General features: G+C 46.3%; 1 protein-coding gene across 1 annotated transcript; it reads left to right on the top strand.

Annotated features, from left to right (window-relative positions):
- The first annotated feature begins 7,116 nt into the window (after positions 1 to 7,116).
- Scn11a (sodium voltage-gated channel alpha subunit 11) lies at positions 7,117 to 79,419 on the top strand. Its single transcript, XM_059267179.1, has 26 exons — positions 7,117 to 7,383; positions 11,732 to 11,850; positions 14,638 to 14,733; positions 16,922 to 17,050; positions 19,455 to 19,549; positions 21,186 to 21,359; positions 22,283 to 22,349; positions 24,942 to 25,083; positions 26,043 to 26,240; positions 27,098 to 27,271; positions 36,790 to 36,919; positions 38,373 to 38,611; positions 40,286 to 40,477; positions 44,591 to 44,947; positions 48,166 to 48,567; positions 50,148 to 50,255; positions 51,289 to 51,406; positions 52,345 to 52,499; positions 56,381 to 56,554; positions 62,231 to 62,332; positions 62,737 to 63,006; positions 64,314 to 64,367; positions 67,277 to 67,418; positions 73,407 to 73,507; positions 74,794 to 75,064; positions 78,158 to 79,419. Exons 1-26 carry the CDS (start codon positions 7,117 to 7,119, stop codon positions 79,183 to 79,185), a joined length of 5,304 nt encoding a protein of 1,767 aa, XP_059123162.1. The 3' UTR covers positions 79,186 to 79,419.
- The last annotated feature ends 42,549 nt before the right edge of the window (positions 79,420 to 121,968 follow it).

The following is a 121,968-nucleotide window of genomic DNA, read 5'->3' as shown; positions in this document are numbered from 1 at the left end:
TAGACTCAGGTGGCTCACATAGGCCCAGGTGGCCCACATAGACTCAGGTGGCCCACATAGACTCAGGTGGTCCACATAGGCTCAGGTGGCTCACATAGACTCAGGTGGTCCACATAGGCTCAGGTGGCTCACGTAGACTCAGGTGGCCCACGTAGACTCAGGTGGTCCACATAGACTCAGGTGGTCCACATAGACTCAGGTGGCTCACGTAGACTCAGGTGGTCCACATTGGCTCAGGTCGTCCACGTAGACTCAGGTGGCCCACATAGACTCAGGTGGTCCACATAGGCTCAGGTGGTCCACATAGGCTCAGGTGGCTCATGTAGACTCAGGTGGTCCACATTGGCTCAGGTGGCTCACGTAGACTCAGGTGGTCCACGTTGGCTCAGGTGGTCCACATAGGCTCAGGTCGTCCACGTAGACTCAGGTGGCTCACATAGACTCAGGTGGTCCACGTTGGCTCAGGTGGTCCACATAGGCTCAGGTGGCTCATGTAGACTCAGGTGGCCCACATAGACTCAGGTGGTCCACATTGGCTCAGGTGGTCCACATAGACTCAGGTGGTCCACATAGACTCAGGTGGTCCACATTGGCTCAGGTGGCTCACGTAGACTCAGGTGGCTCACGTAGATTCAGGTGGCTCACGTAGATTCAGGTGGCTCACGTAGACTCAGGTGGCTCACATGGACTCAGGTGGTCCACATAGGCTCAGGTGGTCCACATTGGCTCAGGTGGTCCACATTGGCTCAAGTGGTCCACATTGGCTCAAGTGGTCCACATTGGCTCAGGTGGTCCACATAGGCTCAGGTGGCCCACATTGGCTCAGGTGGTCCACATTGGCTCAGGTGGCCCATAGGTGAAGGCCAAGGCAAAGCAGAGAATAGCTTTTCAGAGAGAATTTTCTGTCTTCTCTCACACTCTTGGATGAGGCTGAAGAGAAAAACCAACCTGTTTCTTTATTAATGATGCTTTCTGCAGAGTTAGATTAAGCACTGATTAAAGGCAAGATGTAAGTACCCTCTCAGTCACTTCTCTGGTTACAGGACTTCCTTCTCGACTCTAAAATCACTTTGGCTCTCTTCCCGTTCGCTGCCCTCCCTTTGCTCCACCCAGCTTCCCAGCTGCCTCTCCCAGAGCTCTAGCCTACTGCCAAGAGCAAGAATCTCTGGAGCCACACTGCCCTGAGCCTCCTTACAGAAAGACAGGTAAGCCGTGGGCCGGGGCTACTCTCACCCTCTGTCTTTTTCAAGGGGCTCGTCATTAGAGATCTTATTTGTTTATGTCAAGCTGGAGATGGAGTCCTTTTGTAACCATATCCCCTGAAATCAGAGGTGGAGACCAGGTAGGAGATGCATGGTCGGGTGACAGAACCCATCAGGAACGGTTCTCTTCTTCTCTCCTGTTACTCTGGAAGACGGTGACAGAAGAGGCTGGTTGCCCTGCTCTGGTGGGTGCTCATCACCCTGGGGACTTGATGTCAGCAACTGGGGTTTTCTAGACAAGGTATGCATAAATCTTGTCTCAAATTTAATAGACTCTGGTACAAACATCCCAAATATTTTCTGGCTCCCCTATGGACTGACTCTTAATCAGAAATTGTCAAGTGGTATCTTTGTTGAAGAGCTAATCTTTGTGATTGGCTTTCTACAGGGGTCATTGTGTGAGCATCTGCTCACGTTCACTTGCTTCCTGGTGTTCTTATGGAATCTATTAATGGGGAAATGTCACCCTTTTGGTCGTAATCCACATTAATAAACATAGCTTAGGGGTCACCAAAGCTAAGAACTTGGTTGGCCCCATCACCCAACACGGACAAGGAAGCACCGTGGAACATATTCACTGTTAGCCTACTGCCTTGGTGCATGGGTGAGTGTGACAAATAGGTGAACAGGAAGGTCCTGGGAGGCATGTCACACACAGCCCTTCTAGAGGCTGTGTGGCTTTCTCCTCCTGATCACCTCCTCTTGCCCTTCTCGGGGATGAACACCTAAGTGGAATTGCAGGACAGCCGAGTGCTTGAGACCTACAAGTGGCTGGTGGGGCTTGAGGTTCTCCAGAACTTGCTTACAGGACCATAGGTAAGGCTTTTGATTTCTCTAAACCCGATGCCTTTTGCTGTCAAATTGCCGTGTTGTGATGCTGCCTATCTTGTAGATTTTCAGAAATAATCCACAGATAACTTAATCTACAGCTTTTATTAATTCATGCATGTCAGTGTGACCTTTGATATTCTGGTTATATGGACAGGATCCCCTCCGAAATGTTCTTGGTGGGCAGTTGTAAACCTTTCACAATTTCTTCGTCGTTTCTCCTACTGGTTGGGGTAAAGTGTGAGGGTCTGACTGCACAGTTATCTGGAGAGAAAATGAAAGCCATCCATTAATTGGGAGCCTTTCTCTCAGATGGCAGGAAGGACATTTATCTCATGGGGATTGTTTTGAGAATGAGATGAGAATGGTGCACCTTACACACCCACAGTTTTACCTGGAACAGAATAAGCACTGTTAAATGGTAGCTATGGCTGTTAAAGTGTTGGTAATATGGGGCTCAGAGAGAAGATGACCATGTACAATTATGTGCAAGTGACAATGACAGCCATGTAAATATTAGCATGAAAAGGAGACTGAAGAGAAATATGCCAACACATTAACCCTGCATGTGCTTGATGGCTGTAGCTTGTGGGAGATCATTTCCTTTTTGTGTTTTCTAATGTTATTGAATGAATGACTTTACTAGCTACAGCAGGAAACAGATGGCATATTCAAATTGGGCATTTGGAGAATGCTTTATTACAGGGACTTTATAAAAAGGTGCAGGCAGATCTCAGTCACAGAAATGGGCAACGGTGTAGTTCTTCACCTAGTGCGGGCAGGGTGGTGGTGGCTGTAACACCTCGTATCGGAAGCGGTAAAGGAAGGCAGGCAGGACTGGCCAGAGAAACATACAGATGATGACCTTCCAGTGTGGCTGATGGCCAGCACCAGGAAGAAGTGAGGAGGATGTTCCTGACCCTCCTCTGCTGGTCACTGTCTAGACATAACCAGAGGATAAGGACCTCAACCATGAGCTAAGTGTGGGTCACCTCAGGGCACTGAGCAGGCCGCAGAGGATGAAGGATGATCTGGTGGTGCACCAAAGGTGGCCCGCAGAGTGGGTCATGTGACTTTGATAAACTTTATGAATGGAGCCCAAAGGCCTTGTGCAGGCCCCAGTGCCTTTGTGCTGCGACTCCTGCTCTTTAGAACACCGTCCTCTCTCCTCCTAGCCAAGTAATCTTAGCTCTTCAGAGCCCACCTTCATCCCTGGGTGCAGCTTCAGTGTTACCGATGTTTGCTCCTGGCCGTTGATGTTTGAACGCCCAGGTCCTTCATTTATCAAAGCTTAAGTAGCAGCTACTGAATTGTCTGTTAGTAAGACGAGGATGGAGTTGCCTGGCAGTTACTTCTCCACCTTCTCTGGCCCTTGTTGTTTTTGTCACTTTTATCTTGCTGCTTATTTATTAATGTTTTTGTTAGTGTGTGTTGACTGCACAGAGCAGTGGGTGTCACTGTATTTTCATATGTGCACACAATACCCTGTGATCCTATTCATGTCTCTCTTACTCTCCACTCATTCCTTTCCTCTTCCTCAGTAGTCTTCCTGTTATGACTTTGTCCTTCTGCCCAGATCTCACATATGAGAGAAATAATGTCGTATTTGTCTGAGTCTGACTTATCTCAGTGAACATGGTAATCTCTAGTTCAATCTGTCTTACTGCAGACGACATATTTTCATTCTTATTTATTGTTGAACAACACACATACATTTCATTTAAAGATAATGCTTATTCATTGCTGAGCTTTGAAGTAGAGTCCAAATGTGGATATTGTGAATGATGACCCAGCAACTGTGGATGTTCAGATAGCTCTGTTGGATGCTGTCTTTGAGTTGTTCAGGTGTAAATTTAGGAGTGTTGTATCTGATCCACACAGTAGTTCTATTTTCATTGGAGTCTCCACTTGGATTTCCATAGTGATTTAACTAATTGTAAGGTTTGCTTTTCCCTGCCTTCTCAACAGCCTTTGTTTTTTGTTTTTTTTTTAATGATAGGCTGTCTAATTGAGATGAGATACGATCTATCTATCTATCTATCTATCTATCTATCTATCTCTATAAATCATACTGGGTATTAAGCTCAGGGCCTTACACTTGCTAGGCATACACTCCAACAATGAGGTATTGCTCCAGCCTTAGATGGAATCTCAATGCATCTTTGATTGGCGTTTCCTTGGTGGTTAAAGACAGTGAACACCTTTCCTATATATTATCCACTTGTACCTCCTCTTGTAGAGTCGTCTGTTATCAAGTTATTTCTTGGTTGACTTACTTGTTCACTTGGTGTACTTCTTTATATATGCTGGATATATCCTATGTTGGATGAATGGCCAGGAAAGGTTTTCTCCCATACTGTAGCTTCCTGTTCACTCTGTTTATTTTTTCCACTGTTTTACAGATGTGATCCCAGTTCTTACTTCTTGATATTATTTTCTGAGATACTGGAGTCCTTTTCAAAAAGGTCCTCAATTCTCCCTTAGTTCTTGGTTGTGTGTAGCTATAATATGGCATGGGGAAGCTCTTATGTATAAATCTACATATTTATATATGCATTTACATGTATAAATGCCTCCTATACCTGTATGTCCCTATCTTTTCCAAGATTTGGGAGGGTTATTTTTTGGACACCATTTCCTAAATACTTTTCTGTGTCTTTAGCATGAAAATATGTGAATTTGGTCTTTGATTTTTGAGCCTGAATGTCATGTAACCCAGGCTGCCCTCAGACTCACTATGTGCCCAAGGATGACCTTGAACTTCGGGTCTTCCTGCCTCCACCCTCTAGAGTTCTTACATGTTCTGTTCACACTTTCTCTTAGTTTTTCTTTATTACTATCTACTACTCTACTCACCACTTGTGTTCAGGTCCCGAGCCTCTCTTCTGCTTGAGCTGGTGTGGGGCTTTCTACTCAGATGTTTTTATCGGCTCAATGAGCATTTCATTTCCAACACTTGCTTTTGCTTTTTCCAAAATATCTATATTTTTATTGAAAGTCTCGCTCATATCCTATTTTGTCTTTCTTAAGTCATCCCACTAGTTTCCTGTATTTTCTTGCAATTCACTGATCTTTAAAAAACTAATAGCCAAACAAACGGAAACACATGAAATATGAACCAATGGCTGAGGGGTCACCAACTGGATCAGGCCCTCTGAGTGGGTGAGACAGTTGATTGGCCTGACCTGTTTGGGAGGCATCCAGGCACCGGGTCCTGTGCTCATTGCATGAATCGGCTGTTTGAAACCTGGGGCCTATGCAGGGTCGCTTGGCTCGGCCTGGGAGGAGGGGACTGGACCTACCTGGACTGAGTCCACCAGGTTGATCTCAGTCTGTGGGGAAGGCTTTGCCCTGGAGGAGATTGGAATGGGGGGCGGGCTGGGGGGAAGGTGAGGGGGGCGGGAGGGGGGAGAACAAGGGAATCTGTGGCTGATATGTAGAACTGAATTGTATTGCAAAATAAAAATTAAAAAAAAAGAAAAAAAAACTAATTGTTTTGAATTCTTTGTATAGCATTTCATCTGTTGTAATGTTTCTTGGGTCAGTTGCTAGTGAATTGCTAACCTCTGGAGAAATCCTGCTGTCTTGCTTCATTGTATCTGTTATAGTCCAGTGTTGGAATGGATGTATTTTTCTATTTAAAAAATGTAATTTTTAAAGTTTTTTGTTTTATGTGTATGGGTGTTTTGCCTGCATATATGTCTGTGCTCCACATGCATGAAGTGCCCATGGAGGCCAGAAGAGGGCATCGGATCCCTTGGAACTAGGTTTATGAATAGTTATGAGCTGCTATGTGGGTGCTGGGAATTGAACTCAGGTCCTCTGGAAGAGCAGTCAGAGCCTTTAACCACTGAGCCATCTCTCCAGCCCTGTATTTTCTACTTTCACGTGAGTCGTTTTAGGAACAGTCTTCTCTGAAAGCTGTGACCGGAGGTCTGGGCTCTTGGAAGCACTGGAGAGGTTTCAGACTGCTTTTTGTGGTCGTTTCCTTGTTACCTCTTTAACAGAATTTTACCCCCCCATCTCTCTCCCCCACCTGTGTTCTACAGTACAGTGTGAAGATTAGTTAGAGGACAACTTACTAGTGTTGGTTCTTTCCTTCCAATATATGGCTCTGGGGGAGTGACTCAGACCATCAGCCTTGGTGGCAAGCACATCTACCCTCTGAGCCATCTCTCCAACTTCTTTGTTACTTTTTTTGAGAAGATTAATGCATTGTGAGTCAATATAAGCCATGGTAGATCCTGAGGGTACTTCTCACAAGAGTGTGGTGTACAGCATGTCAAACAGACATACCATGGTAGTGAGCTTCACCGTCTGTAATTCTGGTTCTGGTCTCAGCAGCAATGTGTTTTCCAAAGAAGTATTGCAGTGCCCTATGCTGTGGACTCTGACAGGCACCATGCCCCCTGGTCTTCGTTCTTTCTCTCTGCTATTGCTGCAGGAGCAGGTCTCCAGGCTGCAGACGTCTATTGCTGCAGGGGCAGGTCTCCAGGCTGCAGACGTCTATTGCTGCAGGGGCAGGTCTCCAGGCTGCAGACGTCTATTGCTGCAGGGGCAGGTCTCCAGGCTGCAGACGTCTATTGCTGCAGGGGCAGGTCTCCAGGCCTCAGACGTACTTGGAGTCTGGTCATTAGTTTGGTGCTTTGATCTCTCTTATTCTTTTATTGATTGAAGGTGATTGTGTGTCAAGATGCTAACTCTTGGTGAAGAGCACTTGTTGCTTTTCCAGAGAACCAGCTTACACTGTATACACACAGGACCCTTTCTATAACATTAAAACATACAGAATATAAAGTGCCTCTGTCTGTCCTTCCTGTCCCCTATCAATTCTATGCCCTAACTTTCTACTGTGCCCATATGGTAGCCCTTTCTGGTCTACCCCACAGACAGCTGATACCCAAGTCTTCTCACCTCAGCATCCATTTCTGTAGACCTCCTTGAGAGTCAATCACAAGACAAGCTGAGTTCTATCCCCATCCTGAGCGCTCTGTTTCTGACACACGTCTGTGTCCCAAGGGTGAAGATGGAGGACAGGTACTACCCAGTGATCTTCCCAGATGAGCGCAATTTCCGCCCCTTTACTTCTGACTCTCTGGCTGCAATAGAGAAGCGGATCGCCATCCGAAAGGAGAAGAAGAAGTCCAAAGACAATGCAGCAGCTGAGCCCCAGCCTCGGCCTCAGCTTGACCTAAAGGCCTCCAGGAAGTTACCTAAGCTTTATGGTGACATTCCCCGTGATCTGACGGCGAAGCCCCTGGAAGACCTGGACCCATTCTACAGAGACCATAAGGTACTTCCACAGGGACATCAGGTGTCCCGCTCTGTGTTCACAACTACATTACAGGTTCTTGGGGTGTGTGGGAGGCAGGCAGCACACTCTTCTCCTTATCCCTGTCTTTGTAGCTCTGAGAACCAACTTGGGACCTTATTTGCTCTCTCTAATGCTTGTGCCGTGTGGGGAGATGAGGCTGACTCTGAAGGAAGGTTCAAAGGTCAACACAGGAAAGAGGCATGTCTGAAAAGAGCATGGCAGGCAAGGAATGGAGGTCAGGCCACTGCTCCAGACTGGCTTCAGACAAATGGCCACCCAGATCCCCACTTCCTGTCTCTGAAGTGGAAACAATGGCTAATCTCCCTACCCCAAGGCAAGACATGCCACAGAAGCACTTTATAAACTGTGCATCATACTGACATCAACAATTAAAAGCACTGTGAAGGGGTGCTCATTTCAGCAAGAGTGGCATCTTAAAAAATATTTAGACAATAGGACTTCTAGGCTGTTAAGTGAGATTAATGAAAGTCAAATTGATAATTGATATAGAGTAGGCACTCAGTCAATGAAGGCTAAGTGCATGTTAATTAAGTGGGCACATGCAAATTATATGCAAACCCCATATGAACATATGGAAGCCTCCATGATTTATCTACTACATGTAATTCTGCTTTTTAATTTTATTATATTTATTTGTTGTGTGTGTGTGTGTGTGTGTATGTGTGTGTGCATGTGCCATGGTATATGTTATGTGTAGAGGTCAGAGAACAAAATTTTGGGAGTTGGTTCTCTCCTACCGTATGTGTCCTGGGACCAACCTCAGGTTGTTAGGCTTGGCAAGTGCCTTTACCTGCTGAGCATCTCACCATCCCTATGTATAATTCTTCCTTTTCTACGTTAGTTTTTATTTATGCGCATGGGTGTTGTGTCTGTATATGTATGTCTATGTAGCATGTGTGTGCAGTGCCCATAGAGGCCAGAAGAGGGGGTGAAATTCCCTGGATCTAGAGTTACAGACAGTTGTGAGCTGCCATGTGGGTGCTGGCAATTGAACTCAGGTCCTCTTGAAGAGCAGTCAGTGCTCTTAGCCACAGAGCCATCTCTCCAGCCCACTTAGATGTAATTTTTGCAGGAAATTCTAGAATGACTCTAGAATGAGAACGTATGAATTCTGGGCTCTTTTTGGCTCCTTGAAAGCCTGGGCTGTGAGGCCACCACCCCGAGAGGATCCCCTCTTTTAAAAGGCTCGGAAGACCTTGCTGTCATCGTTTGTAAGATCCAGCAGGAGATGGAAAGCCTACCCCATCAGCTGGGAGCTTGGGGGAGTTTTTAGTAGAACAAGTGTGGTGCTAAGAGTCTCTTTTGCTGACACCAGTGGAAATCTGACCTCTCAGAGTGGTTGTCCGGGTGTATGCCCTTTAAGTGGAAACACCAGAGTTGCCAGACCAAATGCAGATGGGGATGGGCCGTTTAGAGGAAATGGGAAGTATATGTGGAAGGGACAGAGAATGATGAGAAAACACTTCATTTCTCCTTTTCATTATGCTCCAGAATCCCAGGTGCTTCTCGGAGGCATGGTTGTCGGAGAAGAGTTGGTTGGGAGAATTCTCTCAATTGGAGCTGGGTAGGAAGCCCATGGGACAGGCAATAGCTTTGTGAGCTGCAGACTCCTGGTGTGGGGGGGGGGAGAGGAGAGGGCAGGCTCTGGTTTTAGGGACATCACTTCTTAGCCTGGGCTCACCCTTGGAATTGGAAGGCAAGGTACTTGTTTTGAGCCCTGCACACCTATGATCTCATTTGTGTGTACTCAACATTGATGTGAGAGTGCACTACCTTAAGGATGAGGAACCCCAAAATTTTTACGGTCAAACAACTAGGACCCAATCTTAAGCGTTATTTAGTTCTTGGCAACTTAGCCACCCGCCCCCTTTAGAGGCTCCTACAGAGGAGAGAGGTGGAGGTGTGACAAGAAGCAGGTCAGACGAGCGGGTCCCCATCCTTCTAGTCATTAAAGCCCTGGCAAGTGTTGTGCACCATTAGCTAAAATATTAAAGCTGTGAGAGGAAGGATCAGTACAGCCAAAGTGTACAGGACCAGAACCATATTGCTCCCCAGTCATCAGGGGTGACAGTCCTCAAAGAGAAGGCCACTCTGCCCTGAAATGCTGTTTACTCAAAGGAAGGCACAACCCTCCTAAGAAGTCTTGGACTCATAGGCTACTAGCAGCGAAGGAACCTCATGGCCCATGTTTTATTGTTGTGTGGGCTAAGACAGAGACACTCTGGCCGTGCTTTCTCCTGCAGGCAGAGGGTTTCCAGATCAGAGTCCAGCAACTCACTGACGGGAGGGAGGTGGCTAGAAGGATCTGCTGTCAAGCCAGGGCTGCATTACTCTTCCAGCTTTGGGCCTGGGCATCATGGTCTGCCCTTCTTATCTGAGAACACGCTAGACAAAGGTCTCATAGGATTTCCTCTAACACCAGAGGAGCAAGGGGGTGGGAGACAGGAATGGCTCTTGCTCTGTGAGGCTTTTGTGACCATTGGTCTCAGGACAAGTAGGAGAGCAAATCTGCCATTAAATAGAAAAGGGAGTGTGGAACAGGTGGTAGAAGCTAGTGAGTGATAAGCTGCTGCCCAGGGCTGCTTGGTTTCCAGGCCCAGGGACATGTGTTAGGAAGAACTGAGCACAGTATGTGTGCTGGTTAGCTGTTTGTTCACTTGATACAAGCTAGGGTCATCTGGGAAGAGGAAAAATTAGTTGAGAAAATGTCTCTATCAGATTGATCTGTGGGCAAGTCTGTGAGGCATTTTCTTGATTAATGATTGATGCAGGAGGGCACAGCCCACCGTGGGAAGTGCCACCCCTAGGTAGATGTTCCTGTGGTTTATAAGAAAGCAAATTGAGCAAGCCATGGGGAGCAAGCCCAGTAAACAGCATTCCTCCATGGCTTCTGCTTCAGTTCCTGCCTCCAGGTTCCTGCCTGGAGTTCCTGCCTTGACTTCCTGTCATGATGGACCGTGACTGGGATGTTTAAACCCTTTACTCCCAAGCTGCTTTTGGTAACGAGCTTTGTCACAGCAACCGAAGGGAAACTAAGATAGCCCACTGGGCTCTTTAGAGGTGGGAACTCATTGTTTGGCAGGTCTGTCCTGTGTCTAGCACCTGTGAACCTACCCAGTAAGGGCCAGCAGAGCCCCAGTCACTGACAGATGGCGACACCCCCATGCCTAGGGGCAGTACCCACCTCCTTCCGCAGGTAAGGACCGCAGATAGATTTGCCCTGCTTGTGTCGGGGATGAGAGAGCGAGGGCCTTTGTGTGTTACTCTTCTGAGGTTGTCACCAAACACCTGACAGGAAGTGTTCTTCTGACTTCCCCCTGTGGGGCTGCAGTCTGTGAGGTCAGGAAGTCATAGTGGCTGGCCACATCTCATCCACAGTGAGGAAGAGGAGGATCAGTGCTGCTGTTCTGCTCACCCTCTCCCAGGCCATGAGATTGTGTCACCCACATTTAGGCTGTGTCTTCCCACCTTAATTAACACAATCTAGAAAGTCCTTCACAGAGATGCCCAGAAACTTGTAGATAATTCTGGATACTGCCAATTCAACAGTCAACATTATATATCACACTACATCATGCTTGATGACTTTTTTCCCTGGAGGATTAAATATTTGTTCAATCAATCAATCAATCAATCAACCCATCCATCAATTAATTTTAGTGTATGTGTTTTGTATGTGTCTGTTGCCAGAATCAGTTCTTTCCTACCATCAGATGGGTCCCCAGGATTGAACTCAGGTCTTCAGACTTGGCAGTAAGCACTTTCACCTGAGCATCTCATCAGCCCCTGAAGTATTTTAAGGGTTAGGAACAGATTTGTAATTTCATTGGAACTGCTCAGACCTGCCACATAACCATACAAACTCCAAATCTCTTTGTATCATAAGACAAATACAAAAATTTACAAAAACGTCTTTGAGAATGATAGTAATTTAAGATCCCTACTATGTGTGGCTGCTGTTCAAGCTCAGTTCCTATGTGGGCTCCTAGTCCTGCTCCACATGTACATACTATGGAGTTCCACACTTAAGGTTGGCTTGCTCAGGTATGACCCCACACCCTGCTTTCTATGGCTTCAGGGCTGTGTTCTCCAGCATGCCTTGTAAACATAAACAGTCCACATCTTGAAACCAAGACTATGTAATGGAAGCTGTTGACCTCCAGACTCACAGGGTCAATAATTCTGCCACCAGAGGTTGCAGACTTGTCAGGGCTCAAGACATGGTTCCCTAGAACTTTCTCTAATTGTGTTCTTGAAGAATATTGTTTGCCAATGTGTTAATTTCTGTGTTGTGATTTCTTCACAGACATTCATGGTGTTGAACAAGAAGAGGACAATATATCGCTTCAGTGCCAAGCGGGCTTTGTTCATTTTGGGACCTTTCAATCCTGTCAGAAGTTTAATGATTCGAATCTCTGTCCATTCATATCCTTTCCCCAGGTCCAGGCTGTGGGAAATGTGGGCAAGTCCCAGGGGTCCATGTGTGTACTATTGTTATTATGATGATTAATTTGAATCAGGGTCTCATAGGCCAGGCTGTCCTTGGAATCCTTACGTGGCAGAGGATGACCTCAAACTTTTGATCTTTGGCCTCCACCTCCCAAATTCTGGGATTATAGGAATGCACCTCCACACACAGTTTACGTGGTGCTGGGAATTGAACACAGGGCTTCACTGTGCTAGGCAAGCACTCTACCAGCTGAGCCTCATCCAGCTCCAATTTCAATGGAAGCAAATAGTCCTTGTTCCCAAAGTGTTACTGCGGTGGTGCGTTTGGCACTGTGTGGGGTGGTGCGTGTGAGCAGCTGTGGTCCAGGAGCCTCAGCTTCAGGAGCCAGACCATTAGGCACTCTATTCTAAATGAGCGCAGAAAGAGCAAGACAAGCAGAGGCAGCAAAGCTAGGAAGCATCAAAGCAGCCTTGGAGGCAGAGGCCCTGTGCAGCACACGAGCAGATAGATGCACCCTGTTGGACCTGTACAATGTTGGAAACATCTCAGAGATATTTTCTAGCATAGGCAGTCCTATTTCCAGCTTTTCTCTAAAAAAGAACCTCCACCCCTCCCCCGCCCCTGCGGGCCACCCCCCCAACCTACCATCCCCCCCACCCCCCGCAGGCTAACTAGATGGCTTAGCTGATCAAGTCTTTGCTATGTGAGTGTGAGGACCAGGGTTCAAATCTCCAGCACTCATATCAATGCTGGGCAGCCATGGAAGCCTGCCTGTAATCCCAACTCTGGGAATCCCAGAGCAAGGTGTCTAGCTACACTAGCAGAATGGATGAGCTCTAGTTCGATTGATAGATCTTGCCTCACTGTATAAGGTGGGGAGAGATTAAGGAAGAAACCTGAAATTAACAGGGATATGCAACTGTGCACATGTACCCCCGCCCCTGCCACATTTGAAATGCACACATACATACACACATACCACACACTTGTGCACACACAAACAAAGCATTGAGCAGGCTGGGAGTCTAGACAGGGACAGAACACCTGCTTACCATTGAGCAGGCTGGAAGTGCACTCAGGGGATAGACCACTCGCATAGGATTGAGCCGCTGGGAGTGCTCTCAGGGCAGAACTCCTCCTTAGCATTGAGCAGGCTGGCAGTGTACTCAGGGAAGGGCAGTTCCTTCACCCTGAGTGTGCTGAGAGTGAACTCAGGGCAGAGCACTTGCTTAGCACTGAGCAAGGCGGTAGTGTACTCTGGGTAGAGCTCCTGCTTATCACTGAGCAGTCTGGGAGTGTACTCAGGGTAGAGCATTTGCTCAGCATTGAGCATTCTGGGAATGTACCCAGGGTGTAGAGCACCTGCTTAACCTTGAGCAGGCTTGTAGTGTACTCAGTGGGTAGACACCTGCTTAGCATTGAGCAGGCTGGCAGTGTACTCAAGATAAAGCACTTGTTTAGCATTGAGCAGGCTGGCAGTGTACTCAAGATAAAGCACTTGTTTAGCATTGAGCAGGCTGGCAGTGTACTCAAGATAAAGCACTTGTTTAGCATTGAGCAGGCTGGCAGTGTACTCAGGAATAGAGGCTTGCTCAGCATTCAGCAGGCTGGGAGTGTACTCAGGGTAGACCACATGCTTACCATTGAGCAGGTTGGGAGTATATTCAGGGTAGAGCTCCAGCTTAGCATTGAGCAGGGTGGAGTATACTCAGGATAGAGGTCCTTCTCTGCATTGAGCAGGGGGGAGTGTACTCAGGGTAGAGCTCCAGCTTAGCATTGAGCAGGGGGGAGTGTACTCAGGGTGGAGGTCCTTCTCTGCATTGAGCAGGGGGGAGTGTACTCAGGATAGAGGTCCTTCTCTGCATTGAGCAGGGGGGAGTGTACTCAGGATAGAGGTCCTTCTCTGCATTGAGCAGGCTGGGAGTATATTCAGGGTAGAGCTTCAGCTTAGCATTGAGCAGGGGGGAGTGTACTCAGGATAGAGGTCCTTCTCTGCATTGAGCAAGGAGGAGTATACTCAGGATAGAGGTCCTTCTCTGCATTGAGCAGGGGGGAGTGTACACAGGGTGGAGGTCCTTCTCTGCATTGAGCAGGGGGGAGTGTACTCAGGATAGAGGTCCTTCTCTGCATTGAGCAGGGGGAGTGTACTCAGTGACAGAGCACCTGCTTTACGTTCAGGATTTTCTGTGTTTTGCCTTCTAGCTCTTCCAGGGGATGGGATGAGGCTATACCAAGCAAGGCTGCTGTCCTAGCTATGTCAGCCTGAGTCTGACTCTGTGGGGAGTCTAGAACACAGGGCACCAGTTTCTCTTGTAGCTCAGGCTGGCCCCGGGCCCTCTGTGAGGGAAGGATGACGTTGGACTAGTGATGCTTCTATCTATCAGCCCTGTGACTACAGGTGGGAGCCAGCGTGCTTGGTTCATGCAGTGCTGGAGATGAGTGCCAGGGCTTTGTGCATGCTGGGTAAGGACCAACAGAGCTACATACACCCTCAATTAACGGCCAGATTATTTCTCATTTAAATCTCTATCAGGCAGATGTGTGGATGGGAAGAGTAGCTCTTCAGATGAGGAGGCTGCCGTTCAGCAGGGGACCTTCTCCAGAGCTGGGGATAGGCCTCAAGTGTTAGGTGCAAACTCTCACAGAGAATAGAAGCACTTGCATACAAGCAGGTCAGAGATCTCCATCACAATGGCAGTCCCCTCAGCATCCCGCTGTCAGGATCATCCAACAGTGTATGTGCCTTAATCAGTACTGGTCACAGTCTTCAGCATGTTCATCATCTGCACGGTGGTCATCAACTGTATGTTAATGGCCTATTATGGGGACAGAAGTTCAGACAAGGACTCTGTTTTAGAGTGAGTACTGTCCCTGCAGTCTAGCTGAGGGGCTGGGGATGTGGCTCACAAAGCCCTTCATTCCATCCCCAGCACTATATAAACTGGGCATGGTGGTGCATGCTGGAGGTCTTAACACTTGGGAGGTAAGGCTGGAGATCAGAAGTTCAAGGTCATCCTCAGATATATATTGAACTTAAGGCCAGCCTGGGCTACAGTGAAACCCTTATGAAAAAAATGTATGCTTTAAAGACTGACTGTCTTAAATTGGAATTGTTGGTACTGTGGATCTTACTTCTCCAACTTAAATTCTGGCAGACTCAATTTTTATTTTAGTAGATTAAAAAAATGAATTGCTTTTAGAAGTATTAAAAATATTTGCAACATAAAAAATATTTGTAACAAAAAGCACATATAAACTTTTCATTATTTATTCTTTGGTAATTTCATACATGAATGTAGTTAGATCATATGCCTCCCCTCTGAACAAATACATTTTTGTGCATAGATTTTAAATGGTTTTCTTTGTGCCCATGGGTTTTATAAGGATCTCTTTTGGTGGCTATATGATGTTGTGTAGCTAGAGTTTTACTCTCTGGGTCCTGCCAATCCCCGGCAGTCCCGTAGTCCACTTATAAAATAAACATACAGACGCTTATATTATTTAAACTGTTCGGCCATTAGCTCAGGCCTACCATTGTCTAGCTCTTACTCTTATACTAAGCTCATTTCTGTTAATCTATATGTTGCCATGTGTTCCGCTTTACCTGCTGCCTTTACATGATGCTCCCAGGACAGCAGGCTGATGTTTCCTCCTCTCCTCCTTCCTGTTCTCTCACTTCTCCTCTCTGCTAGTCCTGCCTATACTTCCTGCCTGGCTACTGGGCAATCAGTGTTTTATTTATCAATCAATCATCCACAGCAATATTGTACTTGGTAAACTGTAAACTTAATAGATCTAGTATTTTAGCATTTTCCCAGTTATCTTTTTGTATAAGCCACTTTTAGATTATTATTTTTCTCAGGATAGATGATTAGAAATGGCTTTCCCAGATCAAATATACATTATGGTTCTTTAAAATACATGTTCATATGCTAACAACACTTCCTGAAAAGTTCTATCAGTTTATTCAGCCGCCATCAGCATGGGAACCAATCAAATCATTTTCCATTCACATTTTTCTGTGGTGAAAATGTTCACATTCTTAGCCAGGCATGGTGACAGAAATGTGCAATCCTGGCCCTCAGGAGGTGGAGCAGGGTGATGGTAAATTTGAGGAAAGCCTGGACTATACAGTGAGACTTGACCTAAAAAAAAGTGTTTAAAGAATACGTATATTTCATGGGGGCTGGAGAAAAAGCTCACTGATTGTTAGCACTCACTGCTTTTGAAGAAGAACCAGGTTCAGATCCCAGCACCCAGATCAGATAGATCACAACTGCATGTAGCTCCAACTCTATGGGATCTGACACTCTCTTCTGGTCTCCGAGTGCACCTACATTCATGTGCACGTACACATGCGTATACATGCACACATACACATAAATAAAACAAAAATAAATCTTCAAAAATACTTCTTTATATGGGGCTTAACAGTGCACTTTGCAGTCCCAGAACTTGGGAGACAGAGGCAGAAGGATCAGTCTTGATCACATAGTGAGATTATGTGAAAAAAAGTTTTTTTAAATGTTTCTTTACACTGGGCATGGATGATTCAGCTTTCTTAACAGTCTTTGTGTTGTCTATTTTTTTCTGTCTTCAATTTCAACTCTTGTTTCTTCTGCATTTAGAGCATTTATTTTATTTTTATTTATATATTTTATGTATAGGTGTGTTTTACTTGCATGTATGTCTGTGTGCCACATGGAGGCCAGAAGAGAGGGCATTGGATACCCTAGAATTAGAGTTACAAACAGCTGTCCAATTCCATGTGGCTGCTGGAACTGAGCTCTTTGAAAGAGCAGACCGTGCTCTTAACCACTGGCATCTCCCTAGCCCCTTCGACCCTCCTGTTTCTGTCCCGTTCCACCAGCACTGAGCGCTGAGACCATGGACACACACCAGCAAGCCTGGTTCATGAGGTGCTGGAGGATCAAACTCCGGGTTCCATACACGCTAGATGAACACCTACCTGCTGAGCCACATCCTCAGTGTGGTTCTTTTCTCATTTATCACATCCCTTCTTTTTATGAATGATTTGTTTTGTAGATACATCTTCACCGGGATTTATATTTTAGAAGCGGTGATTAAAATATTGGCAAGAGGCTTCATCCTGGATGAGTTTTCCTTTCTCCGAGACCCGTGGAACTGGCTGGATTTCATTGTCATTGGAACAGCGTAAGAGTTTTAAAAGACTTTTGTGGGACACATTCGGGGTGAGAAAGAAGTCCCTTTCTCTGGGGCTCTGTGTAGATTCATAAGAATGGCTGAGATGACCTGAGGTCACCTGGGTCTCTCAGTGTGCACTGGTTGATCCTGAACACCAGGCATCCGCTGGCCAGAGGCCTCCAGGCACACACCCATCTCTTCTGTTTTCACTCCTTCACTGACCAACCGTGGCCTCTTACAAGCCAGGCTCTGTAAGTACAGGGTTGTAAAAACAAAACACAAAATAACAGAAAAGCATGGCCCTCACCATGGCAAAGCTCACAGTGCATGGGGAGAGAGGATTAATCATTGTTACAATATGCTTGGCGGGTTACCAGGATTGGGCTGCACATGTGTAGGTATCAGAGAACCAAGGACTCTGGCAAACGAAGAGTTTCTTCAGGAAGTTTTCTAGTTTGGGCTTTTAAGTTTAATTTTGAGTTAATTGTTGTGTATGGCATGAGGTGATTTCCCACTTGGGGTTTTTGTGTTACAGTCCATGGTCGTGTGTGTGTGTGTGTGTGTGTGTGTGTGTGTGTGTGTGTGTGTTTAGGGAACAATGGCAAGAGTCTGGCTTCGTAAGATGGGGCAATCACAAAAGGTCTGAAAAACCAAGCCAAGGAGTTCATTCAGTCTTCATGCTGAGGTAAGAGGTAGGAAATTGTGAAGGGTTTTAAGCAAGAGAATGAGATGTGTGTTTTTTGTTTGTTTTGGTTTTTTGAAACATGTTTTTGTATGCATACATATGTGTGCACATGCATGTAGAAGCCAGAGATTGATGTCAGGAACCACATCAAACCCAGAGCTCACTGATGTGGCTAGCCTTCTGAGGCTGAAATTACATACAGGTGGGCTACTGTGCCCACTGTCTTAGGGTTTCTATTGCTGAGAAGAGACACCATGACCACAGCAACTCTTATAAAGGAAAATATTTAATTGGGAGGTTTGGTCCATTATCATCAGGGTGGGAAGCATGGCAGCATGCAGGCTGACATGGTTCTGGAGAGGTAGCTGAGTGTTATACATCCAGATCTGAAAGCAGCAGGAAGAGACTGAGACACACTTCCTCCAACAACAGGACACCTACTTCAACAAGGCCACACCTCCTAACAGTGTCACTTCCTATGAACCTATGGGGCCATTTTCTTTCAAACTACCCCACCCACCCACCAGAGATCCACACTCTGGTTCTCACGCTTGCAGGGAAAGCATTGTAACCACTGAGCTGCCTCCCCAGACCTCCCACCCCACCCAACTTTTCATACTACAGCTCTGTCACTTCATGTCCGTACAGGCCTCAGAACTCTATAGTTGGTAGATTAAAGGCGTGTGTCACCACCCTTGGCTCTGTTCCCTAGTGTGGCCTTGAACACACAGAGATCCTGCCTACTAAGTGATCAGATTAAGGGCATGTGCTACCGCTGCCTGACTTCTTTGTTTACTTAAAACACCTTGCTATTTCCTCCGATCTCCAGGCAAACTTTATTGAAGCACAAATAAAGTATCACCACACCTCTCTTGTTTCTGCTGCACTGCATATTCCTGGTTAGCTGATCTGTGAACTTTTCAGTGATCCTCCTGTCTCTGCCTCCCATATAGCCATAGGGATGCTGGGATTACAGACGTGTGCCACAGCATCTGGCTTTTTATGTGGGTCCCAGGCACTGAACTCACGTTGTCAAGTTTGCATGTCTTGTACTTTTACCCACTAAGCCACACCCCCAACTTCCGTGGTCCATTTTGAATCAGTTGTGGATGACTCAAGGAGCGTGTTGAAATTGTTCCTGGAAATAAACACTGTTTTGACACCTGAATGACGGAGTCAATAAAATAAAAAAATCAAGCCAGTGTGACGATAGTTCACTACCTGTTGCATAGTACCAGACAATGTAGTTAGCATTTGCCTATATTTTCCCCATTTCAGTCACAGAAGTCATTAGAGGCAGGTGCTATTCATCTCAGAGTTTTACATTTGAAGATCACCATTTGTGTGCTCCTGGCCGTTGGCAGTGTGACTCAGTGATTAAGAGCATGGGCTCCGGGGCAGGGGAGATAGCTCGGCCAGTAAAGTGCTGGCTGTGTAAGTACGAGGCTCCTGAGACTGATCCCAAGCACCCACGTAAAAGCAGCTGGTTGTGGTGGCCTGTGCCTGCAATACCAGCTCTGTCAGGCAGACAGAAGGATCCCTGGGCTTGCCCATCAGCTAGTCCGGCCCAACTGGTAAGCCCTGGGCTCAGGGAGAGATCCTATCTCAAAAATTAAGATGGGCAGAGATTGAAAAAGACATCTGCCACCAGTCCCTGGCCTCCGTGGTGATGCGTGGTGTAGCAGTGGCACTGAGCAACCTGGGCTATCCCTGTCTTTTGTTTTCTAGGATCGCAGCTTGTTTTCCAGGAACCAAAGTCAATCTTACCGTTCTTCGTTCCTTCCGAGTGTTCAGAGCTCTGAAAGCAATATCTGTTGTCTCAGGTAGGCCACTTCCAATACTGACTCTTAGCTAAAATGCTCTCTAACACTGAAACATTTCCAAGTGTGGGGCTGGAGAGATGGCTCCACACTTAGGAGCTCTTACTGCTTTCCTAGAGGAACCATCCCCACTGGGTGGGTTCATAGCCACCTATCTGGTTTTGCTATTGTGAATGACACCACCATACACACGGGTCATCATACACCTAGGAGTGGCATAACTAGATCATATGATGGTTCTATGTTTAGTTTTTGAGGATCCTCAATGTTGATTTTCATGGTGTCTACATTAATTTATATTCCCACCAGCAATGGACAAGGATTCCTTCTCCCCCGACACATGCTCTCATCAGCCCCTTCTCTTCACTCCTCCGCCTCCTTCCCTCCCTCCCTCCCTCCCTCCCTCCCTCTCTCCCTCCCTCCCTCCCTACTCTCCCCATTTCTTCTCTTCCTCCTACTATCCCACTTCTCTCTCCAGACTCCCTCCCTCCTGTAGCAGTAATCAGAAGCAAGCCCTCCAGCTGGTGACTCACACCCCGACACACACATATCCCCTCAAGAAAGTATTTTTCTCTTAGTGAGCTTTCACCTTGCATTTCCCTCCTGGTTAAGGATGCTGAGCATTTTCCCATACACAAACGGGCCATTTGTTTTTGAAGCAGCAGAAACCAGTCACAACCCAAAGAATCCAGCATGTGTTACTCCTTCGAGGCGGTGATTGTGGACACTGGGATTTCTATTGAATTCCCTGGACCACTAGTGCGATCGGAATCAGACACGGTCAAATGCGCTTCTCACCGTGACCTACTAAGAAAAAGTGACTTTAAGAAACAATTTGAGAAAAGGGGCTTGATAACCTGAAACTTTTCTATTTCTTCTTCTGTTTAAGACTGTATCAAATCATTCTACGACAGTGCTATTCTTAAAGTATGATTTGAAAAATTAAAATACACTTGATTTAAAATTTCTTGTTTAATTCACTTGCCCATTTGGTCATGGATGCTTCTGTTAGTGCTTAATTGTTGGAGTTCTTTGTAGCGTCTCTGGACTATTCCTCTGCGGTCCTGCAGCTGGCCAAGGTCGTTCCCGTGCTGTGAGCTGCTTCGACGTTTTTCGGTTACTCCTTTGCTGCTGTTCTCAGAACAACTGTCTCCCAAGCCTTCGTCATCTTTTCCCGAGTGTCATTGCCTACCCTCGCATCAGGCATTGTTTCCCCCCATTTTCCGATAACAGGTTCAGAGACTGGGGTCTTTCGGTGGTAAGGTCTCTAATCCATTTGGAATAGATTTTTTGCGGAAGTACAGATCAGGTTTTGATACTCTGTAAGTGGACCTCCGGTTTCCTCAGCATCGTTTGTTGAAGAGGCAGATAATTCTTTTCTGATGTTTGTCTTCAGCATCTTGGTCAAAAATCCGGGGGCTGTACCTGTGCGGTTTTATTTCCAGGTCCTGCATTGCCTCCTCTGGCTGCCTTTGTTACTGTGACTCTGTCGTGTAATTTGAGATCAAGGGTGCTGATGCTGACAGCATTGCTCTTTCCGCACAGCCTCCCAGACCTTCATTAATCCCTCCTTGACCCTTGCTTATGTCTGGTCAGGGACTGAGGGATGTTTTTCGAAACAAATGTCTCACCCCCTCAGGTCTGAAGGTTATTGTTGGGGCCCTGCTGCGCTCTGTGAAGAAGTTGGTGGACGTGATGATCCTCACCCTCTTCTGCCTGAGCATCTTTGCCCTGGTTGGTCAGCAGCTCTTCATGGGAATTCTGAACCAGAAATGTGTTAAGTCCGACTGTGGCCCGAACGCTACATCCAACCGTGAGTTCTCTCCTTCTACCCATTGGTTTAAGTGTGGTTGACTCCCATCTGCTCCCCACTGGTACCATCTGATTCTCTGTCCTTAGGAGCAAGGGCAGACTGTCCACTCCGAGCTTCACACACACATTTTGTAGAGAATTCCCTCATTCTTTGAATTTCTCTGGACAAGGAAAATCTCAAAGTCACGTGCACAAGAGCAGCAACTGCTCCCTTCTTTGCCAATTAGATCTCCCCCCACTGATTGGGCGCAGTTTCCAGAGTGGGTGCAGAGTGCCTGGACTTGGCCAAAGGGAACCAGGCATTTCCAAGACCCCTGGCACTTCAAGTTTTTGTTTGTCTGTCTGTTTTGCAATGCCAGCTCTTTTTTTGTGCCACCTTCTCTGCCCTGGGGTCAGACTCACTCCTCTGCTGAGTTCTGAACTTCAGGTAGTTGCGCTCTCTTCATGTCAGTCATGGCTGAGTCTTGTCCCACTTTCCCAGGGCTGGCTCTGGTCCATTTGGGGTGATGTACATTATGTGCTAAACAGGGTTGTGGTGATGGTGATGATCCATCCTCCCATTTCTCCTCCCTTCTTCCCTGTCTTCCTCTTCTCTTCCTAAAACTCCATTCCTCTCTGGATGCTCATGTTGATTATTTCAGAGGATTAAAATCAGCTGCTTGAAAAATAGTCTGACATATTTGCTGCTCTTTTTTTTTTTTTTTTTTTTTTGGTTTTTTTGAGACAGGATTTCTCTGTGTAGCTTTTCACCTTTCCTGGAACTCGCTTTGGAGACCAGGCTGGCCTCGAACTCACAAAGATTCGCCTGCCTCTGCCTCCTAGGTGCTGGGATTAAAGGCGTGCACCACCATTGCCCGGCGCTGCTCTTTTTTATGTCTGTCTTTTTTTTTTTTTTTATCTGAATCTATGACTCTCTTGTCTTAGAGGATTGCTTTGTAAAGGAAGACAACAGTGATGACTTCATGATGTGTGGCACCTGGGTGGGCAGCAGGTAAGAAGCCTAGACTATTCCTTCCATGTCGACCACCCCAAGACCTTTTGGAATATGTGCAAATAGTCTTCAGGTAATCACTAATGCAGTGGTGGGAGTTCCCAGGAATGAGTTTCCTGTGTCTAAGCAGATTTATTTATTTAAAATCATATTCTCTCTTTTTTTAGAAAATAGCTTATGTAATTTTATTTTATGTGCATTAGCACCAGAGCCCCTGGAACTGGAGTTACAGACAGTTGTGAGCTGCCATGTGGGTGCTGGGAATTGAATCCAAGTCCTCTGGAAGAGTAGTCAGTGCTCTTAACTACTGAGCCATCTCTCCAGCCCCTTATTTATTTATTTACTTTAGTTTTAAAATATTTTTTAAAAATTTATTCATTTCTATGTGTGTGGGTGTTTGGCCTGCATGCATGTCCGTGTATCATGTGCATGCAGTACCTGTTGAGGCCAGAAGAGGGATTTAGATCCCCGGGACTGAAGTTACATGTGGGACTACAGGACATGCTCATTCCAGGCTTACGGATGCTTAAACTTGTATTATTCAATGAAAATGACTTATAGTCAGGCAGTGGCGGTGCACACCTTTAACTCCAGCACTCAGGAGGCAGAGGCAGGTGGATCTCTGAGTTTGAGGCCAGCCTGGTCTACAGAGCGAAACTCAGGATAGCCAGGGCTACACAGAGAAACCCTGTCTTGAAAAAAAAAAAAAAAAAAACCAAAAAACAACAAATTATTTCCAAGTGTTGATAACAGGTTTCTCCCCAGTTATGTGGAATTGGTAGCTCACAAGAAATGTATAGAAAATTTAATGATACTTCAAATTTGTGGAATGGATCTGCAAGTCTTTCAAAGGTAACTGAGAAGTTAAATAAAGGATAACTATAAGACACAAAAGAAACACCTCCTGTTTACTCATAGAATAAGCTCTATTTATCAGTAAGAAAGCCAGAGATATTCTTTCGTGAGAAAGCTACACGAGAGTGGTCAAGACACACTCCCACGGGTTTATTATAAAAGATATGCATGGATGAATGAATGAATAAATAAGTTAGTGTGTGTTTCTCTCTTCATGGAAAACTGGAAGCTTATAAAACTGTTAAGTGGCAATTAAGTTATGTGGGACCAAGGGACAAGGAGAGACCATTACGTATACTATTTTTCAAACTGCAAATTTTGTTTTAAATTATGCAAATCATTGTTGTCTCAGAGCTCATTTTTCCTTCCCTGTAATTTCATTTTTGTTTTTCAGTTTGTCTTTTTATCCTTTGACAGTTCCATATGTGTGTACAATGAGTTTTAGTGATTTCCCCCATGACAGTTCCATACGTGTGTACAATGAATTTTAGTGATTTCCCCCTATGACAGTTCCATATGTGTGTACAATGAGTTTTAGTGATTTCCCCCTATGACATTCCATACGTGTGTACAGTGAATTTTAGTGATTTCCCCCTATGACAGTTCCATACGTGTGTACAGTGAATTTTAGTGATTTCCCCCTATGACATTCCATACGTGTGTACAGTGAATTTTAGTGATTTCCCCCTATGACAGTTCCATACATGTGTATAGTGAATTTTAGTGATTTCCCCCATGACAGTTCCACACGTGTATACAGTGAATTTTAGTGATTTCCCCCTATGACAGTTCCATACGTGTATACAGTGAATTTTAGTGATTTCCCCCTATGACAGTTCCATACGTGTATACAGTGAATTTTAGTGATTTCCCCCATGACAGTTCCACACGTGTGTACAGTGAATTTTAGTGATTTTCCCCATGACAGTTCCACACGTGTGTACAGTGAATTTTAGTGATTTTCCCCCCATTGCCTCTCCTGTTGAAACTGTCTTCTTTCCAATATGTCTCCCTCCTACATTTGTGATGTGTGTGTGAGGGTGTGTGAATGTGTGTGCACATGTGTGTGTATCTCACCTAGTCTAGGGTTGCTTGCAGGAACACGGGTGGGAGGTTATTTACTGGCACACCGGTGGCTTACACGTGGCTGTACCACTGGAGAAAGGGACACCCATTCTCCAGCCACCACTAACTGTTGATAGTCCCTCATACAGAGGGTGGGACCACTCGAGCTCCTCCTGTTTCCATGACGAATGTTGACAGGTCCCATCTTGTACTGGTACCCACAGCTCCTGTGACATGGGCTTTTATATTGCTATTGTGCCTTGTGTCTGCATTTAATCTTTCAATGAAAACCTGGCTAATATGGTTTCTTCATCAGTCTACTGGAAGGGTCAATGAGAGGCCTTGAGGGGACATCAGGAAAGCTCAGTACAGGGGAGTGGTGAGGTGGCCATTCTCTCTTGGTTTTTTTTTTTTTTTTTTTTTGGTTTTCTCTGTGTAGCTTTGCGCCTTTCCTGGGACTCACTTGGTAGCCCAGGCTGGCCTCGAACTCACAGAGATCCGCCTGGCTCTGCCTCCCGAGTGCTGGGATTAAAGGCGTGCGCCACCACCGCCCAGCTTCTCTCTTGGTTTTCTTGAGGAAGCCCAAGGCCTTCTGAAGCATGGTGCCTTGGCAGGAAAGCTGGGCTGGGGGAAATATAATCTTTTCTCAATTCCTTTATTTCCAACATCTAGATCCTGTCCTAATGGTTATACATGCAATAAAACCTCATTTAACCCCGACTATAATTATACGAACTTTGACAACTTCGGCTGGTCTTTTCTTGCCATGTTCCGGGTTATGACTCAAGATTCCTGGGAGAAGCTGTATCGACAGGTTCCTATTTATATTCTCTCTTTCTCCCCCGTGCCATCCTGACTTCTCCCCTGCATTACCAACTCGTTTTTCATTGATTTAAAGCCTGCCCTCCCGCTCCCACTTTGCCGTCTATTGCTTATTTATAACAACTGAATTCTGCTTCAGAAATTGTGTCAGAAACTCCAAGGCAATGAACGAGGTGTTTGAAAGAAGAGTACAAACAGATCTCTTTCTTCACACATTACGCCCTGCCTATGTTTCCACCCTTAGCAATATTCTCTCTTTCTTCTGCCTTTTCTATTTGGAAAGCCTGCAAACATCACTGAGAGAGTTATGGACAGTAAAGTCAGGGAGACTGACCTCTCTGTAAATGTATGGCAGTTCCACTGTGAGAGAGGACGTTAGGAGTCACTCTGTGACTGGGAGCCTGGAAGGGCTGTCCAACCTTTTGGATTCCCTGAGTCACAGTGGACCAAGAGGAATTATCACGGGCCACACTGTGCTTGCAGATTGCGAGACCACACATATATTTCTTTTGCATGATGTTGCCACAGGACTTTGTCATCCATACAGTTCTCTCTTGAGAACTGTGCAGTTGGGGCTGGCTCAACGGTGAAGAGCACTTGCTCTTCTTGAGTTCAGTTTCTAGCAGCCATGTCATACAACTCACAACTGTCTATCACTCCAGCTCTAGGGGACTCAATGTTCTTTTCTGGTAACTGTATACAGCATACACCCTCACAGACATACACACAAAGAAAAAAATCTTTTTAAAAAAACCCCCATGTGACTGAGTTATAAAATACTGCAAAATAGCTCATATTTTAAGTAAGTTCACCATTTGGGGTTGGGCTGCATTCAGAGCTGTCCTGGGCCACTGGCTGGACACTTCTGCCGGAGGCCTGAGTATCTGAGATGTATTACCATGCCAGACCACGGGAGATACAACAGATACAAGCTGTGTTCGTCCCTCACAGATCCTCCGGACCTCTGGAATCTACTTTGTCTTCTTCTTTGTGGTGGTCATCTTCCTGGGTTCTTTCTATCTGCTCAACTTAACCCTGGCTGTTGTTACCATGGCTTATGAAGAACAGAACCGGAATGTAGCTGCAGAGACAGAGGCCAAGGAAAAGATGTTTCAAGAAGCCCAGCAGCTGTTAAGGGAGGAGAAAGAGGTAGGGCTTAGACAGTGGGGCCTGCTATAGGGCCAGAGGGGACCTGAGGCAGTGTGATGGAGGCCAAAGGCTGCCTCTTGCGGCCAAGTTTTGGCCCTTTAGTATAACCCCCCCCCCCCACCCCTCTGTGTTTTACTGAGAATTTGAGTCCTTTGCAGGCTGGCTGTGCAGCCATTATTTTCAAATTGATCTGGACACAGGATTCTTGAGAATGTGGTCTTGATGCTTTTCAAATTCTGAAAGTTTGTACCATCTAGAACATGCACCAAATTACTGAATACTGAATGTAACTTATTTATGTACAAATTCAGGCTCTGTTGCAAACTTTCTTATGTGAATCTCAAAGTATTTTTGTTCAGAACCTTTGCATGGTGGAAGGCTGGGGCTCTACTACAGAGGCAGGCTTGTTCTTCCATTCCTGGAACCCATCACAGTTACAGGCCACCCCAAGAAGCTTACCTGGCATCTTACATTCTGTACTCCAATTCTCAGGGTAGGAGCTGTATTTTTACACTCTGCATTATCTTTTGCGTAACTCAGATTTGTCAGATGGAAGCCCGTAGTGAGACCTTAGTGTCCCCAGGCATAAATATATATCATCCCTAGCACAACCTAGGGTTAATCATGGGGAGCCATGCAAGAGTTAACCCTGACTTTGATGACTGTGAGGTCTGTGCGAAACCAAGCCACTCTCTGGATGAACAACAGCCCAGCTAACACATTCAAATGAGGCAAAGAGTGATGTGAAGGGTTCAGTATGGTGGGAGAGAGGAGAACAGCTCACTGAGGTTGAGGTCGTCTGCATGTTCATGGGAAGGAATCATCTGCTCATTAATTGCTTCTGTTCTCTTTCAAAGGCTCTGGTTGCCATGGGAATCGACAGAAGTTCACTTAATTCCCTTCAAGCATCGTCCTTTTCTCCAAAGAAGAGAAAGTTTTTTGGTAGTAAGACAAGAAAGTCCTTCTTTATGGGAAAGTCTAAGAAGAATCGAGCCTCAGCATCAGATTCAGAAGATGATTCTTCTAAAAATGTAAGTCTTCTCCCAGGGACCAGCAGTTCTGTTGTGCATGCAGGGCCATGGAGAAGGAATTCCTCTCTTCGTCAGCTCATCATTTCTCTATCCATGTGCACACTCTCGTTCATCTGTGCCACAATGCCAGTACATGCTTATAAGTATCTATGTGAGCAGTTACAGTGTGTGCGAGGGCCATATTCTTTGTCACTGTGACAAAAATCCCGGTGGAGCAATCTGTGGGCTGCAAGAATATATTGTAGACATTCAGCTGTGTATTAAAGCTCTGCTTAGAAATTTCAAGACATTTTTTCTAGAGGAAGCCATCTATCATGGAATATTTGGTGTTATTCAGTTTTTAATATTTCAGCTGTCTTCTGCTATGAAATGCCTATGGGCCCATATACTAGTAGACCATTTGGCAAATAGTTCAGCTTCTCAGACCTGCTGAACCTCTAGGTGACTAACTCCCCGCCTGAGTCTAGGAGACAAGCATAGCTTTGCTTCTTGTGCAAATGAGGCTCAGATCATCCCTTGCCTCCAGGCCTAGTGGCTCTCCAGAGCAACTGACTGAGGACAATAGGACTTTTTGCATAACCAGGTGCAGTAAGAACTAGATCAGAATTCCAGCGGAGCAGAGAGTTGTATGGCCAGAGAGAAGAGAAAAAGGCAGAGTTTCTGTAGATGGGAAGGCAGAATGGCTCAGGCTGAGGAGTGAGGAGCAAGGAAAAGTTTCTTGTAGATTGTTGTTGAATCAGATCAGGAGAGGAGAAGAGGAAGAAAAGATGGAGGATGAAGGAACAGGGGACAAAGATGAGACCAAAAGCATTAAGAGCTTAGTTATTACCAGGTCTATGAGGGGATAGAAAAAGTAGAAACTGAGAGTCAGGACAGAACTGAAGCTGTATAGATAGAATTTTGTCATAGAGGAATAAAGTAAACGGACAAAGAGCTTGGTGTATCTAGATTCATTTGCCCACCATTGGTAGCGTCCTTCCTGGGCCCCTGGGAAGGAAATTAAGAGGCTGGACCTCAAAATTCCAATAGAGCAACTTCAGGGACGAAAGATTTATTTTGGTCCACAGTTTTATGGCATTCAGTCCGACCTGGCGGGGGAGGCATGGCTGGCAGGGGAGGCATGGCATCAAGATCAGCTCAGACTATGTTAGCAGGAGAATGAGGTAGCATGGTGACTGGTCATGTTGTGGCAAATGACCAAGAAGCAGAGAGCTAAACTGGAACAGGGAGGTGTGACCTTCAAAGCCCACAGTGGCCTATGTCAGTCAGCTAGGCACCATCTTCCAGAGAGTCCATAACATTTCAAAAATAGGACTACCATCTGAGGACAAAGTTACAGAGAAAGACTGAGATTGCCCAGGAAGGTAGAGAGACAACGTGAGCTGGAAAGTGTTTCAAGCAGGTTCAGGGTGGTCCCTGCCAGGGTGGCTGCACCACTCTGAGCCAGCAGAAGCAGCAGGGAGCTGCAGAGCATCACAGGGAGGGAGCAGGAGAAGGTAGGACTGACTGAAAACTGTGTCTGTCCTGGAGTAAAAGGGAGGACGGTCCCCTCAACCAGAGTTTCTCCACAGCATCTAAAAGGTCTTTCCCAGATGTATCAGGAGCAAATGGAACTGTTGGAGGGCAAGAGCCATCAGGAGCCACTGTGTGGAACTTTTTGTTTGGGTCTAGGGGGGAGTTCAATAAGTAAGCCATTTAAAAGACAGGGTGAGATGTAAGCTCGAGGATAATAAGGAGGAAGTTATCCAAGGGAAGAGCCAGCGTGGGAGGGACCCAGCAGCCCCCACACAGGAGGCCTGAGGCTGAATTTCTGTCTGGTCCTTGTGCCCCATATTAAAGCAGTTAGGATTTGTTGGTGTGGAAGCAGCATTGTTCATAGAGGAGGGCATAGATCCTACCCTCAGCAGCGGTCAGATCTAGTCTTGGAATACCACAGCAGCCGGAGTCTAGTTGGTTCTAGAGCTTGGGAGTCAGAGGTTAGCTGATGCAAAGAGAGTTTCAGTCCAGCTGTTTAGTTCTGAGAACAATGTCTAGACTGACAAAGAGAGATGAGTTGGCCAGCCCAGGTCCCGTTACACCCCTCTCAGAGATCACTTGAACCACTTCCAGCTGGTTGGGGCACTGACCTCTCTCAGCTGCTTCACGTTGATGAAGTGTGTGTCGGGGGTATAGAAGGGACTGACGTCAGAGTGTCTCAGAGTAGCATCCCTCCAGGGGCCATGATAAAACTTAGCAGATGGCAGAGATTATGTCAGGAGATGGTAACTGCACAACTGTGTGGGAGAACTTTAAGAGACAAAGTTCATGAGGAGAAGTTTTTACATTAAGATTATCATAGTTTCTGTTTAGTAAGGTTAAATGCAATTGTACAACTGGCTGGACTTTGTAGCTAGAGTTTTCCTGCCTGGCCCACAGTCAGGGCAAATCTCTTTCACCTGCCAGTCCCACAGCCTCTCAGACCCGACCAAGTAAACACAGAGACTTATGTTGCTTTCAAACTGTATGGCCGTGGCAGGCTTCTTGCTAACTGTTCTTATAGCTTAAATTAATCCACTTCTATAAATCTATACTTTGCCACGTGACTCGTGGCTTACCGGCATCTTCACAAGCTGTTTCTCATCGTGGCGGCTGGCAGTGTCTCTCTGACTCAGCCTTCCACTTCCCAGCTTTAGTCTCCTCCTTGCCCCACCTATACTTCCTGCCTAGCCAACGGCCAATCAGTGTTTTATTGATTAATTAGCAACACATTTGCCATACATCCCACAGCAGGACTTTATGAGGACAGACCATCATTTAACTTTTATGTTTTAATTATCTTTAACAATATACAATAAGTTAGCAGCTTTTATAAGATTAGAATTTTATAATTTTATCCCTGTTAAGATTTTGAGTCTTAAAAATTACAATTTTGAATTGAAGATCTTTTAGCATCAATATCATTTTTTAAGCCATAGACACAGTCCACGGAGAGACTGGGAACCTTATTTTCCTGATCCTTTGTAGTGTTCTCTTACATCACAGTTTTTTTTAAATGATTCAGTTTTTCCAAATAGCTAAAAGTTAACAAAGTTAGCAAAGACTTAAGTGGTTAGATATACACCTTTAAGTCAGTCTTTGTTAGCATGAATAGACCATTATAACCTTAGTGATTTATAAACCTTAATCATCAAACACGTTATTAAGTCTTATTTTCTGTAAACCATGTATAACTTATTCAGACCATTTATGATCTGGCTTTAGCTTTTGTGGCTTTGTCTTCATCTACTATTTTATGATTTTCAAGACAGGCTTTCTCTGTGTAACTTTGGTGCCTGTCCTGGAACTTGCTCTGTAGACCAGGCTGGCCTTGAACTCACAGAGATCTTCCTGCCTCTGCCTCCCGAGTGCTTGGATTAAAGGCATGTGCCACCACCGCCCGACCTATTTTTTTATTCTTAGGGCAAAAATCATCATATAAAAAAAATCTATCTTTAGCTGGGTAATAGTGGCACATACCTTTAATCCCAACACTCAGGAGGCAGAGGCAGGCAGATCTCTGTGAGTTTGAGGCCAGCCTGGTCTACAGAGCAAGTTCCAAGGCTATAAAGAAAAACTCTGTCTCTAAAAACAAGCAAAACTATCTTTACTCAAAATATTTACCCTTATCTCTTAAACCAAAAACATAACCTTATAATTTATATCCACTTGAACATTTTTCTCAAACCTATTTAATATTTTCTCATATTTTTCTAAACAAGAGTTGAACCAAAGTTATATTCATGGCATGCTGTAGCAAATTACAATTACCTGTACATAGGCTTTTAACTATTAACACTTTTGTTACAAATTTTAAGCTAACTTTTTCTCTACCTAGGATTTTACAGCTTTTTAAAATCACATCTCAATGGTATTACAGATCCTGAGATAAAGAAAGTTTACATTCTAGCAATAGTTTCACCTATATCCATTGAGTATTCAGAAAGTTAGACATCTATGATTAAATTTAGCCATTTCAATTTTGAGATGTAAATTTCTCTTGATTAAAAAATGTAAAACTGGACTGTGGTGGTGCACACCTTTATTCCCAGAATTCAGGAGGCAGAGGCAGGTGGATCTCTGAGTTCAAGGCCAGCCTGGTCTGCAGATCAAGTTCCAGGACAGCCAGGGTGACACAGAGAAAACCTGTCTTAAAAAACTGAAACAAAAAAAAAATGCCTTTTTAAGACAAATAATAGCAATCCCTGTTGGAAATGGTTAGACTCTTATCTGCATACAATGTCTTCTCCTGGGCTGTTCTGTAGTTTTCTCTGTCACAGAGTCATGAAAAGAGATGTTGGAAAAAACTTTTAGACAAACACGCTTGGGTCTAAAGTGGACAGCAAAACTCCTATCTCCAGAGCCAGCTTTTCAGTGAAGTAAAACACAAGATGATTTTCTAATATTATTTATGCTCAAAAGACATTTGAATCTCTCTAAGACTGAACCCAGTGACCTGCATATCCATACTAGTTTGTGTGTGTCTGCAGATGGAGACAGACAACCTGAAAAGCTTAACAAGTATTCTTCTCTCATATGAAGATATCAAGTTGGCAGTAATATAAGTACTTGTAACCTAGAGGCCATCTAACAGAAAACTATGAAAATACAAGTAAAAGCATCCAAGTTGGTGGGCAGAAGCAAAGGCAGATCATAGACATAAGACAATGGAGTCCCATGAACAGAAAGACTTTGTATCTCAGTTACAAGAAGCAGGTTCAGACACCTGCTTCTTGTAATATGCAGGTCACTGGGTTCAGTCTTAGAGAGATTCAAATGTCTTTTGAGCATAAATAATATTAGAAAATCATCTTGTGTTTTACTTGAAATGTTTGGCATTCAGGCTTTGGTATAATGAGAGTTGAGCGGCTAGGATGAGAAAGGCTTATGATGAATTATATAGGAGGGGTCCTTGGACCATCCTCCATTCCATGTTATCACATCATCTAAATCAGTTTAGCTATTAAATCTGAAAGTTCTGAATTTAGGCTGGCAGTGGACTTTGTCCAGTGTATATTGAAGCCAGATTGGGACCAAGAGCTGAAACATGAGCCTGGTCTTAGGTCTCCCAAATGGAACTTTGTAGATTAGCCACAGATAGGCTAAGGGTGTGTCCTTTGGCACAGACAATTTGGAAAGGGCAGTGTGGCTGTTGGCTCCCTCTGAAGCAAAGCCAAAGGCATTAGAGTGCAGGTAGATTACCTGAACAGATGTCCCCTGCAGAGAGTAGAGTGTGCCATATGGAAAGGAAGGAGCCAGTGAAAGCACATTATGGAGCCACTACCACCTAGGGTAGCTGGAGGTTAAAACTCGTGGAGTTAGGGTGCTTGAGAATATCTATCTGTCTGTCATCTATATCTGTATCTGTTTTATTTTTATATTGAATTATAGATATGTTAATTTTGGCCCATCATTGGTTACAGATTGCTAGAAACTGGGGATCATGATTGTGCTGTGTTTTTGACTTGCTGTGTAATGGGACTGGGGGGTTTGCGGTTATGAGAGGAAGTATTTGAGGTGGGGCCCTGGGACATATGTGTTAGGCAACCAACAGGATCTGTTTGACACAAACCATCATAACTGGAGCTGGAGGAAGAATAGCAAATTAGAAGCAAATCAGAAAAGATTCTCAGGAGAGTGATGTCTAAGCTAAGTAGGATTCACCAGGCAAAAGGAAGAACAGGTGTTGCCAGTGGAGAAAGCGGTGCATGCCAAGGCCTGGAAGCAAAGATGAGCAGGAGAACATGGCCCATTTAAAAGCATGTGTGTGCACATGTGTGTGTGCACTTGTATGTATGTATGCATGTGCATGTATGTGTGTACACATGAATGCGTGAATGTGTGTGTGCCTGTGTGTTTAGGGGACAATGGCAAGTCCAGCTTGGTAAGATGGAGCAATCACAAAAGGTCTGAAAAACCAAGCCAAGGAGTTCATTCAGTCTTCATGCTGAGGTAAGAGGTAGGAAGCTGTGAAGGGTTTTAAGCAAGAGAATGAGATATGTTTTTGTTTTTGTTTTTTTTTGTTTTTTTGGGTTTTTTTTTGTTTTTTTTTTTTTTGAGACAGGGTCTCACTACGTAGCTCTGGCTGTCCTGGAGCTTGCTATATAGACCAGGCTGGTCTCAAATTTGCAGAGATCCATTTACCTCTGTCTCCTGAGTCCTGGGATTAAAGGCATGCACTACCAGGCCCAGCTGGAGATGTATGTTTTTGAAATCCTGGATGTAGGTTGATAAAATAGTAACTGTGATTTTGCCTTGTTGAAATTTATTGCTTGTTATTGGAATATAATCTTAAGAAGGAAAGATTTGTTATACATCTTTTTTTCCCTTTTGGTTTTTCAAGACAGGGTTTCTCTGTATAGCTTTGGAGCCTGTCCTGGATCTCACTCTGTAGACCAGGCTGGCCTTGAACTCACAGAGATCTGCCTGTCTCTGCCTCCTGAGTGCTGGGATTAGAGGCCTACGCCACCACTGCCTGGCTAGTTATACATCATTTTAATGCTCATTTCCTGCTTTGTTTTCTTGCTAATGACTTATTGCTTGCTATGTACTTTATATTTACCTTATATCAATACTCGACATTCTTAATGCTGCGACCCTTTAATAGTTCCTCATGCTGTGGTAGCCCCCAACCATAAAATTATTTTTGTTGCTACTTCATAACTGTAATTTTGCTACTATTATGAATCATACTGTAAATATCTGTATTTTCTGATGGTCTTAGGTGACCTCTGTGAAAGGGTCATTCAACCCCTCAAAGGGGTAGCTGTTATGAATTATTGTGCAGGAGGACCCTCGAGGGTATCCTGAGCATACAGGGAAATATGCTAGACAGATGCAGCAGTGGGATGGGCAGATTCATGTCATGCGGGCATGATGGCTGCGGCCAGTAATTCACAACTTAGATGCTGCATCCATGTGGAGAGTTTATTATAATAGAGAGATGAAGAGAAAGATAGGAAAGAGAGAGACAGAGAGAAAGAGAGAGAAGAAGAAGAGAGAGAGGTCCAGGGTGCAAACCTTGATGGAGGAAAAGTGAAAGAGAGAGAGGAAGGGGAGGAGTTTTTCCTTAGAATGAAGCTTTTGCGTCAGGACACAGGGTGGTGCCAAGGGAGTGGGATTTCAAGGGGCGGGTCAGAGTATTAACAGTAGCAACCCACAGGTGGAGAGTCTCTGCCTTACACGGTGGAAACAAAGTTAGACAAAATGAAAATGTGAGTGGTTTTTTTATTTGACTTTAAAATGGGTCACAAAGCAGCAGAGACGACTCATGACATCAGTGACTGGCCCAGAGACTTCTAGTGACTGTACAGTGCAGGTCTTGTAAGTTTTGCAAAGGAGACAAGAGGCTTGAAGATGAAGGGCATGGTGGCCAGCCACCGGAGCTGGCAGTGGTTGACGGGCAGCAACCATCAAAGAGCCTCCTTTTCCAACTTGAGAAGTTGTCAGTGGACTCAACAGGGGCCATTTGAGGTCACTTGACATTTGAAGCACATTGGAGAGCTGGGAAAACTCAACAGTGGGTGCCTCATGAGCTGACTGAAAATCTAAAAAACATGTTTTGAACTCATGTTATACAATAACAGACCATTTCTCTACTGAACTGTGACATCCGAGGACCAGATACATACAACATCCAGCAGTGACTGGTTATGACAAAGCACTTTCAAAAACCAAGCCTACTTCAGAAAAAGTCCTGGGCACTCTTTGGTGGTCTGCCGCCAGTCTCATTTCCTGAAGCAACGACATCACATGTGAGGGGTGTGCTCAGTAGAGGAGGTGCACCCCAAACCACACCACCTGTAGCTGGCATGGACCAACAGCAAGGGGCCAGTTCTTTCCCACTACAAAGCCTGAACACACACCACACAACCAAGCCTTCAAAAGTTCAGTGAATAGGGAATCAATTTTGTCTCATCTGCCGCATTCACCTGATCTCACCAACCTTCTATCATGTCTTCAAGCATCTTGACAACTTTTTGCAGGGAACACAATTCCACAGTCAGCAGGATGCAGAGAAGGCTTTCTGAGAGTCCATGGAACCCCAAAGCAAGGATTTGTATGCTATTTGGATAGACAAACTTAGTTCTTGTTGGCAAAAACATGTTGACTATAATAGCTGCTATTTTGACTAATGAAGGTATGTTTGAGCCTAGTTATATGATTTAAAGCTCTCTGTCTGAAACTCTAAGTTCTTTTTCAACAAGCCAAACACATCAAAGAGAGGGGATTGGAGGAGAGACTAGAGGAAACCAATTAAGACGTTGCCACAGTAACCCCAAGCAAAAGGTGGCAGCAGCTTGCATGAGGCTGGAGCAATGTGTAACTTTTCCTGTGGAGAATAAAACATCTCCTCACCCAGGTAGGGCATCAGTGACAGTTCAAAGAAAGAATTCCATCCAAGCCTAGCTTGGTGACCCAGTGATTTTATTGGGGTGTGTAATAGGCACATTGGGGGATGAAAACACACCTGTATCATTGAAAATCCCTCCCCAGCATGCGTGATGACTCCCAAAAGTTAAATACCCAGACGTCTATGCACAGCTGTGTCCAGTCAGCCAGAGTCTGCTTTCTCCAGCAACTGTCTACTGCTTTTACAGTCTCATGGAAGCAGGTCAAGTGAGATGGCTCCTGGGGTAAGGGAATGTGCTCCTAAGTCTGCGACCTTACTTTAATCCTCGACATCCACCCAGTAGTGGGGTGGGAGAGACCCAGTCGCTTCAAGTTGTCCTCTCGCAGCTACTCTACTCAGCTGACACATACACTTGCAAAGTAAAATGTTTTACATCCTCATGACTTGGCCTTGTGGATCTTTTAATTTTCCAAATCTCACGAATCTTGAGGGCTTCCTTAGCTTTCTGAGTCTTAGGAGTCTCCCTCCTTCTGGGAGGGAGTGTTCAAATTAATAGGAAATATCAAAAAGCATTGATGAAGTGAGAAGGTGATGCCTGGTGAATGAGTTGAATGGAGTGCACTCCAGGCTTGTGGCTTAAAGTTGGTGATTTGTTGAGACAAGAAAAGACGTACTTCGGAGGTAGAAAAGGTGGCCAGTTCCGTTTGGATACATAAGTGTTGAGGTGCCCATGGGCCATCCTAGCAAAGATACTGAGTAGGTCATGTGATACACAGAATTGAGATATGGGTGATGCTTACTAGTAAAAATTATTCTTCTTTTAAAAATTATGCTAGTATTTTATTAATCCTTCAAAGTTATTCTTATCATTAAGGTAGAGAGTATTTTGTTTGCTCTTTGTTGAAAGTGAATAAACTGTAAAACATAAGGCCAGACTCCAGAAATGCACGTGTATAAGGACAGCGAAGGGCCAAATCCCCTTTCTCTGGTCTGTTCCACATGGGCAAAGAAAACTGGACATCTAACATGCTGTGAAGACACAGTGAGCGCTCTCTCTGTACAAGTGCTCAGCATCTTCATTTGACGTCTTTATGAAATTCGGGGAGTGTCAACTCCTGCCTTTAGAAGGCCGCTGTGCTTTCTCTTACAGCCACAGCTCCTTGAGCAGACCAAGCGCCTGTCGCAGAACTTGCCAGTGGACCTCTTTGATGAACACGTAGATCCCTTCCACAGGCAGAGGGCGCTGAGTGCCGTCAGCATCTTGACCATAACCATGCAGGGTAAGTTCTCCCATGGAAGGAAAGCCTGACTTACTTACATCCCTCCAGAAGCCCCTCACAGGGGAGGTTTCTTGGGAACCAGCCCACTGTGCCATACTGCGGAGAGACCCCTCGTGTCTCAGGAGCATGTCAGCAATGTGGCTGGAGTGAAATGGTCCTCCCTGAGAGTTATGCTCCCCTGACCCCAGCTGGGCCCCTGGCTGGAGAGTATAGACAGCCCCTCACACACTGGCTGGGCGGCCTCAGGAGGTCTGAATGACAACAGTCAGCCAAAAACAGAGCACTCAAGACTTTGCCAGGAAGCGGTAGTGGTTATCAAATTTAGAGCCAGGAATCTGGTATGGGCCAAAGAAAGCCATATAGTTGAGCCAAGACCCTTTGCTAGCCCTGATTAACAGCAAGCAGTGGAGCCCCAGGCAAGGGATAGATAGATGCTCAAGACCATGAAAGGCTGGGAGTGTACGGGCCCTTTAGCACTTTTGAATAATTATATGCCCATAGTTGGCCTTTGCAAGTCCCTGAAATGGAATCCAGCAAATTAGGGGTGCAGGTACCTAAGGGCCTGAGCTTAAGTAGCGGACAGAGTGCCTGTGTGGTTTTTTTTTGTTTGTTTGTTTTTTGCTTTTTTTTCATTTTGGCAACAAAATAACCTGACAAAGGCTGCCTAAGGAAGAAAGGAAGGTTTATTTTGTGATTATAGTTGAAGAGCTCTATCCTGATGAGGAGGTCATGGAGGCAGGAATGAGAGGCAACTAGTCACATTGTGACTGTAGTCAAGATGGACGGGGAGGGACGGAGGGAGAGACAGAGGGAAGAAAGAAGGGAGGGAGGGGGAGAGAGGGAATGAGAGGAGGGAGAAGGGAGGGAAAGAGAGAGAGAGAGAGAGAGAGAGAGAGAGAGAGAGAGAGAGAGAGAGAGAGAGGGGATTGCTAGTGTTCTTGATTTCTTTCATTTAATCCAAGCCTCCGCTGTGAAATGGTGCCCTCTACATTTAAGGTAGGTCTCCCCAACTCTGTTAATCTAGGGAATTTCTTCACAGACATGCCCAGAGGTTCGTGCCCTTGGTATTTCTAGATCCTGCCAAACTGACCATCGACATTAGCCATCACGTACTTTCAATTGTCCTACCCTTCCCTGACCTTTTCTTCTCTGAAGCTCCGGCCACCCCTGGTGCAGTTATAGCCACTACTGTGCACTCTCTTAGGAGCAGAGTCTACGCTACCTCTGTCTCTCCCATGGACTTGTAGCCAATCTGTGTGGCCTCTGCATCTGTGTCTGATATACTTGACTTTGCAGCCTTCTAGCTGTCTGCAGAGATTATCTCCTCTGTGACCTGATGACTAGCCACCTGTCTCAAAAAACCCTGGGGAAGAGGGAGGAGGGGCGGACGCAGGCGGAGGGCAGCTGGCCTGGGTCAGGCAAACACCTTACCCATCCTTCCATTCTCTTCCAGAACAAGAAAGATCCCAGGAGCCTTGTCTCCCATGTGGGAAAAACTTGGCATCTAAGTACCTGGTGTGGGACTGTAGCCCTCGGTGGCTGTGCATAAAGAAGGTCCTGAGGACCGTGATGACAGACCCCTTCACTGAGCTGGCCGTCACCATCTGCATCATAATCAACACCGTCTTCCTGGCCATGGAACACCACAACATGGATGACGCTTTTGTAAATCTACTGAAAATAGGAAACTGGGTAATTTTAAGCTCTTGCAAAGCATAAAGAATCTTGAATCATAACTCTGTTGAAGTATAAGCATTTTCAGTAACATAACCAAACCATAACCTTGGTTCCTGTAAATGGAATAAAGGCAGAAGGTGACTTTGGGTCTGAGTTTTTGCTCAGGTTGCCTCTGTGGTTTTCCCTGGACCTCAGTTTAACCTTCTAGCATGGTAAGGTCTCTTTAGCCATGTAGAAGCCATAGTAGACAATACTAAAAGTAGCATTGTGAGTGTTTGAAAAATTCAGAAGTTGGCTGGGCGGTGGTTGCGCACGCCTTTAATCCCAGCACTCGGGAGGCAGAGCCAGGCGGATCTCTGTGAGTTCCAGGCCAGCCTGGGCTACCAAGTGAGCTCCAGGAAAGGCGCAAAGCTACACAGAGAAACCCTGTCTTGTAAAACAAAACAAAACAAAAAACAAAAACAAAAACAAAAACAAAAACAAAAACAAAAAAAAAGAAAAATTCAGAAGATGCTAACCTGGGCTGGGGATGTAGTTCAGTTGGTAGAGTGCCTGCCTAGCCTGAATGAAGCCCTCGGTTCAATCCTCAACACCACATAAATTAGGTGTGGTGATGCATGTCTGTGATCCCAGCACTCAGAAGGTAGAGGCAGGAGGATCATAAGTTCAAGGTTATCCTCAGTCATATAGCAAATTCAGTGTTAGCCTGGGCTACATGAGACTCTGTCTCACAACATTCCCCTCCTCCCACAAAAACAGAAAATGTGAACCATCTCCAGAGACTCATAGCAATGACCTCCACGGCCCCTGTGTTACTGGGGACACCGTTGTCATAAAACAATGCAGCTTTGATTCGTAGGTGAATTCTCAGGAAGATGAACCAGGCCTGCGGATTGGGAGGGTCGTGTTCCTGAAAGTGTATTAATTGTTTGGGGGAGAGGGGGTGGGGACTTCCTGGGTGTGAGTCACTGGTTCTTACTGAACAGATCGAGTCTCGGTTTAAAATGGAAAATTTAAGATAGGGAGGAGGCTGAACTTTGAACAATTGCTCACTTTCATTCACGGTTCCTGCGGGAGGCATCTTTCTTTCCTCAAGGGAAGACGAGTCTCTCATGTATCAGATACAACACACAATTAGTCAGTGGCTGCTTTACTCTAATTAGCTAATGGATTAATGGATTGAAATCTTACCAGAATATCCAGTCTTTTCCTTGTAAAGTTTCATTTCTCTAACTGAAAAAGCAATACATACTTTTAAAATGTTATAATAAGGAAACTCTCCAGTTTATGTATTTTCTTGGGGTGGGGATAGCGAGAGAGAACAGGAGGAATGGGGGAGGGCCGTGAGGAGGAGGAACAAGAAGAGTCTAATGGCATGCGTGTGTCAAAAATGTCATCATCAAACTCACTGCTCTGTATGATAACTTAAGAAATTAATAAAAGTAGTTTAAAGCAGAAATGTAGCTGGAGGCAGAGTGTGGGTCTCCAGGGTGCAGCCATGCCTCAGCAGTCAGAGGCCCCGCTTTTAGTGCCTCCCTGTGGGTGCAGCAACGGTAGTACAGTGAGGTGCCTGCAGCTGTGTGCCTGGACCTCAGGGGCCGCAGCAGCCACGCTAACTTAATGATCTCTTCTCAACTGCTCTGGTCCCTCAGGCCACCCTTCAGCAGGAGTCTCCTTTGTCCCTTGCAGGTTTTCACTGGGATTTTCATGGCAGAAATGTGTCTAAAGATTGTCGCACTGGACCCTTACCACTACTTCCGCCACGGCTGGAACATCTTTGACAGCGTTGTTGCCCTTGTGAGTCTCGCTGATGTGCTTCTCAACAGCCTGTCCGATAACAACAGTCGCTCAAATCGCAGGTTCTTGGCTTCCTTCAGAGTGGTAAGTCGCTTTCTTCCGTTTTGTTTTTCCGTTTTAAACTTATTTTTATTGCACATGTGTGTGGGTGTATGCACGTGGAGGTGTGTGCATGTGGGGTGTGTGTGTGCATGTGTGTGGGTGTGCATGTGTGTGGGTGTGCATGTGTGTGTGTGTGCATGTGTGTGGGTGTGCATGTGTGTGGGTGTGCATGTGTGTGGGTGTGCATGTGTGTGGGTGTGTGCATGTGTGTGGGTGTGCATGTGTGTAGGTGTGCATGTGTGTGGGTGTGCATGTGTGTGGGTGTGCACATGGGGGTGTGTGCATGTGTGTGGGTGTGTGCATGTGTGTGTGTGTGCATGTGTGTGGGTGTGCATGTGTGTGGGTGTGTGCATGTGTGTGGGTGTGCATGTGTGTGGGTGTGTGCATGTGTGTGGGTGTGTGCATGTGTGTGGGTGTGTGCATGTGTGTGGGTGTGTGCATGTGTGTGTGTGTGTGCATGTGTGTGTGTGTGCATGTGTGTGGGTGTGCATGTGTGTGGGTGTGCATGTGTGTGTGTGTGCATGTGTGTGGGTGTGCATGTGTGTGGGTGTGTGCATGTGTGTGGGTGTGCATGTGTGTGGGTGTGCACATGGGGGTGTGTGCATGTGTGTGGGTGTGTGCATGTGTGTGGGTGTGTGCATGTGTGTGGGTGTGTGCATGTGTGTGGGTGTGTGCATGTGTGTGGGTGTGTGCATGTGTGTGGGTGTGCATGTGTGTGGGTGTGTGCATGTGTGTGGGTGTGCATATGTGTGGGTGTGTGCATGTGTGTGGGTGTGCATGTGTGTGGGTGTGTGTATGTGTGTGGGTGTGTGCATGTGTGTGGGTGTGTGCATGTGTGTGGGTGTGCATGTGTGTGGGTGTGCACATGGGGGTGTGTGCATGTGTGTGGGTGTGCATGTGTGTGGGTGTGCATGTGTGTGGGTGTGCATGCAGTGTGCACAAATGGAGGTCAAAGGACAGCTTGCAGAGTTGATGACGCTCTTCTACCCTGCAGATCCTGGGGCTCAAATTCAGGTTGTAAGACTTGGCAGGAAGTGCCGTTATCCTGAGCATTTCACCTGTCCCCCTCCCCTCCCCTCCCCTCCCCTCCTTTCCTCTCCCCTCTCTTCCTCTCCCCCTCCTCTCCCCTCCCCCTCCCCTCTCCTCCTCCTCTCCTCCTTCCCTCTCCTCCCCCACCCCATCCCCTCCCCTCCCTTCCTCCTCTCCTCTCCCTCTCCTCTCCTTTCCTCTCCCCCCCTTCCTCTCCCCCTCCTCTCCTCTACCCCTCCCCTCCCTTTCCTTCCTTCCCCTCCTCCTCCCTTCCCCCCTCCTCCCACTTCCCCACTTTTCTTGCTTATTCTCCCTACTCTTTTCTTTTTGAGACAGGGTCTCACTCTGTAGCCCTGACTGTCCTGGAACTCATGTAGACCAGGCTGGCTGTGAACTCCTACAGATCCACTTGCCTTTGTCTCCCAAGCTAAAGATGTGTGCCACTACACCTGGCCCCGGCCCCCCTTCTTATTTCATTGTGTAGCTTAACATTCTGAATAGAAAAAAATTCTTGAGTGGGTTCAATGACTATCTTGGACTAATCCATCTAACCTTAATTACATATATTCAAAATTTGCATATATCCACCTCCCTGGGTAGCCCAGGCTGGCCTCAAATTCCCAGTCTTCCCAAGGCTGGAGATTCTAGGTGTGTGCCACCATAACTATCTAGTTAAGGTTGATTTCTTAAAAACAATTTTAAAAAGTTTTATGTATGTGTACGTGTGTGTCTGAATGCATGCCACATGTATGCAGGTGCCTGGGAGACCAGAAGGCAACATCAGATCTGGATGCCAGGCGCCCGGTGTGGGTGCTGGGATCTGGACTACCATTCTCTACAGAGCAGCACAAGTTCTTGACCACTGAGCAGTCTTTCCAGCCCCAGAACAAGGCATTTGCTATTTTAAAATAAAAATGTAGGGCTAGTGAGACGGCTCAGCTGGGGTGAAGGTGCCTGCTGCCAAGCCCAGTGTCCTGAGTTTGATCCTTGGGCCGCACGTGGTAGAAGGGGAACTGACTTCTGCAAGCTGTGCTTTGACCTCTTGTGATACATTGTGTACTCTCATAAAATCTGCCTGAGGATCAGAGGACAGAGCCAGCCAGAGTTAAACACCGAGGTCAGGCAGTGGTGGCACACACCTTTAATCCTAGCACTCGGGAGGCAGAGATTTGTCTGGGTCTGTGAGTTCAAGGCCACACTGGGCTACATGAGATTGATCCAGTCTAGGGGAGAAACAGCCAGGCAGTGGTGGCACACACCTTTAACCCCGACACTAGGGAAGCACACACACCATTAATCCTAGCACTAGGAAGGTTGAGATAGGAAGTGAAATGGCTGGGTGAGAAAGGCATGTAAGGTGTGAGGAGACAGGAACTAGAGCCTTCCAGCTGAGGACTCAGAGGCTTTCAGTCTGAGGATTCAGTCTGAGACAGGATCAGCTGAGGAGTCGGCGAGGTGAGAAGTGGCTGTGGCTTGTTTCCTCTGATCTTTCAGCATTTACCCCAATATCTGACTCCAGGTTTTTATTATAAGACAATTTAGAATTTGTGCAAAAACCTGTGTTCTCGTTTTATTCTGCTACTGTGATACAACACTTTGACCCAAAGTTACTTAGGTGAGGAAAGGGTTTATTTGACTTATACTTCCAGGTCATAGTCCATCATTGAGGGAAGTCAGGGCAGGAACTCACTCACGGCAAAGGAATCAGAGCAGAAACCATGGAGGGATGCTACTTACTGGCCATCTAGCTCACAGATCCATGGTAATCTGGTTTTCTTACATAGCACAGGCCCACTTATAGCCAGAAGTTTCTCCCCCACCCCATGCTTGCCAGCTAGCTCTTTCATCTTAAATCAACCCATTTCTATAAATCTATATGTTGCCACCTGGCCATGGTCTGCTGACATCTTGCTGTGCCTTCGGTAATGGCTGGAGTCTCTCTCTCTCTCTCTCTCTCTCTCTCTCTCTCTCTCTCTCTCCTCTGCCTTCCTCTTTCCTGTCTCTCTCCTTGGATTTCCTGCCTGCCTCTAAGCTGTCTTGCCATAGGCCAAAGCAGCTTATTTATTAATTAATGGGAACAACATATATTTACAGTGTATAGAAAGATATCCCATGGCACTCACGTGTGTAGGGATGATGCTGCCCACAGTGGATGTGTTCAATCTGACCTGGACAATCCTTCAATGGAGCTTTCCTCAGACAAAAGCTGAGGCCAACTAAGACAGCCATCAGATGTGTGTGTCCCCCTTTCCACAATAAAATGAATAAATATAATTTTTAAAAGATTTTAGTAGGAGCTAGAGAGATGGCCTAGTAGTTAGGAGCACTGGCTGCTCTTCCAGAGGATGCAGGTTCAATTCCTAGTACCCACATGGTGGTCCATAACTGTCTATAATTCCAGTCCGAGGGGACATGACTTCTTCTTCTGGCCTCCTCCAATACTTCACACATGCAGGACACATACAGGCAAAGACCCATACATATAGAATAAAAAGATAAAAAAGAGATTTAAATGAAAAATTAGTATTTTAGATAGGAAGCTGATGACTATGTCCCAAGTGGATGTGACCAGTTTTGAAAGTCCTAATTGCCCTGGTCGAGAAATGTCACTTGCTTTCTGGATGAGCTCCCTGGATGTGTGACACAGCTCTAGATGAGCTCCCTGGATATGTGACACAGCTCTAGTTGAGCTCCCTGGATGTGTGAGCACAGGTCTAGATGAGCTCTCTAGATGTGTGAGCACAGCTCTAGATGAGCTCCCTGGATGTGTGAGCACAGCTCTAGATGAGCTCCCTGGATGTGTGACACAGCTCTAGATGAGCTCCCTGGATATGTGACACAGCTCTAGTTGAGCTCCCTGGATGTGTGAGCATAGCTCTAGTTGAGTTCCCTGGATGTGTGAGCACAGGTCTAGATGAGCTCTCTAGATGTGTGACACAGTTCTAGATGAGCTCCCTGGATGTGTGAGCATAGCTCTAGTTGAGCTCCCTGGATGTGTGAGCACAGGTCTAGATGAGCTCCCTGGATGTGTAACTTTCCTTCCCTTTTTGTTATCTATTTTCACAGCTGAGAGTCTTCAAGTTAGCCAAATCCTGGCCCACTTTAAACACTCTCATTAAGATCATCGGCCACTCTGTGGGTGCGCTTGGAAACCTGACGGTGGTCCTGAGCATTGTGGTCTTCATTTTCTCCGTGATTGGCATGCAGCTTTTTGGCAACACCTTCAATAAGACCTCCTGTACTGCACAGAAACAGTGCATGCGGCGCTGGCACATGGGAGATTGCTACCACTCCTTCCTGGTGGTGTTCCGCATCCTCTGCGGGGAATGGATCGAGAACATGTGGGAATGTATGCAGGCGATGAAAGGCTCTCCACTGTGTGTCATTGTCTTTGTGTCGATCATGGTGGTCGGAAAGCTTGTGGTGAGTCACTTAGGTTTTCTTTCCATTCAGTATGTGTTGATCATTTTCACCCTCCCTCCCATGCATCGTTTTTCTTTTAACCCATCAAGTCCAGTTTGCACTGCCCATGTTCTTGGATGTGTGGCCTTCCACTGAAGTGTGGTTAATTTCCCAGGAGCAACACTTTTAAAGAAAACTGACCCTCTCCCGGCAGCTGTCAATTACTCGTATCTCCTTGGGTAGGGGTGGGACTTCATGTTTCCTCCCCATCTCCAGGCTGGGATTTGGTCCGGCTTAGGCTTGCACAGGTTTGTACACACTGTCATAACTGCTGTGAGTTTGTGTGTGCAGCTGCCCTGCTATGGCTAGCTGGTTAGGAGCACTGGCTGCTCCTCCAGAGGACCCGGGTTCAATTCACAGCACCTACATGGCAGCTCACACCTGTCTGTAACTCAGTTCCAAGGAACCCGATGCCCTCTTCTGGACTCCTTGGGCATTAAGCAAGCATGTGGTGAACAGACATACATGCAGGCAAAATACTCATGCACATAAAAATAAAACAGAAAAAAATATCCTTTTGAATTTGGCCCAATAAAGATACCGACAGGAGACAAAACCTCTAACACATGGGACATGTGTATCACATTGCTTACTGGCCGTACCATGGTATCTATCCCTGATGCTTATAGAAACCATGTTCTCTTGGTCAGTGATTGACTAGGCCAGTGGCTCTCAACCTTCCTAATGCTACGACCTTCAATACAGTTCCTCATGTTGTGCTGACCCCCAACCATAAAATTATTTCGTTGCTACTTCATAACTGTAATTTTGCTACTGTTATGAATTATAATGTAAATGTCTGATATGCAGGATATCTGATATGCAACCCCTGTGGGAGTCAAAAGCACAGGCTGAGAATCACTGGGCTAAGGGAAGGCTGCATGACTTGATTTGGTGGATAAGATACAAAGAGATGTCCACTGGGGAAATATGGGAATGGCTTTTCATTCTTAAAAATGTGCACAAGAGGGCTTAGGAAGAGAACTCATGTGGGAAAATGCTTGATGTACACACAAGGACCTAAATTCCACCCCAGAATGAATGTAAATGAAGAGCCTTGTGTGGTGGCTGGTCCTTCCATGCCAGTGCTGTGGAAACGTGGAGACAGGTGATCCCCAAGACTTGTTGGTTAGCCAGCCTAGTCTAGCTGGTAAGAGTCAGGCCAGGGAGAGACATTGTCTCCAAAATTCAAAACAATAGGTAGATGGCTTCAGAGGGACAAAACCTGAGGTTGATCTCTGGCCTGTATACCCCTCTCACACACAATACACACACACACACACACACACACACACACACACACACACACACACAATGGCCCTCCCCCTGGGTCTTCTCATGACTATGATTCCTAGAAGCATTATGTAATGATGTGAACTAATGTGTCTGCAGGTTATAACAGGCCCTTGTTCTTTCTTCAGACATCTTAGACTGTTGGGTTTCCTTACTGTGTAAGCAGCTTGAGTCTTTCCCTGCAGCTTAGATATCACCAGAGAGGCTAATTAGATGCATATCAGTGACGATGTGAAGAGATAGAGACATGTAAGGACCCTCGGGCTTGGAACTTCAGAACTAAGTAGGGGCCTTGGGGCAGACGTAAGTAACTGTCCAAACAGATCACTTGGTCCCAATAAATGGTCTGCACAGCTGGTGACATAGGTTCAGGAGAGCCGGAAATCACTTTTGGGAGTTGGAAGAGAGCCTTGAGAAAGGATCGGTGGGCCACTGTGATGCTGGAGAAGGTGCAGGGAAGAGGAGTTCTCCTGGTGAAGCTGGAGATGAGGACCAGATCCGTTTAAACCCTCGAAGCAATTCTTGGCAAAGGGCAGTTCACAGCCATCTGGTTGCTCCAGCTGCAGGCGGTCTGATGCCTTCTGGGCATCTGTAAGCACCTGGTTACACATTGCATACATATACAAACATACACACACACACACACACACACACACACACACACACACAGGAGTAAAAAATAATAAATCTTAAATTAAAAAATTAATTACTATACAAAACATATTTAATTGTAACATTTACATATATAACTTGGGTTTTTTCTTATTTTCATGTGTAGTGGTGTGTCATGAGTGTGTATGAATGTTCACATGTGTGTATGTATGCCCAGGTGTGTGGCTACCCGGTTTGCTCCAGAGCTCACAGATGTGGTTGTTCTGGCTACCTGGTTTGCACCAGAGCTTTCCCAGCTGTCTCTGAGGCTGGAATCACAGGTGGGCAAAGTCCATCTGGCATTTATGTGGGTTCTGGGGATTTGAACTCTAAGTGTTGAGTCGTCTTCCTAACCCACAAGGTTTGCTCTTGTTGCCTTCTTCTCTGGCCCCCTTCCTGTTGTACTCTCCCCCTTTCTGCTTCCAGGTTACATGTATTCTATTATTACTTCCACCTTTAAAGCACCTATCTTTCCTTCATCTTGTAGTTTCCTTTCTATTTCATGACTAGTACCCACATCCACACTCACACTCACATCTGCACCCATCTACAAAACTTTAGGAGTGGGACCTGCATGTGAGAGAGAGAGCATGTGGTGTTTGTCTTTCCATGTCTGGGTTCTCTCAGTGTAACGATTTCCGGATGCACCTTTCTGTAGTTGGAGTTTTCTCCAGTTCTGCTCAGGCCCACAGCTGCTCAGACCCGAGTAAACACACAGAGACTTACATTACTTATAAACTGTATGGCCATGGCAGGCTTCTTGCTATCTAGTTCTTATATCTTAAATTAAACCATTTTTATTAATCTATAAGTTGCCACGTGGCTTGTGACTTACCGGTACTTTACATCTTGCTTCTCATGGCGGCGCCTGGCAGCATCTCCTGACTCAGCCTTCCACTTCCCAGCATTCTCCTCTCTATACTATACTATCCCACCTATACTATACTTCCTGCTTAGCTACTGGCCAATCAGCATTTTATTTATCAGTCAATCAGAGCAACACATTCACAGCATACAGAAAGACATCCTCAACACCTTTCCTATGCTTGTACTCCTTAACTTGCATTTGCTGTGTGTCTTGTCTCTGTTCCTTCTTCAGCCTTCATCTTGTCCCTACGGAGGAGAGAGCAGGAAGTCTCATTTGACTAGAATGTGAGCCTGGGGGTGGGGAAAGGCTGTTCCAGGAACTCCAAGCACCTCTTCCTTTGCTAAGTTTCCCTTATTCCCCACTCCAGGTGCTTAACCTCTTCATTGCCTTGCTGCTCAATTCCTTCAGCAATGAGGAGAAGGATGGGAACCCTGAAGGAGGGACCAGGAAAACCAAAGTGCAACTGGCCCTGGATCGGTTCCGTCGGGCCTTTGCCTTCGTGGCGCACACGCTTCAGAATTTTTGCTGCAAGAAATGTAGGAGGCAAAATTCACCAAAGCCAAAAGAGATCCCAGGAAGTTTTGACAGTGAGAATGAAGACATCATCCCCCTGGATACAAAGCCCTGGAAGGAGTTTGATGCACAAATGACTTTGGACACTGGGCACGACGGGGCTCGCTTGGCCCCGCTTGCAGAGGAAGAGGATGACATTGAATGCTGTGGTGAACTCAGAGCCTCACCAGTCTCACAGGCTGGTGCTGAAATTCAGGTATGGAAGGTCCACACTTCAGGTTAGATGTGGTTGAAACATACAGCCACCACAGGACACTTGTCACCAGCATGTTCTAGGTATTGTTCAGGGATATTAGGCTATAAAATGTATATGCTATTTGATATATCAGGCTAATCCAAGTATCTGGAGCCAGCTAGACTATGAGCTCCAGATCAATGAGAGACCCTGTCTCAAAAACACCAAGATGCCCAGATCCTGAGAAAAAATATCCAAGATTGTGCTCTGGCCTGTACACAAATGAGCACCGTGTTTGCAACATGATACGGAATGTCAGAAAATCCCTCATAGATTAACTAACCAACTCTTGGATTTTAGCTGATTCTGATGTAGTAAAGTTGATACCAGGATTTGCCATCACACGTCATTTTTAGATATCCTTACAGATCATCACACCAAACCTTCCACTTTTATGAAGTAGTCTTTTTGTATTTTCCTTTGTTCTTTTTTGTTTCCTATGTGTTTTAGTGTCTGTTTCTGTCACTGTGGTATAATTCTCTGACAAAAGCAACTTAGAGGAGAAGGTTTATTCTGACTCACAGTTCACCATGGTGGGACCATCAAGGTAGCAGGCGCTTGAGGCAGCTGCTCACATCACATCTGCAGTCAGGAGACAGGGAGTGATGCATGCTGCAGCTCAGCTTCCTACTCCATTTACACAGTCCAGGATCCTAGCTAGGGAATGGTGCCACCCATAGTGGGCTGTCTTCTCATCTCAATGAACACAATCGAGATAACCTTCTGCAGGCATGTTCAGAGACTCATGTCCCAGGTGATTCTAGATTTTGTCCTGACACCACGTTAAGTTGCTAGGAAACCCTCCGTATTCAATTACTTTTCATTTTTCTTACTCTTTATGGTCTATCAGGTAATTGTGAATTTTACTTTTTACTAAATTGTGGCAACACATACCAGTATTATGTATTAAGTGATTTATTAGTTAGCTATTGAGTTGAATGGATGCATTTTAAAATATATTAAATCTCCATATTGCGGCTGGGGAGGGGGCTCAGTGGGTAAAGAGTTTGGACCTGAGTTCAGATTCCCCAGCACACATATTAAAACAAGCAAACAAAAACAGGTATGGTGGTAAGTGCCTGTAATGTGAGCACTGGGGAGATTGGAACTGGGGATCACTGCCCCTTGCAGCCCAGCCAGTCTAGCTAGTTGGTGAGTTCTGGGCTCAGTAAGAGACTCTGTCTCAAAAATAGGGTGGTGAAATGATTCAGAAAGACATCAGGCCTCTACATGTGTGCACGCACGTGCACACACACACACACACACACACACACACACACACACACACACACAGTCTCTATCTCCCACCCCCACCCCACAGCGATATTTCATCTCTGAGTTAATTGGATGGGATGAGTCTTATACTGGAGCCATACTGTTTTGATTGTGTAACTTTACAATACACTCCTGGTTTTGTTTTGTTCAGTAGTTTTCCCAGTATACTTCCATGTTGAGTTTTTCAGGAGCAGAATTCAAACTCTCTTCATGTCAAGTGAACTGTCCAGAGAAATATTAACTCCACTCTGGGCTTTGTGTGTCAGACCTGCGATGTCCCTCTGGAGACCAAGCAGCCCACCAGTCCAGATGATCCAGGTGTTTTGGAAATGGAAGTGTTCTCTGAAGAAGACCTGCATAAGAGTGCTCGGAAGGTAATATTCCCAGGGTATGGTTGAGAGGAGCATGAGACTCCTCCACACAGCTTAGCCTTGAATAAGCTTAGCTTATGCCATAGAGTAGTCTTGTGGGACAACAGCAGAATGCGTGAAGACATGATTTCCAGGGTTGAGTCTCAAACAAAGGTGTAAGCTAGGGTCTGTCAGTTTTGCTACGTTGACACTTGGGGCAAGACAACGGATCACTGTGGTGGGCTTTCCTGTGAACTTTAGGATGACTGCCAGTAGTGATCCTTGGCCTCCATTCACCAGATATCAGGAGCATCCCATTAGTTGTGACATTAAAATTGTCTCTAGTTCTGGGGAGATGGACCAGTTGGCAGATTGCTTGTCTTGCAAGCACAGGGACCCGAGTCTGATCTCAAGAACACATGAGAAGCTAGGCATGGTGGTAGATGCTTGTAATCCCAGGCACAAGTAGGAAGGTCCCTGGGGCTCAGTAGCCAGCTAGACTGTGAGCTCCAGATCAATGAGAGACCCTGTCTCAAAAACACCAAGATGCCCAGATCCTGAGAAAAAATATCCAAGATTGTGCTCTGGCCTGTACACACACACACACATACACACACACACACACACACACACACACACACACACACACACACACTCCTTTATTTAAAAAAATATGTTTCTAGGCATTGCTGGAATGTCTCCTACAGGGTTAAGTCAGCCATAACCACTGGCCTAACCTATTATTCTATGAGTTGGGATAGCTGAAAATTAGTCTCAGTAGTTTTTTTATTATCTACCCCTCTAATTGGCAGCCTATTAGGGTTATGATTTATAGGGGAGAAGGGTTGAGCTACTGTGTACACATATACTTGGCTGCTTATTAGCTGTGAGAGACGAGATCATTCTCTCCTGAAGTGAGGCTGATAGAGAACTTAATAAAAAGTTCCAACAGGAATAGCATATTATTAACATCCTTATATCTAGAAGCCTTTGCCTAGTTGGTTTTAGCCTGAGAGTTTTGGTAACTGACTCCTTCTTCCCCTGTTCTGATGTGCAGAAGTCTGATGCTGCAAGTGTGCTCTCAGAATGCAGCACGATTGACCTGAACGATGTCTTTAGAAATTTACCAAGAACAGATCTCCCCAAAAGGCAGCCAGACAGGTGCTTGCCCAAAGGTAAGTGGCCATATTTTTACACATAGTTTAAGGAGACTTTGTGTTCTCTGTAGCTTTGTGGCTTAGATGGATGCCTCATTTCTGTCACTAGTATTATTAGATTATTATATTCTGGCAGAGGGAATTTCAAGAGACTCTTGGTTTAGGTATGCTCTATTCACACAGCCCAGCAGTGTGAATATCTGAAAGCTCTCCTGGAGAACTAGCTGGGCCAACATAACAGCTAATTGGTAGAGTCCTTGGGACATCCACTGTCAGAATGGATGGAGAAGAAGGGGAGTGAAGTTTGAAGGGCAGTGTGGTCCATGATAAAGGTGTGCCTATGTTGGGGGCAAAGGCTGCTTGTAAACCTCTTTATAACTGATCAAGTTCTTCCATGTGTGGCTTGAGTCCACAAAGCCTTGGAAGCCCTCCCCTCAAGTTTCTTGAAACCCTTTGGGTACTATCTGTATGTTATAACCTCCCCACCCCACAATTTTGGCATAGTTAATAACCACAAGTCATTGATGGCATTCAACAATAAATAGACCTCCACATCAGTTGACCTGGCTGGGCAACTCTGCTAAAAGTAGATGGCTTTGTTTATGTAAGTGGTATCAGTGAAGGGGCCATCAGATTTAGCTTGAGTGCATGACCAAGTTGGCTCTGCTACATATGGCTCATCCTTCTTGGAGAACCAATGGCCTAGCCTGAAGCTGTCTCCTTTAAAGAGAGGGTGCAAGAGGGCATGTGGAAACAGGCAAAGCTCAGAGCTGGCACATTGTCACTTCACCTCTTCCTTTTGGGCATTATAGCTGAGTCCAGATTTCAGGCTTTGGAAAGAGATCCTCTCTGGTGGGGGAAGCTACAGTTCACAAGGCCAGGGACATAAAGTGATGAGCTGAGGTTTACTAATGCAATTCACTCCAGGCACTAATGCAACAAATGATTCCTTTCAGGCCTCAGTTGTCATTTTCTATGCCACAAAACAGACAAGAGAAAGTCCCCCTGGGTTGTGTGGTGGAATCTTCGGAAAACCTGCTACCAAATCGTGAAGCACAGCTGGTTTGAGAGCTTTATAATCTTTATCATCCTGCTGAGCAGTGGAGCACTGGTAAAGGATGCCTCTGGGGAGATGAATGGCCAATGGGCAGCTGGTGGCACTGCATCGTGACTGTGATTGTGGGAAATGGACAGCAAAGTGAGCTCTTCACAGATGGCGCCTTAGTGAGCAGGGTTTTACAAGTCTAGAGTCCGAGCCCCCACTGTGAAGGTGCCTTCCCTGTTGGAGAGGGTTAACTCAGGCCAGTGTTTGAAAGTACTTTCTTGTCTAGCCCTTGGACTTGGCTTTCCCACTTGCTTCCCACTTCTGGAGGGTTCCTAGACATCTCCACTGTATCACATACTTCAGACGGTTTCTACTCTTAATTTCCCTAAGACAAGATGTTAGGGGAAGGCCTGCAGGGAACAGATGAGGATATAACCAGTTGCTTGAATATTTCCCATCACTTGTGGTCCCTTAAGGGACAAGAAGATGCTATGTTCTTTTCATGATCTTTCCTGGTCAAGGTGTGATGTAAATCTCAGTGAGGCTGATGAGTAACTCTGAGTCTATCTGCCTTCGGAATCAGGGTCCTCAGCACCTTTCTGCTCTCTCTTCACTCTCCAGTCACTCCCGTCCTCTCTCCAGCTTCCCTTATCACTTACATATTTCCCTTTTCCTTAGCTCCCCTCTTCCTCAGTTTCCCGTCTTCCTTCTCCTGTCTTGTATCTCCCCTTGAAATGGCTCAAACATGACACTAAATTGTTATGGTTTGTCATGCCGAGTAAACAGAATCTTTCTTGATTTGGAGTAACAGATTGCTTCACAGTCAGTCTGTAGTAACAGAGATGCCACAGAAGTGCCTTCTTGTGTCCCATGCCTTCTCTCTAGTGCTTTATACGTGTGTAATCCTAAGGGAAAGGGAGGAGGATTGCAGGTCAAGTTCAGGGGCTGGCACCAGCATAAATCCCCATGTTCCACATGTAGTGCAAGTTATTCCTCAAACAAAAATGTGAGTTTCTCTAGAACCGTCCTGGGAACTTCCCTAATGGACTTTGGTTGTGAGTCTTTGGTAATTACATCTCCACTGCTTGTGTGTCGTGAATAGCATGGTTGCATTTATATTATTTCGTAAATGGTGCCAAGCAGCAGGAAGGCAGTGGGGCTGTTAGAAGGCCACAGACACATGCCCTGTGGTGGCAGGGAAAGAAGACATGACCAGAGACCTAGCAGCAGGCAGAGAGTCCTACTTCTCAATCTGCTTTCAGAGAGGAAGGTGTAGTCGGGGCACAGCGTTATAGAACATGTCATGTAGAGGACACCAGGAGAAAGATCTAGCCCATCCAACACCATGACATCATTGGAAGCTAGTTTGGAATGCTGAGTCTTGAGCCATTTCCGAACCACTGAATCAGAGCCTACACTGTAATAAGTTCCCAAGATGATGTGGGCTTGTTAGACACTGAGAAGGTTGGGTCTGGACAATTGCACAGTAGTATCAAGTATCTCTTATTAAAAACTGTCGCTAGCATGAGTGGGAACCTTTGGAACTCAGTTGCATGTCTCTGACCTGCTTAGCTGGCTGTAGCTAAGCTTTCAAAAGAGAAAACGAGTCTGTAATGCTGTCCAGATTGTACCTGTACAGGCAGGTAATGTAGACAAGTCTCTGGCCTCCATGTGATTACACACCACAGTTGTAAGTGATGGGCTCAGAGCAGGAGAGGCTGAAGGGTAGTGAGCAGGATCAGTGCTCAACCCAACTTTATGGGAACAGGGCAGTTTCCTGTAGAATGTCAGCTCAGCCAAGTTCCCAAGGCTGAGCAGGAGCCAGCAGGACAGAGAAGAGACAAGAGCTGTGTTAGTGACTTTTCGCCTTGTATTTAGCTCACAATTCAAGGTGCAGCCCATCATGGTGAGGAAGGCATGGAGGTAGGAACAGCCCGATACCATGGCGGCAGGATCACGAGGCTGCTGTTCACAACCTCAGGGATCAGAAAGCAGAAAAAAAGTGATATGCCCCCCAAAAAACAAAAAACAAAAAACAGTGGATTAGTTGGGAACCAATTATTAAACATGAGAACCTATGGGAGGTATTTTACTTCCAAACAATATAAGGACATTTTTTTTCTAGTCAAAGTTGAGTTTGGTATGTGGAAGTGAGTTGGTTGGATTCTTTTGAATTCTTTTCCCCTTAGGATGTGGCCCTACCTTGTACCTAAAATGGGACCGATTTTCTGCCCACTTTCAGTGTTTTCTTAAGTATCTTGGGCAGGGTTAGTACCACCCCCCCCATTCCTTCCTTTCATTCTTACTATAGAGAGGCTGAAATGATAGATCATACCTAACTCTACTGGCCCCGAAGAATCTCAATCTCTCTCTCTCTCTCTCTCTCTCTCTCTCTCTCTCTCTCTCTCTCTCTCACACACACACACACACACACACACACACACACACACACACAGAGTGGGTGAGGGAAATGTTTGGGTGTAGCATGGAGGAGGTAGGTTCAAAGCATCAGGTCTCATTTCCATAATCACACTTAATGGATGTTTGATAGTCAAATTTTCACCAAGAGCTTTGGTCCAGAGCTTCTCTATTTTAGTGTGTCACAATACAGTCACAAAATGATATTATCTGTAGTGTGTGTGTGTGTGTGTGTGTGTGTGTGTGTGTGTGTGTGTGTGAATTGGTAAGGCTGTTAGTCATGGGAGATAATGGACTCCAGGCTTGCTGAGATATAGAGTATAGAATTAGGAACACAATGGAAAGGCACTGAATACAGTTGTTAAGGGGACCTGGATGGTTAAAGTGGTGGTCTAGGGCATGGTATTTCTGGGAAACTTGGAAAGATACATTTGGTAACAGTTGAAAGGATGAGGAAGCCCAGAAAATGACGTGGCAATCTATTATGTAGGAAGACACTCAGATTTAGAGGTGTATTAGTTACCTTTCTCACTGATGTGGAAACTACCCAGTAGAATCAACTTAAGGGGATGGTCTAGTTTCACTTCTGTTGCTACGATAAAAATGCCCTGATGAAAGCAACTTTAAAGAAAAAGGATTTACTCAGCTCATAATTCCAGGTTATAGACCATCATTGTGGGGAAGTCAAAGCAGGAACTTGAAGCAGCTAGGCCCACTAGGCTACATCCTCAGTCAAGAGCAGAGAGATGAATGCATCCATACTTCCTTAGCACCCACGCTATATGTATACAATCTAGGATCCCCTCCTTGCCCAGGAAATGGTGCTGGCCACAGTGGGCTGGCTCTTCCTACACTAATTATTGCAATCTAGACTACTGATTACAGACACAGACACATCCACAGGCCAACCTGATCTGTACAGTCCATGACTGAAGACTGTGTCTATTAAAATTAACAACAAAACTGTGTTGACAGTTCACCACCACAGAGAGAACGGGTTTATTTTGGTTCACACTTGGAGGGTACAGTCTGTCATGGCAGCTGGAGTGTGAGGCAGATGGTCATATTGCGTCCATAGTCAGGAAGCAGACAGAGAGACAATGGTGGTCCTCAGTTTGCTTTTCCTCTTTTATTTAGTTCAGGATGCTAGCCCATGGGCTGGAACCACCCATAGTTGAGATTCTTCCCTCCTCAGGTAATCTAGCCTACAAACTCTCTCAGACATGCCCAGAGGTGTGTCACCTAAGAGATTCTAGTCACTTGACGACATCAGCCATCATAGGGGGCCAGTGAGGAGATGCCGTGAGGTCACCAGGGTCACAGAAACATGGACATGGAATTTTCCATATTTATTTAATCAAGGCATACATTTTACTGGAAAAAAATCTGCCTTAATCTTTTTATACAAAAACTTCATCACCAAGATACCAACTAGTTTTTATCCATATAAAATATAAAAAAAATTTCAAAGTCAGGAAAGAACTCTGCAAATATTCAACCTGGCCTATGGCTGTGTTTTATTCTTTCAGATATTTGAAGATGCCAATATTTCCACGCGGCCCAAAATTCGTCAATTACTAGGATGTACTGATAATATTTTCACATTTATTTTCATTCTGGAAATGATTCTAAAATGGGTGGCCTTTGGATTTCGGAAGTATTTCACCAGTGCCTGGTGCTGGCTCGATTTCCTCATTGTAATCGTAAGTTTACTGTCTCTGCGCCCTGTTTGGGTTGGGACAGGGATGGGAGAGGAGACTGTCGGGGGGGCTGCCTTTCCTGTGGTCCTCATACTGGTCCTCTCAAAATCACAGTGTGCACGGTTACAGTACTGACTGCTAACTGTCATCTGTCCACCCGTGGTCCAGTCCTCTCGGGCCCTGCCTCTCATAGTTTCATAAAAACACTGCTCCAACCATCTCCGTGATGACACTCCTCCACCTCTCTCTTTCTGAGCCCTGCTTGTGTCTGATGAAAACCCAGAGGAACTTCGGGCGTTCCCCATGTTTCCTTCTCCTTCCAACTAATTTTCTTTTTCCATTTTTCTGGTGCTGGTGTTTAGGAAGTAGGAGAGGAAGGTTCACCTATGTTATCTTGTTCGATGCACACTGTAGTTGTTGGGAGCTCAGCAGTGTTGTATGATACCTGCCACATTAAAGAGAAAGGATCCTGAAGCTTAGAAGATTAACAACTAGCTTCAGGTTGTAGAACAGACTCGTGGTGATGCTGGGCTTCGCATCTCCAGGCCTATAGTGCTAAAGTTAATAATAAGGAGCATGTTCTGATGCTTCCTCTGGACCACTGTTAGCTTAACTTTTCCTGGGGAGAAACCACCAGTGTCTGTTTACTCATCCTGGATGGCCGCTGATATACTAAAGTCCAATTTCTAAGTTTTACTTAGTGAGATGGATGAATCCACGGGGCTTTCTTACAGTGTGTGGGTGACACTAGACCAGCTGCATCACTGCAAAGTCCCACCCCTCTACAGGAAGGTGCATCATGGAGTCCTGCTGTCAATCAGCCCTCCACTCCCAAGACAATCTGTGCTGGGAGAGGGATCTCAAGTCTCCCTTCTTCGATCCCTTAGGGAATGTCCACAGCTGCATTTCCACAGACCTGGCTGGCACTCTACCTGTCTGCTCTAGTTGCCATGGCTACCAGGCACAAATCCAAGATGGCATCATGATACATTTAGAGAAAAAAAAACCTTCCAACAGCCACGTTTCCTGCCACCTGTGCCAAATGTCTTCTTCCCTCTTCTTGCCATAGTCACTCTTTGTGGAAGGGACTTTTATTTTCCCTGTATTCAGAGGAAGAAAATAACTCAGAAAGGCTAAGAACTATTCGAGACTCTCTGGTGAGAAGAGGTGGAGGTGAGATTCAAACCTAGGAAGTCTCACTCTAGGGCGCAGAGCTTTAACACATACATTCTTCCCACCATTATGTTGATTCCACATCTACTTAAGAAAGTAGGGAAGGGGCTGGGGTGGTGACTCAGTTGGCCAAGTGCTTGATGTGCAAGCATGGACCTGAGTTCAGATCCCCAGCTCCCATGCACAAGAGCCAGGCACATCTACAAGGTGCGATAATTCCAGCTCTGAGCGGGTAGAGATCGGAGGATCCCTGGTGCTCACTAGCCAAACTGGTGAGCTCCAGGTTTACTGAGACTTATCAGGTGGAGAGTGGTTGAAGGCAACACTGGCATTGACTTCTGGGTCTCTGCATGCGCATGTACAATGTGCATGCACATAAAGACAAAAACACACAAGTGAAGCCTATAAATAATTTAAATTTAGCAAATTCAAAATAGATAGTCAAAGTCTAGCAGCAATCCTTAAATATATCAAACAGTATTCTAAAGCCACAGTGTCAAAAAACATCAACAGACCCAGATGGTTTATACAGGCAAGTTTTACTATGTTTTAACAAATTCAATATTAATCAAGGTGTTTTGAAGAATAGAAGAGGGAAACTGCAAACTATCCAAATGAGACAAGCATAACCCTTGCTTGTTTGTTTTTGAGACAGGGTCTCATGTAGCCTAGGCTAGCCTCCAACTCCCTGTGGAACTGAGGATGAACTGGAACCTTGATCCTCCTGCCTCACCTCCTGTTTGCTGGGATTGCTGGTTCAACCCAAGACAAGTGCAATATTGGTAAGGAAATAAACAAAACCTAACAACAGATGTAAACAGCATAACATAAATTTGTAATTATGTGCCTATGAGTCACAGAGAAGACAATCCACCTGTGAGGCCCAGGGTTGGTCTTGACACTGTATAGACTGTGGCAGGGAACTCCCAGTTTCATGGCTCTTCAGCTCCATAACTGAATCTAGGAACTGATCATGTGAGCTTCTTGTCTCCTCATCTGTGAACAGCAGGTGTCTTAGTCCCTGTCCTATTGCTTTGAGGAGACGCCATGACTATGGTAACTCTTATAAGAGAAAACATTTAACTGGGGGCTTGCTTACGGTTTTGAAGGCTTAGAACATTATTATTATGGTGGGGCGCATGGGGCAGGCATGACAGGCATGGTGCTGGAGCTGAGAGCTACATCCTGATCTGCAGGGAAAGACAGAGCAAGACTGGGTCTGGCATGTGCTTTTGAAACCTCAAAGCCCCTCTCCCCCAGTGATACACTTCCTCCAATAAAGCCACACCTCCGAATCCTTATAATCCTATCAAACAATTCCGCTCCCTGGTGACTAGGCATTTGAGCCTACTAGGGTGTGTGGGGGGGGGGTGGAATTCTTATGAAAACCACCAAGATTACACATAAATCAATTAAGATTACATACAATAGGGGCCATCGAGATGGCTCAGCTGATAAAGGTGCTTGCCACCAAACCCAATGACCCGAGTTCAACCCCTGGAGCCTGTATGGTGGAAGGAGAGAGCCAAGTCCTGCAAGTTGCCCTCTGACCTCTGAGCTCCACACAATGTCCTCCTCCAACAAATAAATTAATAAATGGAAAAAAGTTTAAAAGAGTCCACATAATGATCTTTATAATAATTCTGGAGTAGAAAAACACAAACCTAAAACACAAAAATAAGTAAGTCCAACTCCATTAAAATGTAAAACTTCTATTTTTCTACTTAGCAATGCTAAAATTGTGATTAAGACAAATTAGACCCCAGAACTTAGTATTTGTGGTGTACATGACAGGTATTTATATATATATATGTGTATATATATATACACATATATATGTATATAATATATATATATATATATATATATATATATATATATATATATTACAGATCACAAAGAAAATGACACCCAAAGGCGAGAACGAGCGAAGACACAGACAGGAGAAACCCAGTTGCATTTTTTCACGTGTGAATAATTGCAGACTGAATTCATGAGTCAGCACAGAAATGCATTTGAAAGTGAAAGTTAGCATCACTCAGATTGAAAAACATCTTTTACAATTAAGTGACACCTGTGTCAAGAAGAGTATTAGAAATTAGAATCTCTAATCGCTGCTAATAATTTAATTGGGATAGTCATTATGGGGAAAGTTTTGCGGTATTTGATAAAATTACAAATAGTGCCTATTTATAATCTAGGCATGCTACTTCCTATTATAGATCCAATGGAAACTCTTGGATATATACCCAAGAAAAACAAGTCTGTCAGCTTATGATATTCCTTATAACAAAGAAAAGGAGGTAGCCTAGTGTAGAAGTAACCGTCTTATTAAATAAGAAACAGAGCCAATGCAGAGATGAAAGCCCAAGAGGTCAGAGCTAAGAGCCTTACCCTTCACTGTTGTAGCTATTCTCTTCAGCCAAGAGACCTACTTCCTGTGTGTTTGTCTTTATATAGACTTTCTGTTCTGCCTTCTCATTGGTTGTAAACCCAACCACATGACCTCCTCGTCACTGCCTGTCTGTACAGACCTCCAGGTCTTCTATGGTTGGTATTGAGATTAAAGGCATGTGTCTCCATGCTGGCTGTATCCTTGAACACACTGAGATTCGCCTAGCTCTGCCTCCCAAGAGCTGGGATTAAAGGCGTGTGCCACCAACGCCCAGCTCTGCTATGGCTTGCTATTAGCTCTGATCCCCAGGCAACTTTATTTATTAACATACAAATAAAATCACATTTCAGTACAAATAAAATATCACTATAGCCAGCTATTCATCAAAGGAGAACAGGTCCATATAATATGACCACTGTGTCCTGTGATATTCCACAGCAGTTAGACTAGCATGGGCCAGTGAGTTATTGCATTAGGTGAAGGTGCTTGCATTGAGCCAGATCATGATAGGAGAGGAGATATGCCTGCAAGATGTCCTCTGCCCTCTACATGTGTGGTGGAGTGCAGGTGCTCACATATGTACAAAAAATGGGGAAGAAGTAGCAAATCGTGTAGTATACCATGGTGGTGTATAATATAAATTGTATATTATATTCAAATTGTATATATTATATATAAATTGTATATATTATACATTAATGGGGGTCTCAAAAAAGAGCAGAATAATCAATGCCAGTCAGGAAAAAATACAAATAAAAACAAAGTCACACTAGAAGACCTGCCCCCTTGAACAGTGATTGAGAGTGGAAAAGATCATGGCTGTTTTAGTGTGAGAATCTGATTGCTATCTCCAAATTTGATGGAACAGAAACTAGCCTGAGGCTCAGATGAATAAGTGCATAATGTCCCCATGGGATGTCCCCTCCCATATGAGAGTCTTGCTTTGGTACTCCAGAACAGCTCCCCTTCACCGTCCTTTCTCTCTGAGTAGAGTAAAGCAGAGTAGAGTTTGCTGGAAACTGCTTAAATACTCTCCCAACAAAATACAAACCTTATTTAAAAAATGATGTATTAAAACACTTTTTATTTCTATTTTTTGGGGCATGCATGCACATGCATGTGTATTTGTGTGAGTGCACCTAAGGGCTTGCATGTGCGCAGCCTAGCATGGCTGGCAGGTCAACCGCAGGCTTGGAATTTCACCACGTACATACACTAGCTGGCCTCCTCGGGATCCTCTGTCTCTACCTTCCATCACGAGGGTGACAGGCGTGTACCTCCACACCTGGCTCTTCACATGGCTAGTGGGGATCCACCCCCAGGTCCACATGCTTGGGAGGCAGGCACTTTACTATTATCTAAGTAAAAGTATTTAATGTTGATCACAGATTTTGTAATCTAGCCATCTCACACATGTTCCTGCCCCAGTCTGATTTATGATCTTGTCCTGTGTGTCTATGTCATGGCCATCTGGTTCCCTTGAGTTTACACCAGTTTCTCAGCGTCTTTTGTGACTCAAATGACACAAACGTATCCCTCTCACTGCAACTGCTCTTGCCCTTCCAGCAGGACCTGGATTGTCACTGTACTTAACATCTCAGAAATAGGGTCCTCGATAGTGCTGGAGAGAGAGTCATGTAAGCATGAGGCCCTAAGTGTGGATCTCTGGCATCCATGTAAAAACCCAGGCACAGTAGCTAGCACACACCTGTAATCCCAGGACCAGGGAGGCAGAGACAGGTGTACACTAGGCTTCACCGGCCAGTCATTCTAGCCTATTTGGCTCCAGGTTCAGTGAGAGACCCTGGCTCAATAAGGTGGAGAGAAATTGAGAAAAGCACCACAAGTTGACCGTCTGGTCTCCACATGCATCCCCCCCCCCACAGGTACACAGACAGACAGACAGATAGACAGACATGTACATGTATATACACCAAGGGAGAAGAAGAGAAAGGAGAGAGAGAGAGAGAGAGAGAGAGAGAGAGAGAGAGAGAGAGAGAGAGAGAAAGAGAGAGAGAGAGAAAGAGAGAGAGAGAGAGCGCCTTTGAGCCTGCACTGGCAGTTCTGGCTGCCTAGGCAACTGTCCTCACCAAGCATTGTCTCTTCCACAGGTATCTGTGGTCAGTGTCACGAACTCAACAAGCCTGAAGTCCTTCCGGACTCTGCGAGCACTGAGGCCTTTGCGGGCGCTGTCTCAGTTTGAAGGAATGAAGGTACATGGATGGGTGGAAACTTAGCTAACAGGACAGGCTTTTCTTAAGCTTTTACTGGGGTTCTATGTAACCAGACCAGGCCTGGACTATGAAAAGTAGAGAAAAGACTATGTATGCTGTGGTCTGTCTCTTGACAGCCAAGGCAGCCTCTGTCTTCCCGTCAGCATCCTAGGGAAAGACATGCCCCGTGTGTCTAACGTCATCTTCACAGGGCACTTCTGAGGTTGTCCTTGGTGGCCATATGAGCAGAAAGCAGAGCTCATTATGGGCTGGGAGAGAGATGATCATAGTAAAGACAAAATAACTCCAGAGGTCCAGTCCTGCACACTGGGTTCCTCCTGGGAAGACGGAGAGCTTTTGGGGTGTCCTGCCTGTTACGTTTTCCTCTGCCTTGCCTCCCTAAGGTTGTGGTCAATGCCCTCATCAGCGCCATACCCGCCATTCTCAATGTCCTGCTGGTCTGCCTCATTTTCTGGCTCATATTTTGCATCCTGGGAGTAAATTTTTTTTCTGGGAAATTTGGAAGATGCATTAATGAGACAGATATAAATGAATACATCAGTCACATCAAAATTCAAAACCGAAGCCAATGTGAAGGTAGCAAATACTTGTGGAAGGTCCCGAAAGTCAACTTTGACAATGTGGCGAATGCCTACCTCGCTCTGCTGCAAGTGGTAAGTGCTGGGGAGAGAAAACTTGGGAGACTGATCAGTCACTGATCAGACTCCACTGAGACTGGATTCTAGTCCTATTCTCAGAGGTGGCATGGGGTGGGGCAGCCTCTTTGGGAATTAGTTTTCATGGAGAGTGTCTAGTCTAGTTACTTTTCTCATTTCTTTGACAAACTAGTTGACACGTTAGTCACTGTTCTGTTGCTATGCTAAAATGCTCAACAAAAATCAAGCTAGGGAAGAGGTTTTATTTTAGCTTATAGCTCCAAAGGGCATCCAGTCCATCACAGAGGAATGCGTGGTGGGGGGATTCAAATGCTGGATGATCACATTTCATCTGCACACAGGAGGGGAGGCAGGCTACAAATCTCAAAGCCTGTCCCCAGTGACACACTTCTTTCAGCAAGGGCCCACCTCCTTAAGGTCTATAGCTGCACCAACAGGTGGGGCCCAGTGTTCAAACACAAGCCTGCGAAAGTAGGGGGGTGGGGGGAGGGTGGGGCATTTCTCATTTAACCACAGCACCTGAAAGCAACTCAAGGCAGGTTAGTTTTGCCCGTGGTTTGAGGGACTAGACCACCGTGGTGGGGAAGATGTGGTGGTGAGAATTCTCGAGATGTGGCAGTGGGAACGTGAGGTCACTGGTCATACTGGCTCTACAGTCAGGAAGTGAAGCAAAAAGAGATGGATCTGGGTGCTCAGATCGCCTTTTTCTTTTTACTCACTTCGGGCCTCCAGACTGTGGGATAGTGCCACCTTCACTCAGGATGAATCTTCTCCTCTCAATTAAACCTCCTCAGAAACACCTTTACCACATGCCCCAATGTGTGTCTCCTAGGTGATTTCACAGCCAGTCGATTTGACAATGAAGATCAGCCATCACACATAGTAATACCCCTTTCAGGGTCTATTCAGCTTGCCTTGTCTTTCATGGTATCTCGCTCGCTGTTCAGAACACCTGCCAGAGAGGAGGATCCTTCGGTGCAGGCCATGACATTCTCAACAGCTCTCTTTTCAAGCTACAGCAGCCAGGTGTCAGGCAGGTAGCACAACCATGTGCTATCAGAAAGACCCTTCCCAAGCAACCTACAGTGTAGAAATTTATTTTGTTTAAAACTCATTAGTCTTGGGGGAATGAAGAAGAAAGAGAAAATGTTCAGCATCCCCCTCCTGTCCTTCCCACTGTTCTTTTGTGAGGAACTCTCTTTGGGGCAGGATGGACACCTGCCCAAGGGTTTGGCAAGCTTTTGCAGGGCACGCATCTGTCGAAAAAGTCTACAGCTGTGTCTGTTTTTCTACTTCTGTTTCAGGCAACATACAAGGGCTGGCTGGACATTATGAATGCTGCTGTTGATTCCAGAGGGGTGAGTCAATGTCTCACTATGTTCTAGAATGGTATGCTCAAACCAGAGATGATATGAGAACACAGACAGCCCCAGCTTCCTGCATGATGGCTTTATTATTCCAGATCCTCTGTCTTGTTCTTCTGGAGGCAAAATGATGGTATAGATATTGCCTGATAAAAAGAGCTCTAATGTATTCTGCTGAGTCTGACATCCCAGGATTCCATAGAATCCAACATTTCCTCTGCATGGCAAGAGAAGAAATGAAAACCACTCACTTAGGAAATGGGGCTCCTAATAGGAACAAGACAATCACATGTGTCCTGGATTTCCATTGCTGTGATAGAACTCTGGCCAAACCAACTTGGGGGAGGAGGAGGGTTTTTGTTTGTTTTTTAGTCTTATAGGTTAAAGGCTATCACCGAGAGAAACCAGGTCAGGAGCTCAAGGCAGGAACCTGGGAGCATGAACTGAAGCAGAGACCCCAGAGAAAAACTGGCTTACTTCCTGTTCTTCTTAGGGTTACCATTGCTGTGGAAACTCCCTGACCAAAAGGGGAGAAAAGGGTTTGTTTCGCTTACCTATCACAGTCCATCAAGGGGAGAAACGAAAGTAGGAACTTAAGTCAGACAGGAACCTGGAGGCAGGAGCTGATGAAGAGGCCGTGGAGGGTGCTTCCTACTGGCTTGCTCTCCATGGTGTTCTCAGCTTGCTTTCTTATAGCACCCAGGACCACCCCCTCCCTCAGTCCAGGGGGAGCACCACCCATAATTCGCTGTGTGCTACAGTTTGTCTGCAGCCCCATCTTATGGAAACATTTCTCAATTGCAGCTCCCTCCTCTCCAGTGACTCTAGTGTGTGTCAAGTCGATGTAAAACTAGCACACTTCCTCTGGCTTGCTCAGCCATGTTCCTTATATAACTTGGGTCCACCTGCCTAGGGGTAGGTCCTCCTGCATCAATTAGGAATGAGGAAAATGCTCTCTAGACTTTCCCCCAGGCTAATCTGACAGAAGCCATTGTCAGTTGAGGTTCCCTCTTCCCAGGTGACATTAGTTTGTGTCAAGTTGACAGAGACTAAGCAAGGTACCCCAACTTCCTCTAGCTTATCTCCAAGTGATGGAGAGCAGGAAACCACCTTTCAAAGTCTGCTTGTCCTAACCATGGGGAAGCATTAAGACTGAGCTAAACTGGAGCAAAGGAGTAACTTCTCATGACTTCAGGCTCATTGGGGAGTAAAGGCGGTGATTGCCAACTGTGGAGTTTCAGTGAAAGAGAAAGTGAGCATTGAGTCCTAAAGCTGGAAATGCACTCAGCAGTCCAGTCTGTTTCCTGTTCCTCATTTGGTTCAGTTGACGGACTGGAAGGGCATTCCCCGGAGCTGGACAGTGAACAGACAATTGAGTCAAGAATGGAAGCAGTGGGGGAAGTTTTCTTAGTTTCTTATCATGACACATGTGTGGCTACTGTAATTGGGGAACCTCAGAGTTGATGCCTGAGATGAGGTGAGGGCTGCAGACAGGTGGACTGGGAACAGGAGAGATGCAGTGCTGAGGGAGGAGAGTGTGCATGGATGTTTCATCAGTTTCACAGACTGGCATTTGTATGTGGATAATGCACAGCAACAAATCACTAGCTTAATTCTCAGTACATTAATAAAGCCTCATTCCTGGAAAGCCAAAGCTAATAGTAGATACTTAGCTGTTAATGTTATAATTTATTGTAATATTTAAATCACATAATTACATATGCCATATGTAATTTAAATTTTTTATTGTTTGTGTTTGTGTGTATGATATGTGTGTATGATTGAGGACCAGAGTTCGGATCCCCAGAATCCACATAGGTGCTGGGTTGGCATGGGAACTTTCTCTGCCTATAATTCCAGTACTTGGAGATGGGAGCTCAGGAGCAAGTGGGCTAGACAGACTAGCTATACTGGTGAGATCTGGGTTCAAATGAGAGACTCTGCCTAAGGTAGTGAGGCCTGGAAAGATGGTTCAGTGGGTAATTTGCCATTAAGCTGAGTTTGATCCCTCTGACCCACATGGTGGAAGGAGAGAACCAACCAACTCCTGCAAGTTGTCCTGGTCTCCATATACATACTATGGCGTACACACACACACACACACACACACACACACACACACATACACACACACACACACACGCACACACACGCACACACAGAGGGGGGAGGGGTAGATAAATAAATAAAATTTAAAAGCACATGCACAACACATGTGAACAAGCACATACAGATGCATGTGTAACATACATGTACTTAGGTAGATAGATAGATAGATAGATAGATAGATAGATAGATAGATAGATAGATGAAGTGAGAAAACTGGCTGAGAAGGATCTTGAGTGGTTTCAAACATGCCCTGAGCTGGGAAAACATGCTTGTCATCAGCTACTGACCACATAGGAGCTCACTCACTCACTTATTCATCTGCATGTTCATCCATGTGTCTTGAGAATCTACTCTCAGAAGGTGTGCCAGGTGCTGGCCATGTGTGAGAAGACACAGCCACAGTCAGAGTGTGACATCTGGGGTGTGTGGAACAGTGGTGGAGTCTGGTTACCTCTTTTTAAGGTGGTTGTGTCCAGTGCTGGGACATCCTCAATGGTGTATCCATACAGACATTTGGGAGACTTTCAAAAGACAATTCCTTCCCTCTTTTCATCCCTTAATGCTTCTCATTGTTTGGGAGAAAAGCTCTAACATCCTGCCTCCTATCCCCCCACTTTGTGCACCTTGAGCTAAGCAAGGGACCAAACCAGAGGCGCCCAGCGGTTCACAGCTGCCAGCAAGATGCTATGTGGTTAAACTTGCCGGGGAAATCCACTCAGGTCTTCTGGACAAGGCAGCTAGGGTGGCTTGAATTTTCAGTAATCGTTTTTCTCTTATTAAAATGTCCCCAACAGAAAGATGAGCAGCCGAGCTTTGAGGCGAATCACCTTGCATATCTTTACTTCGTGGTTTTTATCATCTTTGGTTCATTCTTCACCCTGAACCTCTTCATTGGTGTTATTATTGACAACTTCAATCAGCAGCAGAAAAAGATAAGTGTGCATGCTGGCCCAGCTGGGCTGTCTCACCCAGTTCTGCCAAGGTTTTGAGGGAATGTCATTCTCATGGAGAAGGCTGTTCAGGGCAGCCAATCCGATCTACTCAAGAGCAGCCAGGGATCCTGCCTTCTCTAGCCTGAAGAAGACCAGAGTGGTCTTCTCAAAGCTAAGGGCAGGGAATCTGGATTCTGCTCAGACATGGCATTTGAGCTCTGTCTTAATTCAGATTATTATTGTTGAGTTTCAGGCTGCTGCTAATTGGCCCTGAAGAAACTAGTAACTAGCATGATTAGCATGTGTGACATTGCAGTCATATATCAACAACATCTCAAGAGTATTTTGTTATGCACAATAAAGAAAAAGGCTTTCCTCTCTGAGTTGTTGTGTCCTGGCTCCCACCAGCTTGAGGAGGTCTCCTTAAGCTGCTCTGACAGATGACCAGGAGAGGCGAGCTAGGCAGGCTCCCATCCCAGACAGCAACAATCTGATATTTCTTTTTCTGATCCTGAAAACCTCTGGAGCTCTGGACTAACACTGCAAATTCAGAAAAATAAAAGACAGTTTAGATTCCTCTACATCAGTCATCAAATGATGACCACTTTAGACAATGCCTCACCATTTTGGCATAATTTGGAATAATCTTCTTCAGTTAAAAAAAGCAAAAAAAATTTTTAATGTGTGCTGGTATGCCTGTGTACCTCATGTGTGTAGTACCCATGGAGGCCAGAAGAGGATGTCAGATTCCCTGGAACTGGAGTTACAGATGGTTGTGAACCACCACATGGGTGCTGGGAATTGAACCCAGGTCCTCTTTAAAAGCAACCAGTGCTCTTAATCACTGAGCCATTTCTCCAGCCAACTTCTTAACCATATATATATATATATATACTGGGATTATTTTATACTTTTAATTTTGAGGTGTATGACCTCATTAGTCATAGCCTATTTTATAAAATCATTTTAAGAATTTTCAGGGCTGGAGAGATGACTCTGTGGGTAGGAATGTTTGCTGTGCAACTATGAAGACCTGAGTTCAAATCCCCATCCCCATGTAAAGGGCTGGGCACAGCTCCCACATGCCTGTAACTCTAGTGCTGTGGGGCACAGGGACAAGAGGGCCTCTGGGACTTGCTGGCTTCCAGCCTAGCTCCAGGTTCAGTGAGAGACCCTGCTGCAGGGGAAGAAGGTGGAGAGGGGTAGGGCAAGACACACAATGTCTTTTTCTGGCCTCTGCACACACAAGGATGTACATACCTGTATACACACACACAAGCACACACAGGAGCTGAACTATAGACCATAATTTCTCCGATTGTTTGTCTCTTTTTTTACTGGTTAAGTCATTTCTACATTTCTTCCTGGCTTGACCAATCATGAGCATTCTTAAAATTCTGGTTATCTCTGATTATTTTCTTAGTATAAGTTCCTGTAATGAAAACATCAGAGATGTTGCCCAGGGACCTTCCAGACGGAGACTGCCTTGCACTGAGTCTCACCATCTGCTCATTTACAGTCTCTTTCCTAGACAGATGCACAAAGTGTCTCATGCTTTTCTGCTCCTTTCTCTGCTCAGTAGTGAGGTTCATGCCTTGTTACAGACCAGTGGTCCTAACTACTAGTAAGGACCATCTGTTCACTTCTTTTGGCTATTTTAAAGACAAATTGTCATCCTTTTCTTATATATATCCAATCTACTAAGTCTATTTTGTGACTTTCTTCTTATATTGTGTGTGTGTGTGTGTGTGTGTGTGTGTGTGTGTGTGTATACTTGTGTACATGTATGTGGAAGTTGGAGGTTGACACTGGGATCTTCCCAGTATCTCTCCACCTTATTTTTTTGAGGCAGAGTCTCTCTCTCATTGAACTGGAACTTACTGATTTGTCCCTAGGTGTCCGCCTGTCTTTGCCTCCCCAGTGCTGGGATTACAGGCATATGCTGCCACATTCAGCTTTTGTATGCTTTATTTTTTCAGTGTTGAGATGACACCCACAGCCTTGTCCATGCTAGGCAAGTGCTCTACCACTTAGCCACAACACCCAGCCCCATGGGCTTTTTATGTGGGTCCCAGGGGTCACACTCAGGTTCTCATTCTTGCACACCAGGTACTTCACTCACTGAGCCATCCCCCCTTCCCACATTTTTGCATTAACTTTTTTTTTTTTAACTTAGAGACTTGAGTATTTTTGTGGAATCAAACTCCCCCTTTGGGCTTTCTTTTCTTTGAGAACATAAGGTGGGTTCCCAGCCCCTCTGCTCAGCGTTTGCTCTTTGGTTGTTGTAACTATGCTAAGGCTCTTCTACATTTTTCCATTGGCCTCTTCTGATTCATCTGAACATCACCTTGCTGTTGACTAACCTCAGCATCTGCAGGAAGTCCTGTGCTGCTGGGGCACAGCCTCACTGAGTCGGCTGTGCAGGGAGGAGGAGTGACTTTGGGTCCCCTCTGTAATGCTGGTCCTGATTGCAATCAATACCAGCAATTTGGATGTCAGCCTTGCGGCTTCGACTTAACCCCACAGCTGGGAAGCCTTTTGTGGATCACACCGTAGCATCTTTTTGTTTTATTATTATTTTTTTTTTATTTTGGAAAATTTCAAGTGTATAAGAATATTCTAGAGTGAACCTAAAACACCCAGCACCCAGCGTAACATTTAATACTGAAGAACATCCTCCTGCCAGAGACACCCCCATAGACTCCTACTGTGGGATTCATTTCATTATAAATATTTCAAAACATATGTTTTTTTTTTATCACAGAAAAACAAAGAACAGTCCCAGGAAGAGTTAAATTTTGGAGTCTGCTGTTTTTTATCGATTATTTTTTTGAGACAGGGTTTCACAATGAAGCCCAGGTTGGTCTCAAACTTTTTTTTCAAACTTGTTTTAAACGTCATTTATTATTATTATTATTATTATTATTATTATTATTATAGTACATGTGCATGGTATACTGGGGTATATGGAACATGTAGAAATCAGAGGGCAGCTTTGTGGAATCAGTTCTCTCCTTCAATCTTTATGTGGGTTCTGGGGATTGAACTCAGGTCTCCAGGCTTGTGAGGCAGAGTCAGGCTCCTTCACCTGCTGAGCCCTCTTGCTTACACCCATATGTCTGGTTTCAAACATAACCACAACAATGTCACTATATTACCCAAAAAACTTCACATGAATTCTTCAAATTCATCAAGTTGTCTCTATTCAGGTGTCATACGCCATTTTAATTTTCTTTAGTAAGATAGTCAATGCTGCTGCTATTATTATTATTATTATTATTATTATTATTATTGTTGTTGATATTTTGAGACAGGCTAGCCTGGAACTCACAGGGTAGCTCAGGCTGGCCTCCTTCTGCCTCAGCGCCCAACTACCAGGATTACATACACAAGCTACCTACCATGTGTGGCTTTATTTTTCTAAGTTAGTATACAAAATAATGAACTTCATTTTGGCAAATTTTTTGGGGTGTGTTTCTGTATGTGGTTAGCGTGTATGACTCCTTTATGTCTCTAGCTCTACTAATTAGTTGTTTTTTTTTTAATCTTAGAGAGACTAATAGTGACTAAAAGTTTTTCAGTCTTGTTTATCTTTTCAAAGAACCAAGTCCCAGTTTCTTCACTTCTTTGCATTCTTCTCTTACTGTCCATTTCATTAATTGCTGTCATGACCCACTTTATCTCTTCCCATCTTCTGATTTGTCCTTGTTTTTCTAAGTCCTTTGGGCAGAGACATCCTTAAGTTCTTCACCTGAGATCACTGACTTTTTTTAAAAAAATGTAAACACTCACAGATATCTTTAATTTTCCTGATTTATTAATTTTTACCTTTTTATTTGTTTCTTTATATTAAAGTTTTGGGCCCAAATCAGAATTCGGATAAAACAAGTCCCTTTTACTTGGCAGCATTTCTGTGTCTGAGTGACAGGAAGACACAGGTTTAAGATGGACCCTCTTCCCTCTGTCTGCACCGGCCAGTTTGCTCATGAATGCTGGGAGTTTTCAAAACCATGTTCTGGTACAGGCACTGTCATTGTTTCTAGGTCTTTCCAGAGAAAGAGAGAGAGAGAGAGAGAGAGAGAGAGAGAGAGAGAGAGAGAGAGACAGAGAGAGACAGAGAGAGACAGAGACAGAGACAGAGACAGAGAAAGAGAGAGAGAGCTACTTCAAGTTCAAAGCTACAAGGAAATACAGATGTAGAAACAGGTGTCTAATGGTTCACTTCCCCTCTTTTCTGATGTGTTTTCTCTTTTCTGCACTGAGAAACTTGGTCTCAAGAGCACAGGGGATGATGAAAAATTAAAATTTCTATAGGTAGGGAGCTACAGAAATGGCTCAGAGGCCAAGAACATGCATAGCTCTTGCAGAGGACCAGCGTTTGGTTTCCAGCACCCAGGTTGAACAGCTCACAACTGTCTTTAACTCCAGCTCTAGGGCATTAGATTCCCTTTTCTGGCCTCTGTAGGCAACTGTACTCACATTAACATACCCACACACAAGCATACATACAACATAATTTAAAACAAAAATAAATATTTTAAATATACAGGTACTCATTGTCTTTATCCCAAGCATATGTATTACAGTCTTAGGAAGTCAAGCTGACACTATTATAATGAATATGATTTACTTCTGCCCAGCATCCAAAAGCAACCAGGTAACTAGGCTGATTTTTAGAACTGTATAAGCTTGGTCCACACAAGAAAATTCAAACCCAAGCCCAGTAGATACGAGCCTGCAGTCAAATGATTGGAGAAGAGCAGCATTTTACTGCTAGTGGGAACTGAGTCTTTTGTTGGCTTTCATTGTCTGGGGACACTTTCCTTCCCTTTAAAAAAAGATGTTATTTTTATTTGTGTATGTGTGTGTGTGTGTGTGTGTGTGCGCGTGCATGCGTGCGTGTGTGTGTGTGTGTGTGTGTGTGTGTGTGTATACAAGCACATGAGTGCAGTGCCTGAAGAGGCCAGAAGAGGGCATGGGATCCACTGGAGCTGGAGTTACAGATGGTTGTGAGCTGTCTGATGTCAGCTCTGGGAGCCAAGGAGCCAAGCAAGAGCAGTTCACTCTTAACCATTGAACCATCTCTCCAGCCTCCAGCAGTGGCTTTGGGACAAACTCACCATTTTGTTTCTTATCTCTTAATTTTCAGAGCCTGGACACTTTCTTTTCTTTTCTATTTTTTCCCCCAAAAAGTTCAGTTACATGTTTCTAAAGAATTCTGTTCTATTTCATCTGATATTTCTAGATTTTTTTGTTCCATGAATTTCTAGAAATGAAAATCCTAGCTTGTTTTCCTTATTAGTAGTGAAAATATTTAAAACTCATATGTTTTTTCTTAAGAATTGTTCTGGGAAGATTTTAATTAACTTTTAGTAGAAATGTTACATTAATTATTTAAGATAATTTCAGTACTATTTTTATAGCATTTTCTCTCTCTTTTTAAAATTTCACCCAGTTGTCTGTGCATATGATTGTGGGTTCATGTTAACTAACATGTTCATCCACGTCTGTAACAAGCTTTAGTCACACCCCCTTCCTCCTTTACCCCCCTTCCCTGCATCTCCTTCCTCTTCTATAGAATTTTATTCCAAGGTTTTTGTTGCTAATTACTAGTAGAGAAGTCTAATATAGCATATTTTCTATTATGTTTTAATTTATGCAAGCTGAACTGTATTTAGTTTTTAAAAAGATTGTATAAAGAAAATGTAAACTTTATGTTCTAAAAAGTGAGCTATAACTGATTGAAATGACCTTATTTCTCTTTTATCCCTTATTTTAAAATCAATTTTCCTTCTGGTCTCTGAGTCAATATTCTTTCAATTCCCTTTGGAATATGAACTATTGATAAAAGTGACATGCAACTTTAAAATTATTTCTAAAAATTCAGGACTTGATTCACAAACATATCTAGTGGTAACTAACTAGCTGTTGATCTCTCCGTGTACTTAGGCTAGCGGTAACTAACTAGCTGTTGATCTCTCTGTGTACTTAGGTGGTCAAGATATTTTTATGACAGAAGAACAGAAGAAGTACTACAATGCAATGAAAAAGTTAGGAACCAAAAAACCTCAAAAACCCATCCCAAGGCCACTGGTGAGAGCACCTGACACTAAATACACGCATTGGATGCAAGATTGTGAGGGGCACAGGTTTCTAAAAAAAAAAAAAAATCTCCTGTTAACTTTAAAGGAAGTATTCCTTTTATTGTTTTCAAATTATTTGTGTAAATGTGTCTGTGTCTGAATGTTCATGTGAGTGCAGTGCTTACAGAGGCCAGAAGAGGGCATCAGATCCCCCAGAGCAGAGGTTAAAGGCAATTGTGAGCCACTTGACACAGATGCTTAGGAACTGAACTCTGGTCCTTTGTAAGAGTAGTATACATTCCTAACCACTTAGCCATCTCTCCAGGCCCCTAGGATCTTTAAAATATTTATATGTGTTATCTTAGAACGTAAAAAAAAAAAAGCCAAGATGCACCCAAGTCCTTAGGAAAATTAGACATGCATATTCATTACAAAGAGCCTGAACAATACATTTATTTTCTTTGACACAGGGTCTCTCTGTAGCTCTGGCTGGTCTGGAACTCATTATGTAGACCAGGCCACCTTGAACTCATAGAGACCCTCCTGCCTCTGTTTCTCAAGTGCTTGGGATTAAAGACATACATTACTACAACCAGCTAAAATAAATCTTAAAAAATTGAAAACTTTAAAAAAAAAAAAAAAAGGAACTCATGTTCAACATCACCTCCAGTCAGCCTATGAAACAATCAGTTCTCCATCTTTAGCAATTGTTGGGCTGGGACGCTGTTTTTCTAGCCTATTCCAACCAGAACTAACAACTAACATTTGAGAATTACTTTAATGCAGAGTTTTGCTGAAGTTCTAATTATTCTAAATGGAAACAGAGCCTTGGAAATGTCTGTTCCATTTTTGTCCAAGATAAGTAGATGTTCTCTGCATTCTTCTCTTAGGTAAATGCAGATATGGACATTGAGGCTTATCTTTATATTGTTGAAGCCTACATGAGCTGTTTTATACCAGCTTCACACCACCGTCCATCACACCACCGTCCATCACACCACCGTCCATCACACCACTGTCCATCATATCATAGTCCATCACACCACCCAAGTTGTATTGCTCCTGAGGATATTTTTGATTTCTGTTTTTGTTTTAAAGTAGAATTAAAAGAAAAGCCTAAGCACATTAAAAACAGTCACCCAATTGAATTTGAAACAAAGTAACAATGGGAGGCTGTAAGAATTTCTTGTCCTTTGAAAGGGGTCTGTGTATATTTCAAGGAACTGCCTTCATTGTAAGAGAAAATATATTTTGTTGTTTAATGGCATAATTTTATTCTTTCTTTTTCTTCCTCAGAACAAATGCCAAGCCTTTGTGTTTGACCTGGTTACAAGCCAAGTCTTTGATGTCATCATTTTGGGTCTTATTGTCCTAAATATGGTTATCATGATGGCTGAATCTGAAGGCCAGACCAAACAAGTGAAGGAAACCTTTGATATTCTCAACATAGCCTTTGTGGTCATCTTTACCATAGAGTGTCTCATCAAAATCTTTGCTTTGAGGCAGTACTACTTCACCAATGGCTGGAATTTATTTGATTGTGTGGTCGTGGTTCTTTCTATCATTAGTAAGTAAAACCAGTAGCCAGGACTTTCCAGGGTGAGGCAGAAATAAACCTAAAGATAATCTTTTGGAAGTGTGTCAAGCTTCTCCACAAAGCTACAGATTAGGCTTAATGTAGTATCTGGGAAGATGGGGGAGGGCTATGGAAGGCATGCCCTGCTGGGAAGTTGCCACAAGGCAATGATTTCCGTTTTCTTGACTGTGCACACAGTTGAATCCGCTTGTTCAATGAAAGGAAACAGTCTCTCCACTAACAGTTTTTGCAGTGGTTCCTGACATCTCAGGTGGGTGCTCTGGAATTCTACCTCTTCTGTGCCACTGTGAACCCTATCGGGCGGTTTGTGGTTTTAGGAGTCTGGCCATTGGTACCGATGTTGGTGCCTGTGTTCAAAACCCACAAGGGTACCAGAGCAGCTGTTGGACTACGTGACATCTCTGGGACTCCCTTGCCTCCCACTCAGGTGTCAAGACTGTCTCACATGATAAACAGTCTGTATTCTTTATCCTGAATCCTGTGTTTACAAGCCAGTGTGGGCTATACTTGTCTCAACTGCTTTGACTCCACTCACCAGCAAGCCTCTTTGTATAATCAGTGGGTTTTTCATAACCACAGACATGCTCCATAAACCATAAAACTTAACAGAAGAAAGATAATTATTATCGTATACTTTATTCTCTTCTTTTGTTTTCCTTTCTTTCTTACTTTTTTGGAAAATTTTTATTTTTTATCATTTTAAAATTATGTGTATGGGTGACCAAGGAGACCAAGGCCAAAGACATTGACTATCTGGATCTGGAGTTATAGGTTGTTGTAAAGCCCTGGTGCGGGGGCTGGTGACCAAGTGAACAACAGCAGGAGTTCACGCTCTTAATCTCCGGGCCATCTCTCCAGCCCTCTCTCTTACTTTCCCCTCCAGTGCTGAGAATCGGACTCAGCCTTGTGCGTGTTAAGCAAGCTTCCACATGGCTAAACCATTAGTTTATGGGAGCCTCTGAAGTTTGATTTTAACTAATCCATTAATTTGACGTTCTCTCTTATGTGAGGAGGAATGTTTAGATGGAGTCTCACTCTAGTCCAGGCTGATGTGGAATTCATCACATAGCTTAGGTTGGCCTCAAACTCATTTAACCCCCCTACTTCAGCCTCCCGAGCGCTCAGAGTATAGGCGTGAGCTGTCACCTCTGACTTAACTTCACTTTTTACGTTGTGTAGTGGGGGGAGGGGCAGCGGCAAGAGGCTTTCTCATAGTTCAGGATGCAACAAAGACAAGGAGAGCTGCATTTTACAGATGAGTGATTCAGTCCCATCTTGGAAAGGCTGCGTCACAGGTGTTAGAGCTGATTGTTCGGTTTCTCTTGCTACTAGGTGATGCCGATTGTCTCAGAGAGTCTGCCTGGGTTCAAAGCTGTGAGGTTTATGTAGATAGTTTAAATAGACCCACATATTGGTGGCAAAATAGACCTATGATCTTTATTAATCAGTCCCAATCACAAGTTCTGGTGAAACTGACATCAATAGAAGTTAGAGAATGGTGATCAGATGTGTGCAACCTCCCCACCCCCAAAGGGAGTGGTCATGAGCCCTTCTGCCCACATGCAAAGGGGCTCATCATTCTATCCCCCCTTCCAGCACATGCTGGGCATTGTGCAGCTTCTAGAAATATCTCTGAGATCCAACAGCTCCGGATGACTGAAGTCACACATGCTACTAGAAATTCTGCTCCAGCATAGGACAAATCTTCACATGAAGCCAAATTCTGTTCACTAGCGTGGGCAGAACTCCATGTACCTTTGTGTGTCCACATCCAACACCTGACCTCCACACCTTCCCAAGCTCCTTCCTCAGCTTTCACAGTCGTGCCAAATGAGTGTGAGTAGAAGTGAACCTCTCTCTAGGAGTTAGCAGTCCAATTGGTGAATAGGACTCACTCATTTTAGTTTGAACACCAAATCACGTGGCTCACAAAAGCTGTACTCAGAGAAGGGGCACATTCATACAGGCCTGATTAGTCCAGGAAGTAGTTAAGGCTAAGCCTGAAAGGGCCGGTGGTGCTGAGTTGACGCCATCACACCTTGTTAGGATCATCTGCTCACTTTTTCACACTCAGATGATGAGGTACCACTAGTGAATTCTCTGTAGTCATTAGGAGACTGGCAGAAACATTTCACTGTCGTGATCCCTAATGACCTCAGAGCGAGGGGAAAACCATGTCTACACAAGGCAAGCATGTTCCAGCCATTCTATAATATTTGGGCCAAAATGTAAACTCCTTAATACCCCCTGGCTCTTACCTGCTGAGCAGGCAAGGCAAGAACAGGGTGACATTTTAGGCCCAAATATTCATCAGTTTGTGCAAAGCTCTGTTTGGGACTCCATTTCTGGGGTGTCTACAACAGAGAACATGTCTCTCAACTGCATATGTAAGCTTTGTGAGTCTGGACACCTCAGTGATATCCTTGGAGTGAGCAGAATGTCAAACATGAGAGCTTAGTGGGCAGCTGTGGACTAAAGAGGAGCATCTCAGGCCACCACCTCCCTCCAGCTCCCCACCCCCACAGCGGCTAGTCTGTCTTCACCTGCAGAGGGCTGTATTGGAACCCTAGGTGATAAACACCTGTCCCTTCTGATAAACCTGGTTCTCTCAGATTCCACAATTTCTCTCTGTAGCTCAATCAAGGCTTAAGGCAAACTTCAGCAGAAATTTCTTCATGCACTCTGAAACACTCAATGTGTGAAAAAAAATGGCCTGTTTTCCATCTGCATTAAGTAAATAGGGAAAATCATGGTAGGTGTTGCCCCATGGGTAGCTAAAAAGAAAATGCAACATAGGTAATAACTCTTTATAAATTGCCCTATAGTTTCTTTACTTGTCTTCAATGGCATATGCCTCCCAGCCCCCATCTAAAGTCCCATCTATAATTGTATGGCCCTTAGAGATTGTTTTTCAAATTGAAACGCAGGTGGACATTTCTTAGTTTTGTATATAAATGACCAAGTGTGGATAACATGTTGGCCCCAGTGGGATTCTGAGGTGGAAGACTGGCTGGGTTCAAAACTGGAGTGCATGCTGGGAATTCACTGGTCCTCCCTCTCTAGGTACCTTGGTTTCTGGCCTGGAGCACAGTGACATTCCTTTCCCACCCACGCTCTTCAGAATCGTTCGCTTGGCGAGGATTGGCCGAATCCTCAGACTGGTTCGTGCCGCCCGAGGCATCAGGACACTCCTCTTCGCCTTGATGATGTCTCTCCCCTCTCTCTTCAACATTGGTCTGTTGCTCTTCCTGGTCATGTTCATTTATGCCATCTTTGGGATGAACTGTTTTTCCAAAGTGGAGCACGGCTCTGGAATCGATGACATCTTCAACTTCAAAACGTTTTCAGGCAGCATGCTCTGTCTCTTCCAGATAACCACTTCAGCTGGCTGGGATGCTCTCCTTAGCCCCATGCTGAATTCCAAAGCCTCCAACTCCTCCTCCCAAGACAACTGTCAGCAGCCACTGATAGCCATAATCTACTTCGTCAGTTACATCATTATCTCCTTTCTCATCGTGGTCAACATGTATATTGCCGTGATCCTAGAGAACTTCAATACGGCCACAGAAGAAAGCGAGGACCCTCTGGGTGAAGATGATTTTGAAATCTTCTATGAGATCTGGGAGAAGTTTGATCCCGAAGCAACACAGTTCATCCAGTACTCGGCCCTCTCTGACTTTGCCGATGCCCTGCCTGAGCCGTTGCGTGTGGCCAAGCCTAACAAGTTTCAGTTTCTAGTGATGGACCTGCCCATGGTGACTGGTGATCGCCTCCACTGCATGGATGTTCTCTTTGCCTTCACCACCAGGGTCCTCGGGAACTCTAGTGGCTTAGATACCATGAAGGCAATGATGGAGGAGAAGTTCATGGAGGCCAATCCTTTCAGAAAGTTGTACGAGCCCATTGTCACCACCACCAAGAGAAAGGAGGAGGAGCTATGCGCTGCTGTCATCCAAAGGGCCTTCCGAAAACACATGGAGAAGGTGATCAAGTTGAAGCTACGAGACAGGTCAAGTTCATCACACCAAACATTTTGCAATGGAGACTTGTCTAGCTTGGATATGGCCAAGGTCAAGGTTCACTATGACTGAGCCCTCACCTTCACCCCTACCTCACAGCCTCACAGCTTAGCCTCCAGCCTCTGAGCTCTAGGGAGCCATAGCTCAGCCTACGAATAAGCAGTGGACTCCCTGAACGAGCCATTCATTTGTTTTCTGTGCTAAAAGAGGTGATATATTAGTGTTCATTTAAAAATGATGCTCAAAGGGATTTAAGATAAGGCTACCCAGGAATCACTGGGGCTGGTTTAATGAAGAAAGACATGGAAAGGGCGCAAAAGACATCCACGGTAATGGTAGGCTTGAAATACAGTTCAAATTATGTAAATATAAAAGAATGAGAAGGAAAAAAAATCACATGAAAATCTTAGGTTGTGTTCTCGGTACATTTCCCAAGGTGTCTATTTAATTTTTCATGTCTCTTTTGCATGTTAAATGAAAAGTCAAAACCTGCAATAAGCAAATAGCTTGTTGAATTTGTCTCTACCAGCTCTAAGTATTTTGGGTGTATAGCTCAAACTGGAAGCATGATCTTGACTTGTCAGTTAGCACCATCTTTAGAAGCTCTGATCTCTGTCACAGGTGTCTAACAAATAAATAGATAAACAAAACATCCAGTTTGTGTTTCATTGGGACAGTGGGCTGAAATGTCCCTCTTGGTGGTGGTTGTGTAAGCTGTGGTTTAATATGGCCTGGAGCCAGCAATCTGTCAGGAAGGTGTTAGCAGTGGGTTCTTCTCAAGGAAGAGGCCTGTGTTTCAGCAGTCACAGGTTTCTGTGATGTGAATGTCCCCACCATGACTGGTTCCAAGGCACAAACACGGAAGTTACTGGATGAGGAGCTGGGAAGAAACACATGTATTAAATGCTCAAGAGCTAGCCCAATTGGCTCCAGCCCACCATTTCCTAGAACCAACAAGGAAGTCTGGTTGACTCTGGTTATAGTACCTACAGAGTTAGAGCTAGGGACTGGAGATGGCTGAGTTGGGAACTTGGTTGCTGGGCAGCCATGAGGACCTGAGTTTGATCCCCAGCACTCCTGGAACTATCAACTATGTAGGGGTGGTGACCCCCTAGAATCCCAGCACCGTAGAGAGACAGGGTGTGCTAGCTAGTTTTTATAGTTGACTTGACATAGCCTGGAGTTACTTGGGAAGAGGGAACTTTGAAGAATTGCCTCAATCGGATTGCTCTTTGGCCAGATCTGTGAGGAACTGTCTTGATGATGATTGATGTGGGAGTGTGGGTTTATTTCAGCTTCTGTCTCCAGGTAATAGTCCATGACTGAAGGAAGTCAAGGCAGGAACTGAAGCAGAGATCATGGAAGAGTGCTGTTCGCTGGTCTACCCACTGTGGAAAGCACCATCCCTAGGCAGGTGGGCCTGGGGTGTATAAAAAGATAGTCAAACATGAGCCAGAGGGTAGGCCAGTGAACAGCATTCTTCCATGATCTCTGCTTCAGTTCCTGCCTTGACCTCCTTCAGTCATGGACTATTACCTGGAGACAGAAGCTGAAATAAACCCGTACTCCCCCAAGTTGCCTTTGGTCATGGTGTTTATCACAGTGACAGAGAGCACTTCAACCCTTGGTACCCTGACAGGAAGAAGAAGGAGGCTCTTGCAGGACCAGGAATCTTTTGAGATGAGCCTTCCCATGAGGCTTCCCAAGCAGAACTGTAAAGACCATGAGGAAATCACCAGTTCTAAAGTCATGGTCAAGTTCTCCTTAGGATCCAGGTGGAAACTGATGGAGCGGGCTAGACAATGTCTCTGAGAGTGGGACCTTATAGATCCCTACCAAGGTTTCTCTTTTCATATAATATATTCTGATCACATTTCCCTCTTCCTCATCTTCTCCCAGATTCTCACCACCTTTTCACCCATCCAATTCCACACCTTCTTTCTCTCTCTCCCTTTAGAAAACAAACAGGAAAAAAAGAGAACAGAATAAACAAGAAAAAGCACACAAAAAATGAAAACGAAACACACACACAGAGACACACACACACACAATTGCGTGCACACATACACACACAGAACTCATGAAAACACAAAATTGGAAACTGATATACAAGCAAAAGACCAATAAGATTTTAAAAATGCCCAAATAGAGCAATATAATACAAAAAAATTACAAAAATACCATCAAGTTTGTTTTGTGTTGGGCATCTACTGCTGGGCGTGGGGCCTGTCCTTTCCAAGGGTGTCAGCTGGAGACAGCTTCCTGGTTAGGGATGAGAGCTCACGTGCATTTCCCCTCTCAGCAATAGACGCTCCCACCACCACCACCACCACCACTACCACCACCACCACCACCACCACCACCACCACCACCACCACCACCACCACCACCACGCCACTGCCCTCCCTACACACACCAAGTTTTCTCAACAGGCTGGCTTGCTTTCTTGGGAAATGCCTCTTTGCTGGAGGTGGGAGGATCGACCATGGTGGGCTGCTGTCCCTGCAGAGCACCATTCAGGGTCCTGAGTATGATCTTCTCCGTTCAGAAGCTACAGTCCCCCTTACATACATCTATCCTCCCCCACATGGGTCCAAGCTAGGAATGGGTTCCTGGAGCCGCCTCTGCAGGCAAAACCAGCTCCAGCCAGAGGCTGGACTACACTTCCTTCACTAGATGGCAGCAAACACCCAACTGGTTCTTCCTAAGTGCCCCACGGTGATCCTGATGAGCCTGATGCTACCACAGCCAGAAGGCTGAGGGAGGATACCCAAGGCAGGATCGAGAATTCCTCAAGCCTTGGAGAAAACTGGAAGCTCATCCTCCCCAGAGATGGCTCTCCCTGGGCAAGCACCAGGGGGACCTTAGGAGGGGACTGCCTGGTTGGGGAGACACCTCAGTCAGTAAGGGTTCAGGTTGCAAGCGTGAGGACATCAGCTCAATCCCCAGAATCCTCGTGGAAAAGCCAGGGGTGGTGGTATGTGATTGTAATCCCATTGCTGGGAAACCAGATGCTGCCCTGGAAGTTGAAATGATGCTGAGGCTCTTTCCCCCGGGGGTGAGGACTGTTGTCCTCCGTCAACAGTCATGTCCTGAGGACAAGCCTGGCACGCCTTGTGTAACAGCTACTAACCAGTAGCCCTTGACCTCTAGAGCATCCATGCTAATTAGGAAGAGAATCACACAAGTGCCCACATGAGGATAAAGCAGTAATAGAACAAAGGCCAGAAACCGGGCACAGCTCTGCTCTCGGGATGTGGATGGAGGAGGACTTCAGGGGAGAGTGACAGGTGAGCTTGATGGATGGGTGGGGTTTTGACAAGTTGAGGTGGTTTGGCAGAGTGTTTGCAGTGCAGGAGACAGCCCCAGCAGCACCATGGAGGCTAGGACGTATAAGGCAGTTTGACTCACCCAACTGACTGCACATGAAGTGTGGTGAGTGGAACACAGGCAGCGGGACCTCCAGAAGGAACTGCTGCGTTGGGGAGATATCTGTCAGCAAAGCGCTCATGCTGCAAGCGTGAGAACCCACGAGAAAGGCCAGGTGTGCTATGTCATGCTTGCAATCCCAGGGCTGAGGAAGCTGGTACAGGACCCCTTGGACAGTTCCAGGCCACTGTCTTAAAATGCAATGTGGACCTGAGTTGACCTCTACATCCATGCACACACATTCATGTGCACCACACATCCATTTGTACACACACACACACACACACACACACACACACACACACACACACACGGACTATTCATGAAGAGCCTCAAATACCAGGGTGAGCTACAGCCCTGTTGGTAATGAGGTGGCATCGAAGGCGTTGGAGCAGTGCAGAGAAAATGCCTGGACAGGGTGGGCAGAGAGGAGGGGAAACAACAGTGACCAGCCATCCTGGGGGAGAAGAAATGTTAAGCCGGGAGGGGACGGGGCAATGTAGTGTGACCGTGATGCTGGGACCAGCTTCTTAAAAGAAGAGTTTGGGAGGCCCCTGGAGTTGGGGACTGGTAGCAAGACAGACGGCAGCAGAAACTCCCAAGGTGGGGCTGGAGAGACGCTGTGTTGGAGAGCGCTTGCTGCAGAAGCATGAGGAGCTGAGTTTGAATCCCCAGCGCCTGTACACAGCTGGGAATGGCCTGCCTGCCTGTCACCCCAGCACTGGGGCAGAAACAGGAGAGGCGCCAGGGCTTGCTGGCCACAGGCCTAGCTCCAGGCTAGGGAGAGGCCCTAAACAAGCAGGACACTTGTTCCTTGACACCCTCCTCCAGCCTCTTCATAGGCATGCACCCCCTCCCACAACATGTACATACACTGCACACACTAAATAAATAACCACACATAAACACATACATAAATACCATCTAAGGGGGAAAAATAAACAAGTTACCAAGGCAATGAGGACAGGGAGATCCAGGTTTGTTCCAGTCTCTTGTTTTCATGGTTAGAGAGGAAGAAGTCCCCAAACTGATTCGGTTTGGTTCAAGATGCTGGGTCAAAGGTGCATCTATCTCTAGCCAGGCATGGCAATATAGGGTCGGGTGTGGGCAGGAGTTCTCTGCCCAGGGTGGTGTCTGAAACCCCAGGAGCAGCTGACATCATGGCAGAGAGCATGGTTGGATGCAGGAGGCAGGGGAATTGAACTGGTGAGCTGGGGTGAATCCAGCTGGATGCCGAAAGTCAATGCCACAACCGGTTGTATGAGCTCACAAGATGAGCATCAGAACCCCATGTTCCCAGTTCCTCCTGCCAAGCACCAAGAGCGATGCCCTTACGTCTGTGTGCTTTGTGGGGCTGTGTAGAAAAGCCAGGCTCAGGAGCCAGCTATTCCAGGAACAGTCATGGGATGTCGGCCTCAAGCACCCAGGCCTTAGGAAAAGTTCAAGTCCCATACACTCCCCCTGTTGATGGAGAAGGAGGAGACAGAGCTCAGGTAGCCTGTTGCCTGGCAACCAGGATAGAACCTCTGGGGTCATTCAGTGGGCAATCCTGTCCCTCACACACAAGGAGCAGTCAAAGCAGCTGTGAGAGAAGAGCTAACATTTACTGAGAGTGTGTTCTGGGCCGGGTTGTCACGCCGCCCCGACACCTCACCAGGTTTTCTCCACCAGGTTTTCTCCGAAAATCCATTAGAAAGAAATTGGTTTTAGCCTACCTCATCTAGATGAGGAGACTGAGGCATGTAAAGTCAATAAGAGACTTATTCAAGGCTGCATAGCCATGTCAGGATTCAAGCTCAAACATCTGGCTCTGGATCTCAAGCTGTCAATCTTTACAAGACAGAAAGAAAAGAAGTGGGTGAAGCTGAAGGGGTGTGTGTGTGTGTGTGTGTGTGTGTGTGTGTGTGTGTGTGTGTGCAGCGTCTTCCTCTGAGTACACTGGGGAGAAAGAAGCCCTGTTCCCTCTCCCAGAGTAATACATCCAGGGTCTCTGGTAGCCCAGGCTGGCCTAGAACTTAGAGCCCAAGGATAGTCTTGAACTTCTGTTCCCCCTGCTTCCACCTCCCAAGTGCTGGCATCACAGATGTGTACCACCACATCCAGTTCATGCAATGCTAGGGAATGAACACAGGGCTTTGCGTCCATGAGGCAAGAGCGCTACCCACTGAGTGACTGCTACAGCCTCGGGCAATAGAATTTTACTGCTATAAACTCAAGTCTGTCGTTCAGACAGTGGGATCACAAAGGGGCATCTTTGTGAGTGTCCCCTCCCTCCACCCCATCAGCACTCCAATCCAGTCACCCTGGACAAGCCACTGTGCTGGCACAAGATCAAGTCCCTTCTCTTCCCATAAGCTAAGCTCTTGTATTTTACAATCACTTAGGGAGTCAAGTCACTCATACTCTACTTACTCATACACCCTCATCAGACTTCCAGGTAGCTTTTTTACCACCATTAATGAATAGTTTAAAGTAGAGAACTCGAGCTGGAGAGAAAGCGCAGCAGTTAAGAGTGCATACTGCTCTTGGAGAGGACCCAGTGTGATTCTCAGCACCCAGGTGGGCCAGGCAGCTCACGAGTACCTGCAACTCCAGCTCCAGAGGATATGATGCCCTCTTCTGGCCTCATGCCCTGAACTCATGTGCATTTACTCACATATAGACACACATACATATACATAATTAAAATAAATCTTTAAAAATAAATAGGTCAAAAAATAAATGGCTGAAGAATAGTTGGATATACCTATACCCCAAAGTGCTAGGTTTGGTGGTACACTCCTGTAATTCTGTCCCTTGGAAGGAGGAAGCAGAAGATTGCAAGTTCAAGGCCAACCTGTGCTACATAGTGAGATCCTGCTTATATCACACACAGGCGTTACCTTGAGGTGGACATAGGCAGCATTTGAGCACAGCTTGACAAACATCTGCCAACAAACAAGCAAACCAGAAAAGCTTAGAGGTCCTGAGTTGGCAAAAGTTTGAAAAATACAACACACGAAGCACTAATTTCAGAAGGGAAAAATCAATAAACTGGACTTTGTCTGAATGGGAAGGGAAGACGGAAGGAAGGAAGGAAGGAAGGAAGGAAGGAAGGAAGGAAGGAAGGAAGGAAGGGGAAAGGAAGACAGAAGGAAGAAAGGAAGAGGAAGGGAAGATGGAAGGAAGGAAGAAGAATGGAAGACAAAAGGAAGGAAGAGGAAGGGAAGACGGAAGGAAGAGGAAGGGAAGATGGAAGGAAGGAAGGGAGAGGAAGGAAAGATGGAAGGAAGGGAGAGGAAGGAAAGACAGAAGGAAGGAAGAGGAAGGGAAGATGGAAGGAAGGAAGAGGAAGGGAAGACAGAAGGAAGAAAGGAAGAGGAAGGGAAGACGGAAGGAAGGAAGAGGAAGGGAAGACAGAAGGAAGGAAGGAAGAGGGAAGGGAAGACAGAAGGAAGGAAGAGGAAGGGAAGACAGAAGGAAGGAAGGAAGAGGGAAGGGAAGACAGAAGGAAGGAAGAGGAAGGGAAGACAGAAGGAAGGAAGAGGAAAGGGAAGAGAATTGAAGAAGGGAAGGAAAGAGGGAAGGAAGAAATAAAACTGGATCTAATTGCTGGGGGTAGGGCTGTGAACGGTTCAGCCGCAGCAGAAACAGCTTCCTTATTTCTTGGGAAGTTAAATGTCCACTGACCAAGGCGAACTCTCCAGTGGGAGAGTTCCTAACAGAAACGAAAACACACACCCAAGAAGACTTGGACTCCAGGCAGTAACAGCTTTATTAAATAGTCAACACTTGAAAACAATGTCCATCAAGAGAGGAAGGGTAAATGTGCGTGGTATGCCGAGTCAACAAACATACAACAGTGGATTAATGGTACAATCCATCACACAAGTGGCCTCAGGAAAATCAGGACAAGGGAGGCAACTGAGATAAAAACAAGATGGTTTCACTCACATACCATCTTAGAAAATATAAACTAAGCTAGAGTGATATAAAGCAAACGAGCCATGACCTGGAAGGGGCAAGGTTGAAGAGAGAGACAAAAATGTTCTATGAGGAAACTTCCAGAGACGGGATTAATCGCCATCTTGACTGTGGTGCCAGCGTCACTGGTAAAGAGACAAATATCAAATTTGTCAAATTGTACTTTTTTGTTTGTTTTTGGACAGGGTTTCACTATGGATGGCCTGAATTCACATACCTCTGCCTCCTGAGAGCTGGATTCAGCTTCAGATTGTACTGTTTAAACATGTACAGTCTAACTTCAGGGGGAGAGAGAGAGAGAGAGAGAGAGAGAGAGAGAGAGAGAGAGAGAGAGAGAGAGAGAGAGAGAGAGAGAGAGAGAGAGAGAGAGAGAGAGAGAGAGAGAGAGAGAGAGAGAGAGAGAGAGAGAGAGAGAGAGATCTTCCTCTAGTGGTCTCCACCTTATTTTTTGAGGCAGGCTCTCTTTACTGGACCTGGAGTTCACCATTTGGCTAGACTGGCTGGCTAGCAGGCCCTTGGGATCCATCTGTCTCCACAGCTCCAGTACTGATGATCTTACAGGCAGGCAGTGCCACACCCAGCTTAAAGAGCCTATTTAAAAAATTTAGCCTTAAATGGTCCTCTCACCAGGCCTCTGGAGCTCTCATTTTGTTAAAATCTGAAGGGAAAGTTGGCTGCTGTTCCAGGGATGGCTGCTAAGGCCTCCTCACCTCCCAACTACCTGGAAAACACGCAAAGAAAGGGAGTGGAAAGAAAGGGAGTGGAAAGAAAGGGAGTGGAAAGGAAGGGAGTGGAAAGAAAGGGAGTGGAGGCGCTCTTCATGTTTGGGGGGGATTGATGTAAAAGTTAGAGTAGCTCCCTATTAGGAATCTCTTCATGTTTGGGGGGGGGATTGATGTAAGAGTTAGAGTAGCTCCCTATTAGGAATCTCTTCATGTTTGGGGGGGTTGATGTAAGAGTTAGAATAGCTCCCTCGTTAGGAATCTTTGAAAGCAGGCATCACCTTGTCCGGCTCCTCGTCATACAGGTGCCAGGATCTGGTACCCAGAGATGGGTACTGACTTAAAGCTATGGATGTGAGGACAGATTTCAGAGTGTGGGGTCAGGGAAGGGGCGGAGCTTGGGGCAGGGATGGAGTCCTCCATCTTTTCTCTTCATAATGCTGTCTTCTCTCATGGTAGCACAAAACGCTGCTTGAGAGCTGCTGGTTCCACAGCCCCTGGCTCCACCCAGAGTTAGTGAGGAACCCTTGGCCACTGAGCACTCTGTATCCTTCCTATGGTCTCTCCAGGGACCTTACTCTCAATCCTTCCCAGGAGAAGCCTCTGTCAATAGCTGCTATAGGCTTTCTGCACCCAAGACGCTGCCCTGGGGGGTAGAGGCACTTTCCCTCTCCCTAAAGACTATGTGAGCTCATTCTGGTAAAAGTTTAATGCTTGAAAGTCAATTACACTTAAGAATGCTCTGATGAGCCATTGACCACGGGGCTTGCAGCTAGCATCTCTCCCCGACCCAGTATGCTCAGAAAGCCTCTGTGCTTTTCTTCAAAGGCAGGGCAGGTTGATTTCTTTCTTCCCACCAACTTTCTATGTAACCTTAACAAGAGTGTCCCCTCTCTGGGCCTGATTTGACATTTGTAAAAATGGAAGCACTGACTGTGGCTGACATTTTTGATGGTGTGGGCTTCATCTAGTTATCCTTATGGGCTCTGTCTGTAGGCACACCAAGTCATAGGTCTGTGAGAGGGGACTGTAGGCAGGAACACCACCAACCATAGGTTCCAAAAGGAAACCTGCTGGGAGGACTCTGGCCATTTGGAGACTAAGCATACTCTAACCAGTGTGCAAAGGAGATGTGGCACTTTTTCAGGATAACATCTGACTTCACTTCCCCAAGCACAGACTTCTCTTTAGTAGGTCCAGAGGTGCCAAGCTGGCCTCAGGCATGTGATGAGTGGCTCAGGCAGACCCCAAGAATGGCTTCCCATTGAAACCATTGGTGGTTTCTGTTAGAAAACCCACCCTCCCCCTTACCAGTTCTCTGCACTGAGGAGCTCTGCAATCAGTCTCTAGAAGCTCCTCTAGCTAACTCCGTTCATCCTCTGATGGTTGTGGATATGGAACTAGCTCTGTCTGAGGACATGGGAAAGTACTCCACAAAGTATGGGACCCTGCAAAGTATGCCAGTCTCTGAAACAAAATAACCAAGCAGGTATGAGGAGCACAGTTTGATCCCCAGAACCTGTATAAATGTCAGGTGAGTGTGATGACCTACCTGTAATTAAAGCCTCAGAAGGTGGGAGTGGGATTATCAGAGTAAGCTAGACACCCAGACTAGCTGTATTGGCAAGCTCTGGGTTTGATTGAGAGACCCTGCCTGAATGAATAAGGTAGAAGATCCATCAAGGATGATTCCTGCCATCGATATTGGACCTCCACATCACAGGCACACACATGCACAGGCACACACATCACAGGCACACACATGCACAGGCACACACGTGCACAGGCACACACATGCACAGGCACACACGTGCACAACACACCCATACACAGACACACACATGCAGAGCACCTACACACATGAAGAAGGGGTGGGAACATGCTGGCCTACAGGTAACACACGGTGATCTGGAACGTTCCATCTTAAATCTAAAATGGCAACTTTCTTGAGTCGGGCCGAAAGAAGAGCCAGCTTCACCATACAACGGGCAGATTTCTGACGCAGCTCACCTCAGACTGCACTCTCTTTGGTTCTTGTTATTTTCTCAGCTACCAGTTCTGGCCAGAGGCAATACTGAAAACGCCCCTCCCCTGGTAAGTCATGGGCACTGGTCACAGAAAGGCTGCCAGAGTTCTTGAGAGGGTCCTTGAAGCTGATCGAAAGAGAGGCAGGAAGCTGATGAGGGTGTGGCCAGGTGTGACACTTTTGTTGTCGGACCCCAAGTTCTACTGGACGTGGATGTGTAAGGAGAGAACATTTAGAGGTGCTGGCCAGAGTCCTCCAACCACAAGCTCATCTCAGACCCACCTCTGCCCCTCTCTAATCTGTGTCTGAGGACAGAGCCCTGCTCAGGCTGCATCACCCCTTGCTGCCTGGTTTTCGGTTGGGCCAGGCAACAGGAGGACCCAGCAGGAGACAGCTGTGGTCAGGGAGCTTCCTCAAGGCCTCTTCCCTGTGGCAGGCTCCAGGAAGCAGCTGGTTCATCTGATGCTTCAGAGCTGGGGAGCCAGAGACAGGAAGGTCCCCGGGGCTCTCTGGCCAGCTCTGGTTAGCTAGCCTAGGCTACTTGACCAGTTCCAGGCCAGTCTTAAAACAAACAAACAAAATGAGAGAGAGAGGAAGAAAGCAAGCAAGCACAACATTCAAAGTTGCTTATTTGTTGGTTAGCCTCTACAGGCACATGCATACACTTGTGTATGTACACCTGCTCACTCATGCCTACACATATGTGAACACACACATGCACAGAAAGAATGTGGCTTCTGTCTTGGATACCCTCTGGCTTTCTTTCTGGCCCAGGCCACCAGACTATGACTTGAACCCCAGGTCTAAATACAGAGCATCTAAGTCCTGATCAGCAAGTAATGACAGCTTGCTTACAATCCCTCGAGTCACTTTAGAAAGACCTGCAGCCATGGGAAGGTCTTGAGATGACTTGGATGATAGTTACCTCTGCAGTCGGATTGACCACAGTCTTGAGAGCTGTGCTGAGCCATAGCCACTGGGCAAAGCCGTTTTCAGATTCTCCTCTCTCAGAAGCTGTAGTGATTGTTTTGCACTGCCAAGTGCCGGGGAGATTTGTTACGCAGCTGTAGATGACTAACAAGGCTGCGTGGGTACCTGTGTAGTCAAATTTGCTTTCCTGAACCGTCGAAGGGGGATTCTGCTTGCTAATACAGCTCAAGGCTGAAACTTGCATGGAAGGAACACGCTGTGTCTTTATGTGATCAAAATACTTGATGCAGACAACTTATAGGAGAAAGGAGCTATTGGGCTCACAACTTCAAGATGATTCAGACCACAGCTGTTTGACTCTATTTTACTTGGGCAGAACGCCACGGCTGCTGGAATCTGTGCTGAAGGCAGGCAGGAGCCAGAGGCTGGGTGTCATCTTCAAGGCCAGCCCCTAGTGACCCACTTACACCATCCAGGCCCCACATCCCAAAGTTTCCAGAACCTCTGAAAATGTCATCACCAGCTGGGAACCAAACATTCAACACGTGAGCCTGTAAGGGACCCTGACAGCTCAGACCATCACCACTGTTTTAGAGACAAGATGGCGGTGCTGGTGTGTCTGCCCTGAGTCTCCTGTCACCTGTCCCTGAAGTACCTAGGAAGTCTGGAAAGAGTCCCAGCCTCACCAGGGCTGAGGAGGAAGTAAGAAGGGGATGAAGAAGAAATGAGAAGAATAAAATTCAGGCCAGGCCGGGGAGGTGCTCAGACCTAGTGTTTGCCATGCAAGAATGAGGAACAGGTCCTCTGAATTGCATGTCAAGAACTCATGTTAAAAAGTCAAAAAACTAACCTGGTGTGGCCACATGCACTTGTAATTTCACTGCTGGGCAGGCAGAGACAGGTGGGTCCCTAAGGGTCACTAATAAGTCAGCTGAATCTACTTGGAGGACCCCAGGCCAATGAGAGGGACTGTCTGAAAATCAAGGTAGACGATGCCTGAGGATCAACCAGGGTTGATATCTGTCATTCATATACAACCACACATGAACACACACACACACACACACACACACACACACACACACACACACCCCACACACACACACTATTCAGACCTGAGTTAGTACATAAGGGGTCAGGGAACCTTCATTTCAGGGTCTATCTGCTCTGCAACAGAACCACCTAACACTACAAGTGAGGCTAACACAAGAGCCCAAGAGAACATCGTGAAGGTGACACCTTGTCCCCAGACCAGTGACACTGTGTACTACTGACTAGTACTTGCAAGAGTTTTCCCTTTAGGTATGGTACTGTGATGGGTGATGTTGGTTACTAACTTGACAGGCTCCTGAATCACCCAGGAGACAATGTGTATTATGTCTAGGAGGGGCTAATTCTTTTTCTTTCTTTCTCTCTTTCTTTCTCTCTTTCTTTCTTTCTTTCTTTCTTTCTTTCTTTCTTTCTTTCTTTCTTTCTTCCTTCCTTCCTTCCTTCCTTCCTTCCTTCCTTCCTTCCTTCCTTCCTTTCTTCCTTTCTTTCTTTTTTAGTTTTTTTTTATCAAGAGATTTTCTATTCATTTACATATCAACCACAGATTCCCCTGTCCTCCCTCCTCCCAACCCCCAGCCTTCCTCCCCAACCTACACCCCATTCCCACCTCCTCCAAGGCAAGGTCTCCCCAGCCTGGTGCATTCAGTTGAGGCAGGTCTAAGACCCTCCTCCCTGCACCAACGCTGTGCGAAGTGTCCCACCATAGGCACTAGGCTCCAAAAAGCCGGCTCATGCACAAGAGATAGGTCCTGATCCCACTGCCTGGGGGCCCCCTAAACAGTTCAAGCTAAACAACTGTCTCACTTACCCAGAGGAGGGGCAATCTTTTAAAAACTATTGATTTAATTTTATATGTATGTGTGCATGTCTGTGTACCATGTGCATGCTGGAGCCTGTGGAGGTCAGAAGGCTTGGATCCCTCAGCTCACAATATAAATGGTTCTGAACTCTCATGTGGGTACTGGGAACTGAAACCAGGTCCTCTGCAAGAACAGTAAGTGCTCTTAACCTCTCAGCCATCTCTCCAGGCCCTGTGAGAGAGGATCTGGATTGGGTTAACTGAGCTGGGATGTCTTACTTTAATTGTGTGGGGCACCATTTCCTGGATCTGAATAAAAAGGAGAATGCAAGCTCAACTCAGCATCTGCAGCTCTCCGCATCTTGGGATGTACCCATCAGTGGGTGCCATGTGACCCACTGCCTCCCTGTGCTCTGGCTGCCTCGGATTCCCCACCATGATGGATCGAACCTTCAAACGGGGGCCAAAGTAAACCTTCCCCACCTAAGAAATCAGGTATTTTGTCTCAGCAACTCGTAAAGTGAATAATCAAGGCACCAAATCCTGACTGCCTGGCCTCCACGCTGAGGTGCTGTTCTGGCTCTGCCGGCAAACATGCCAGCAGCTCTCAAGGTCTCATGGAGCAGCCCTGCCTGGAGAAGATGGCAATGTCCTCTCTTGTAGGCGGGACACTTTCCTCCCTGCAGTTGGCTGAGGCCAGCAGCCAGGCATTACTGCACAGGGGGCCCCTTTGTGAGGCTGAGGAGCCTCGGGGTGTCCTCTGTGACTCATTTCCTGTTATTTCCCTCCAAGAAGTCCTGCCATTCTTTAGAGCAAAATTTGACATTTTTGCAGGACTAACTTCTGGGGCCTTTTGGTCAAGAAGTGGTGGTGGGAGAGCTCGGCAGAGATCCTTTCTTTTATATTTACAAAGCTATTAATTGGCTTCTTTTTAAAATTAGACTCCATTATGAACTCACTTGGAGCAAGAACGTAGCTTTATTTAGCCCCAAGCACCAAATGGTTCTAAAGGGTTCCTTTTAACAGATGAGTCTTCCATGGCAAGAAGGCCAGCAAAATTGCTACCAGGCTTTTAGTGTCAGAGCCTGGGCCCTGGTGACCCAAGCCAGGCTCAGTCACCATCCTCAACGGCCATTTAAGCACACAAGTCATACAGAAAGGTGATTTGTTCAACCTGGCTACAATGGGAAAGTGAACAACTAGAGGTCTGATGACACTCGACTCCATCTTTGGGTCCTTCATATGAAGGAAGTTTAGTTTTCAACAGAAGGAATGGGGCTGGAGAGACGGCTCAACAGTTAAGAGTACTGTCTGCTCTTCCAGAGGACCATGGCTCAGTTCCCAGCACCCACATGGTGTCCAGTTCCAGGGGACCTGACACCCACTTCTGGCCTCCATGGGCACTGCATGCACACAGTGCACACACACACACACACACACACACACACACACACACACGCACAACACCTACACAGATACATAAGTAACTAGAAGGCAAGAGAAGGGCATCGCTAGGCAGCCCCTGGTCAAGTTGTAGCCTGCCCACCATGACCCATAACTGTCCCAGCCCCAGACCTTCCTGTATGACAAGTCATCAGAACTGCATGAGTCTCTTCCTGGGAGTCCCCTCCTTGTCTGGCACCAGGCTTTAGCCCTTTCCTTCGCTCAGCATTCCAATTCCTTGGAGACCTTGTCTTAGTATTCTGATAGCCCAGGGGAGGGGCACAGCTTCTCTGTAGTGTCTTCCTTCCTGCCAGGATGGGTAGAGAAGGCAGGCTCTGTTTCCTCCTGAAGTTCAGAGTGGGTGGAAGAGCCCAGTGCAGTGCACCTCAGGGTTTCTATCTCACTTGGGGAGACGAGAGGATGTGGGATGGGGGTTGGTTCAGCGCCATCCCCAAAGCTCACCTCACTCTCCTGTTTCTGTCTCCATGTATCTAGTTAGCAACAAGGATGTGGCAGGTGTAGAACCCGAAGACCTGGCACAGACAGCCACAGCATCAGCCCAATGGCTTGCCCTTTTTACAGCTCCCAAATCCATGAGCCTGCCATGAAGGGGGCTCATCTCCACCTCACCTGAGTTCTGAGGCTCTGGGAAGCAATCTCTATGTCATTGGATGGACACCTGGGAATAGCTGCCATGTCACTCCTAATCCAGGGCTCCCAGAGCTCTGGGTGTAGGGCGTGGGCACGTCTCCAGTTCAGTCCCTCAGAATGGGGTCTTGGGCTCCACATCTCTCAAGGTAGTGCTGATATTAATGCTTCATTCCACAATCACAATTGAGGAGCCAAGAGCTTGAATCACACCCCTCAAACTGCAATGGAAGATTGAGACTGAGCTCGGAGAAAGATGCCTGACTGCAGTCAGGGAGGGGCAGGCGTCTCAGGAGCTGTTATCAGCCTTGTGCTGCTTGTCCCAGAGCCCTCAGGCAAGTGCATCTCAGGCTTCATTGCAGTGTGAGCATCCCAAGATCTTGTGAAAATGCAAATGTAGTCTGATTTCCTTACTGCTGTGGTGGGCAGAGGGACTGCATTCCAAGGGCTCTTTGGAGACTGTCAAGCTGCCTACGAGTCCAGGGACTCCGTGGAGTGAATGAGATCTCTAGACAGGTAGTTCTGTAGCTCAGGGGCCTGACCCCTCCAAAATGCATGTTGGCATTTAGTAATATTGCAATAGTGTTAAAGAGATGGAACATGTGAAAAGTGTGAGGGAGAGAGAAGGAGAGAGAGAGAGAGAGAGAGGCAGACAGAGACAGAGAGACAGAGAGGCATGCTTGTCTGCATCCGTGTGTGCGTGCATGTGTATGAAGTCTTTAAATACAGGTTGACATTAAAGGCAAGACTTTTTTATTAATGATATTCGCACACACAGGCAACCGTCAAAGGTTCCATCTCAGATGTCGTTCCTCAGGAGCTGTCCATCACTGGCTTGGAATTATAATGCCAAGTAGGCTAATCTGGCTGGCTGGTGAGTCAGGGATCTGCCTGTCTCTCCTCCCTACAGTTCACAGCTCACACCACCATGTCTGACTGTATGTATGTTCTGGGGACTCAAACTCATGTTCTTACCTTTTCAGTATTCTACTGACTGAGCTCTTTCTCCAGGCCCCAAATGCAGCACTTTTGAGAGGTGATTATACTGTGTGAGATCCGCCTTCATGGCTAGGATCAGTGATCTTAATATAAATGTTTCTAATTGGTGTGCACAGCCCCTCGCCTCTCTCTGCCCTCTGCCTTGTAAAAAAGCCTCAGCAGGTGCCCAATTCAGCCTTGGACTTCTGGCCTCTAGAATGGTGAGGAAATGTTTATCTTCTTTTCATCTTGCCCTGTCTCAAGTGTTCTATGATAGCAACACCATCCAATTGAGATGAGTGGTATTAATGCTGGCTCAGGGGCCTTGGGCACAGACCGCCAAGCCAAAGGCATTCTTTCTCCCTGCATGCCCCATCCGGGCTTTGTTGGAAGGCTGCTGTGGGAGAAGGTCTTTAAAGCAGAGGCAGGCACCGCTCAAGGCTTCTGATGATGGAAGTGACTCCCAGCTTAGCCTCTGTGAAATGTTCCAAAGAGCAAACCCTGACACACATGAGCAAAGCCACAGAATGATGGGAACCAGGCTCAGTATTCATTCCTATCCTGTTTTTGGTTTGTTTGTTTTTTTTTTGTTTTTTGTTTTTTTTTCAGCTTTACACAGGCTAGCGTTATCTGAGAAGATGGAACTACAATTGAGAAAAATGTCTCCATTAGGGCTGTAGGCAAATTTGTGGAACATTTTCTTAACTAGTGATCAATGTTTGAGGTCCAGCCCACTGTGGGCGGTGCCGTCCCTGGGCAGGTGGTCCGGGTGCTTTAAGGAAGCAGGCTGAACAAGCCATGAGGAGCAAGTCAGTAAGCAGCACCCTCCATAGTCTCTGCTTCAGTTCCTGCCTCCAGGTTCTGCCCTGGGGTTCCTGGGCCATGAAAGCTTTCAGCTAAGCTCCAGCCATAAAGTGTAGATAGACATCACCAGATAAGGTGCAAGTAATGGGCCAGCAAGTTGGCTCAGCCAGTAAAGGCCCTTGCCATCCAGCCTGACAACCTGAGTTGGATCCCCAGGACCCACATGGTGGAAGAAGAGAACTGACCTCCATAAACATACTGTGGCATGAATCCCCCAATAAATAAAGAAATACAATTAAAAAATTAAAAAAATTAATTCATTAGTATGTGCAATTTAAAAGCTTATACCATTTATCTCTCCTTCTTGCTGCCTGGAATACAGATGTGAAAGTAGGGCTCCAGTAGAACGGAAGCTAAAGGAGGGAATGTGAGTGAGACTTGACAGAAGGGTGGCTTTGCAGCATTAGCGTGGGGCCACCTGCTCCTGCACATCACATTGCGTCACAGCAAAGGATGCCGAGTGTTCATTAAGCCTCTCAGCTTCTCCTCAAGTGGTTGTGGGGATTTTCTAACTGATATGATAGTGTGTCATAAAACCTGAAGGGGGATGCAAATGTTCTCTTGTATAAATCTATTCCCAGAATGAAATAATGGGTTTGAAACTGGATTCTAAAAGACCAGAAATAGACAGATTTGGTTGGGTTGGTCTGTGGGTTGGAGTGTTCAGTGGTTCCAGGGTGTGACTTTCTCTGGATGGAAGTGGAGGTAGACAGTGAGTGGGTGACCTTGGCCCCCACTCCTCGTCTCTCTAAGGCTCTAATCATATAAAAAGCGAAGGCAATAATGATGGTGATTTGCAAGGTAGCCAAGCGCCATAAGCAAAGTAGCGGTTAGTATTGAACACTGCTAGGCTGTATCAAATATTTATTGCATTTTCTGCACTTTTGCTAAACTTTGAAGGCTTGATATGGGGTGTGAAGAAGTCTCCCAGAATAATGGCTTCCTGCCTCAATTGTCAATAAGTTGTGAGAGGCTGTAGAACAGCCCGGGGTGCAGCTGCAGAGGGGAGTCACGTGTGAGGGACCTGAGGACCTGGGGGATTCCCAAAGAATTTCCCATGCACTTGGGCCAGGCCTCCTCAGCATCTCAGCTGGCCTTCCTCTGGAGAAAGTACATCGCTGCTTTTGTTTAAGATGCAAGAGAAGGCCAGACATGGTGCCGGGCCTGTAATCCTAAGGCTTGGGAGGTGGTGGCGGGGCTCAGGAGTTGAGGCCAGTCTCAGCTACACAGAGAGTTTGAGGCCAGTCTCGGCTACATGAGAGCCCATCACAAACACACAAACAAGCCAACAGACACAAGATAGAGGACCGATTGTATCTGGAGCTTTTGTGGGAACTCAGAGAACCCAGGCGAAGGTGGGGCACATGGGCTTTCCCTGTCACCTACCGTCATGAGGTCTGATGAGGGTCCACTGCCGTCTGCCTCTCCAAGGCTGCCCACTGAGGTTGTTTAGGCTCAGGTCAGGATGTACCTCTCAGGAGAACAGCCTCAGTGAGCGTGTTCCTAATCTTCCTGAGAGTGACTTCTGCTGTCCGACACCCATGACCACCACTCCTGCTGTCAGCCTAGGTCAGGACCCGGGAATTAAGATGTAGTTGGGGCCTATAATCAGACAAGGTCCCTCCTGTGGCTTCCTCTGGTCTCATTTTGGGAGCTGTTGGTCAGCAGGACAGGACACTTGTTTTTACCGAGTAGGGTGGCTTCTGGATGGTTCCAGAGCCCACACAGGGCACTCCTCCAGAGGATCCTGGGGGCATCCTTGCTTGTGTTCAGTTTTCTGCCCCTATGACATGATTTTATAGGGCACCTATATGCAGAGGGCACCTGCTGGAATTTCCAGCTTCTGATGTCTCAGAACAAAGAATTCGCCCAGGTACATGTGGATAGCGGCAGAAATGGAACAGTTTATTAAGAAAGAGAAAACAGAAGTAGACCAAAGGAGTGGTTAGAAGTCCAAAGGCCCTAGGACGAGTGGGGTGGGTGGGTGGGTGTCATGACCCTTTACGGGTCATCTACATACATTGTACACAACACACACTTTTCTTGCACATGCTCTGTCCACGGCATGTAGCCCTAAAGGGCAGGGGTTTCTAGACTTCCTGCTCATCCACTGCTCTCGGGTTCCTTTGAGGCCTCTCTTGCCAGTCCTATCTCCTCACCCCAACTGCAACTGGCAGGAGCAGCTTAGGTGAGGCGAGCTTTACCCTGGTTCGTGAATTCGGTCCACGGTTGCCTGAGCCTGCTGAAGGCTCTGCACCAAGACACCAGAAGAACAGTGTGTTGTAGAGAAATCTTCACTCACAACAACCAGGAAGCAACAAGAGAGACCAGAGGCTCGGTGTCCCCTTCAAGGGCACACCCCCAATGATCCGACCTCCTCACATCAGGTTCCACATCTTAAAGGTCCCAGCACCCACCAATAGCACCACAGTGTAGATGTAATCGTCTTGTTAAATAAGAAACACAGAGCCAATGCAGAGATGAAAGCCCAAGAGGTCAGAGTAATAGCTAAGCGCTAAAAACCTTACCCTTCACTGCCGCTCCTGTCCTTATGGCTAGCTGAGATGATCCAGCCTCACAGACTGCTTGAACAAGGACTTGTGACAAGCCCTGCACTTTCCCATTATGCAGTGACTGGACAAATGATACAGGACTTGACAATTAACCTAAAAATTTTCTTTTCAGGACTCCCTAAATATGTCTTCACCCCCAGAAAGCAGGAAGTAACTTTAAGAAAATGATGCCCACATTCCCAAGAGGTGGGGTGAGTGGTTTTTGGTTGTTTAATGAGTTATGGATATTGTCATTGTTTACGATGGTTTGTTACAAGTTGTTAATTGTTAATTGTAGATGTAACCAACCATCTTATTAAATAAGAAACACAGAGCCGATTCAGAGAAGAAAGCCAAGAGGTCAGAGCTAAGAGCCTACCCTTCCTGCTTCAGCGATCCTCTTCAGTCAAGAGAGCTCTCCGAAAGGGACCTACTTCCTGTGTATATGTCTTTATATAGTCTAGCTGTTCTGCCTTCTCATTGGTTGTAAACCCAAACACGTGACTGCCTCATCACTGCCTGTATGTACCGCCCTCCAGGTCCTTAAAGGCGTGTGCCACTGCCGCCACGCACTTGCTATGGCTCTAATAGCTCTGACCCCCAGGCAACTTTATTTATTAACATACAATTAAAATCACATTTCAGTACAAGTAAAATACCAACACAGTTAATGGTCAGGAAAAAAGCTGAACAAGGAGATTATATTCAGAGGTTTTGTTTAAAAAAAAAGAAAAAGGAGAATATAGATATGAGGTAGATCATCGAATCTACTCTGAGAAAAAAGATAAAGAAATAATAAGATAAATGGATAGATAATTAAATCTACACTAAAATGAAAAAGGGAAAGATATAAAAATGACAAAAGGTAGATTACTGAATCTATTATGAAAAGAAAATACTTTTAAAAAGGAACTACTTGTTTTAAATAGGATAAGTAATGAAAAATTTTTTGTCTGAGTTTATCAAATGTTACTGGACTGGACATTGTTAACATATTAATGGAGTTTTTTGTCTGAATCTGTCAAATGTTAATGGACTAGACATTGTTAATGTAATCTTGACTGTATATTGTATATATTTATTGGATATAATTTTTCTTGTATTAGGTATAAGCTTTTTTAAATTTTAGACAAAAAAGAGGAAATGTGGTAGTACTCCCCAAAATATTGTGCACCCTAATAAACTTATCTGGGGTCAGAGACAGAACAGCCACTAGATACAAAGGCTAGAAAATGGTGGCACACACACCTTTAATCCTAGCATTCCAGAGACAGAAATCCCTCAGAATCTCTATGAGTTCAAGGCCACATTGGAAACAGCCAGGCATGGTGACACACACCTTTAATCCCAGGGAGTGATGGCAAAAACAGAAAGGTATATAAGGCGTGAAGACCAGAAACTAGAAGCATTTGGCTGGTTAAGCTTTCAGGCTTCTAGCAGCAGTTCAGCTGAGACTCATTCTGGATGAGGACTGAGAAGCTTCCAGACTGAGGAAACAGGATCAGCTGAGGAACTGGCAAGGTGAGGTAGCTGTGGCTTGTTCTGCTTCTCTGATCTTCCAGCATTCACCCCAATACCTGGCTCAGGTTTGATTTTATTAATAAGACCATTTAAGATTCCTGCTACACCACAGGCTGGGGACAAAGCCTTCAACATGTGAGACACTGGGGGACACTTCAATTCTAACCCTCTCTCTCACTTCTTACACATGGACCCACTGGGGACCCTGGCCAGCCCCCTCTCATCCCAGCTCCAAGGGAAATCCTTACGCGGATCCTCCGCTGAGTCCAGAAAACACAGGAAGATGATGGAAAGTGGTTCCCCACGTCCCCATCATCTCTGACCAGTGGCCTACGCTTCTTTGAGATCGTCACAGTTTCTCATTAGGTGCACTTCCCTCGGGCCGCCCTTCAGTCCCACTCCCATCCCAGCACACGTCCTCATGATCACAGGCATGGACAGTTGGCTCTGGACTCACAGGAGTCTGAACTTTTGGAGGGAGAGGTCATCAGTGTGCATGTGTGTGTGTGTGTGTGTGCGTGCGTGTGTGTGTGCACGCGCGTGTGCGTGTGTGTGTGTGTGTGTGTGCGCGTGTGTAAAATGAAAATTTTAAACTGAAATTCTTAACAATGCAGACCTTCTCAGAATCAGCATTCTGTTTACTCCTCCGCCATCGTCCCTGAATCTCTAACGTAACAGTCCTCGAGGACTGGCACATGGCAGTAGAAGTGCTTGTCACCAAGTCTAACAACCGAGTTCAACCCACGGCACCTGCGCGGTGAAAGAAAAGAAGTGATTCCTGTCAGCTGTCCCCTGACCTCCACACGTATACCAGGGCACTGTGGGACACACATACACACACACACACACACACACACACACACACACCACACAGAGACACACACCACACAGAGACACACACACACAGACACACACACACACACACACCACACACAGACACACAGACACACACACCACACAGAGACACACACACACAGAGAAACACATACATACACATACCACACACACACACACACACCACACAGAGACACACACCACACAGAGACACACACACACAGACACCACACACAGACACACAGACACACACACCACACAGAGACACACACACAGAGACACACACACACACCCCACACAGAGACACACACCACACAGAGACACACACACACACCCCACACAGAGACACACACCACACAGAGACACACACACACAGACACCACACACAGACACACAGACACACACACCACACAGAGACACACACACAGAGACACACACACACACCCCACACAGAGACACACACCACACAGAGACACACACACACACCCCACACAGAGACACACACCACACAGAGACACACACACACACCCCACACAGAGACACACACCACACAGAGACACACACACACAGACACACACACACACACCACACACAGACACACCACACACAGACACACACACACACACACCACACAAAGACACACACACAGAGACACACACACACACCACACACACCACACACCCCTTAAAAGTGTAATCTAAATTTCACAAAGTCCTATGAACTCTACATACCTTAAATACCTCAAAAATGATTCTGTGATTTATATTTCAGGGCAGCTCAATTGTGAATTATTTCCTTCACACCCACGAAAATCAAATCAATAGCTAACAACTGAAGATTAATTATTCACAAGCTGCCACGAGCAATGCAACAGCTCAAACCAGTGCCTTCGTTTATAATCTACTAAAAAGAAAAGGTTTAAACATGGAAAATACTGAACGATAAGGTCCAAATATGGATCAAAAAATAGAATCCCTTACAATACACAATTGTATAGGTGAGTAGTTGCTGGAGCAAAGGCTGGGAGGAGACTAGAGAGATCTGCTGTGTTCTGGACAGGTGTCTGAAGTGCAGCAATTACTGTGATCAGAGGGGTCAAATCCCAGCCCCAGACCTGCCCAGTGCCTTGCCTCATGCCAGCCCTGCATTTGCCGTGTACATCACAATCTCAGAGAGAGTGATGTGCAATAAATATTAATATCGCTCCCTGTCTGCCACAGTTTCTATTTAGAGGAGCCCAGTCCCAGCTGCTGGTGGCCCAGTCTTGTGACCAGCATCCTCCTCCAACTGTCCCTTCATGGTTTATCCTTGGCTCAGAGGAACTGTCTCTGACCCAGGAGATCTCACCAGTTCCCTTTGGGGAATTCCTTTCCAGAACTCTTCCTCCACATCCAGTTTTCAATCTATTCCAATCATCAAAGTAATATCTCTTCACTGTGGGAAAGCCTAGAAAGCATAGAAAATTAATTGCATCGTTCAAGGTACATTGTGTGTGTGTGTGTGTGTGTGTGTGTGTGTGTGTGTGTATTTTGTATGTTCTAAGTTTGTGCACATGCATGGAGGCCAGAGGAAGATGTTGGATACTCTCCTCTATCACTCTCCACCTTAGTCCCTTGAGACAAGGTCTCTCATTGAACCCAGAACTCGCTGGTTTCCACTCTGCTGGCTGTTGCCCCTCCCCAGGGCTGGAGTCAGGGATGCATGCAGCTGTGCTTGGCTTTAACTAGGTGCTGAGACCTAACTCAGATCCTCACGCATGCACCAGCAGATGTTCTTACCCACGAGCTCTGTCCTCAATCCCCTCAAAGTATACTTTTTAAAACCCTTCTCTGATGATTTTAGTTTCTATCATTCATTCACTTAATCAAATCATTAATTCAGCAAATATTTGGGTTAACAGTCTTCTCTGAAATGAACATTACAGAGAAAAGGAAGATTGTAGGGCAGTTCTCATCCTGCATGGGATTGCTACATCATTTCTGGTTTAAGATATGTAGTTCATTTCAATTAAATATATATTATACTGAAATGCTCCTTGTACTCAAATTTCCTCTTAGATTGAAATCTCCATTAACATCCACTGAGTATTTCCTTTGTCCATTTAGATGCAGTTGCATTCTGATTCCAGCTCTCCTGGGCACGCCGTAGCTCTTAGGGCACACCCTTGCTCGCTTACTTCAGCCCTCTCTGAGTTTTCCTCCTGCCCAGAACTGGGAGGGTAGACATCTCAAATGGCTTCCTGCAGCTCCACAGCTCCACAGCATCCGCGCCAGGAGAGGAGGCCTCCTTTGAGAGGCCTCTGCAAAAGGTGCCTTTGTTTGGAAGGCAGCAGCTTCAGATGCCAAGGCGTCTCCAGCTTAGGTGTTGCTTCTTTTACCTATTTTCTCCCTCAGACTTTGAAATGATAAAAACAGGGATCAATTATGACTGTGAAACAATTGTCATTTAAACGAATATGAATCTATTTTAAACGATCATAATTCGCGTGTTGCTTTCTTCCCAACACCACCCCCATCTCAGGCTATTGTATGAAGGAGTTTGGGCAACAAAACGAAACATACCTCTTAATATTCCAATGAACGTGACACCAGGTTCCCAGCTGCTCCTTGAGAAGGGGCTTTCTTCCTGAGCTCTGCCGGTTCTCACCTCCGTGAACTTGTTTCACCTCTGTCCTGGTAACTCTGAACTCCAGCAGGACAAGGTGACCCGTGCTGACCCAGTGGGCCTCTGCAAACTGCACCTCCTTTGTCCCATCATCCCAGGAGCTTGGGTCGGGGGGGGGGGGGGGGGCTAGGTCAATGAATCTGCTATCCTTGGAGCCCCAGGCCTCCCCACAGAACAATGGCCGTTCAAGGTCCTGGAGGGTCCCACCTGTCTTCCTGTGGTGCTGTGTCTGACGCTCTAAGGTCTCAGGTAACTCCAGAGTTTGACACTGACTCTAACATTTGTGAGTTTTGTAGCCTCCTGGACTAAAAGCCTTTCTGAGCTCTGGGTTTGTATCTGTAAACTTGGATCAAAAACAAACCAGCAACAAAACCATACCCCAGGGCTGGGGAGAGCACTCCTGCTTGCCTGGTAAGCATGCAGACCTGGATCCTGGGTGTTAGAAGAAGCTGGGGCTGGTTGTGTGTATGTCTGTAATTCCAGGGCTGAGAAGGTGAGATGGGTGGAGTTCTAGGGTTTGCTGACTGGCCAGCCTAATCCAGGCCAGTGAAAGAGCCTAACTTTAAAAAATGAGGTAGACAATGCCTGAGGTATAAAATCCAATGGCGACCTCTGACACACACCACCACCACCACCACCACCCCGCCCGCGCCCCCCCCGCGCCCCCCCCCGCGCCCCCCCCCCCCCCCGTGCTCAGCTGTGGCCACTCTCTATCATGGTTCCCAAAGCAAAAAGACCACCTTGGCCCTTCCTGAGTGAGTGGGGAGTCTTAGAGAGGCATCCTGCTTGGAAAACTGATCTCAGAGGCTGGGCAGCTGAGTGACCAGGGTAGGCGGGTGCCCAGAGCACCACACAGGGAGTGAATCAGGAGCCCAGCCCAGCAGCAATTTCACGGCCACCGGTTTCTTAGGAAAGGGAAACTCCCTCAAAATCTGGCCTCCTGAGTCAGATCCTTGGAGTGGGGCTCAGGGTTAATCCACTTTAGCAAGCACCCCAGGCTGTTCTAATGAACTCTGGGCTGTTTCAGCTCCAGGCACCATGCAGGGCTTAGAGGGCACCCTGCTGCCCGCCTTAAAGAATGCTGAGACCCAGACGGGAGAGAGCAGGTCTCCTGAGCTATAGCTCATTGCCATTCAGACTTCAAATGCTCTTCCAGATGCCCTGTGACACTCCCCCCACCCCAAACCAGCCACCCCCAATGTCCTTTCTCCTGACCTCAAGTGCTACCTGGGGAGTCTGGTTCAGAAAGAACCCTTGCATCAGCTTCCAGCAGCCAACCCCAGCAGTCCTCAGTTCTGGGCAGCTTTTCCCTCCTTCCTGCTGGAGCGTGCGAACCTGTGCCCTCTGTGATATCACCGCCATGATCCAGATCCTCTGTCAGTCTGTCTGCAGCCAGGGCGGTGTGGATGGACACTCTGCACACAGATCTGCTTCACAACAGCTGTGTGATTTGGACAACTTTCTCTTCTGTAGAACTGGAATGGTGGCACCTGCTTTGATTGTGAAGCAAGCAAAATTCCCCCATGCCTGGCAGAGCAGAGAAGTAGCTGTCAGTAGACCAAACAATGGCATTCACCTCACGATGGTATTTACAAGGGAAGGAGATGGAGACCCTAGATGGAGAATATCCCACGTGAACTGCACAGTTCTCAGAGCTTGGTTCTCCAACCCATCCCACATTCACTGAGTGGATTGTGCTTCAAACCCATGTAGATGCATTTATTGAGACTCAAGCTTGCCTTTGGTTTTGTTTCTGAGACAAAGTCATGTAGCCCAGGCTGGCTTTGAACCCTCTATGTAGTCAAGGATGATAGCATCTATCTTCCTGTCTCTACCCCCAGAGTCTTAACATTACAGGGATATGACACCCAGCCTACTTTATGTGGTGCTGTAGATTTAACCCAGGGCTCCAATGCATGCTAGGGTGTGGTGGTATTGTGTTCCCCAAAATATTGTGTACCTTAATAAACTTATCTGGGGTCAGAGAACAGAAAAGCCACTAGATATTTAGGCTAGAAAATGTTGGCACTCGTGCCTTTAATCCTAGCATTCCAGAGGCAGAAATCCATCTGGATCTCTGTGAGTTCAAGGCCACATTGGAAACAGCCAGGTGTGGTGACACACGCCTTTAATCCCAGGGAGTGAGCTTTAATCCCAGAGAGTGATGGTAGAAGACAGAAAGATGTATAAGGCATGAAGACCAGGAACTAGAAGCATTTGGCTGGTTAAACTTTCAGGCTTCTAGCAGCACAGTTCATCTGAGACCCATTTGGATGAGGACTCAGAAGCTTCCAGTCTGAGGAAACAGATCAGCTGAGAAGTTGGCCAGGTGAGGTTAGCTGTGGCCTGTTCTGGTTCTCTGATCTTCCAGCTTCACCCCAATGCCTGGCTACAGGTTTGATTTATTAATAAGAACTTTTAAGACTCCTGCTACTCTAGGGAAGTACTCTACCACTTAAACTACATCCTCAGGCCCTCAAATACCATCTTTTCTTTCATGTATCACTGCCAAGGCCCTTGGGATGGAAGCCAAGCTGTCTTGGACCCTAGACACACAGCCTGGGCAAAGGGGAAGGGTCCTGCATGCTTCATCCCTAGAAGGTTTTTTGAGTGACCTGTGTTCCCATGGCAAGTTAACATATTCATTTCCCAAGTCTCTGTGTGTGCATATTTGTATATACATGTGTGTGTGCATGTGCAAGTCAGAGATTAACATAAGGTGTCAGTCCTCAGTTGTTTTTTGAGACATGGTCTCTCATTGGTCTGAGGAGTCACTGACTGGGTTAGACTGGCTGGGCAGCAAGCCCCAGGGACCTTCCTATCAGTGCTGGGATTACAAGCACATGCCACCATGCCTTACTTTTTCCATAGGTTCGAGGGGATTGAGTTTGGCTCTTCATGCTTGTACAGTAAGTGGTTTAACAACCGGGCCATCTCCTTAGCTCCATTCATCCTCCATGTCTTCCCACAAGTCTGGGGCCAGGTCGGAAGCCAGTCACTACTACAGCGAGGATGCTCAGTGAATATAAACCCACGTGGGCCAGACACGGATGCCGGGTCTCACTTCTGTCACCACGCACCGTGGTCTCATACAGGGTCTCACTTCTGACACCACGTACCGTGGGCTCATGCCGGTTCTCACTTCTGTCACCACGGACCATAGGCTCATGCTGGGTCTCACTTCTGTCACCATGCACCGTGGGCTCATGTCAGGTCTCACTTCTGTCACCACGCACCATGTGCTCATGCCGGGTCTCACTTCTGTCACCATGCACCATAGGCTCATGCTGGGTCTCACTTCTGTCACCACGCACCGTGGGCTCATGCCGGTTCTCACTTCTGTCACCACGCACCGTGGGCTCATGCCGGGTCTCACTTCTGTCACCATGCACCGTGGTCTCATACCGGGTCTCACTTCTGTCACCACACACCGTGGGCTCAAGCAGAGCACACCACCTCTCTGACCCTGGCTTTCTCTCCTATGGAACAAGCTAACAAGCCTACCAGTCTCATGAGATGCTTCAAAGAGCTGGAGTCTGCCCTGCTGCGCGCCAGCACCTTAGAATTTTTGCTGTTATTACGGCCTCTTGACCTTAGAGGCTGTAACACAAGCTTAGACCCAAGCCCGAGAGAACTTTCTAGAGTAGGGCTTCTTAAACTTTATCCATTCACAATTTCTTTGCATTCAATACATTTTAATGCAGTCCTTGATACACAGGTGTATAAAATAGGTTTACAAATCAAAGATTCACTGATAACAAATCATACATTTATTTTAAACAATTCTTTGGTATACATATAATTTTACCATTTATTAAAAACAAAAGAAAATTTACATACTCATGAGGTGGGCTTGCTTGTTTATTTTACATGCGAATTCAATCTTGGCTGAACGTTCGATACTGAGAACGTGGGGCCTCTTGAGTGCTTTTCAGAACGGATTGATATTTTCTTTTTATAATCATCAATTCCAAGGACACAGGTTTTTTTGCATAAATTCATAGTATAAGTGGTAGACATATGTTTAGGGCCAGCATAAATTCACTGAATATTTTTTTTTTCTTTCCAGAGAGGATTTCTCTGTGTAGCTTTGAAGCCTATTCTGGAACTCACTCTGTAGACCAGGCTGGCCTGGAACTCACAGAGATCCGCCTGCTTCTGTCTCCCAAGTGCTGGGATTAAGGGCGTATGCCACCACCGCCCGGCTCACTGAATAATTTTTTAAAAATGAAACTCAATTCAGCAACTCAAATACTAGTTTTTAAGACCCAGCGTTCTGGTACAATACAATGTAAAGTTGTACTAACTTGATACTTACATATTGAGGAACAGTGATAGAGAATATGAAAAGCCTCTGTTTTCTGTAATTAAACTATGTTTCTGTAAGAGCAGAAGGTTTCATATTTGTAGCAAAAACATTGCAGTTCATAAGAGAGAATAGTTCTGAATCTGAGCTGAGGTCTTTTGGGCAATGTTCATGATGTGTAGTGTGAGGGAGTATGCAATACAAAGTGCACATGTGTGTGTTCAGAAGCTAGGCTGCAATGAAGTAACACAACATGGCTGAGTGTGCCAGAAAATCCTCGGACTCATGGCCTTTGATTTTTAATTAATTTTAGGTGGCTGAGCATTCATAAACCTTTTACTGTTGTCAACCTTTTTGTGAACCTCCCAGCATTCAGTTATGTGACCCCATAAAAGGTCACATCCCACAATTTAGGAGATGGGGTCTGGACCGCTTCATCCAAACCCACTCATTTTCCATTCCTGAGAGCTGCTGAGACTCCCTCAGTGAGCAGAGCAACTGTTGCAGAGTTCATGGTCTAAACCATTAGTGGATATCCAGTGAAAACTCACAGACCAGCTCTGGAAGTCCTGAAGGCACACTGGAGCTGTCAGCTTTACCGGGACCATCTGGGCACTAGACCTAGGTTGTGCCTGTCCAAGGTTGCTCCTGCTGACCCATCCCGGGCATGTCACCCGACACAGGCCAGTGTTAGCAGAACCTTTGGCTCTAGAGCTGCCTCTAGAGGCCTGTCTCCCTCGGTCCTGTCTCCAGGCCTTCCTGCCACAGGAGCAGAATCAAGGACACGCTATTTAACTCTCCAGCCTTTCATCTCTGAGGGTTTCTCAAGGACCGACCTCCTGGAGCAGGGGAGTGAGCCTGGTCAGCCAATGAGCACAGAGGCAGTGCCTTGGCCACACCTGACAGGGACAGGGATGACTTTGTGGTTGGTCCCCCACCCCTCCTGCATCCTTGTCTGGATGTCTGCAGTGGCATTGTTGTCCTGGTCTTCCCCCTTTGCTTAAACATACCATCTCAGAGACACTTCCGGAGTGTTCTACCCATTGTTCGCTCTGCTGCCGTTTCAAGCCTGAGTCTCACACCCACAATCCTCCTGCCTCAGCCTCCTGAGTGCTGAGATTCTGTGTGTGTGCCACTACACTTCACTGACCTCTCTTGTCTTGTAGGACGTAACTCCACCTCTTCAGAGTCTTGTAGACGGTGGCTCAGTTTAGAAGGTCCTACTCACCCCCAGGAAGGTGCCCTGCTTCCCCGCTTTGCACTCCACCCCAAACTTTGTGATCTGTACAGCATGCAGCTCTGTAGGCTCTCCCTCATCTGGGATGTCCCCTTCATCTGAAATTTTTCCGGAGTGAGGGAATCCTCACATCCCCATCTCAGAGTTGCTCTGCTGCCCAGCTGCACTCCATTGTAATTATCAATGGCACGGCTTCTTCCACACCGGTTCTTAAGGATGGTGTGAGAGCTGATATTGTCAACTTGACAGGATCTAAACTTACCCAGGAGAAAAACCTCTGGGCATGCTTGTGAAGGGGTTTCTAGGCTCAGGTAGGAAGACCCACCCTAAACGTGGATGGCGCCATTCCATAGGCTGGGATCCTGGGAAGGATAAAAATGAGCAAGTGAACTGAGCACAAGCTTCCTTCTCTTTCTGCTTCCCAACCGGAGACACAGCGAAACCAGCCACCTCACACCCCTTTGGCCATGACATCCCTGCCACAATGGACTGTATCCTCAAACTTTGCTCCCGTAAGCTGCTCTTGTACAGCAGCAAGAAAGAGACTGACGAAGATGGAGACCGTGCCTCACAGAAGGAATGCGCTGTGATCAAAAAGACATATAGCTCCAAGTGCTGAAACCCACCTTTGATTGGGGTGCGGCAGGAAGGCTAGAGCACCCCAAACTCAGCTTTCTCCTCTCAGGCTCTGAGACTGAGTCGAGCTGGTGGAAATGCAGGGAAGGGTGAGTTTGGGCATCTGATCGCAGGTAGCATGTGCCCACAGCTGTCCCCATGGGAACGGTATCCAGCAAATCTCCAACTCTGAGCGAGCAGCATGTCCCAGGTCTAAACTCCCTCCCTCCTGTCATGGCCCTAGAACCCAGCGGGGGCTGATGTGGGCACAAGGCCAGCTCAGGGCACCCATAGCCCCCGCCACAGGGCCTGTGGGGGGCTGCAGCTGCAGGGACATGGTGGGCAGGTTGTCATGGAAACCAAACTGCTGGCCTTTCTCTGGTGTTTAGAGTTCTGACAGAGGCCAGGCTTTGCCAGCACAGACTCCCCTGGGCTCCTCCCCGCCTCCTCAGCCTGTGTCCAAAGGACCCTGCAAGCAGAGATGGGTCAGAGCCAAGGAGCAGGGGAGCAGAGGGACAGAAGATGGCCACAAGTGTCTCTTTCCCGACTCTGACCCCTGCCGCAGTTTCTCAGACCAGGTACAGCCTGGAAGGAGGCAAGTGTCACAGCTAGGAAATGCTTGGTGTCTGGAGTCCTGGGAGAGGTTTTGAGTTCTTATCCCAGCTAGAACAATTGGGTATCACTGACAAAGCTTCTTGGCCTCCAAGTCTGCTTTCCCCATATATGAGATGAAGACCATTTAATCCACCAGCTCCTCATCATATACCCTTCTCATGGATAAGTTACAAAGCCCTCATATATTGTTACTGTAGCAGTTTGAGAATACAATCTGTACTCAAAGTAACTAGGAAAGCTGAGCTGGGGCGATAGCCGAGTTGGAAAAGTGCTTGCCTTTGTAAGTATGGGGACTTGAGTTTGATCCCTGAAACCCACCGAAAAGTCCAGGCCCGATGCACACTGTAATCCCTGTGCTGGGGCAGAGCAAACAAGTTGTTCCTTGGGACTTGTCTATTTGCAGGTTCCAGGACACTAACAGACCTTCAAAAAGAAAGTGAACTGGCTGTGCTGAGGTCATTTAATTCCTGCACTTGAGATGCAGAGGCAGGCGGAGCTCTGTGAGTTTGAGGCCAGCCTGGTCTACATAGAGAGTTCCAGGCCAGCCAGGACTATATGGAGAGACAGTTAAAGTAGTCAACGGCAGGGAAGCTAGCGAGGGACAGGCACTTTCTGATCAGTCAGCTCTTTTCATAGAGAGTATTCTAGTCGCTGAGTGGAGAAAACACTGAGGAACACGGAGGGGTGGTGGGGAGGCCTGTCGGCAGGTCCCTGAAGTCATCTAATGACTTCATCATGATGGCAGCCTCAGAGATGCAGAGAAGCTGATGCGTTCAGGGGGGCTCCTGGAGTTCATGTTAGAGGCCCTGGAGAGCTAGGGTTGTGGGTGAGGGACAGGGGACACTCTTGGATAGTCTCTAGCCTCCTGGCTGGGGTGTCCAGGGAAGTGGTAGCATTCTTGGAGGGACTCCTGAGGATCATTTTAGGTGGTGTAAAAGGACACAAATGGTTAGTTCATTTGTAAACATATCTGGATGCTGGTGGGGTGCCTATGGGGGGAAATTCAGGACTACACCACATTAGTGTGTGCTTAAGTCTGGAATACAGGGGGGAGATTTATGACGGAGATGACAGACTTGGGTGCCACCTCAAGGGGGAGGGGACTGAAGGTCTGGGGAAGAGGCTTCATACGGAATCTTAAAATGAATCCATAGCTACCAACCAAGCAGAAGATGAGGAGGCAGCTGTGGCCAGAGAAGCTCCCCTGGAGACAGAAGCCAAGAGGACAGAATGTGTCTGCAAGGACCATGTGGCCACTCATGCCAAACCCCTCAGAGGAGAGAGCAACTGAGGGGAATCACATGACCACAGGGAGAAATCTCTTAAGATTCTGGGTGTCCCAGGGCTGCCTCTGATCTAAATATCTTCCTTACTTGGGGTATTAGTTACTTTTCTGCGGCTATGATAAAGCATCTTACCAAGGCAACTCATAGGAGAGAGGCTTTGGTTGAGCTCAGGGTTCCGGAGGGATAGGAGCACATCACCATCATGGCGAGGAAGCACTGTAGCAGACAACCACGGTGGCTGGAGCAGGAGGCTCCGAGCTTACTGTAAGCAGGAAGCAGAGAAAGCAAACTGGGAGGGTGTGTGGCCTTTGAACCCCGCAAGCCTGCCTTCAGTGACATGCTCCCTCCAGCAAGGCGACACCTCCTAAAATACCCAAACGGCGTCACCAACTGGGAACCTAGTACTCTAATGTCTGGGGACTATGGGGACATCTCATTTAAATCAACACACTCAGGGTGCCCATTCTCCTGTCTCATCCAGTTTGTTCTTCTGGAAGGACGGCGAGAGGAATGACATCCAGTGACACGTTGAAGAGCCTTTAGGATAATCTTCCCATCACACACTCAGCCAACATCGTCACTCAGAGGCTGACGTGTCATCTCGACAGCAGGAGTCGGGACCCTCCAGAAAAGGCCTCCTTCTTACCTCTAACACCAGCACCCGCAAGTGTCGCCCAAGCCCAGACGTCACGGAACACTGAATAGCGGCCTCCTCTGCTCCTTTGTCCTTTGGTCTGATTCCTATGGGGCAGCTGACCAAGACGCACTGCTTGAGATGTGATCCCAATCAGCAGGCTTCTCTGGGGAAGAAGGTCTATCAGTGTGACCACAGCATTTTCCAGACAACAGAACCTGGAACCTAGGACAGAACTCCAAGTATCACCACGAAACACATGTGCACATGAATGCTTACACACTTAAACTTGCTTGTATGTATGTATACACACATGTATGCATACACACATACACTTGCACACGCACTAACAACTGTGCCGGAGTGATTAGGGTACTGTGACGACAGAGATTTACCAGCCTCCCAGCCCTCCACATGACACTCTCCAAGCCTTCCATTTGCTTTTACTTTGCCCTGGAATTTAAAAAAGATATTTTTAGTAAATTCTTTGTATGTTTTTGTTTTTTTTGAAACAGGCTCTTTAACAACAGCCCAAGCTGATCTTGAATTTGCAGCAATCCTTCTGCCTCAGTCTCCTAAGTACTAGGACTACAGACATGAGAACCATGCGCAGGTTAACTTTTTTCCAGATGTTTATCTGTTTTTATTTTATGTGAACGAGAGTTTTACCTGTATGTTTGTGTGTGCACTATGTGTGTGCCTGGTGCCTGTGGAGGCCGAAAAAGACTGTTGGATGCCCTGGAGCTGGAGTCACGGGCAGATGTGAGCCACCGTGTGGGTTCTGGGAAAGGAACCTGGGTCCTCTGCAAGAGCAGCAAATGCTCTTAGCCACTGAGCCATCTCTCCAGCCCTGACATTTTAAAAAATTCTTGACTCTACTCTGGCATAATTTAAAATTCACAAAAGGTTACAAAACCGTAACAGCTTCCGTATGCTCCCAGCCCGGTTCCCTCAGTTATGATATCTGCCTCAACCAGAGGACACTGTCAAGTGAGGAAGCAGACATTCACACAGTGCTGTTAGTTTTGGTGGAAACTCTGTTTGGAGTGCACTAACTTCTACTTGATAATTTTTTCCCATCATTTTTACACGGTCACCCAGGTTAGCCTGGAACTAATCATTGTTTGTCCCAGGCTGACCTTGAACTTGGGGCAATTCTCCTGCCTCAGCCCCCCAAGTACTGGGATTACAGAAGCAAGCTTCCACAGCCATCAAATTCTATAGGATTTTAACACACAGGGGCACCGATCAAACTCAGAGGAGCATAAAGCAACCAAGGACTGCAGGGAAGAGGTCAGCGGGGAAGGGGTCACCAGGGAAGGGGTCAGTGGGGAAGGGGTCATCAGGGAAGGGGTCAGCGAGGAAGAGGTCAGTGGGGAAGAGGTCAGCGGGGAAGAGGTCAGCAGGGAAGAGGTCAGCAGGGAAGAGGTCAGCGGGGAAGGGGTCAGTGGGGAAGGGGTCATCGGGGAAGGGGTCAGCGGGGAAGAGGTCAGCAGGGAAGAGGTCAGTGGGGAAGAGGTCAGTGGGGAAGAGGTCAGCAGGGAAGGGGTCAGCAGGGAAGAGGTCAGCAGGGAAGAGGTCAGTGGGGAAGAGGTCAGTGGGGAAGAGGTCAGTGGGGAAGAGGTCAGCGGGGAAGAGGTCAGCGGGGAAGGGGTCAGCGGGGAAGGGGTCAGCAGGGAAGAGGTCAGTGGGGAAGAGGTCAGCGGGGAAGAGGTCAGCAGGGAAGGGGTCAGCAGGGAAGAGGTCAGCGGGGAAGAGGTCAGCGGGGAAGAGGTCAGCGGGGAAGAGGTCAGCAGAGAAGAGGTCAGCGGGGAAGAGGTCAGCAGGGAAGAGGTCAGCGGGGAAGAGGTCAGCAGGGAAGAGGTCAGCAGAGAAGAGGTCAGTGGGGAAGGGGTCAGCAGGGAAGAGGTCAGTGGGGAAGAGGTCAGCGGGGAAGAGGTCAACAGGGAAGAGGTCAGCAGGGAAGGAGAGACAGGGATGGAGGAAGCTGAGAGAAGGTAGGAATGAGAGCAACAGAATACATGTGTGAAATTGTCAAAGAAATTTAATAAAGTAATTAGGATTGCCCATAATTCTACTGTATACATACAAAAACTCAAAAATGTCAGAGCAAGAGGGTCAGCTTCCCCCCCTCCATCCCCTTATGATTCAGTCTTGCTGGATGTGGTGCACGCCTTTAATTCCAGTGCTTGGGAGGCAGAGGCAGGTGGATTTCTGTGAGTTCCAGGCCAGTCAGATCTCCAGAATGAGACTCCACCTTGAATCAAACAAGTCAAAAGCAAACCAAATCACCACCTCCCCAAACAGAGTGGAGTCTTGACCCAGAGAGGTTGCCTTTGAGTTGATTCCGGAGTTTTGAATAAAGGAAGCGGTAAGGAAACAAGCGTGGCGCCTAACCAGTTTCCTGCAGTGTAGAGCGACTTCCCGCTGCTCCCAGAGAGGCTTGAGGGTTCAGACTGGGGACCCCTGTGCTGCCTCCCCACTTTTGGTCCCACAGCCCTGGAGACAGGGAACTTCCCTACCCTGTTTTCTTTTCAACTCTCATCTGAGGTCTGAAAATATTTTTATTTCAGCATTTCATTTGAAGCCGCTGTTTCACGGACTCACTCCATCACTGAATCTGCAAAAAGAGTACGCAACGACACCAAAACCTTTTCAGTGAAGTATTTCTAAGCCCCCCCCCCAAAAAAAAAATATTTTTAAAATTGGTTTCTTTTTGGCGGAGGAACAAAACACATTTGATGGGGGCGAATGTTTATTCTCGAACACAAACCCAGAGTCTGGAAGGTTGCTTTCAATGGGTGCCACTCTGCCATACCAGGGCAGTGGCGGGGCTGAGCCCATCCTGCTGAGGACGCAGCCCGGCCCAGGCTTGGGCGTCTGTCATGGCTGCCAGAGGCATCAGAGGCATCATTATCTAATTGCAGCCTTTCTCTTCCTTAGGTTTCAGCGTGTCCCAGGAGAGCATTTAAAATCACATTTGCTACTTTACCATCTAATCACACATAAGCCTCTCCCCATACCCTCCACCCTCCTCCCATTCAGAGTGTGCTTTCTGAAGCTCCATCCAGCAAGCAGGGTGGAACTCGTGACGGGAAATGGGAACGGCACCCACGAAGGCATGATTCCTCGTAGCTCCTCGAGTGATGGGTGAGGTTCCCATCAGACACGACCAGTCACCTTCACAGAGGAGCTCGGACAGTGTAAGTTTTGCAGAGCTGGGGTCCCTAGCTCGCTTCTGCTAATGCTACCCCAGGCCTTTGGACTGCAGAACAGACGACAGGTGGAGTTTCTTCTTGCCATGCGCTAAACTGACCTCCTCCAGGAGCTGGCGGTTTTCAGTGGAGGCAACCTGGGACGAGAAGAGATCTCCGACTTACAGAGCAGCGAAGGTTTGACTGTGGGGCTCAGGGTCCGGTCTATGAGTGATAATTTAGAGACACACGCTTGGGGGTGTTGTGAGGAGAATTTCATATTTTACCCATGAACAAAGTGAGTCTTGTACGTTTCACAAAACACTCACTGATGTGTGTAGAGGTCTGGTGCTCCCTTCGGGAAGCTGTGGCTAATTCAAGCACTGATCTTTTCCAAATTCTCTATCAAGTCTGCTTTCCAAAGAGTTGCACTGATATAAAAATGTTTTAGATGGTGTGATTTCAGAAAGTTTTACCAAAACAATGGTACCAGCTGCCACCGACCCTGGGGGCATCGGTGAGGTTTCTAAATCCAGAGCCTCTCAGCCTGTCCCCCATCTCAAGGCAGCAAACAGTCTTGGTGGAGAGATCCGGGCAAAGGGAGACCAGTGGCTTCCGTTGGGTCCCACTCCAGAATCAACAGATGTTTCAGGACCAACCATGCTGGTCCGAATGGCTCTGACTTCTCAGGGGTAACAGATGTGAATCTGTAGTTTTCCAAGTTCTGAAAGACAGCAGCGGAGCCTTTGTGATCTGGTGATGAAGTGCCAGGAGAATTTTCCAACCAGATCCCACGTCTGTGGGGTGTTCATACGTGTTCAGAGAAGCAATCACCACTCTGAGACCAGAAAAACGACTCATTCAGATCTCTCTGGGGTTCCAGCTTTGTCTGGGCAGCAGCAGCAGCAGCAGCTGACTAACTACTATCACTACTAACTACTATTACTACTAACTAACTACTATTACTACTAACTACTTCTCCTCCTCCTCCATCCTTCTCTTTCTCTTCACCTCTTCCTCTTTCTGTCTCTCTTTCACCTCCTTTCTTTTCTTCCCCCTTCTCCTTTTCTTCTTCCTCCCCTTCTCCTCTCCCCCTACTCCTCTCCTCTACCTCTTGCCTTAGTATACTTAGTGTAAAATTTCTCTTTTAATCATGGTTCTGTTCTTTGATACTACCTGACTGGATTGGTGCCACAAGGAAAGAGAAAGGCAGCTGCTTGCTGTTTCAAAGCGCAGTTTGAATCAGTTTTACTGCGAAAACAAGCAGGCAGAAGGAGTCGCAGATACATATTTTCAGTAACAGAAGCCAAAGGTTGGGCTTTCTAACCACACAGTGTGGGAGGAAGGTTGAAATGACATAGAGAAATGAATTGCTTTTAGACTGATTGGTAAATTTGTTTTGAAAGCCATAAAGTTGGTTTGAAATGTTGGGAGGTTTCACAGTAGTCTTAACATGTGATATCCTAGTTCCTCGTCCGCTTGTTCAGCAAGCTGATGATGATGATGATGATGATGACAACACACAGTCATAGAGATGGGAAACCAGCCTATTTCCCCTCGCATATGAAAGAGCATATATCTACAGGGCTGGTCCTAATAACCACAGAAGGAAATGGAAGAGAAATCTTAGAATGGTCTGTAATGGTAAAATGTGGCAAAGAGGTTGTTTTTATAGCCCCACTAATAAGTATCTCCAAGGAAATGCTGTTCCGGGAGGAGAAAGCCAGTCTTTAGTCTGGACGTGTGGAGTCAGAGCCCAATCAAGTCAGGAAGTTCCTAAGAACTTCAGCGTCAGCCCTGTGCTTCTCAGAAGGCCCCTGCTCTCAGAGCAGAGACAGGGAGTGATCCTGTGACTTTGGAGCCTCTTCCTCTGCCACGCCTCCCCTGTCCCCATTGCGGCCCCTCACATCTTCTCATTCACTGTCGTCCACGGCCACCTTCTCTGCACAACAACTTCCGCCACCATCTCACCTGCCTCCCGCATCTTGGCCACACTTGTCCCCCACAGGCACAGCCCTCCTCCCCTTTCTCTGCTTTGCTTCCTTTCCATTTGTGCTTATTTTCACATCTCCCGTTGAAATGCTGCTTTTGTTTGCCTATCTCCTGCCAAACTGTGGGTTAGGTAGGGCAGGGTCTCAGCTTCCTGTTTTCATCAAGACGTTGTATGTGTTAATAGCTCCATAAGTACTGACTAAATAAACCCGTGGCTGGGTGTCCTGATGTGCATGAGAACGCAATTCAGTTGTGCAAGCACACTCTTGTTATCCCTGCTCAAGCAAATGCATCCCTCCCTTCCGGTCAGCATCCTTTCTGAAGGGCTTTGCACCGTGTCCTCGGATGTTCCGATGGTCCCTTCTGCTCCTCATGAACACTTGTTCATCTTACCTTCTATTCATTTGTGCTTCTCTCTGCATCTCCAAAGATAACGAAAGCCATGTTTTATGAACTAGGGGAGGAGACCATGGCCCAGCACAGGGTACAGTGACTAAGAACACATGCCCATGGCCTGAGTCAGACCTCAGGGTTCAGACTTTGCTGTTATTAGCACCATAGGTTAGCCTCCCTCTTCCTTTGTCTCTACAGTTCTGAAATGACCACAATAAAACCCAAGTCACAAGATGACTGTAAGGATTAAGCAGGCGGATGCACAGAAAGAGAGTAGTCTTTCCCAGCAGCTCCAATGCCCAGGGTTATTCAGTGGAAATTGAGACCTGGACTCTCTGTTCTGATGACTAATCCAGGTCACAGAACTGATTTCTGGCACAGAGAACAAGAAGCTCTGTCCACTGTCCACCACATGCTTTAGCACTGCCTGGGTCCAAGGCTTTGTTCACACTCTGGAGGGAGAAGCCAAGGCGTTCAAAACCCCACAGAAATGTGTCACAGGGGTGTAACTTGACCTTGTCCTAGACCTGGTCCAAGGAAAGGGAAGGAAGAATGAGTTGTGTATTCTTTATTATTGTTTGTTTTGTTATTGTGCGGCTCACAGAGCTGATTATCAGCATAAATCAGAGGATTTTTTTCCAAGAAAGGAGGCAGGGAAGGGCACTTGAGTGGTTGAGTGGTGGGTGAGCTTTAGGTAGAAGCAAAGGCAAGTGCTCACGGTGCCATGGCAGGTGGAGCATCAGAAGCACCTAGAAGGAGCTGACTGTGGTGATACAGATCAGAACTGCTGCAGTCGCCTCTAGGTGGGAGATGTGTGCCTCTGGGACTGGCTCAGACGCTTCTGCTGGGAGATTTTCTATGTGCCAAGTCATGGTGGTGATCAGAGAGGTGCCTGCACCGTTAGGAAGAACACATCCAACTATCAGCTTAAGATAAGCAAACTGGGTGTGTGTTTAATACCACGCCCCGAGAGCAATCAGTGTTGGGGTATTTTCCTCATTACTGAGCAGCAGAGATAAGAATCAAGACAGATCTCCAGCGAGCTTTGGCCTTGGCTAAGACAGCCTCCAGGTTGACTGTGCCTTATCTTCAGAAAAGGGTTAAAGTAGGCTGGTGCGAGGATTAAAATACTCTGCGTGTGTGCAATGCTTAACACTGTGCTCAGCACACAGACGGCAAACAGTGTGGTTAGCAAAGCCATCTTATTTGTGTTTGTGTTTTTAAGCAGATGTAGCCGAGATGCACTTTCCTATAGTGTTAGCTGGAGCCTTGGATGGTCATAGGCCAAGCATGAGCAGCAGCACTGGGTAGTGGCTGCTTCTTGGCTCACCGTCCCACTGGGAGAGGAAGGACTTGGGACATCTTAGTTGGGCCACTGACTTAGAGGCTGACTGGGGGGGCAGTTGGGTGGCTATCCTGACACTGCCGAGCCAGTCCATTCCAGTCATGACCTGTGGGATTCCAGCATATGGGCAAGAGAAAGGAATCTCAAGATTGTGTTGACTCAGGGTGTAACTAGTGCTGGAAACCTTAGCTGGTCTGCTGGGGCTTCTCCCTAGACGGGTCCATGACTCACCTGACTCTCAGGTTCTCTGCCTGTCTGGGAGACAGTCATGTTTTGGAGTGTCTGTACAGTTTGATGTGAATCAGGTATGCTGGCTGTTGTTAAGTGGACTATTTAACAACTATAATACCGGCAATGAAATGAACTTTTAAGCAATATGTTTATATTCACCTGTTTAATTCACCTGCCTGCCTCATGGTGACTGCTATCGTGACTGCTTCCAGGAAACTGAGGCCCAGATAAGTGCTGTGACCTCCCATAATCCACAGCTAGTGGTTTGTAAATTGGGGTTTGTTTTTTCATTTATTTTTAACTAATATTTTTTTTCCTGAAAATTTCATACAAGTATACAATGAATTTTGATAATTTTACCTTAACCTCTCTCCAGCTCCAACCAGGCCCTCATCCCCACACAACTTCCCTCCCAACTTCACATTCTTATTTTCAGTACTGCCATGTGCCCTGGGGCATGGGCAACCTGCCAGCAACTGTGTCCCCAAAGTAAAGGGACTCTCTCTCCTTCAGGAGTCAACTATCAGTGGTTCCTCAGCTAGGGGTGGGGCTTTGCAAGTTCCTCCCCCATCTGTGCTGGAATGTTGATTGGCAGGTCATGTGCTGTCTTCTACAGGTAACCAGAGCGGCTGTGAGTTGACCTGTGCAATGGCCAAACCTTACCTAGAAGACAGTATTTCGTGGCTCTCCTCCCCACCCTCCAGCTCTTATGTTCTTTCCTCCCCCTCTTCTCTTTCTCCCCTTAATTCCTTAAAGCGGGGATTTAAAGCCAGAGATCCTGGCTCCCAACCTATCAACTTCACCATGGCACTTGGTGTCTCTCTAAATATTGATTTCCTAATCAATGATACATGTTTTGTTGTGCTAGGAAGAGATTATGTGACAAGTATAAAAACATGTAGGGAATATTCCTCAGGAAATGTGAAGGTTGGATTCAATCTGTTGTATGTTGGAAGGTCTAAAACTAAACATACGTTACCAAGTTTTAAAAGGTAACTCTTTTCTTGGATCATGGTTTTAATCCAATGACAATATTTGATGCAAACGTCAGCAAACCCATTTGGACCATCTGCTATGTGCTGGTCACGGTGCTGGGCACTGAGAACACAGAGATAAGAAAGGAATAAATGTCACTTCTGCCTGCACAGAACTCACAGACAGTGGGACAGACAGACACTGAGCAAACCCACGGGTAAGTACAACTGTCAAGTGTGATGAGGAATAGCAGGACAGGGTTCTTCAGGAGGTATCCTGGACACACCTAGCTCGGACAGGCAGGACCCAGAAAGGCTCACCGAGGACGCCACGTGGAGGCTGTGTCAAATGGAAGAGCATGATTCTGTCAGAACTCCTCATTTGGACACGAAAATCAAAATGTGACTTGTGAACAAAAGGCGAATTCCTTCAATGCCAGGAGCTGCAAGGCAGCTTGGGATTTTCCCAGTGCCCTTTACCTCCTCAGAATAAACCAAAAGGCTGCATTTTATTGCTTGGCATTTACATAATGTTCACAGTGCTCTTGCCTTAGAACTTTGTGTCCAAAACCCATTTCTACCTGTCAATTTTTATTAGACTTTGCATATTTTTCTTTAGAAATTTAGCAAAGAAAAGGGGAATTACTCTTTGCAAGAAATGTATTTGGCTCTAAAATAATTAATGCTTAAGAAGATTAACAACCATAGAATTGCTTCATGGACAGGGGTCCCACATAGGTGCTCCTGCTTTCAGGATATAACCAACAGAAACCAGATTTAGAGGGAAAAGGTCCCAATGGGGGCCTCCAGACAGGTGTAAATTTGCATAATCTCCAGGGTCCCAGAGCTCAGGGTGCACCATGCCTCCCCCACAGGGTCCCAGAGCTCAGGGTGCACCATGCCTCTCCCACAGGGTCCCAGAGCTCAGGGTGCACCATGCCTCTCCCACAGGGTCCCAGAGCATAGGGTGCACCATGTCTCTGCCAGCACGATAGCATCATGCATATCGCAACATAACTATCATTTAAACTCTACCCAGGTTAAGGCAATGGCTCAGTGGGCAGGTGCTTGCCATGCAGATAGGAGAGCCTGGGTTCAAGCCCTCAGAACTCATGCAAAGCTGCGCACCTCCATGCATCTGTAATTCCCATGCTCCTGTCGTGAGATAAGAGGCAGAAGACAAAGAATCTCAGAAGCTTGTAGGCCAGGTAGCTTGGCATTTTCACTAATGAACAACAAAGAGACCCTGTCTCAAACAAGGACAAAGGGAAAACCACACTAGAGGTTATGCTCTGACATCCACACATTCCCTGGCACAGGTATGCCTGCATTCGTACACAGGAACACATACACACACACTCTCACACATCCTCTCAAAGTTGTTGTTGTTGTTTTTAAAGCTCTCTACCAATAGGTCACCCAGGACACTCACAGACATCTCTGTTACTTCGTTCACACTTCAACTACTTTATTTCTTAAAACTGCATGGTCAGAGCCACATGATAATTTCTTTTTCTAATTCTGTCCTGATTATTAGGGATTATTTCTCTGAACAGATCACAAAATAGGTCTGCAAAATATGGAACATGGTGTCTTGTTGATATGAAAGA

Source organism: Peromyscus eremicus, chromosome 7 (genome assembly GCF_949786415.1).
Source record: "Peromyscus eremicus chromosome 7, PerEre_H2_v1, whole genome shotgun sequence".
Lineage (NCBI taxonomy): Eukaryota > Metazoa > Chordata > Mammalia > Rodentia > Cricetidae > Peromyscus > Peromyscus eremicus.
This window is presented reverse-complemented; position numbering and strand designations above follow the sequence as displayed.

Coding starts and splice junctions, on each gene's coding strand:
- Scn11a (XM_059267179.1), top strand. CDS start 7,117: ATGGAGGACAGGTACTACCCAGTGATCTTCCCAGATGAGCGCAATTTC. Junction 19,550..21,185: donor AGCAATATCTGTTGTCTCAG/GTAGGCCACTTC, acceptor TCACCCCCTCAG/GTCTGAAGGTTATTGTTGGG. Junction 25,084..26,042: donor GGGAGAAGCTGTATCGACAG/GTTCCTATTTAT, acceptor CGTCCCTCACAG/ATCCTCCGGACCTCTGGAAT.